Source organism: Caretta caretta, chromosome 7, assembly GCF_965140235.1.
Source record: "Caretta caretta isolate rCarCar2 chromosome 7, rCarCar1.hap1, whole genome shotgun sequence".
NCBI lineage: Eukaryota > Metazoa > Chordata > Testudines > Cheloniidae > Caretta > Caretta caretta.
In genome coordinates, this window is record NC_134212.1 from 92,833,269 (window position 1) to 92,977,447 (window position 144,179).

General features: G+C 40.9%; 1 protein-coding gene and 1 long non-coding RNA gene across 3 annotated transcripts; one reads left to right on the forward strand and one right to left on the reverse strand.

Moving 5' to 3' along the window:
- Positions 1 to 17,596: 17,596 nt before the first annotated feature.
- PCGF5 (polycomb group ring finger 5) lies at positions 17,597 to 83,371 on the forward strand. Of its 2 annotated transcripts, XM_048856604.2 has the most exons (10): positions 17,598 to 17,745; positions 18,326 to 18,626; positions 24,280 to 24,376; positions 44,629 to 44,684; positions 44,798 to 44,857; positions 58,123 to 58,271; positions 64,299 to 64,397; positions 65,908 to 65,997; positions 68,117 to 68,176; positions 70,621 to 83,371. In XM_048856604.2, the coding sequence occupies exons 2-10, from the start codon at positions 18,515 to 18,517 to the stop codon at positions 70,666 to 70,668; spliced, it is 771 nt and encodes a 256-aa protein (XP_048712561.1). In that variant the 5' UTR covers positions 17,598 to 17,745; positions 18,326 to 18,514; the 3' UTR covers positions 70,669 to 83,371. The 2 variants fall into 2 exon arrangements, with proteins under 2 accessions (XP_048712565.1, XP_048712561.1); XM_048856608.2 differs by lacking the exon at positions 68,117 to 68,176 and having other exon boundaries at positions 17,597 to 17,745.
- Positions 45,877 to 90,205, reverse strand: LOC142072812 (uncharacterized). The gene is made up of 3 exons (XR_012669391.1): positions 89,887 to 90,205; positions 52,924 to 53,049; positions 45,877 to 48,928 (listed from the first exon to the last, which is right to left on the reverse strand). It is a non-coding gene; the product is annotated as an uncharacterized LOC142072812 (long non-coding RNA).
- Between the last annotated feature and the right edge of the window lie 53,974 nt (positions 90,206 to 144,179).

The window sequence follows — 144,179 nt, forward strand, 5'->3', positions numbered from 1 at the left end:
TAAGCTCATGCTTATGTGTCTTGCCGGATCAAGGTCATAATGAGAGGGACTAAGAGATACAGTGGGATAGTACAATTACCTTTCACTCTAACAGTCAAGTTCACATCCTGACTCTGATCAGTGCTGCTTTAAACTGGTTTGTGTGGAAGGTCAGTCGAGCAAAGCATGGAGTTCCATTGTCTGTGCTACCTAAATGACAGTGTCCATTTTCAGCTGTTTAAGGTTTGTTATTCACAGGACACAGTCAATCCCATTTAAGGTTTGCTCCTGTTCCCAATAGTATGGTCATTGATTTCAAGAGAAGTAATATCAGGCTCCTAATAAGGATGTCAGCTCTGAAACTGGAAAATACAATCTCTACATAATAAAAGTATCTGTTTATTAAAGAGGTGTGTACAGAGCTTTCTTGACTACAGATGAAATTTGAAATTACCTGTTTTACTTTATGTACAATAACTTATTTCAGTAATTTGTCTCAATGAAATATGTTGTCCAGTTCTTCTATTTATAATGAACTCTATGTTGAGCAGTTTCAACAGCATCACATTCGTTGTACTATATAGTCTTCAGAAAGTTTGACGCATTTTCTCTGCCAGTGCTAGAACTGAGCAGTTCATCATCCCTTTTGTGCAGCAAACACAACAATTTTAAAGGTCACTAGCAAGTTGAAATCCACTTATGTATTTAAAGAAATGTTTAAAGTAATTTCAGGTACTATCCCTGACCCTGAGTCTCCTTGCCCATTTCTGTCCTTTCGCAATTATGTTAGCCTATTTAAAAATGTTTTTCTCTTCCTTTTTACAATGCGGAAGATCCACAGAAACAACAGGGAGAGCTCACAACAGTAGGCAAAATAAATTTCAGACAAAGGTGTAAGTTGGCAGACTGTCTTTAGGTATTTAACTTTTTTTAGTTGTTTTACTAATAATGGCTTCTCTCATTATCCACATGAATCCTCAGAGGGCAATTAACCCAAACAGGCAACTTTCAGTTTGTGGTTGGTGAAGGCATGCTATGGCACTGGCATTTCTGAAGAGTTATAAGACACACGGAGATGATAAAACATCTGACAGCTGTCTAGTTTTCTCAGCAGCAGAGGTAAATCTCCTTAATTTATGTTAGTTTTCACAGCTAAGCAAAAATAAAATTAAGAGTTTATATTTAGGTGTAAATGAACAAGTAGACAGAATTAAGATAATATGAACAGGCTACATCTTAAGATGTGTGTCAACAAGTGCTCATAAGCTGAATTCCTTGTCAAAAAACTAATCAAGTCTCCATGCATTTGTTATGAAGGCCAATGGTTTAATAATAATTGTTTTCTATTCTTAAAATCCTAATGAGGAAGAATAATAGACTGGGGAAAGCCAAGGAGGTTTGCTATGCAAATTGATAATTGAAGCATACTTACTTTAGGCCTATAGAATATTAGCCCATGATAGAACTGAAGAAAACAGTCGTGTCTGTTGTTCCAAGCTAAAAATCATTGTGGTTTTGGTGTGAGCATAGTATAAAGATGACCTAGGAATGTTGAAAGGTCATGGTATTGTACATTAATCACTACTGAAAGCAGACTTTGTCATCTGCTTTAGATGACAGGTTTGTTGGAAGATGTTTAACTGGAGCTCAAGTAATTCATTAATTTGTGTTCATTAATTGAGTAAGAAAAAATTAGGGTGAGAAGCTTCCATGTGAGGTAAATCATCTCACATTTTGGATTCCAGAAACAGTGAGGATGACCTTAAAGGCGAGGGATTAATACAATATGGAGCAGAAACAGCAGTAAGGCATAAAATAGTATTAATACTGTATTAAACTGCCATGCATAAAAAACAACTTATCTGTTTTTGTACCCCAGTTGTGGAATGTAGATGAATTACAATAATTCAAATATATTGTACTTTCCAAAGTACTTTATAGACTATGATCCCAATTTGCAAGGACACACATGCTTAGCTTTACACATGTGAGCAATCCACTGAATTTAATGGGAGTATTCACATGCATCATAAGTATGTGTATATGTTTTCGCAGAATCAGGGCTTATGTATTGTAGGTATATGTGACAGTTCTTGGGGTACCTAGGAATGTGAGCTATCTAGGTAATCCCCTGCCTCCAGCGTGAGGGAGACTTGCTTGTGCTAAGCTGGGTTTCAGCTGCCTAACACTACCAGGCAATGCTAGCCCTTACTTTGCTTTATAGGTTAACAATAAGTACACTCCAGTCGGTGAGCCCTTCTAAAGCAGACCCCTATAGTGTCCAGCCCATTCTCTGCAGAACACTCACAGAAATACTGAGTTGGCTATCCTCAAGGGAACTGTGTATTCAGAAGTTTGTATGATTCAGCTCAGGATCAGCACCTAGCTTAGTATCACAGCACTTAGATATATTTATAGTGAGAACAAGGATATGTTTATTACCAGAGAGTCAAAAGATAATGAGTAAGAATAATGGAAAGAAAGAGTTATATAGAAAACAAAATCATAACATGCTTTCTAGAGACTAAACCTACCGGACTAGTCTCCTGTCTAAAGAAGTCTTCTCACCCAACGTCTTCTGCAGCATTTCCAACCGAGGCCTGTTGTGATCCCATTTTCATGAATGTAAACACACTGCCTGTTTAGTTCCTAGGTGCAGGATAAAGGATTGTCTGATTTGCCTTCTGTTTATATCCCCAAAGTTCATTGTCTGTACTCAGGGGCAGTATAATCCTTCATCACTTGGTTTTTCTGTGTGTTTTTACCTGTTGACTTCACATCTTTCTTGACTTTGTATGTAAATGGCTATCCATTGTGTTATCTTACAATGCTTAATTTACATCTCAGCAGGGAGACGGGTGAATAAATATTTCTTATCTGACAGAAAACCTTGATACAGACTTTAAAAATGTATTTTCCGTATATATACATATTCATAACTCCTTACCTAATCTCTGTACATACATTTCACAATGAAATTAATGACCGGTGTGCCCCAGCCTTCATTTAAGACCCCACATGACATTCTTCGTTGATACCAGAATCAGGAAATTCCTGTATCCCACTTGCCAGGAGTTCCTATATCAGAGTATATAAGCATCACTTACATGCCACTGAAATACATGAATCTCTTCAGTAGACCATGGCAGCTTTTCTGCACTCACAATGCTAAACAACAGTTTTAGCAAGGGAAATGAGGATTCTTTTTTTCAAATAAAATACAGGAAATTGAGGCAGTAGAATGTAATTACTAGAGCTGTCGATTAATAGCAGTTAACTCATGCAATAACTAAAAAATTAATCGTGATTAAAAAAATTATTTGTGATTAATCGCCGTTTTAATCACATTGTTAAACAATAGAATACCAATTGAAATTTATTAAATATGTTGGATGTTTTTGTACATTTTCAAATATACTGATTTCAATTACAACACAAAATACAAAGTGTACACTGCTCATTCTATATTATTTTTGATTACAAATGTTTGCACTATAAAAATGACAAACAAAAGAAATAGTATTTTTCAATTCACCTTATACAAGTACTGTAGTGCAATCTCTTTATCGTGAAAGTGCAACTTACAAATATTGATTTTTTTTTGTTACATAACTGCACTCAAAAACAAAACAATGCAAAACTTTAGTGCCTACAAGTCCACTTAGTCCTACTTCTCATTCAGCCAATCACTAAAACAAACAAGTTTGTTTACATGGACAGGAGATAATATTGCCCACTTCTTATTTACAGTGTTACCAGAAAGTGAGAACTTGCATTAAAAAAATAATGCTTTTATTAAATTTGTGATTGAACTCCTTTGGGGAGAACTGTATGTCTCCAGCTCTATTTTGCCTGCATTCTGCCATATATTTCATATTATAGTAGTCTCAGATGATGACTCAGCACATGTTATTCGTTTTAAGAACACTGTCACTGCAGATTTGATAAAATGCAAAGAAGATACCAATGTGAGATTTCTAAAAATAGTTACAGCACATGACCCAAGGTTTAAGAATCTGAAGTGCCTTCCAAAATCTGAGAGGGACGAGGTGTGGAGCATGCTTTCAGAATTTTTAAAAGAGCAACACTCCGTTGTGGAAACTACAGAACCTGAACCACCAAAAAAGAAAATCAACCTTCTGCTGGTGGCATCTGACTCAGATGATGAAAATGAACATGCGTCGGTTCACACTGCTTTGTACTATTATCAAGCAGAACCTGTCATCAGCATGGACACACGTCCTCTGGAATGGTGGTTGAAGCATGAAAGGACATATGAATCTTTAGCGCATCTGACATGTAAATATCTTGCAACGCCGGCTACAACAGTGCAATGAGAACACCTGTTCTCACTTTCAGGTGACATTGTGAACAAGAAGCGGGCAGCTTTATCTCCTGAAAATGTAAACAAACTTGTTTGTCTGAGCAATTGACTGAACAAGAAATAGGACTGAGTGAACTGTTTTATTTTTGAATGCGGTTTTTTTTTTTTACATAATTCTACATTTTGTAAGTTCAACTTTCATAATAAAGAGATTGCACTACAGTGCTTGTATTCAGTGAATTGAAAAATACTATTTTTTTACAGTGCAAATATTTGTAATAAAAAATAAATATAAAGTTAGCACTGTACACTTTTTCTGTTATAATTGAAATCAATATATTTTAAAATGTAGAAATAAATGATATTCTATTATTAACAATGTGATTAATCACAATTAATTTTTAATTGCATGATTAATCATGGTTAATTTTTTTAATCGCTTGACAGCCCTAGTAATTACTCAACTTGAGCTATAATCAGGACTTGAGTTAGAAAAGTGTCATCAGATCTTTAATGACTACAACAAGCAGGAGTCTCCGTTTTACATCTTATCCAAAAGATGGAACCTCTAGCAATACTGTGCCCTGTAGCACTATAATGAGGCATTGGTTCAGTACAGATGCAGAAGGAAGAGTACCATCTTTTGAAGTATTACCACCATTTCACGTAGCAGCTGGGTTTTCCTTAACGAAAATAGTAACCTACATTGCTTAGTTTATCGGAGTGGACAAATTTGCAACCTGAGGAGATATGCCTGGAAAAATTAGTTATTTGCTACTCTAAGGACAAGTCTACAGTACAGTGCTACATCAACACACCTGCACCGATGCAGCTGCTCTAGAACATCTGTTGAAGACGCGCTATGCCGAGGGGAGAGCACTCTTCCGTTGGCATAACTACTCCACCTTGGCAAGAAGCGTGAGCTATGTTGGAGGGAGAGCGTCTCCCACCAATATAGCACCAGCGTGGACAGTGTGAAATTTGTATCGCTTGGGGAGGAGGGAGCTTTTTCACACCCCTGAGTGACATAACTTAGATTGACTAAACTGATAGTGTAGACCTGCTCTAAGAGTTTGTTTCTTAGTTCTGTGGCCATAAAATTAAAAACACTAGTAGTTATACTTGAGAATCTGTTTTTCTAAATCCAATTCTTGGAAAAGTCACACAGATAATAAAGTTGATAGTGTGAAATCTTTAGATGGAATTTTATGATCCTATTACAAATACAGGGTTAAAGCCAAGAAACCAGGCCTGTCAGTTTTTAGGCCAAAGTGACTTCCCTACTGGCATACGGCGCCAAGTTATGGGCGGTGAGTGATTGCTCACTTGAGAATAGTTTTCTGGCTAGAATCCTGAGCCTGCCTCCTCCTCTAACTGTATTATTCAGATAGGAAATCAATTAAAAACATCAATTTTGCTTAGTTTTATTCCATTGTAATATTGAATAAAATCATTAATATGTTTCAAGGTATGCTTCCAGTAAAATGTTGTTTGGAATAACTCACATTTGTTGTTAATAACTGTTATAAGAGTCCAAAGCATTTACAGACCTTCACATTTCAGCCAAGAGTCTTAGACCAATATGGAGAGAATGTTTTTTCTAACTCTCAATGGGCCAAGTTTTGCTCTGACTTTTATTCCATGTGATCCTATGGATTTCAGTGGGCTCACACAAAGTATATGTTTGTACAGAATTTTACTCAATATCTCTGCCAAATTGTTAATCAAAGGGTGACACAGGAACATCAAACTAGGGTCAGAGTATCTTGATCTTCCCCTTATTTTCTCCCTGTTCAACCAGGGAATACATTATCTATTTTAGTAAGTTCAGAAATTCAGAAATATCTATATTAGACTTAAAAAGAAAAGGAGTACTTGTGGCACCTTAGAGACTAACCAATTTATTTGAGCATGAGCTTTCGTGAGCTACAGCTCACTTCATCCTCCCACAACATACCTTTCAAGATCCATGGGCCTATCACAACATGTGGTGTACCTTATTCAGTGCATCAAATACCCCAACAACAACCATGTATGTGAAACCCACTTTGAAATAAACTCTCAGAAAAACGATAAAAGACAAAATCACCCTATCACCCACAGGCGAACACTTTTCACAGTATGATCACTCATTATCTGACCTATTAGTAATTGTTCTCAAAGGAAACCTGCACATCATCTTCAGAAGACAAGCATGGGAACAGGTTTGCTAGACATGCGTGGTTTCAACAGAGATACTGGTTTTATGGCTCATTACAACAATTTGTGACCTACTAACCCTCCTTTAAAAAAAGAGTACTTATGGCATCTTAGAGACTAACAAATTTATCTGAGCATAAGCTTTCGTGAGCTACAGCTCACTTCATCAGATGCATTCAGTGGAAAATACAGTGGGGAGATTCTATGTACACAGAGAATGTGAAACCCATACACACTGTAATGAGAGTGATCAGGTAGGGTGAGCTATTACCAGCAGGAGTGCGGGGGAGAAAAACCTTTTGTAATGATAATCAAGGTGGGCCATTTCCAGCGGTTGACAAGAACGTCTGAGGAACAGTAGGGGGCGGGAGGGAAGGAATAGTTTTACTTTGTGTAATGACCCATCCACTCGTCTCTATTCAAGCCTAAGTCAATTGTATCCAGTTTGCAAATTAATTCCAATTCAGCAATCTCTCGTTGGAGTCTGTTTTTGAAGCTTTTTGTTGAAGAATTGCCACTTTTAGGTCTGTAATCGAGTGACCAAAGAGATTGAAGTGTTCTCCAAGTGGTTTTTGAATGTTATAATTCTTGACGTCTGATTGGTGTCCATTTATTCTTTTATGGAGAGACTGTCCAGTTTGGCCAATGTGCATGGCAGAGGGGCATTGCTGGCACATGATGGCACATATCACATTGGTAGATGTGCAGGTGAACGAGCCTCGGATAGTGTGGCTGATGTGATTAGGCCCTATGATGGTGTCCCCTGCATAGATATGTGGACAGAGTTGGCAACGGGCTTTGTTGCAAGGATAGGTTCCTGGGTTAGTGGTTCTGTTGTGTGGTGTGTGGTTCCTGGTGAGTATTTGCTTCAGGTTGGGGGGCTGTCTGTAAGTGAGGACTGGCCTGTCTCTCAAGATCTGTGAGAGTGATGGGTCTTCCTTCAGGATAGGTTATAGATTCCTTATGATGCATTGGAGAGGTTTTAGTTGGGGGCTGAAAGTGAAGGCTAGTTACGTTCTGTTATTTTCTTTGTTGGGCCTGTCCTGTAGTAGGTGACTTCTGGGTACTCTTCTGACTCTGTCAATCTGTTTCTTCACTTCAGCAGGTGGGTATTGTAGTTGTAAGAACGCTTGATAGAGATCTTGTAGGTGTTTGTCTCTGTCTGAGGGGTTGGAGCAAATGCGGTTGTATCGTAGAGCTTGGCTGTAGACAATGGATCGTGTGGTGTGGTCTGGATGAAAGCTGGAGGCATGTAGGTAGGCATAGCGGTCAGTAACTCTGACATCATAATCAAAAAGGCTGACAAAGGAGGTGCTGTCGTCATCATAAATAGGTCGGAATATGAACAAGAGGCTGAGAGGCAGCTCTCCAACACCACTTTCTACAAGCCATTATCTTCTGATCCCACTGAGGGTTACTAAAAGAAACTACACCATTTGCTCAAGAAACTCCTTGGAAAAAGCACAAGAACAAATCCGCACAGACACACCCCTGGAACCCCGACCAGAGGTATTCTATTTGCTACCCAAGATCCATAAACCTGGAAATCCTGGACGCCCCATTATCTCAGGCATTGGCACCCTGACAGCAGGATTGTCTGGCTGTGTAGACTTCCTCCTCAGGCCCTTATGCTACCAGCACTCCCAGCTATCTTCGAGACACCACTGACTTCCTGAGGAAACTACAATCCATCGTTGATCTTCCTGAAAACACCATCCTAGCCACTATGGATGTAGAAACCCTCTACACCAACATTCCACAAAAAGATGGACTACAGTGGGGGCCAAGGGTGCTAAAATACAAGTGTGACGGGTTCAGTCACAGAGACCCCCTTGGGGCTGCCACCTGATGTGCTGAGACTACCTCTGAGCCCGTTTTCCCTGCCAGCTTGGGACTTCAGTACCCTGTCTTGTTGAGCCAGACACGCTAGCCTGCTGCAAACACAGACCCAGGTCTGAACCATGTCCTCCAAAAGCTGCAGACTTAACTGAAAACAGCTTAAGAAGTGCTCCTGTCTCTAGCATCCAGACACCCAGCTCCCAATGGGATCCAAACTTCAAATAAATACATTTTACTCTGTAAGCTTATACAGGGTAAACTCAAATTGTCCACCCTCTATAACACTGATCGAGAGAGATGCACAGCTATTTGCTCCCCCAGAAATGAATTACTTTGGGTTAATTTATAAGCAAAAGTGATTTTATTAAATATAAAAAGTGGTTCCAAGTAATAACAGAGAAAACAAAGTAAGTTACCAAGCAAAATGAAACAAAACATGCCAGTCCAAGCCTACTACATTAAGAAACTGATTACAGATAAAATCTCACCCTCAGAGACGTTCGAATAAGCTTGTTTCACAGACTGGACTCCTTCCTAGTCTGGGTCCAATCCTTTCCCCTGGTACAGTCCTTGTTCCAGCTTAGGTGGTAGCTAGGGGATTTTTCATGACTGCAGCTCCTTTGTTCTGTTCCCCCCACCATATAACTTTGGCACAAGGTGGAGATCATTTGTCTCTCTCTCTCTCTGGGTCCCCACTCCCCCTTCTAAATGGAAAAGCACCAGGTTTAAGATGGATTCCAATACCAGGTGACATGGTCACATGTCCTGGGAGACCCCAAGCCTTCATTCTTCCTTGCCTGACTCACAGGAAGGCTTGCAAGTAAATAGAGCCATTTACAATTGTCCTAGTTCATGGGAACCATCACGATTCCAATGGCCCACACTTTGTATAATTACAGTAGGATCTCAGAGTTATATTTCATATTTCTAGTTTCAGATACAAGAACGATACATTTATACAAATTAGATGACCACACTCAGTAGATTATAAGCTTTGTAATGATATCTTACAAGAGGCCTTTTGGATGAAGCATATTCCAGTTACATTATATTCACACTCATTAGCATATTTTCATAAAATCATATGGAGTGCAGCGTCACAACAAGTTCTACCAGCGTGCCATTTTCCACAAGGCTGGCCCTGTGTTAACCTCTTATGCTTAACAATCTGTTCCACCTTGTACTTAGCTAAGGCACTCTGCTTATCTTTTCGAGACCTGAAGAAGAGCTCTGGGTAGCTCAAAAGCTTGTCTCTTCCACCAACCAAAGTTGATCTAATAAAAGAAATTACCTCGCCCTCCCTGTCTCAATCACATTAAGGTTTTCTACTTGACATTTACTTTGTGTGAGCGACACCTACTCTTTGCATTGCTGGAGTCCTGTGGTACACCAGTCCTCTCTAAATGTCTGATATGTGCTCTGATTATCAAAAGCTTCGAACCAGTGCTGCAGGCATTCTAAGCACTAGGTACTATGCCCTAGATCAGGGGTGGGCAAACTTGCAGATTTGGCCTGCAAGCCATTTCATCCAGCCCTCGAGCTCCCGCTGGGAAGCGGAGTCTGGGGCTTGCCCCGCTCTGGCACTCCAGCCAGGGAGAAGGGTCGGGGGCCACTCCACACAGCTCCCAGAAGCAGTGGCATGGTCCCGCTCCAGCCAGGGAGCAGGGTTGGGGGCTGCTCCACGTGGTTCCCAGAAGCAGCAGCATGTAGGGGCATCCAGGGGGCTCTGCTCTGCACACTGCCCCCGCCCCAAGCACCGCCCCCGCAGGTCCCATTGGGCAGGAACTGCGGCCAATGCGAGCTGTGGGAGCAGTGTCTGTGGACAGGGCAGCGTGTAGTCCGCCTGGCTGTGCCTCCGCATAGGAGCTGGAGAAGGGCATGCCGCTGCTTCTGGGAGCCACTTGAGGTAAGCATCTCCCCGAGCCTGTATCCCTGAGCCTCCCCCCGCGCCTCAACCCCCTGTCCCAGCCCTGATCCTCCTCCCACCCTCCAAACTCCTTGATCCCAGCCCAGAGCACCTTCCTGCACCCCAAACCTCTCATCCCCAGCCCCACCCCACAGCCCGCACCCCCAGCTGGAGCCTGCACCACATCTCGCACCCAAACCCCAATTTTGTGAGCATTCATGGCCCGCCATACAATTTCTATTCCCAGATGTGGCCCTCAGGCCAAAAAGTTTGCCCACCCCTGCCCTAGATTTTTAAGTATCTAGGCATCGCTGTGGTCAGCGTTGCAATGCCAAACTGATATAGGAGCCTACATCTCAGTTTCAAAAGGACTTCTAAGTAGCTAAATTCCCTGTGAAATTGAGCACAGCAACACTACATACCTTGAAAAAGCTGAGCCTAGGGCTCTAACACCTGGTATCTCCCAATGTACACTCCACTACTTGCCTCCCACACCACTGTCCTCAGGGCCCCCAGACATCCTACCTCTGTGACCCACTCCTCACCAGCTGCCGTTCCAGTCATCCTGGAACAACTTCTGAGTAAGAGGAAAAAGAACAGAAGCAAATTCACCCTTAAGGGATTCACCACACTGCCCTCTGCTGACATAACCCTGTTCAGCTGGCTCATCTTATTTCCTCTTTGCAGAGGATGGTATACGTCCTGCTATTGCTTCAAGATAACACTTACATAGAATGTAGAAACAATCCTACTTTGGGAGGGGATGGGTTAATGATCTGATAGTATTTTCCATTTCTGATCTGAATGTTTCAGACAAGTCTCATAGTACAGTTATTTTATTTGGATCCATATGTACACATTAATATCCATGGTTCAAGGCCTGTATATTGCCCTCCTTTGACTGCAAATAATTCAGGTATTTGTATCCTATAATTCAAATAGGATAACTGTCAGAATGCCATATAAAGGTATAAAGAGTATGTTTTTGACCAATGAAAATGAATAGGAGTCCTTTTTATGATAAAACCTCACCCTCCTCTCGAAAACATGTGTCAGCACATTTATTTGCTAAAGGTATCACCATATTCAGGCTCGCACCTTAGATTTCACTGTGCATTCATAGCATACAAAATAAGAGTGAGCATGTGAGAGAAATGCCACCCTCTGGCAAAATGAGTTAAGTAACTGCTAGTACTTGCCAACAGATAGGCACCTTGTGTAGAGCTCAAAGGTGATGGGAAAGGATTCCCATTCCAGAGCCCTTCTGGTGACCCTTTCTCAGGAGTATGAGGGAGAAGGAAATATTCCCACACTTTTCCACCAAATCAGAGATAGAAAAGCCCCAAGTGAAAGATAAAGTCTTTGATAGTATAAATTTAAATAAAATAAAATGATTTTTTACATAGTAGTTTCCATTCCCTTGGAAAGTAAAGAAAATGACAATGTATGATCCCAAGATAATGACAACAAAAGCTGTTAGTTTACTTATATTTAGGGAAAAAATATTTTAACCATAATTCAGGAACATAGCATCAGAAACAAAAATAAAGTAAGTGCTAGAAGAGGTTATAATTAGCATATTTTAATTTTCATCTGTGAAAAGATGCAGTAATTTTAAATCGTGAGTATTTGTTTTAAAGTTAGTACTGTCACCACAGAGCAATGATTATTTCCTAATTATGACTTCCTGTCCAGTGGTTCTATTTTTGATGGAAGTAAGTACAGTAACTCTTCTTAAACAGGATTCTGACTGCTCAGACAAAACACAGTTTTCCAAACATAGTTGTTTAGATGGGAAACAATTTTTCCAAACCAGATGTGGCCCAGGATCTTTTCTGCCTACCCAATAAATCCAAATGTCTCTTGAGATAACTGGGTGCTTGATTACAATGAATATTATGTACGGGGGAAATAGAACACATCAGCTTTTGACCAATTAATGTTTAAACTGTATCTCAAAGTGATAATCAGAAAAACTGGGGCTTCAATCCTGCACCTGGAGCTACATGGATAGATGCGTATGCTTTTACTGAACCAGTAGGTCTCCATAGGTGTCTCAGGGCCTAGCTACATGGTGGAGGAGCAGGGTCTTAGTTTGATTGTAAAATGCTAGTGTCATCTTGACTATTGATCCAACGCTTATTTTCTGTTTCCTGACATAACAGCAGAAAACTTAAATGTTGTCAATATTTGATGTCAGTTCTTGAAAGTGTTACAGCTTCATTAACGAGCAATATTAATGGAGCAGTTGCAGTTCACAGGTTGCATTATTCACTCCTCTGTTATTTATGACCTGGCCACTCCATTAAAAAGATATTTATTTTCTATAGAATGCAAGGAATTACTGTACATCATGTATGTCAGAGTACTGCAACAGTTTAATAGGGAATGCAACAAATTACCCCTCAACTTTAAAACTTTTTAGGATACAGTCTATATTTTCCACACAGTAGACTGCTTTCCACAGTAGTAATGGCGGTATCTAGCTAAAACCATAGTACGTTATAGGACACACTTTTGTTTCTACCATCTATGGAAAAAAGAGCAAGACAATCAGAAGCAAAATCAGGTGTTTAAAGAATATGAAAAAGTTTGGCAGCTTTAGTTTCCTCATTAGCATTCAAGGGATGTAGTTATCTCCTCTGTACTTGATGCCCTGTATATATGTAATATATTTAAAAGCACTAATGTAATTTATTATTCTTGATTATGCTATTTTTCTTACAATGCAAAAATAATCACTTATTTGACACCAAAATATTAAATCCTGATCGATATTCCTTATAAAAGGTTTTAAAAGACTTGGCTTATGAATCATAGAGTCATAGACGTGTAGGACTGGAAGGGATCTTGAGAGGTCTTCTAGTCTAGTTCCCTGCAGTCAAGGCAGGACTAAGTATTATAGACCATCCCTGACAGGTGTTTGTCTAACCTGCTCTTAAAAACCTCCAATGATGGAGATTCCACAACTTCTATAGGCAGTTTATTCCAGCATTTAACTTCCCTGACAGTTAGGAAGTTTTTCCTAATGTCCAACCTAAACCTCCTCTGCAGCAATTTAAGCCCACTGCTTCTCATCCTGTCCTCAGATTAACAAGAACAATTTTTCTCTCTCCTCCTTGTTAACAACCTTTTATGTACTTGAAAACTGGTATCATGTCCCGCCTTAGTCTTTTCTTCTCCAGACTAAACAAACCCCATTTTTTTCAATCTTTCTTCATAGGCCATGTTTTCTAGACCTTTAACCATTTTTTGTTGTTCTCCTCTGGACTTTCTCCAATTTATCCACATCTTTCCTAAAATGTGGTGCCCAGAACTGGACACAATATTTCAGTTGATGCCTTATCAACACAGGATAGAGCAGAAGAATTACTTCTTGTGTCTTGCTTGTGACACTCCTGCTAATATATGCCAGAATGCTGTTTGCTTTTATTACAACAGTAATACACTACATATTTAGCTTGTGATCCACTATGATCCCCAGCTCCCTTTCTGCAGTACTCCTTCCTAGGCAGTAATTTTTCATTTTGTATGTGTGCAATTGATCCTTCCTAAGTGGAGTACTTTGCATTTGTCCTTATTGAATTTCATGAGTGTCTAAACCAGTCACTTCTGTATGGGTAGTTAGCAGAACTGCAGTTTGGCTCTAAAATATGGTATGAGCTAGACATCATTACAACAACATCATTCCACCTTTGTAGCTATGCTTTAATGGGATGTTGTGCATCAATTACTATTTGAAACTGAGTCTGGTGGAAGAACAAATATACTTAGAAATGTCCTTTTAACAAGCAATACTCCTGGGGGAATTCTGCACCACTGCACAATGCAGAATTTTGCAGAAATTAATGTTGTGTAGGCAGAATTTCCTTTCCCCCACAGAAACTGGCTGCAGTGCTGCTGGCCACCACTAGGGGCCACTGGACGCAGCAGAGCCCAGTTCGCACATAGAAGACACTGCCAAAGGAAGGGAGCTAGAGGGTTCCCAGCAGCTGCAGTTCCCAGCACGCCTTGAGGGAAGGAGACAGCCTGCAGGAAACTCCATGCAAGTCTCCATCAGGCTCTTTCTCCTTCTGGATCCCTGGGCTCTGAGGGGTAGGGGGCAAGTGTCTGGGCATGGCTGGGCTTTGGTGGGTAGAGGGTGTGAGTATCTGGGCAAGGAGGGGCATGGTTGGGCTCGGGGGGGCCTGCAGCTTGGCTGTGGGGGGAAGGGAGTGTGGGTGTCTGGGCTACGGGGGGGTCCTGTGACTGGGCTCTGGGGGGAGGGAGGGGTTGTGGGTGTCTGGCTCCCTGCTGGGCTCGGGGGGGGGGGCAAAGGGGGTAGAGAAACAGGAACTGGGTTGTCATAGGGCTTTCTTTAACTCTCTACTCCTGGGGGAATTTTTGTGTGTATGTATTGTTACAGAGATACTTGCTGATTTTGAAATAAATTACCAAATTAATTGAAACGGGCGTGATTATGCAATGTTATTTTGACAAAATTTGCAGAATTTTAAAATATTGTGTGCAGAATTTTTAATTCTTGGCGCAGAATTCCCACAGGAGTAAAGCAAGAGATTTTATAAACCGAGTAAGTTTTGAAGTCCACAAAATTAGGATCCAGACAGAATTTCTTTTAAAGCAACCCTCCCAGCCTCAACCATTTTGAAACGGCCAAGAGAATGTCAGCAGCTTATTTTACACCCAAAGGGGTTTCATATTGTACTCTGATGCTTATAGACTTTATTTCATGTTCAGTAGGGCCACCCAACTGATGATACTGAAAAAAAAATCAACTTCTGACAGTTGATAAAACTTAATCACAAATGGAAATATTCAATTTGCCAAATCAAAGATTGATTGATATGAAAACAGTATTACAGTTATTCTTCTAGGAATAAATTTGTTAAAGATCATTATGATTTTTAAAAGAGTAACAATTCAATGTTTTTTTTAAATACTCCATTCAGACATCCACACCCTTTCCAGCTTTCAATTTCAAATAGCTGAACTTCCCTGTATCTTAATAATTTTGGTTTTAATTATGTTTCAGAACTGTTACTTGACTTTAATTATATTGTAGTTTGTAAAAATTAATGATTTCCTCTTCCCTCCTCCCCCACATTTCCCTAATCTGAGTCAATGCCTGTCTGCTGTGTGTAAATAAGGAACAGCTTTGGAAAATCGGGTCTTAAAATCCTCCTTTTTATATACCTCATGGTAAAAGTTGTTTAGATTATGGGAAGCAATGTTTTTTCATTAACTTGTAATGTTTTATCAATTGAAACTTTTGAAAGTACTTGGGAATTTATTTCACTGTTTCCTTATACTTCTTTTAAACAATTTTGTCATCTAACAAATATTTGCTTACAATGCATGTTTTCCTTCTTACAAGGTAATGTTTTCTAATCTTAGTAAAACTTGCCAGAGGGTCTAATATGACAAACAGTGGGAACAGTACAAGGCCAAAGCCACCAAAATGTAACTTTTGATAGATGATAGTTTGCCAGAAGCTGGGAATGGGTGACAGGGGATGGATAACTTGATGATTACCAGTTCTGTTCATTCCTTCTGAAACACCTGGCATTGGCCACTGTCAGAAGACAGGATACTGAGCTTGATGGACCTCTGGCCTGACCCAGTATGGCCGTTCTTATGTTCTTAATACATGCTGTTTTTGTTTTTTTACTACTAAGTTAAAATTGATTATAGTTCAGCAAACTTTCATTTATATTGTAGTCTTTTTTTGTTGGAAAAGAACTTTTGGTGAATTAAAAAAAACCTCATACTTAAAAAAAATTCCAATACTTTCATTGTACCATAACTTTAATTATAAGTAAGATTTCTTTTGAACAATACTTGACCTATCCTGCACTCAGACTGAAGTAATGGGACTCCATTTGGGTGTAACGGTTCCACGCATCCAGATTTGACGGCAGGATTGGGCCTTAGGAAAGCCTCCTACTGTTGCAGCATAGCTAAATATGGAAGATGAGACTGAACTGGGCCTACACAAAGCAAATGTTTCACAAGTAAAGTGGAAAGTCACAGGCTACAGGTGGTAGACATGGCACGACACAGTCACAGATTCTACAGCAAAATCACAGCATGGGAAGTACTTTGTTCTGTTTTTATCTTTAGCAAATTCCACCTAATTTGTGTTTTCACCAACCATGCATCAGTTTTGTTTTTTTAAATATACACCAGCAGGTCCATCCCAACAACTTTGATAGCAACCCTGTATTTTAAATCAGGGAGCAAAACAGTAAATATCTGACAATGGGGAATGCTTTCATTCATGCTTAATTTTACATCCATGAGTAGTCCCATTAAAGGTAAGCGTGTATGTAATTATTTTCTGGACCTGAGCCTAATTTATTTCAGTATTTTACTGATAGTAACTGTGTTCTCTCCCTAAATGCCCAGCGCTATATAGAAAGGATAAAAGTTTTGAAAATTCATTTTAAGTTTCAGCTGTCCAAAAGTTTGATATGCCTTATAATAAGAACAAAATTCAATATTTAAAAAAAAAAAAACACCTTGAGAGGTGTGATTCAAGTCCCTTTGGAGATATTTTTATTAAAACCATGACAGAAAGAGAAGTCACTGAGTACAGATCAGTGGGGCCCTGACTATCTTGTTCCAATTACAGCTCTCCTCACCTAATGCCACTCAACACAGGCTGCTCCCAGCTTCAGAGCCATCCAGCCTCTTCGCTACCCCTCCTCTCCCCAGCCATCTGCCCTCTCCAGCCCCACATCTCCCAGCCGCCCCTCTTCTCCATCCACACCCATCTGCCAACCCCACTGCAACTTCCCAGCCATCTGCCCTCTAGCTCCGCTACTGCCCCTCCTCTCCCCAGCCATCTGCCCTCTCCAGCCCCACATCTCCCAGCCGCCCCTCCTCTCCATCCACACCCGTCTGCCAGCCCCATTGCAACTTCCCAGCCATCTGCCCTCTCCAGCTCGGTTACCGCCCCTCCTCTCCCCAGCCATCTGCCCCCTCCATCCCCACCTCTCCCAGCCACCTCTCCTCTCCATCCACACCCATCTGCCAGCCTCATTGCAACTTCCCAGCCATCTGCCCTCTCCAGCTCCGCTACTGCCCCTCCTCTCCCCAGCCATCTGCCCCCTCCATCCCCACCTCTCTCCAGCTGCCCTCTGCCTCACCTCCAAAACTACCCACTCTCCCCAACGGCTCCCCCGAGTCCCCAGCTGCCCGCTCCAGCAGCCGGTGCCTGGGGCTCTTGGGAGCGGCAGCCCCAGGGCCCGCGGGGGGACGCCGCGCCCTGCCCCGAGAGGCCGCCTGGGCTGTGGCGCAGGAGGGCTCGGCGTGGGAGCAGCGCCTGCGCGCCTGTCCCGCCTGCTCTCGCTCTGGCCCAGCGCTGGGACCGGCCGCGGCAGCCCGGCGGGAAGGAGGGCGGGCTTGAAGGGGCGGGAGGCGCACGCTGTTTCCCTTTCTCTTTCGCTGGGCAGCGCGGCTGGGGCTGCTGCCGGCCAGAGGCCGACGGGCGCCGCAGGTACTGCTCGGGGGGGCTGGGGCGGACACGGGGCAGGAGGCGCCGCAGGTGCATGGGGGGAGGGACAGGAGTTTTCCAAGAGGGAGGGAGCGCCACACTACAGCCCTGAGTCTGGGCCGTGGTGTCCCGGCCTGCCCAGCGCTCGGGGAGACTCCCCCCCTTCCCCTCAGGCCGGGGGACGGGACCCGCGCGGGGAGAGCCGCCCTTCGCCGGGACCCACTGTGAGGCCTGTTTACGGGCTGTGCCTCTACGGAAGGAGGAGTTCGCCCTGTGTGTGGTTCAGTGGGACGTTCCCAGGCTCCTCCAGGGCTTACTGAAAATCTCCCAGGGTCCCGGCAGCTTAAGCGCAGCCCCTGCACCTGTCCCCCACCCACCTTCTCCCCCAGCCCTGAGTGTCACCTTGCCCTGGTCACTTTGCTAGCCTCAGGTAAGCTCATGGGGGGCGGAGGCACTGGCTTAATTCTTGTCAGCAAAAAGCACCTAGCACAGAGTCAGTGCTGTGGATTGCCCCATGCGAAGGACTGTGACACTTGTCTGTTGGGACATCATCATTATGCTTCTCCTTTCACATGCCTTGCAGGTATGAAAACGCCTAGTCCAGAAAAGGAGCAGGAGTTATGAATGATGTCCCTGTGAGAGGTCTGGAATGTCCATCAAATGCCTGGAGAGGTGCAGTTGCACAGAGCAGCTCCTGTGAACCACATCACCTCCAGCTGTCAAACTCACGCCTCTGGCCTAAAGCGTTCAGCCAGCATCGCCTGCCCCACGAATGGCTACCCAGAGGAAGCACTTGGTGAAAGATTTCAATCCTCATATCACCTGTTACATCTGTAAAGGATATCTTATCAAGCCAACCACAGTAACTGAATGTCTCCATACCTGTAAGTAGTACTTTGCAAGGTATCCATCCTTCACAAGTAATGTATCCTCCAGATATCACCACTCATTTTTTAAAAATTGTATAGCCTGAAAGATTATAAAGTGTTTCAGGATGTTCAGCTTGGATATATACTGTTATCACTGAAAAATCTCACTGTGGAGTACTTTGGGCCTTAGAGTTAATTGGGGAAGAGAGAAGTCAAATATTTCAGTGGGATTTATTATGGTTCTGGTAGTATACTCTATTTAAAATTACAGTATACTGTATCCAGTGTACATTTCTAGTAACATAAGAACATGAACTATGGGGAGGGAAGGCTCTGAACTAAGCCAAGCTCTGCCAGTTGGTGAGAAATTTTCTGTCTGCACTGAAAATGAATGGCCAAGGCATCTGCACAAGACCCCCCACCTTTGAGTTTCTGCACATGGAACTGACTACAGCTTTACAATGTATAGCCACCAATGTGGGAACCATTCCCTTTGTGGCAAGTTGAGTTGCTACTGGTGACTATCCAAGAACAGAGACTACTTCTCCCTGAGAATTCTTTGGTTTGCAGAAGAGCACTCTGGGAGATATAGCATAGGAGGAATCTGTTGCAGTGAAGCATGTCCTGCTGATCTGTATGCCAAAAATACCTACATTCTAGTGAGGATGGAAGGCTTCCAAAACTTCTGGGGCTGTGGAGTGTTTTCACTTCCCAGTTCTTTAACCCCAATCAGCCGTCAGAGTTCTTCAAGCCTAAATCATACAATTCTAGTAATTTAGGCTTGATGGATCACACAGGGTGCTTCCTGAATAATACATGCTATTTGTGCAGCACAGAAGGGCTACTAATGGTGTTAGTGCTGTGGCTTCTCAGGGACTTGACTTATCATTTAGCTAGTAAAGCCACACCCAGATGATGAAGATGTTGATGAATGGCATCTCCTCAGCCTGGATTCTCTCTTCGTTTCTCTCCCTTTAGACCAGATGTATATTATTAGCTTTTCTTGGTAGAGAAGTTGTAGATGCGGCTGCTCTGCCACTTGTAATATTTAGGTATCTGGACAATGGTCTTAGTGCAGTGTCTGTCATAAGTAACAGCTAGGAATTTTAAACCATCCTGTGCCTTCTGAATGATAGAGACAGGGAGAACTCTCTGGGGTATCTTACACACAGAGTATAGTCCTTGCAGATCAGACTCAAAGAGCAGCATCCTCATCAAGTGAGCGTGTAATGTCTACTCAGTGAAGTTCAGGAAGGAGGGAGTACTAGCTTTACCATGATTTAAGGATGCCATTCTACACAGAAAAATTACCTGGGCCAGAATTTTCATAACTGTTTGTTGTGTATTAAATATTAATAATAATAAATATATATATATCAATCTGAGTGTCTTTGACATAAATTACAAAAACAAATCTCCCTGCTGAAACTACCAGCTCATCCTACAGCATCTCCTAACAGTACTGTACTCACATCAGAAGGCCTACAGAATTTCCCAACCCTCAACAAACAAACCTCAGTCCCTTTGGTGCCCTTCCCTCCTCTGAAGCCTAAGTAATTGTGTATGACTTGCAGTGTCTCCTGAAGGTCAGTAAACTGATCCAGTTTTGGAACAAGGTGAGTCCCTCAAAGAGGATACCCTACCACCAAGACCCCTCCATTTGTAAATAGAGGGAACTCCAATTTGAGTCTCTGCTCCTTGTAATTGTGACAGTAAGGTGGTCTCTTGAGCGTGTACTTAAATAGGCAGATAGGCACTTAATGGAGCGTGTAAGTGGAAGATAAGTGCCTAAGCAATTTTCAGAAGGGTGATAAAGTGCGTGCAAGTCTGCAGTAGATTTGGGGAATAGTTGATCCTTTAATGGAATTCTACATTGTAAGTGAGTGGCTGATTAACGGTCAACTTTATTTGTGCCCTTGAACAAGTGAAGTGTTTTTAAATTATAATTTTAAGCTTGCTAACAAGGACATTGTTCTAAAAATTAGGTTATTTTTAAAGTTACTATATAAAGAGGTAAAAGTTTAGTTTAATAAAGTAGCTGATCTACAGAGAAGCTTTTCTGTGTATCGCCTATCTTGTTACTTAGCTGTGGGTAAGGGAGAGATGAGTCAGAGCTGGAGAACCATATGCTATGCAGATCCTCTGGTCCTTCCATATGCCCCTTCTTGCTCCAAAGGCGTGGAGGCTGGAGTAGCCTCTGAGAACTGACTCCAGTTTGTCTTTGAGTTTTAGGCCTGCACTCCCTTGATTTGGGCTGGATTCTGAGGGAGGTTTTGCCCTATAATGAGCACTTCTATTGAAAATTTCATCTTATATAAATAGAACAGTTATTCAGTGTAAAATGCAAAATATAATGTAAAATATAAGCAAATCTCTTGTTCCAATATGAGACTTCTGCTTAGTTGCAATCAGTGCTTAGATACCTTTGTGATTATCATTGAAAATCTTAGAGAGGCTCTTTCCCTTGAGCTATTTTTGACATAAAGAAACTAGAATGGTATGTAAATACAATTGTTTGCAGTCTTGTTGTAGCTGTGTTGATCCTAGGATATTCGAAACACAAGGGGGTGAGGTAATATCTTTTATTGGACCAATTTCTGTTGTGGAAAGAGAGAAACTTTCAAGCTTACGCAGAGCTGAAGAAGAGCTCTATGTAAGTTCAGAAGCTTGTCGCTTTTTCAAACAGAAGTTGATCCAATAAAAGATATTACCTCACCCACCTTGTCTTTGTAAATAAAGTATCAATCACGTTGTGTTCCTTCAGTGTTAATGTGGGTGCAGCAGCACTGACACGTATACATAACTGTTTGGCTCAGTACCAGGGTTTGAAAGTGGATCATCCGTATTAACAATTACCCTATATAAAGGGAAACTAGCGCACTGTATGGCATGATTTGTATGTTAGTGAATTAAAGGTATGTCACATTGGTGCTTTTAAGCTGTGGTAAGTCACCTAGAGTGAGTCGTGAAACTTGTATAATGGTTTGCCCTAAGTGTCATGGTGCAGCCAAAAATCAAGTATATCTGACGCTTCTCTCGCTTCACTGACATGCATGGCACATATCTCAAAATTCTGAAACCCATCTCACATTTTGTTTATTTTTTTCTCCATTGTATTGGCTGTCGCTTTGTGTTGTACTATAAAACAAGACAGTTAAAATTGTACCATATTTGTGTATCTCATACTGTAAGTGTAAAGGTTTTTAAAAGGTGTTAAATAAATATAGTTGTCACTTAAATTCCTGCTCCGAGATTTTTTCCCCCTACTCTAGAAATTTCAAGTGATAGACCCAGGACAATATGCGGAGTTTTCCATATTAGGAATAATAGAATAAGAACATGCCTGTGACAGATGAAAATATTGGTTGATGGGCCTACTCCTATAGAGGTATCAAAGTCTGTACAAAGTTTTTGAGTGCTAGAATTCGCATTTTGAGTTCTAATTTACTGACAGATATGTAAAAGTCATATATAGCTACTGGTAAACAACTCCCTAATGACAGCACAGTTGTACATAATAAAGAGCACAAGTTATTCAATATTCATTTACAAATCAGTTTTTCCTTTTTCTGATGATGACCAAGTGTTTTGGGCTGGTAACATTCAATTTTGGTCAAACTACTATGCCCTTTTTTTCTTTAACCTGGGGTAATGGAGGGGGAGTTCTTATCTTGACATCTGTCCTTTTTGGAGGATGAGAAGATTTTTGCTTATTCTGAGTTGCATGCAGAGGTAATTATCAGTCACTTTTATAAAACTAAATTACGAAGAGCTTAATTGCAGATCTGTAAGAAGTCATTGCGACTACTTATCTGCTTAAAGTAAAACATGTCTTTAAGTGCTTTGCTGGATCAGGGCCTTAATGTTGTTAGGTAGATTTTATAGCTCTTTTATATTTGAAGTTTAGAGTATTGACAACTTATTGCATACTGTTTTCTAAGGTAATAGTTTGTAAATATATTCATATGACACTAAAAACGATAGTACTGAAGTATTCATGTTTAAGAGGTTTAGGTATAAAAAAAGTTCATATAAGAGCAAACAAGACTAGAATATCAAGTTTGTTCTTCTGTTCTTAAGCCCTTTGAAGAATTTTTGCTCTGTAAGATCGTTTTGTTTTGTGCATGTATTTCATACAAATGAAAATCAAGTTCAGTATTTAGACAGTCAGAAATATTGAAGTATTTTATTGTTGATTGCTGTAATGAGATCTGTGTAGCGAGTCTCTGTGGTTACTGTTTGCTGCTATTCCATATTAATACTTAATACCGTGCAACCCCAGATAATGAAAGTTCATTTATGTCCTGAGGGTTGTACTGTGCCTCCTTGATAGCATCTGCTTTCTCCTCTGCACCCTGTGTGTCACAAGCCTGAAGTGCATCAGGTGTGCCCCTGTTGCTGGACTTGCCAGCAAGAGATCCTCCTCACTTCGTTAGGATGATGGGGGACCTGCAGTGCAGCCTGGCTTCTAGATCCATCCATCCTTGGGAAGCCAGTCATCACTCTTTATAATTAGGAGGGCCAGCCAGTGGGCCTTAAAGTCTGTGCCCCAGACTCAGGGAGACGTGAATGCAGACTTTAGAACTTCTTGTGCTGGCTTTCAAGATTATTAAAATGCTTGTTTTGTGAAGATTTCAGGAGTCCCTCAAAGATCCCTGTATTATTAGGGTTCACTGTTTTTGTTTCAGAAGTGGTTTTAGTTCTTTGGAGAATTGTTGGAAGAAATTACAAAATAGTTTTTCAGTCCATTTATTAAAGTATTTGCAGTTCACCTTTCAATTCAGGTGAAAAATAATAAATAGAAGAGAGTTAATCTGCATCCAGAACATTTAAACAAATTAATAATATCAGACCTATTACTTCTTGCCAAATTATGTTCCATGTTTTGTCTTAATGATGCTAAAATCTGCACTTAGTCATATTTGGAAGCAACCACAGTGCCATACTTTCTGATTAAAAACTATAGTAGTGTTTGGGTTAATATAAATTTGTAGGCTCTTATTTTGATGTTATTTATTCCTAATGCAATATCCATGCTCCTCTAATTATTCTGATTTTAAGATTCAAGTACTGAATGTTCACCAGTACTTCTACCATCACTGTTGTTAAAGGTTATATATCTGGTGAGGAAAATAGCTCATTTCAACCAGCAGAACAATTTTTTATAATTTTCTTTTTACCCTTTTAGAAAATAGTAGATGTCAAGTTTTTCAGTCACCAACATTGCAAGGAATTCTGTATCGTAACTGATTACAAACTTACCTTCATTTCAGATCCTCCAAAGTCATGGCTAGCTCCTGCTCTGCTGAGACTCCCCAGCATGCAGTTTCTCTGAATTGCTGTGCAATGTTGTGAGGAATATAAAACAATAAAAAAAAATTGCATACTTATGAACAATACTCTCATAACCTGTATTCGCTCAATGTTATAATATCTCAGCAGGCCACAGCTAGTCTTAATTTTTGGGAACAAGAAACAGATAAGTTAATGGTGCATTGTAATCACTTGTGTTAAAGAATACCCCTCTTATCCCTGCTACCAGAAGCATTCAGCATTAGTCTGTTTTTTTTAATTGCAAGCCAAATGTGAGCAGTAATATTTTCTTGATCTAAAAGTTGCACTGTAATAATGTATAATTTTATCTAATGCACAATTTTTTCTTTTACAGTTTGTAAGACATGTATTGTTCAGCACTTCGAAGACAGCAATGATTGCCCCAGGTGTGGCAATCAGGTGCATGAGACCAATCCATTAGAAATGTTAAGGTAAGACAACATTAAACAACATTTGATTAAATATAACGGTCTTTTTAATAACTTCATTGTTCTAAGGAAATACCATAATTTTCTTCTTTTTTATTTTTAATTTATTCAAATGCTGCCTCCTATGTGTATGCTCTAGGCACCCTTTATATTACTTGAATATAAAACTAAATGAATACCCAGCATAATCCACCAGCAGCAAACTGGTCAACTAAAAAGTTTCAATTTCCCCTCCTTTAAATTATTCCCGGTCTTCAAATACATAGAAAGAAAGGTGACCGTTGTAGTTTGATTAACCTCCATTTAGAATAAATTCACTTAAAAGGAGAAAGCACTTTAAAAATACCTCTGACATCTACATTAAATATTATACGCTTATTTTGCAACTGGGAAAGGAGCAGTGGCACAAACTCTATATATTCCCTAGAAAGCTCTTCCAAAACTGCCAGTTCCCCTTCTAGGCCTCTTCTTTTAATATGATTTTTTTAAATTTGCTGTTACTATATTTTAGTGGTCTGTCGTTTTGCCCATTGCTCTGTAGCCTAATGTTTATATTTAAATTTACTGTTGTTTCTAGTATGGCCTTTCACTATATTGTTCATTCATAATTCAAACATTCCAGAATGCACTTGTACAGTTGCTGGGTACCATTTCAAACCCGATCTCTAATAAGTCCCTTTTCCAGAATTGCCTCACCAAGAATTGCATACAGTAAGCTTACATATGTAGATGATTGCTTGATCTAGGCCTGTAAATTGATTGGCATTAAAATTTATATACCCGTACGCCCGTCTGGATGCAAGCATCCTTAAAGTCTAGCATTAAATATCCATAATATACTTTGATTTATTCAAGACATTAGGCAGAAGCTAGACAGAAATCCCCTCTTTAGCAGACAAGAGAACAGTAGACATGGTGTTTTCCATCCCTAAAGGAACCCAGTTTGATGCTATATGAAATAGAAACAACAGAATTAGCGAATTACTATGTCAGATTCCCAATGGCATGTTTCTTGATTTCTCTCTGTCATATTTATAAGTTGCCTATCGCCTTGATATCAACATAAGATTTCCTCAGAAGAATTCAAAGTTTCAAGAAAAACAGTTGTTTAACAGAGTTTTGAATTGTCATGATGTGAAAATATATTTCATGCAGTTAAAGGCATAAACCTCCAATACCTAAATTCTCTGTCCTATCTGCCTTGTTGAGCAGCTTTTCCTTGATCCAGTTTAGACTAACAAGGCTACCTCTAGAAAATGTTCACCCTTAAGTACATAACTAATTTCCCACAGTGCAAAGTACTTACTCTAGAGAGAAACAAATGTATATGAAATATGGAATCCCATAGGCTGAAAGGCCAAAACAGTTCACCGCTATAATCCTCATGGAGAGAATGGGATATCTATTACTTTTTTAAAACACATTTTATTTTTGCACCAGCCCTAGCGCTGTCCCCCATTTCCTGCGTCTTTCCTTCCTTTTCTGTCTCTGTTAGTGTCACCAATATACTGGCAACTGCAGAAATTAACAGGAGCTACATACACTCCAGAACAGTTTTTCCAATGTCCCTCTGTGTCAGCCCAGGTACATAATGGAGTATAAGTTCTCCTACCAGCCGATGGAGTTGGAGAAAAGCAAAATTCTGGTGACAACACTCCTGCTATAGAGGGCTCTGGCTGTGTCTGTTTGTCTGCAGCCCATGATGATAGTTCTTTCCTTCTTAGCCTAGCCATCTTTTTCTGTATGTGTATACTTTTCTTTTCTCTCTCTTACCTCTCTGTCAGGATTAATCATAGAATCATAGAATCATAGAATATAAGGGTTGGAAGGGACCCCAGAAGGTCATCTAGTCCAACCCCCTGCTTGAAGCAGGACCAATTCCCAGTTAAATCATCCCAGCCAGGGCTTTGTCAAGCCTGACCTTAAAAACCTCTAAGGAAGGAGATTCTACCACCTCCCTAGGTAACGCATTCCAGTGTTTCACCACCCTCTTAGTGAAAAAGTTTTTCCTAATATCCAATCTAAACCTCCCCCACTGCAGCTTGAGACCATTACTCCTCGTTCTGTCATCTGCTACCATTGAGAACAGTCTAGAGCCATCCTCTTTGGAACCCCCTTTCAGGTAGTTGAAAGCAGCTATCAAATCCCCCCTCATTCTTCTCTTCTGCAGGCTAAACAATCCCAGCTCCCTCAGCCTCTCCTCATAACTCATGTGTTCCAGACCCCTAATCATTTTTGTTGCCCTTCGCTGGACTCTCTCCAATTTATCCACATCCTTCTTGAAGTGTGGGGCCCAAAACTGGACACAGTACTCCAGATGAGGCCTCACTAATGTCGAATAGAGGGGAACGATCACGTCCCTCGATCTGCTCGCTATGCCCCTACTTATACATCCCAAAATGCCATTGGCCTTCTTGGCAACAAGGGCACACTGCTGACTCATATCCAGCTTCTCGTCCACTGTCACCCCTAGGTCCTTTTCCGCAGAACTGCTGCCTAGCCATTCGGTCCCTAGTCTGTAGCTGTGCATTGGGTTCTTCCGTCCTAAGTGCAGGACCCTGCACTTATCCTTATTGAACCTCATCAGATTTCTTTTGGCCCAATCCTCCAATTTGTCTAGGTCCTTCTGTATCCTATCCCTCCCCTCCAGTGTATCTACCACTCCTCCCAGTTTAGTATCAAATTAGATTGTTTAGTGAAGGGCGCTTTGAAATGACACTAGAAGAAATTGTTCCATTCTTCTCAGCACTGATAAGGCCTCAACTGGAGTACTGTGTCCAGTTCAGGGCACCACACTTTGAGAAAGATGTGGACAAATTGGAGAAAGTCTAGAGAAGAGCAACAAAAATGATCAAAAGTCTAGAAACCATGGAAAGATTGAAAACAATGGATTTGTTTCTTCTAGAGAAGAGAAGATTGAGGTGAGGGGGGGTTTCATGGTAACTATGGTCAAGTACATAAAAAGTTGTTGTACAGAGGGTGATATCCTTATCCCGAGGGTTGGACAATAAGAAATGAACTTAAATTGTAACAAGGGAGATTTAGTTTAGACATTAGGAAAAATGTCCTAATGGCAAGGGTAGTTAAGCACTGGAACAAATTGCCTGGAGAGTTTGTGGACTCTCCGTCATTAGAGGTTTTTAAGAACAGATTAGACAAACTCCTGTCAGGGATGGTCTAGATAATACTTAGACCTGTCTCAGTGCAGGGAACTGCGCTTGATGACATATCCAGGTCCAGTCTACGTAATTCTATGAGTTCTGAAGGGAACTTTTAAGGTGAAAATTAGTACCCATTTGCTCAGTCATTAAAATATGTTCATCATGGAAGGAGCCTTGGCCTTGCCAGAAAGGGAGTAAGAACTGCCTACACAATGTTTATTGCCTGGTGGTTCTCCTGAGGATGGCTGTTCCAACACTTTTTGTCCATGTTCCGCAGAGATAGTTAGAGCTCCAGCCTTGGATGACTCTGTAGATTTGGGTGACCAACTCTTCTCCCTGATGATTACTTAGTAGGCCAAATGATAATTGGGAGAAGTGCAGTTTCTCCCATATATTGTCCTTATATGAAATATATCAGCCTTCATGGCCATGGCCTCTGTCCTAGTCTCATGACAGCTCACAGTTTCAGCCTTTGACCCAAAGGAGAAAGAAACCTCAGTTTCAGAGTTTTTCTCAGCAGCGGATTAGCATCCCTTTGTGGATACCATTATTATGGAAAAAGCTATGAAAACTAATAATCCTGAAGGGAAAAAATTCCTATGGGGGTGAGTTGGACATCTTCAATGTCAAAATGTTTTAAAAAGAAAATATATTTATGCCAATTGAACAGGTGAGCTGCATTATTAATCTACAAGAGAACTCCTTGAAGTCGAAGAAGAGAGCTTCAGTTATTGCTAGCCAATGGAATATGTTTATCCACAACATTTTTGACAGAGGATGAACTATAATGGAAAACCCCCCACTATTCCATATGCTCTTAGACAACTTTTAAGTGGCTCCAAGAATGTATCTAATTTCAGTTCTTGTAGCATCTAAAGGTATGTGTACATTGCATCTGCGAGCAAGCCTCTCAGCATGGGTAAATAGACTTAGATTTGCGGGGCTCGAGCTTGCATGCTAACAATAGCATTGTGGACATTGTGGCTCGGGCAGTAGCTTGAAGACCACCCAACCCCTTGGGTCTAAGCTTAGGTGGCTAGCCCAAGTCTCTGCCAGCACTGCAATGTCCACATTGCTATTTTTATTGTGTTAGCTCAAGCCCAGGTAGCACAAGTCTGTCTGCCTGGGCTGGGAAGTTCACTCCCAGCTGCAGTATAGACGCACTCTAAAGTAGAATCCAACATCTAGAAGTGCATAGAAATACCACTTTCCTAGTTGACTGGAAGGGAGGGTCCAAAGGTTTCAGTGGGCTGGAAATCAGAGAGAGAGCACCTGAGAGAGTTCATGATTTTTGCAGTTTCTGTGCAGCTTGTGATCTGTTTGGCCTACAAAATCCTGCCATTAGTAATGTGGTATAGATCTGGTAAAGTGATATAGCAGAAAGAAAACACCAGTACAGTAGAGTCTGCAAGGGTTTTTCCTCCAGGGGTGATAGATATAGATATAAATATATTATAGATATTGACATTAGGGCTGTCAAGTGGTTAATTAATCACGATTAATCACGCTTTTAAACAATAATAGAATACCATTTATTTAAATATTTTTGGATGTTTTTTATACATTTTCAAATATATCTATTTCAGTTACAACACAGAATACAAAGTGAACAGTGCTCACTTTATATTTATTTTTTATTACAAATATTTGCACTGTAAAAAACAAGAGAAACAGTATTTTTCAATTCACCTAATACAAGTACTGTAGTGCAATCTCTTTATTATGAAAGTTGAACTTACAAATGTAGAATTATGTACAAAAAAATAACTGCATTCAAAAATAAAACAATGTAAAACTTTAGAGCCTACAAGTCCACTCGGTCCTACTTCAGCCAATCTCTCAGACAAACAAGTTTGTTTACATTTTCAGGAGATAATGCTGCCAGCTTCTTGTTTACAGTGTCACCTGAAATTGAGAACAGGTGTTCGCATGGCACTGTTGTAACCAGCATCACAAGATATTTACGTGCCAGATGCGCTAAAGATTCATATGTCCCTTTGTGCTTCAACCCCCATTCCAGAGGGCATGCATCCATGTTGATGACGGGTTCTGCTCGATAATGATCCAAAGGAGAGCAGACTGATGCATGTTCATTTTCATCGTCTGAGTCAGATGCCACCAGCAGAAGGATGGATTTTCTTTTTTGGTGGTTCAGGTTCTGTAGTTTCCACAACGGAGTGTTGCTCTTTTAAAACTTCTGAAAGCATGCTCCACACCTCGTCCCTCTCAGATTTTGGAAGGCACTTTGGATTCTTAAACCTTGGGTTGAGTGGTGTAGCTATTTTTTAGAAATCTCACACTGGTACCTTCTTTGCGTTTTGTCAGATCTGCAGTGACAGTGTTTGTAAATCAAACGTGCTGGGTCATCATCCAAGACTGCTATAACATGAAATACATGGCGAATGCAGGTAAAACAGAATGAGAGACATACAGTTCTCTCCCAAGGAGTTCAGTCACAAATTTAATTAACGCATATCACCAGCATGGAAGCATGTTTTCCGGAATGGTGGCTGAAGCATGAAGGGGCATACGAATGCTTAGCGTATCTGGCACACAAATACCTTGCAACAGCTACAAAAGTGCCATGGGAACTCCTGTTCTCACTTTCAGGTGACGTTGTAAATAAGAAGCAGGCAGCAGTATCTTCTGTAAATGTAAACAAACTTGTTTGTCTTAGCGATTCGCTGAACAAGAAGTAGGACTGACTGTACTTGTAGGTTCTAAAGTTTTATATTGTTTTGTTTTTGAGTGCAGTTATGTAACAAAATGAATGTTTGTAAATTACACTTTCACAATAGAGATTGCACTACAGTACTTCCATGAGGTGAATTGAAAAATACTATTTCTTTTGTTTATCATTTTACAGTGCAAATATGTGTAATAAAAGCTATATAAAGTGAGTACTGTACACTTTGTATTTTGTGTTATAATAGAAATCAATATATTTGAAAATGTAGCAACACATCCAAAAATATTTAATAAATTTAAATTGGTATACTATTGTTTAACAGTGCGATTAATCGTGATCAATTTTTTTAATTGCAGTTAATATTTTTGTGTTAATGACGTGAGTTAACTGCATTTAATCAACAGCCCTTCTATATATTCAGAAATTAAATCAATCGAGCCTCTGAAAATTTTTCATCCAAAAATGTTTCGATACAAAATGGCTTTTTGAAGAAAATGGAATTTTTTGTTTCCTTAAAAAGTTACAGTGAAATGAATCAAAGTGAAAATTGTTTTGTTTTGAATCAAAAAAATTTTCAATGTTTCCCCCCCTTTTCCAGTGGGAGAGATGAGGATGGGAACAACAATAATCCCTTTAATAACTGAAACAAAATGATGATTCAAATAAAGACAGTTTTAATTTCACTGAAGCATTTCAGTGAAAATTTTTGAACAAAGTGAAAATATTTTAATTTGGTTGAAAATTCACAGAAAATACTTGTTTTTTTTTTAACTATCCCCCAAAACTGAGTTGACACAGGCAAAAAAAAGTTAACAGATGACAACCTAGAGTTCAACTCAGTTCTTGGGTATGGAGCCCTGTCTTTCCATAGGCATTCTTCCCTCTGTGTCCCTCAAGCAGTTATTTTATGGTTCTTCCCAGAGTACATGTGCCAAGAGGAGGGTGAAGTTGAACTGAGGTTAATCCCTTGTTCACTAAGGACCAGATACTGCCCCAGCAACCTGTCACTGCTGTCTACAATACTGATTTCCAAGGCAGACTGATGAGCACTTTTTCTCCTAGGTAGAGAATTTTGAGATTTTTCTCTGCAATGGCGTAATAACATAAGAACGACTATACTGGATCAGATCAATGGTCCATCTAGCCCAGTATTCTGTCTTCTGACAGTGTCCAATGCCAGGTGCTTCAGAGGGAATGAACAGAACAGGTATTCATCAAGTGATCCACCCCCTGTCACCTATTCACAGCTTCTGGCAAACAGAGGCTAAGGAAATTTCAGAGCATCATTTTGCATCCCTGTCCATCCTGGCTAATAGCCATTGATGGTCCTGTCCTCCATGAATTTATCTAGTTCTTTTTCGAACCCTGTTATAGTCTTGGCCTTCACAACATTTTCTGGCAAAGAGTTCCACATGTTGAATGTGCATTGTGTGAAGAAATACTTCCTTTTGTTCGTTTTAAACCTGCTGCCTATTAATTTCATTGGGTGACCCCTAGTCCTTGTGTTATGAAGAGTAAATAACACTTTCTTATTTACTTTCGCCATACCAGTCATGATTTTATAGATCTCTGTCATATCCCCCCTTAGTCGTCTTTTTTCCAAGCTGAAAAGTCCCAGTCTTATTAATCTCTCATATGGAAGCTGTTCCATAGTCCTAATCATTTTTGTTTCCCTTTTCTGTACCTTTTCCAATTCCAGTATATCTTTTCTGAGATGGGGCAATGAGATCTGCACACAGCATTCAAGATCTGAGCATACCAGGGATTTATATAGAGGCAATATGATATTTTCTGTCTTGTTATCTGTCCCTTTCCTACTGATTCCCAACGTTCTATTAGCTTTTTTAACTGCTGCTGCATACTGTGTGAATGTTTTCAGAGAACTATCCACAATGATACCACTCAAAAAAGAGATACTGAAAACAGTTAATTTAAATCCCATCATTTTATATGTATTGTTGGGATTATGTTTTCCAGTGTGCATTACTGTGCATTTATTAACACTGAAATTTCATCTGTTATAGTATCAGGACTTCATCTTTGTTGTGGATGCCCTAGTTAGACAAGCCTTAAGGCTACAAACTTGATGGGCAAAAATCACTTTGGTAGTTTTGACCTACAAGAGACACTCAAATTTTAAATTGTTTAAGAAGAATCTGAAAGTTGCCTTCCCCCTTGGGTCAGCCCTTTTTACCAAAGGGTTAGCAGATTTGGGGATGCAGTGTCCTGACAGCTTTTCACCTCCTCCAAGGCCTTCAAATGTGCCCAGTTGTGCACACAAGTCTTTTACTTTCTGGGTTTTTTATAGGCACATACTCTGCAGTTTCTTGCTGACTAGAGAAAAGGTGTATTAGGGATAAGTAATTTTGTTGCTCCGTATTCCTCTATACCACACAGTATATAACCCACAATTTTTGTGGTGCTGTTTGAGTTAGGGTTGAGTTTTTCTTTGAATAATTTTGCATGTAGTTCCTTTACATTGGTAGGGTTTGTATTGTTCAGGTAACTTATATCTAAAGTAAATTGGGCAGACAGGCAGACTACTGTATAGAGGGAGTGATATCACAGGAGCTAGTTTGGTGGATTTGGTTTGCTATTTTTTTCTCTCTGCTGAAAAGAGGACATTTAACCATTGTCTGGGCTTTCAGAGGGAACTGAAGAAACCAAATTAACAGATAAGAAATTAACTATTCTCTGAGGTACAGTTTGCATGGTGAAACTGACTATAATTGATCTAATATCACCTGGGAAAAGCTGTAATAGGTATCTGACTCGTGCTTAAAAAGGTAGTTTAATGTTAATGGTAATTTTTGAGGATGCATGATGGACTACCTACCATCTCTTTGTGCCCAGCAACCATCTCTTTCTTTCTGTAAGGGTAAAAAAAATAACCCCCAACCTTTTATACTGGTAATAGTAGTCTGAGTTTTTCCTACTTTGTAACAGATATTCGACCAGGAGAGCTTATGATTAAAAGTGAAGAAAATATCCATATGGGATCAATATAAGAGCAAATATTCAGGTCTTAATTACATCAGAGTTGTTTATTTGTTTATTACCTGGGGGTTTATGGTTAGGTGTTTGTATGTAGAGCAGTCCATGGGAGAAGGACATGTTTAAATTGTATACAAAAAAGACAGGGTGATATTCAGCTGCATCTGACCAGTTTGGTTAATGAGTATCTCATAAAATGTCATTCTGAGCTTTTGGGGAGGTTAGGCATGAAAGGACCTCTCTCTCTTTATATATACTATATATAAATGTTATAGGTATTCATATTGCTTCCCCTCACCATAGTGCCTGAGTGACTCTGGTGCACTGTGTTTGTCCTCTCAGAAGATGGTGTGTAGCACAAACAATGCTACTTATGTGCTGAAAACAAAAATATAGTAGAAATATTTCTATTTTGATGTGAGAATTTCACTTAATCTGAAAAATACATTTCTGAACTATGTAAATAATTTTGTGCTCTAGACAGGAAATATGAACGTGAGAAAAAAACTAAGACCACAAGCTAGAACTGCAGAAACAGCAATATTCTGTGGGAAGTTTCCTTAAACCCAGTTACCCTAAAAGGGGTTTATTTGACAAGAACCTTCATAAAACAAGTAGTTTGCTAGTTACAATTTATAAAAAACAGTTTTAAAGATATGTTAAACTCAAAGTAATCAGAAGAGCAAGTGAGCAGAAATATCAAACTGAGTCTTCTGATGTTGACTATATGGCTTGCTGTATATATTTTACACAATGAGTTTTCAGAGAGCCTATCCTTATCATTGCTTGAGAACAGAATAATATTTTATGTGCAATGGCATTAAACCCTGTATGAAGTTTTAACTAAAACGAATTGCACTGTAGTTTATTATGCTTGAAACTTCTCAGGGATATATGAGTGAACTGTGTTATTACATGTTTGAACCAGTTAGATTTTTGAAATATAGGTACTATATCATTATAAACTAACTTCTGAGTAATTGCCATAAGTGTTAATTTTTTAAAAATATATCTTTCAGTTACTAGTGTTCAGGGCCTGTCTAGACTGCAAAGTTAACTGTGAAATTCTATGTCAATCTTGAAAATGGAGATTCAGTTTCTGAGGGATGTTACATTGTTAAAATCACTTTGGGCCCTGTCCTGCATTCCCTGTCTAACAAAAATTATGTATGCACCAAAAATCATTGGGGGCTTTGGGTGCACCAAGAAGGTAGGATCACACTCTTTTGATATCCTGCTCTAGGGACACCAGTGAACCTGAATGAGTTTTCAGTTTGCCTTGTGATACACAATTAGTAGTGGAGAATTGCTTTGCTCATGTAATTCATCCTGTCTTTTAAAAATAAAAATGTCAGGGTTCAGTCTAAAGCTGGTATTTACATTTGATTGTTTATACTCTTCTGTACCTTTGGGGTTTTTTTGATGCAGGGAAAGGTGGCTATAGTTAATCTCTGAAAATACTTGCTTCAAGTTTTACAGGAACTATTATGTTAAATAACAGAAAGGATTGACTTTGGAATTATCTAACGTAGGTGTTCAGGTTTCATTTTGGAATTGTTTTGGTGTAGAATGAAAGACCTTTCCTTGCAGTTTTGAAAACCTTAGGATGATGGGACTACTCTGAAAGGCACATCTGAAAGTGACAAATACTTTCAATTTTTTTTTTATTCCCTATAGTTTGTAGTCAGAGCCTAACATTACTTTTTCTGCCATTTTTTGATTTATTACTTCAGACATATATTGATTTGTGTAATATTTATGCTTCTTAGAGAGCAAATGTGAAAATGACTCTGGTTTGTTTCCTTATTGAAAGAAAACATTAATTGTAGACCATGAAACCAGTACTCAATGCTATTTTCCATCTTTGGCACCCAAGTTAGAAGACAAAATAAAAGCCAACAGATGGGGAGTTCCACTCTGTAAACAAAAAGGATGGAGGAGGTTTTTTCGGGGTTTGTTTGCCCTTCTGGGGAATTAGGAGCTGTTTTGTTGGGGGGGAGGGCGGTGTTGTAGTAGTAGTAGTAGGAGTCAGATGGAGCTACTTTAGGATATAGAGTTGGTTCTAGGTAGCCTGTGCATATTCCCATTTGTGTAATATGCCCTTACCCCAGCACCACTAAGCTTTGGGAACCTTATACAAAACAGTGCCCCTTAGCTGCACTGAACATTCAGAGCTGAGGCTATAAAAGGGCCTCAGTGCACCTGGGCCAGGCTGGCAGGCTTATTGGGGTAACTATCAGAGCAGGAGTGCTTCAGTGTCCTGGGATTCTTGTTCTCCCTCTAGCTCTATGAATGTTGCTCTCTTAGCTTCCCTGGCCTGTTGGGACAGCCCATTTTAAATGGTAGAGTCTCAATTTAGTTCTGGCATGAAGTTGAGAAATAATTAGTAAGTGATTTGTAAAAGTGCCTAGAATATGAAAAATGCCATAGCAGGGTTTTCTTCACAATGTGACACAATAGGCCAGGACTAAAGTTCAAAAACTAGTATAGGTGTCTCATACCAAAATGCTTTGGTGACTGATCTAATTTGACCTTTTTTTAATTAGACATGCTGTCTGTAAAGAGAGAATCTGGAATTCTCATATACTTACTACAGGAAGATAATTATCTGTAGAAATCACCTTTATCCATTCCCCAACTATAAGATCACCTCTCTCCTCTTCCTTAACTTTTCACCCCTCATAGGAAAAGGTAGTGAACAAGCATGCAGTCTATGGGAGGATTATATTATAAATAATATATTTATAATAAATAAATTTTGACTGAAATTTGGCATGCATGTCTCAGTCAGAGAATAAGGTTGTGTACCTTAGTTTCTTTTTCTGTGAAATTTGAAAAAGGTATTTTATTGTACAGTTGAAGAATGGATAAAACGGAATCTGTTTGAGTCAAAATCATTTTGTGGAAGAAAGGTAACAGAGGCTACGGTGGGATAGTGCTTGGGATATGCTACAGACCCCAAGGATCCGATTTGGATATAGATGGAGACCTCTTTAATATTTTTAATGAAATAAATACTACTGGGAATTGTGTGATTAGGGGAGACTTTAATTTCCCAGATATAGTTTGGAGAATGAGTGCTACTAATAATGGTATTGCTCAGATATTCCTGGATGTGATATCTAATAGATTTCTTCACCAAATAGTCACCGGACCAACAAGAGGTGATGCCACTTTAGATTTAGTATTGGTAGCAAGGACCTCGTAGAAGAACTGATTGTAGAAGACAACCTTGATCGAGTGATTATGATCTAATTTAATTTAAGATAAATTAAAGATAGATAAATGAAAATAGGTCTGTAACTAGGATCTTTGATTTCAAAAGGGCAAACTTTAAAAAATTTAAGGGAAGTAGTTGGGGAAGAGGACTGGACTGAAAACTCAATTATCTGAATGTAGAAGAGGCTTGGAATTACTTTAACTCAAAGTTGCAGGAACTATCTGAAGCCTGTACCCGAAGCAAGGAGAAAAAATTTGTGGGGAAGGGTTGAAGACCAAACTGGATGAACAAGCATCTTAAGCAGGTTATTAAGAGAAAGCAGAAAGCCTACAAGGAATGGAAGATAGGATGGATCTTGGAGGTCAGAAAGTGTAGGGGGAAAGTGAGAACTGCCACAAGCCAAGCAGAGTTGGACCTTGTAAAGGGAATTAAAACCAATAGTAAAAGGTTCTTTAGCCACATAAATTAAAAAAAAAGCAAGGAAAGAAGTGGGCTAAACACTGAAGATGGGGTGCAGATTAATGATAGTCTAGGCATGGCCCAACACCTAAACCAATGCTTTACCTCAGTTTTTAATAAGGGTAATGAGATTAGAGGAAGTGGCAGGGCCTAATGGAAACGAGGATATGGAAGTAGAAATTACCACATCCAAGGTAGAAGTCAAACTCAGACAGCTTAATGGGACCGAATCGAGGAGCCCAGATAATCTCCAGCCAACAATATTAAAGGACCAGACACACAAAATTGCAAACACAGTAACTGGGATTTTTAATGACTATGTAAGTTTGGGGATTGTATCCTATGACTAGAGAATTGTTAATATAGTACCTATTTTTAAGAGAGAGGGAAAAAATGATCTAGGATACTATAAGCCTATTCGTTTGACTTCAATTATATACAAGGACTTGGAACAAATTTTGAAAGAGAAAGTAGTTGAAGGCATAGAGGTAAACGGTAATTAGGATAAAATGCAACATGGTTTACAAAGGTAGATTGTGCCAGACCAACCTGATCTTTTTCTTTGAGAAGATAACTGATTTTTTAGATAAAGGAAATGCAGCAGCTCTAATCTACCTGGATTTCATATAGTTCCACATGGTTAATATGGAGAAGATGGGGCTTACTGCAAGAATTGAAAGGTGGGTAAGGAACTGCGTAAAGGGTAGACTACAATGGGTTATACTGAAAGTTGAACTGTCAGACTGGAGGGAGGTTACTAGTGGGGTTTCTTAGGGATCAGTCTTGGGACCAATATATTTAACATTTTCATTAATGACACAGAATTACTCAATTTGGCACAGAACGTGGGAGTGTGCAAATAAATTTGCAGATGACACAACGTTGAAAACTATCGGCAATACAGAGGAGGACTGGAATATCAGACAAGAAGAAGTGGATGACGTAGTAATAGAAGTGGAGTAATAGAAACTGAATATATTTAATAGTGTAAAGTGAAAAGTCATGCACTTAGGGAATCATTTTTGCTATCAGCTGGGGACATATCATTTCGAAGTGGCAAATGAAGAGAGAGACCTGGGTGTTTTGTTATCACAGGATGACTATGAGCCACCAATGTAATGCGGCCGTGAAAAAGGCTAATGCAATCATAGGATGCCTCAGATGAGGTATTTTCAGTCAAGATAGGGAAGTGTTATTACCATTGTACAAGGCACTAGTGAGACCTGATTTGGAATACTACATGCAGTTCTGGTGTCTCATGTTTACGAAAGATGAATTCAAACTGGAACAGGTTCAGAAAATGGCTACTAGGATGATCAGAGAAATGGAGAACCTTCCTTATGAGAGGAGACTTAAGGAGCTTGGCTTGTTTAACCTAACCAAACGAAGGCTGGGAGGAGATACGATTGCTCTTTATAAATACATCAGAGGGATAAACAGCAGGAAGGGGGAGGAGTTTTTTAAGTTAATGGCCAATGTTGGCACAAGAACAAATGGATATAAACTGGCCATCAACAAGCTTAGGTTCATAATTAGTGAAGGTTTCTAAGCATCAGAGGACTGATCAGGAATAGCCTTCCAATGGGGGGAAGTGGAGGCAAAAAACATAACTGTTTTCAAGACTGAGCTTGATAAGTTTAGTGGGGATGGTATGACATTCCAGGGTGCCATCCAGACCTGTGAGGGCCTTTCTCACCCTTGCCCTGCACCCTAGGATGTCTCACAATGCTTTGCTTCTGTAGCTCCCACCTGGGCTACTCTCAAACAGCCTGCCAGCCACACATCAGTCACATTCTGGTGTCCACTTCCAGATGGCCCCAGCATTCTCACAGTCCTGAATTTCCCCCAAAAACATGTGTTCTGTACTGTCCAGCACTCTTCTGGACCAGATTCTCATGCCAGGATCTACTCCAAAGTCCAAAGGCTGTTCCTTTTGTCGTCTTAGGTGAGAGAGAGAGAGAGAGAGAGAGAGAGATGGATAGGGAGAGATATCTTGGGGTGTTTTTGCCCCTCACTTTATAGTTCAGTCCCTAAAGTTCATTGCTACTGTTGGAGTCTTGTGGTGAAAGAGGTTTCAGGCTATTGTTTGCTAAGATACAGATCTGTTCATACGGTAACTCCTTGCTTAACATTGTAGGTATGTTCTTGAAAAATGCAACTTTACGCAAAACGATGTTTAGCTAATCCAATTTCTCCATAAGAATTAATGTAAATACAGGGGGTTAGGTTCCAGGGAAATTTCTTTCATCAGAGAAAAAACATATATACACACACACAGTATAAGTTTTAAACAAACAATTTAATACTGTACACAGCAATGATGATTGTGAAGCTTAGTTGAGGTGGTGAAGTTAGAGTGTGGAAGAGGGTGGGATATTTCCCAGGGAATGTCTTACTGCTAAATGATGAACTAGCATTCAGATGAGCTCTCAAGGGTTAACACATTGTTATTGTAGCCTCACACTCTACAAGGCAGCACGAATGGAGGGAGAGGAGACATATCCTGTGTGAGAGAGATGCGCATTGCCCCTTTAAGTATGCTGTCACCACTCTAAGTACATTGCCTTTTTAAGTAGATCAGCAAGTTGAGACAGTAGCTGCGACCAGCAAGCTCCCTCCGTCCCGTCCAGAGCCCTGTCGTGTCTCCACCCTGCTCTATATGGAGAAGGGGTAAGTGGGGGACAGGAGCAGGGGGGTGGGGGCCACCCTGAAATTAGTGAAGGTTACTACTGACACACCCACACACACCCCCACACAGCAAGCAGGAGGCTCCCAGGAGCAGCACATGGCAGTGCGGGCAGCTACAGCACAGGGAACTTAGGGGAGTGGGGAGCTGATAGGGGGGCTGCCGGTGCACCTGGGTTCCAAGTCCCTACCAGCTAGCTCCAATAGGCTGCTCTTCCTGCCAGCAGTGGACAATGCAGGTGGCTGCCAAACAACATTATATGGGAGCATTGCAGAACTTTAAACAAGCATGTTCCCTAATTGATCAGCAACATAAGAACGAAACAGCATTAACCGGGACGACTTTAAGTGAGAAGTTGCTGTGCTTGCTCCTCTTCCTTGCCAAAAAATGGCCACTTGATAGATGATTGTCCATCTACTTTTATGATATCTGGTTAGAGGTGTCATCTTGTCCTTTGTCTTTGAGAAACTGGTTTACCCAGACTTGTCTGGTAAACACATTTCAGACCTAATTTAGCTGTTTATAACTTTATATATAAATAATCATGATATTATTGACCAGTGAGTTATTAGTTTTCAAATGATACTTTACAATGCATATTTTGTACAAAGATTATTATAGTAGCATGTGGTATGTGAATACCATTATAGATGGTATGATGAGATTGCCTATACTGGCATATGGTCCATCTGTGACTGCTAGTGGCAAATATCTCCAACTGCTGGACATTGGACACTACATGGGGAGGACTCAGAGTTACTACAGTGAAATTCCTTCCCAGGTGTCTGGCTGGTGGGTCTTGCCATCATGCTTGGGGTCTAACTGATCATCATATTTGGGGGCAGGAAGGAATTTTACCTCCAGGTCAGATTGGCAGATTGCCTTCCTCAGCAGCATGGGGCACGGGTCACTTGCTGGTTTAAACTAGAGTAAATAGTGGATTCTCTGTAACTTGAAGTCTTTACGTCAGTAATACTCAGACCTCCATGCTTCAGGAGTCAAATTAGTGATCAACAATACCCAAAAGAGTCACAGTAGTGTTAATTCATTTTTTAAAAATTTATTTATTTATTTATTTAAATTTATTTTTACACACACACACACACACAGCAAAATGACTGACCAAGTATTATTATTTTATCAACTACAGTTGACTAATAACCTAGTAAAAGCATCCTGATTGGTTAATAATTAAATCACACAGCGTTTTAATATCATCTGCCACAAAGAGCCTCAGGAGACATTCTACAGAACCACTTGCAAGCCTAAGTCTGATTATCACTGCTTTTAAATCATGATTTGAGGACTTCATTAACTCAACCATAAGTTATGGCTCTGTTACAGAAGTAGGTGGATGGGGTTCTGTGGCCTGTAATGTGCAGGAGGTCAGACTAGATGATCACGATGGTCCCTTATGACCTTAAAGTCCATGAGTCTAAATAAACAAACTGCAGTTAGGAGTTTCAGATGATACACACACACAGCTTCAAACAGCTTTGTTTGCTACGTTGTCGTTTTGCAAGTTAATAACATCTAATATGCATGATAAGGGGTCAAGAATGGGAAATTTAAGGGCTTTTTGTTTAGAAAATATTAATAATGGTGTTAGTAAAATGTTAATTACTACTTCAGTATTTTTAACACAGAGATTTACCATAATTTCCAGAAAATAACATGCTCTTTTCATTGAATTTTGATGCTGAAAATTAAAGGAGGTGTGTGTATGAGTGCATTTTCTCTTCTACATTATTAATTATTGTGAGGGCAAGTAGAGTGCGCAACAGACATCTCGCATAATCCAACAGCAAACACTGCATTTGTGATGTGACCTCTGAGTGACTCTAGAATTGTTCTGTTTCCCTAGTATTATTATATTGTACCTTATTTGTTTGCCTTAGAGTCCTGTTTGTTGTCCAGGTTCTGAACAACGTACTTTACTGTTGGTGAGAGGAGATGAAACAGTGAGGAGAGGAAGGAAGAGAAAACAGGAGAGAAGAGGAAACAGAGAGGGAGAGGAGACCAAAAGGAGAGGTGAAGAGGTAGAAAGAAGAGGATAGACTAAGTGGACAGGAGAGTGGGTGAGATTAAGAGAGGTAAAAGAACATTGTTAGCTTTAGCAATAAAAACATAGATGCATGTTATTTTCTGGAAAATATTATATCTGTTCTTGGCAGCTGTATTGAAACAATGGGTCATATTTTAGTGATCAGAAAATTGAGAGAGAATTGATATCAAAACCCTGCATTTTTAAGTCTCTAAACGCCCTTGTACATAGTGTCTAACCATAAATACAGTATGTGGTGGGTTTTTTATGAGATACTGTAGATGAACTAAAGGCTTAAAAACCTATTAGGACAGCTGTCTATTGACCAAATTTAGACCTGGATTAAATGAGTGCAACTCCTGTCAGGTGTAACTGGATCACAAACCAGTGTAAATGAAAAAGTAGCACAGCTAGCATCAATTTGGCACCTGGTAGCCTCAGTTCTCACCTGTGCCAAATTCACGCTCCTTGGGGAAAGTTGGGAGATGGCTCAAAGCCACCTTTTTGCTTCCTTGATCCTGCGCGGCTGATGGCCAAAAGGATTCCCAGCATAATTTAGAGCAGCCTCTAACTTATGCTCGCAGCAACCAATCAGCATCCTGGGGGATCTGGCAGAGCCCTCTGTGCTGAGACCTGCTCCTAGAATGTCCCACTCCATCACTCCCTCTATGTGAAGAAGTGAAACAAGTTGCATTGAGCCAACTACGCTAGCTTTACTTTAGAGACTAACCAATTTATTTGAGCATAAGCTTTCGTGAGCTACAGCTCACTTCATCAGATGCATACTGTGGAAAATACAGAAGACGTTTTTATACACACAAAGCATGAAAAAATGGGTGTTCATCACTACAAAAGGTTTTCTCTCCCCCCATCCCACTCTCCTGCTGGTAATAGCTTATCTAAAGTGATCACTCTCCTTACAATGTGTATGATAATCAAGGTGGGCCATTTCCAGCACAAATCCAGGTCCCGTCCCCCCCCCCCAAACCCACTCTCCTGTTGGCAACAGCTTATGTAAAGTGATCACTCTCCTTACAATGTGTATGATAATCAAGGTGGGCCATTTCCAGCACAAATCCAGCTTTTCTCCCCATACCCCCCCCCCACTCTCCTGTTGGTAATCCTGTTGGTTTGTGGGGGGGAGAAAACCTGGATTTGTGCTGGAAATGGCCAACCTTGATTATCATACACATTGTAAGGAGAGTGATCACTTTAGATAAACTATTACTAGCAGGAGAGTGGGGTGGGGGGAGAGAAAACCTTTTGTAGTGATAAACACCCATTTTTTCATGGTTTGTGTATATAAAAACATCTTCTGTATTTTCCACAGTATGCATCCGATGAAGTGAGCTGTAGCTCACGAAAGCTTATGCTCAAGTAAATTGGTTAATCTCTAAGGTGCCACAAGTACTCCTTTTTGCGAATACAGACTAACACGGCTGTTACTCTGAAAACTACTCTAGCTTTGTGTCACCTGTGGGATTCTCAGCGGGAGGAGTCCAGGGTTGAGTCCCCAGCAAAGCAGCCAGAACAGGGACCAAGGATTTAGCCTAATGAGTGTCAAAATTCAGGATGCAGAAAGTGGGGTGATCAGGAAAAGAAACTTACAGAAGGGTTTAAAAGCAAGCCCACCCCACCACTTTCTTATACCTCTTTGCTAACAGCTTGACAATAGAGTGGAATCATCTTTGCTTTATTTTTTACTTTACTTTTTGTTTTCGATCTTGTCCTTCTGTTCTGTGGTGTGTAAATTACTTTCATTTCCCACACCCAATTAATGCAATATTTGTGTATATGCTATTCTAGCACTTACTCCAATCTGCACCTCCCTTTATATCACCATTGAATTTAGTCCTATGGTTTTACTATTCTATAATATATAGTTATATTTTATATGGAACTGTTAGATTATTTTATCAATAGTCTGAATTGTTGATACCCAAAATACATACATTCTCTTTTAATCTAAAGATTATTTGGATGTCATATTACTATAGAAAACTGTATGTTTTGTTAATATATAAAAAAGCAGTGTCATAGAAACTGAGTTCCTATCCAGGCTGGTAGAAGTGATAGCAGACGCATATTCTGTCTTGTTTCATAAAGTTTAAGAAAACAACTTCAGTACTAGGTAGTTACCCTCGTCTGTTTACACACACCGAGATAAAAATATATTTGCTACCATTATCTGTAAGTAGCCTTCCTTTTGTTAGTTTGTGACACAAAACTATAACCTTATGAAACATAATGTTTTTGTGTGCTAGCACTCTATATTAACCCAGTGGTTATTTTTCTGTATGGCTACCTGTTTTTAATTATTTTTAAGAGATGGTGTGTCGTTGCTTTGTTTGGTGGTACCTTGATACTGTAGTGATGGACATCTTAAAAATGCTTATGAGCATAATAGTTTATAGCAACATTCTTTAGTCCAGAAAAAAAACACAGTCAACCAGAAATTTACCAGAGAAACATTACGGTCAATGAATTTATTATTTAAAGTTGATTACAATGGCCACCATCTTAAAATGGTTGGGGGGGTGGTTACATTTTATCGTTTTTCTAATTGTCCTTTTCAAATATTAAGTGAAACACTTCACAATGATACACAATAATTTGCATGTGATAGAAATTGAAAAATACTATGAATGTTTTATATAGTGAGATTGTTTTTCTCCTCTTTCTTCCCCCCTTCCCTTTTTCTCTGTATTTTTTTAAATACTGACACCTGAAGTTATGCCTGATTCTGTAACAAATCAGTGCAAGGGATGGGTGAGAGGAGATAAGTGTGAATATATTTTTCTCATGTTTTTCTTTTTTTTTCATTTTGAAATCTATTGGGCTGTGAATGATGTATTACTTACCAGGAGCATTGTTATATAATTCCTGAAATGTTTGTTTAGGAGGCTTTTTAAATTTGTTTTTAATTACTTATAAGGGGTGTCTAAAATCCTGCATAGGCATCTTCTTTCTTTGAAAGAAATTTTTTTTTTCTTCCTTGAAAGGTTGGATAACACATTAGAGGAAATTATATTTAAGCTGGTGCCTGGACTTCGAGAACGTAAGTTTGATTAGTTTTGCTTCCTTTTTTGTGTTATTGGAAGCAGCATTTCTAGTGATATTTCTATATTGCTGATCTGAAACATCACTTTGCTTTTGTTTGATGTTAACTAGAGGAACTTCAGCGTGAGATCGAATTTTGGAAGAAAAACAAACCTCAAGAAAATGGACAAGGTGATTTTTTTGTTGCTGTTCTAGCTATAAATTTAATAATGTATCTGTTCAGTAATGTAATGGCTCCTCCATAGGCCGCAGTCCCATGCAAATACTGGTGTTTGTGTATAGGTCCATTGAATTAAGTGGTTGGAACTACACAGGTGCATAAAATTACACTTTTGCATACGTGTTTACAGGATCAGGGCCACGATACCCTGATGTTTGTCTATTTAGCAATTGTAAATTTTAAATCTAACAATTTCATCCTTATTTTTACTTGCATTTCCCAATAATATTCCCATGTTTGAGATTCATACTACTTTCTGCTTTGAATTCTTAATATCTTTTATACTTGATGTTTTCTACTTTGATCCTAGTTATAATCTACCAGGGGTAAAACATAGAACTACGTGAGTCTTTATATACAGTTAATTTCTTTTGTTATCAAATTTGGCCAGCTGTTAAGTGGGAGGTTGTCAAGAATTAGGTTTGACAAGTAACAGAAATATTTTTCCACAAGTGCTAAACAATTGCTTTATATATATTCCAGAATGGATGTCTTTCACTATTTAGTCTTAAAAATCTTTGGGAGTCCTTTATTGAGCTGATAAGTAGTGCAGAAAATCCAGGGGTTTTGTATTCTCTAAACTGGCTTCATGATTTGGATGCCACAGCGTGTTTGACTTTTTGTAAACCATTTAAAGACACACTGTCAATCCAAAGAGAGATTTATTATGCTGTATGAGGATCATCTGTTTCAAAGAGGCATTGTCAAGTACTCTTTTTATAAATTTTTTATATATTTTCTGTTTATAATATCCTCTTTGCAGTTTGAAAAAATAATATTTCCTACCTCACTAGTACTTTGTACATTTACATTTGGCAAACATTACAGGGACAACTTTAATTTTTTCTCTTCCTATTAATACAATTATTTTAATGTTAGCCTATAGTACAATTTAGACAAAACTTTACTAGTCCACTACAAAGTACCAGATATAATTAGAAGTACATATTAAATAAACTTAAGACAAATATATTTATTTATTAATTTTTATTAAAGATAAACGGAACTGTTGATAGTGTTATTTACTCATCATAATGATCCATTAAAAGAAGGGTGTCCTTTACAAGATAAAGGAATATAACAGAGTCAAGGAAATACACTGTAAATTACCAGTTACTGTAAATTTATACAGTTATAAGGATTGTACGATTGATATATTTTTAACCAGTTCGTCCTTCTAGATCTTCCTCAAATAGTTCAGTTGTTAATCTAAGGACTTCTTTGCTTTGTAAATCAAAGTGTAGAATATAAACGGGTTATGTAGGCTGGCTACTTCCATCTCACCACGATGAAGTCTTCTTGGTTGTCATCTAGGCTGAAAGGTTGCTTGCCTTTGCTCCTACTGTGCGGTTGTTGTGACATTTTGGGGATCACCCAGGTGATTCTTTCACCACCTGTGTTGTAATTTTGGGTGCTTTACTGCTATGCTATAAGAGCTCAGAGTTTTGACACCAGTAGCCAGCCTACAAGCATAAAGGTCTCAACCCTGGCTTCCACCTGCCTAGTTACTCGTTGCAGGGCTGATCCCACTAGCCCTTCTAGTCTCGAGTCTCTCCCAAATCTGTCTGCCCAAGTTCTTAACTACCAGACACTTGGACTTTTCTCCTCCGGTTTGTCACCCCTGAAGGAGTGAAACCTGCCCCCAGTCATGAGTTCACTTGGGCACACACACTCCATACAGTTTGCACAACAAACTCTTGCTTGCAGTAAAAATAAACCAAAGTTTTGTTTGATAGAAAAATCATAAATTCAAAGATGGAATAGGGAGGAAAAACAAACACACGTTACACAGAAAATATATATAAAGATGGAGTCTCGGTCTTTACACTTCTATGTTAGTTAAATTCCCTTTTCTCATACAAGTTACCTATTGCCTCTGAACAGTTTCCCAGCATATACCCTCTGATCTACAGGGGATCCCATGTTTCCCAGATAGCACCCAGCTTAGAGGCTGGCCCTCAGTTTTTGGATAGCCTTCACTTCAAACCCTCTTCTCTTTTAACAGGGTGTGCCTTTTTTTTTTTTTTTTTTTCCCTTTCTGTCAGGCTCTGGTAATTCATGGATACACAGAGCAGGGGAAACTCCCTCCTTCCTTAGTTTTCTTTTCAGTTTAAATGTCTTTCCATTAACTTTAATGATCCACCATTGTATCTTCCTGGCTGGACAATGGGTGGGTATTTGAAGTTGGTTTCATGTAAACAACTGACCTGGAAGATGCCCTTCTCTGCCTGATTACTTCACCCTCTGTTCTGAGGTGATGCTGTAGTTGCACCACAGTTATTACGATTTTCTACACACACACACACACACACATTCATAACCATAATCTGTGTACATATCACCTAATGACCATCAAGGTCAGAACATTACAAGCTTTCATAAAAGACCTTACTTGGCATATACTTATACACAATAACACTGTATACAACCAGTTGATTCAGTTGCTTATTCTCTCGGGTTCAGACACACCTGTTCTCCCTGGGGTGTCTGCGCCCTGATTGTCACAGTTGTTACCTTCTTTTTCTTCTCAGGTGTCTGTGGCAGCTTGCTTGTAGAGATCGATAGGATGACTGTAGGAGTGCTTGAGCAGGGTAGCAGAGAGTGTGAGTGAAGGGTGGTCACTTAAGAGTTTTATACTCTTCTTTCTATTTTAATGGAATTATAGGAAAATACACCTCTTTCAGGTCTCTTTAGATTCAAGGTTGGCTGCCGTTATACTTTCATGGGCTCCATGCCTGGTTTTGGTCACACCTTCAGCTCCTGAGCACACAATCTGTTTAATGAATTTGCCGCATACTTCTAATTGCCTTTGTTCTCTTATCCTCAGATAATCTTTTAAAGTTAGTTTTATCTTTTTTTTTTGTTATTAGTATTATTATTATTATTCAGTCCATTTCCTGAGGGCAGATCTACACTTAAAAGGTGGCAACGGCACAGCTGAACTAGAGTAATGTATAAGTGAAGACACACCTATGCCTATGGGAGAGCTCCTCCCGTTGGCGTAGTTACTCCACCTCCACAAGAGGCGCTAGCTGTGTTGACGGGCAAACCTCTCACACTGACATAGCGCTTTCTATACAAGGGGTTTGGTCAGTATAACTACTGGTGTGAACAATCCACACCCCTGAGTGATGTAGTTATACCAAACTAAGTCTGTAGGGTAGACATGGCCTCAGAGATCTCTTCAGTTTCATTAGGGTTCAGCAGGAAATGAAATTCTGTTTGTAAAAACTCCAGACGCTCTTAATATAAACATTTTCAGTTTTACAGTCTTTTTTAAAATTAAATAACTTTTAAAGAGGGTCTCTAGCTTAAATGGTCATTACAGAATTTATTGATTCATCATAATTTTTGGAGAGATGATTCTTCCTGACTTGGGGGAGGGGATTGCTTACATATTAAATAATTAATAAAGCTCCCATCAAGATATATATATTCTATACTTAAAAGGCTTCTTAGATTAGAAATCAGTTTAGCAAGGTTATTAAATTTCAGGTTGGTACATAAAGCATTTTACCATAGCCATGATATTAACAAACCATATTAAATGTTTTTCATTCACTTAGAATACTTGCAGATACGCCATTTCAACATTTAAGAAATAAACAAAAATTTTCTGTAAGGCATTTTTCCTAGCATTTCCAGAATGAAGATTTTAGAGTGATTGTGAAAGAAACCCATTTCAATAAGGATATTTCCAGCATTCTTTTGTTTGGGTTTACTACAGTGTTTTTTTTCTTAGAAAGGGGAGCTTGCAGAGACCCGCTATACTCCTGGGTTTTATGTCTTTGATAAGGATCTTCAGTGTTCCTCTTCGAGTGGTGTCCCTGTGGGTGCTCCATTCTAGGTGTTGGTGCGTCACTGCGCCGGAGATTGGAGATTTCTCACAGCAGTACGCGGTCGGGGGAAGGGCACCCACAGGAGTCGTCTCGTGCAACCGTTAGAACCTCCTGTAGTGCGCACTCCCCCAACCGTCCTCGGCTGCAGACAGATTTCCGCGGCAGTGCTCTCTTTGATACTTTCTATTAAAAAAAAAAAAGTTGCAAGTTACATAGGAACTTCTTTTTAGTCTATACTTAGTTACACTGTTTAGTTGGTCTTAGTCTATACATAATTACATAGTTTCATTAATTTCTCTTAGATGTTTTTCTTAAAAAAAAAAAAAAAAAAAAGGAAAGGAAAGGAAAAGAGAAGAACGAAAAAGACTTTTTCTCTCCTTAACTCCCCTTTGGGAATAGTTTCTGTTTACCATTGCCTTATCTCTAGAGAGGTGGGAGAGGCTTAACTGCAATCATGCCGGGCTCAACAGGATTTAAAAAGTGTGACTCCTGCCGTGAACTGATGATGGCCACACATCCTGCATTCGCTGTCTGGGAGAAACTCATATCTCCCAGAAATGCATACATTGCACCAACTTAACAACAAGGGCAAGACGTGACAGGGATCTCCGCTTGAAAGTGCTTGTCCTGGAGAAATCCCCCCAACCTCCGCGAGAGACATCCTCCGGGGAGTCTCATAAATCGAGATCCCTAAGCTCTGATAAGGCTCTGACTTCCAAACTGTAAGGAAGCGAGCCTTGACCTCTCCAGCAAGGGTCTCTCAGAAAAAGAGAGCTTCCCCAGCGAGGTCTTTACCCTCAGTGCTCCACTCATCCAGAGTTAGCACTTACGAGGCACTGGGCTCCTCCAGCACCATCCCTCAGTGGAGCCCTGCCCAACCTCAACGCACGGCACAGGAGTTGAGACGTCAAGTCTCCTCCACAGCACACCCCGGTGCAGAGCACGGCACAGGCAGCGGCACCGCGGTCAATGCTGCCACCACCGGCACTGACCCAAGACTTGCTGCCGCCTAACAAGCCGAACCCAGTACGTGTTGGTGCTCCAACGGTCGACCACAACCCCAAGGCAGGACCAGCACAACTCCTGCATCCTGCTGACATAGCAGTTTCTTCAGCACCACAGTCACCGCTGCTCGGCACTGAACACTCCCCGAGCTACATAGCGCGGTACCATCCTTCATCTCCTGCACCACTCTCCATGCATAGTGGCAAGGAAGGAGATGTGCAGGACAATGGCGTCTCCTCTCAACGTTCATCCCCATCACAAATGAGACCTACGTGGAATGCTAAGCCTCATCCCTCCAAGCATTTACAGCCCTGGTATGCACAGCACTGGCCTTACCCATTACCACCTTAGCCCATGCAGTGGCCACAATGGGGTCCTTGGCCCACATACCAGAGCCCCTATTCTGGTCCCCCTTCCCCAGCAACAAGAGGTTCCAGGGTACACCCATCATTACCACACAGAGAAACCTCTGACCCCCCTGAGACAGAGATAGAAGAGGAAGAGATACTATCTCAGGCAGACCTGGATGATTCACCACGTGCCCCACACTCATCTTCTGCACCAGATGAAGCAGTGACGCCGTCTACCCCTACGACACCAGATGACCTGAAACGGTTCCAAGAACTCTTCAAAAGAGTAGCAGACAGCCAAGAAATTGCCTTGCATGAGGTGCAGGAGAAACAACAGAAGTTGTTAAAAATCTTACAACCAGCATCATCGACCAGGATTGCCCTCCCCATGGATGAGGCTATAATGGAGCCTGCAGAGGTAATATGGCAAACAGCAGCATCGGCACCACCCACCAACAAAAGGGCTGACAGAAAATACTTCGTTCCAGCCAAAGGCATGGAATTTTTGTTTTCACACCCTCAAGCCTGTTCTCTGGTAGTAGAGGCTGCTAATCAGCGCAGTAAACAGCCTCATTTCTGCTCCTCACTGCAAGATAAAGAACACAAGAGACTGGACCTCTTTGGGTGAAAAGTTTACTTGTCAGCCACCCTTCTGCGTAGAGTTGCCAACTATTCTGCTCTACTAGCAAATTACAACTACTCTAACTACAGTAAAATACAAGAGCTTGTGGAGGATAAAGCATAAACATAGCATAAACGTCCTCAACTCATTTATCGATGAGGGTCAGTTAATAGCCCGCACAGTGCTGCAAGCCTCAATGGATGTAGCGGACACAGCTGCCCGAACAACCGCAACAGCTGTCGTAATGAGAAGAACATCATGGTTGCAGGCTTTGGGAATTCCAAAAGAACTACAAATAAAAGTGGAGGACCTCCTCTTCGATAGGGATAAACTATTCTTGTCTCAAACAGACAACATCCTCCATACCATGAAGGTCTCCCGAGCAATGCTGCATACACTAGACATACACCCACCGCCAGACAAACGCCCTCACTTTACACCATACTAGAGGTCACGAGACGCCTTGTTTAACCGTCAACAAGCAAGATACTTCACTCAGAACAGACCCAAACAACGGGCCCAGAGACGACGAGCTCCACAGAACCAGGCCTCGTCCACCTGTCCATTTACATCTAAGCCACAATTTTGAAGTCATGGTCAAGAGTATGCACGACCTCCCCACACCTCTAGCGCCAATAGATACCCCATCCCACAATTTTGATCACCGTCTATGCCCAGCTTACCATGCCTGGGCTGTGATAACGACAGATCAATGGGTTTTGGAGATCATGCAGTCTGGCTACACCATTCCTTTCACAGCTATCCCCCCCCCCACAGTCCCCCCTTCCCCGTCCCTCTTCAGGGACCCCTGTCACGAGCACCTTCTGCAGCAGGAGGTAGAGCACCTCCTACTGCTGGGTGCTGTAAAACCAGTACCACATCAATACCGAGGGAGGGGGTTTTTATTCCAAATATTTCCTGACAGAGAAGAAAGGAGGGGGATGGAGACCAATCTTAGATCTCCGAAAACTCAACAGGTTCGTATGCAACCGCAGGTTCAAAATGGTCACTGTGGCCCCAATAATCCCAGCGCTAGATGGGGGGACTGGTTTGCAGCCCTTGACCTCCAAGATGCATACTTCTATATTACAATACATCCTGCCCACAGACGGTTCCTGAGGTTCACAGTAGGACCCATCACTACCAATACAGGGTCCTTCCCTTCGGACTGTCCCCTGCTCCCCGCATGTTCTCAAAAACGCTCACGGTAGTAGCAGCACATTTACAATGCAAAGGAGTCATCATCACCCCCTATTTGGACGATTGTCTTCTCAAGGGTACCAACCGACAAAAAACAGCAGGCATGCTGAAGACCACAATAGACCTGTTTCACCACCTAGGTCTACAGATAAATGAAAAGAAATCCACCCTGGAACCAACCGAGCAATTGGAGTTTATTGGAGCCGACGTAGACTCCATACAAGCCAAGGCAATATTGCCAAACCACAGATTCACTACATTGACCAATCTTATTTCCATGGTGACCGTCAGCCCACAAACTTCAGTGAGGACATGCCTCCAGATTCTGGGATGTATGGCAGCTACGACTTTCGTAGTAAAGTATGCCAGACTCCATATGCGCTCTCTGCAGCACTGGTTGAGCATGATCTATGCACCCAGCAAACACTCAACAGACGTGTGACACTACCACCCAGGGTTATCCTCTCCCTACAATGGTGGACAAAGCCAGGGAATGTATGCTCTGGGATTCCCTTTCAACAAGACTACCCATCAGTGACTATTACAACAGATTCCTCCCTGATAGGTTGGGGCGCTCACTTGGGTCACCACAATGTACAAGGCAAGTGGTCTGCAACAGAAACCCGACTACATATCAATCTCCTGGAACTCCGTGCAGTACACAATGCATGCTGACGCTTCCTCCCTCTCATACGAGAAACCTCAATCTCTATTCTCACCGACAATGTAGCATGCGTGTTTTACATCAATCACTAAGGAGGAGCCAGGTCTCACTCGCTGTGCATAGAAGCCATGAATTTATGGAACTTCTGCATCCGCAACAATATAAACATCACAACATCATACCTACCAGGGTGCCAAAACATTACAGCCGACAACCTCAGCAGGCACTTCTCACAGGAACACGAGTGATCCCATGGGTCATCCAGAAGATATGACTCGATAAAGCATACATCATTCTCATTGTCCCCACACAGCCCAGACAGACTTGGTTTGCGTACCTCTCACGTCTAGCAGTCTATGCCCCACAACCACTGCCTTTCCGGATGGATCTCCTTCCTGTCCCAGAACAAGAGCCTGACGCTCCATCCAGACCCAGCGAAACTTCATCTCAAAGCATGGCTCCTCTGTTCGGAGAAAGTAAAACAGGTATTACTAAATAGCTGTCCCCTCACCACTAGAAATACTTACCGCCATAAGTGGAAAGATTCTCCCTTTGGTGTCAGCAAAAACAGCTGAATGTGGCCAAGGCGCCTCTCTCTATGATTCTAGACTGCCTACTAGAACTTAAGGAAACAGGGTTAGCCATAAGCTCTATTAAAGTACACCTCGCTGCCGTTATGGCCCTCCACGAACAGATAGAAGGGGCTCCAATATTCGCTCACCCGATTAAATGGCGCTTTCTAGCAGGTATACAGAACATGTACCCAGAGGCATGCCAACCTGCACCACCATGGGATCTCAGTCTTTTGTGTTCAAATGTCTCACAAGACCACCCTTCAAACCTCTAGCAACCTGCTAACTCCTTCATATGTCAATGAAGGCTGCATTCCTAGTGGCAATCATGTCTGCCAGATGTGTCAGTGAAATAGGAGCATTTATGGCTGAACCACCGTACACTGTATTTACCAAAGACAAAATTGTTATGTCCTCACCCAAAATTCTTGCCCAAAGTGGCTACAAATTTTCATATTAACCAAACCATAACTTTACCTGCCTTCTATCCCAAGCCACATAACAACTCTCGAGAAGCAACATTGCACATGCTAGATGTCAGACGGGCTGTAGCCTTCTACTTGGACAGAACTAAACCTTTCCGCAAGTCACCAAGACTATTCGTCTCTATAGCAGAGCGCTCTAAGGGCTCTACAGTATTCACTCTGAGACTTTCCAAATGGGTCTCTACCTGTATTCAAACTTGCTACCACCTGCATCACACCCGTGCCCACATACCCATGGGCATCAGTTCCCACTCAACGCAAGCCATGGTGACATCGATTGCATTCTTGAACAATGTCCCCTTAATAGATATTTGTAGAGCTGCAACCTGGATATCGGAGCACATTTTTGCAAAGCATTACGCTATCACCTAAGGCCTTGTCTCAGACTCTATCGTTGGCCTTATAGTGCTCTCATCAACGGAGGGACTGTCGGGAGAGCGTGTGCTACAGGATGTGCCAACGGCTGCACGAGACGACTCCTGTGCGTGCCCTTCCCCCGACCAAGTACTGCTGCGAGAAATCTCCGGCACAGGGACACACCGATACCTAGAGTGGAGCACCCACAGGAACACACATCTCGAAGAACCATCGTTACTGTACAAGGTGAGTAACTTCTTCTTTCTTCTTTTTGAAGTCCTTTTGACCAAATTGTGTTTAACAGTTGCAATTTTTACAGTTAAAACTCCAGTTAAATATTCTATACAAAGTATGAATCACAACAACCAAGTTTGCATCCATTTTCCAAAACATAGCATAAAAGGAATTGGCATAGAAGGTTAAAGCAAGATAAAGTTAAAAATGCAGCATTTCCAAGTTTTTGTAAACACTCTTAGGCTTCCTAAGTATCTCCCTTGATACTTGGGGACTTGTCCCTGAGGTGACAGGAAGCAGAAGCCTCCTGGAATTCCTTTGATTAGCTAGAAAACCTCCTAACATAAATAACTAAAAACATGTTTGTCATACTCACCAAGCACCCTGGCTATAATCTGCTTGTAACTATATGTTACTATTCAGTAAAGGTACAAGCAAGTTTGTTATGACCTAATGTTTTAAGAATAAGTTATAATAATTTTATTAATATCAGTAGTGAGGTCTGTTCACCGCAAGTCTCAAACTACCAAAATATGCTGCCACAGATATAGGGTCTTTCTGTTAGAGCAAAGGTGACCTTGGGCTGAGGGGTTCTGGATCTGCAAAACACTTCTAAGTCCAGATTACAGGTTGGATAGATATGTTTACATAACAGAAGCATTTGGAATAAGTTAGACTCCCAGAAAGTGCTTAGAAATCTGCTCTGAAAAGAAATTAAGTATATGGATTTCTTACTGAATAATTTCACTAGTGTTTCCTTGTGGTACCGGCAGCAGCTTAATACTGTAATGTGTGAAGGACTTTTCTGCCATGTGTGGTTTGGTTCTTTTGACTTGAAGAAATTTCTTGGATACTGATTCAGTATTATAAGTCTAAAAAAGATTTTTTTTTTCAATCGCATCAAGTCATGCTTTAATAGGTTGCTTGTACCAGATGCCTGGACAGTTGCCTAGACAAGATCATAGTTGAAATAGCTGCAAGGACTTTTCTGGGAAATAGCATAGAGCTCTTAAGGCCTGGGAGGGGAGTTTGAATTCCTGTCCGGGCGTCCTGAAAGATATTTCTCTTGCACATGTTCCTGGATTGTTTATCTAATTGAAAGTTAGCTAATTCCCTAGTGTCTGGTATTGGAAAAGCCTTAACAGGAAACCCAGATCCTTAATTGAAGCTTCCTCTATTATTCAACATTAGTAACTACTGAAAATTAAAGTTATGCAAGGTTTTGTATTTGCTGCAGAAGCCGTGAAGCACAGATAATTCTCCACAGACAAATGCTTGTCATATGTACTTTGCCTGTTCGAGGGAAGGGGTTTAATTCCTGGAATTTCACAGAACTTTCCTTGGTAGTTTGATACAGTATATCCTGTTTATAGATGGTAAAAAGCAGCTGCAGGGACAAATAAAAATGTGGTTTGTTCAACTAGAAAACGTGCCAGTGATTAGTGATGTCTTGTTTCTGGCTTGTCTAAGATATTTTTCTTTCCAAAAATTTGGAGTAACAAAAGTGGACAAGGTGAATAAGGTACTATGTCTGAAAATGTGTGCATTTATTCATTAATTACTTTAGGCATGAGAGATTGTTTTCCATACAGTTTTGATTCTGGTTTCACATTTTAACTGTTTTTATTCATGTATGAGTAGTTTGAGGTGGAAATAAAAAAACATAATAGAACCTGATTTAACAGAGTATCAGAATCGGCAAAAAGTAATCCATTCAAGTCACTTGTTTATCTCATAAACCAGTTTTTGCATGCATGTGAATTGGAGCTGATAGATCAGAATGTTTAAACTGTTCTTTTGTCCTAGTTTCATTCTTATTTCTCAATTTTTATCAGCTACTCATTTTTCTGTAACTCATGTCAGCACTTTATTAGTCTTGATATGTTGAATTAGTGTTTTGTACCTGCAGTGAACAGCATTTATTTAGTAACCCCCTAAATAAAATAGAAAGACTCTGAGATTGCCACTATTACAGAGGTGGGCAAACTACGGCCCACGGGCCACATCCGGCCCGCAGGACCCTCCTGCCCGGCCCCTGAGCTCCTGGCCCAGGAGGCTAGCCCCCGGCCCCTCCCCTCCTGTTCCCCCTCCCCCGCAGCCTCAGCACACTGTGCCACGTTCTGGGCAGCTGGGCAGCGCAGGTGCAGAGCTGCGGCCCGACCTGGTGCTCTGGGCGGCGCGGCTGTAGCACTGCCAGCCACCGGTGCTCCAGGCAGCGCGGTTAGGGGGCAGAGGGGAGGTTGGATAGAGGGCAGGGGAGTTCGGGGGTGTGAATAGGGGTTGGGGGGGTCAGAGGGCAGGGAACGGGGGGGTTGGATGGGGCAGGGTCCCGGGGGGCAGTCAGGAATGAGGAGGGGGTTGGATGGGGCAGCAGGGGGCAGTCAGGGGTGGCGGTCCGGGGGTGGTCAGGAGACAGGGAGCAGGGGTTAGTGGATGGGGCAGGAGTCCTGGGGGAGCCGTCAGGGGTAAGAATCAGGGGGGTCGGATAGGAGGCAGGGGCCGGAGCACACCTGGCTGTTTGGGGAGACACAGCCTCCCCTAACCGGCCCTCCATACCATTTTGGAAACCAAGTGTGGCCCTCAGGCCAAAAAGTTTGCCCACCCCTGTACTATTAGGTGTATATAATAGGTGTGTTGTATGTTGTCTTCCAAACTTGTTAAAAGCTAAGCCAGTTAGAAACACACCATTTTAATTTGCTGTATGATTAGTATTATTTGTATTACAAAAACACCCAGAGGTGCCTGTTAGGATTGGGACTCTGTCAGGGGCACCAGAATGGGGGGGTCAGGGGGCCACGGCCCCCGCACTTTTAAAAGTGGGAGGGCTATGCACTTTTTACCAGCCATGAGGGCGAGTGAGGGGTGAGGCAGGGGCGGAGAAGAGTGAGCGGGGACGGGGCCTTGGGGGTGAGGGGCAGCATGAGGGCAGGGGCTTGAGGAGAAGGAGCAGTGCAGAGGTGGGGCCTAGGGGCTGTCACCAGTGGGGCTCCCCCCACTTCCCCCCACTTTTAGGAAGCTTCCGCTGATACTGGGCTCTATTGTGCTGGGCACTGTAACATACATGGTAGGAGACACTCCATGGCCTGAAAAGTTTACAGTGTAAATTAAGATGCAACAAGTGGGTGTAACAAATAAATGGAGGGAATGGGTGAAGGAGGATAAAAGGTAACTGATAAGAACACATAGTTACAGAGGCTATGTCTTCACTGCAAAAAAAAAAAAAAAGGAGGGGGCGTTTACAGCAGTATATTTAACATATTAGCTGTAAAATCTTAGTGGAGACATGGCACCTGTAGATATTACTGCAAAGTCAATACTGTACCTCCACCTGTGGCTGATCTTGCCTAGTATACTTCATGGTAAAAATACAGTGCTTTGTCGCCTCTATCCTTTACTGCAGGATAGCTAATGCATGTTAGTTATCCCACAGCTAATGCATGTTAGTTTTGCATAGTTAAATGAGGTTGACTTATTCTGAGATGTGAGCTTTATTAATTACAGGAAGTAAACACACAAAAATAGACTACCATAATCACTATTCACCACCTGCCTAACCACTATCTGTAAATTGGCAATCCTTTATGTGCATGTAAAATTGAAATTTCAGTAGTAAACTGCAATTTTCAAGGCTTGTAAATTGAGCTGTTTTTAAAGAATGCACTGAATGAAATTCAGTCCAATAGCATATTTTTAAAGAACATGCCAGATTTAAAATAATTGAACCAAAGCATTTTAATGCATTTGGGAGAATTTAGCTTTAAATATATCTTTGATTTCATATCTATATCTCTGTGTGTATGCATGAGTGTACTAATTCATTCCCAGACATTGCAAACCATTCCTTTTAATTGTATGGTACCTGAATAATCTGATCTTTATATTTTACAGATGAAAGTTCAAAAGCTGACAAGCCCAAAGTAGATGAAGAGGGTGATGAAAATCAAGATGATAAAGATTATCATCGGAGTGACCCACAGATTGCTATTTGCCTTGATTGTTTACGGAACAATGGGCAGTCAGGGGATAACATAGTAAAAGTGAGTTGTTGGAAAGAATCTGTGCTGCTTATTATTTCCTGACAATTTAAGATAAACTTCTGTGGGAGAGAGTTTTGCAGTGTTCATGACCTATAACCATCTCCATTGTCGCCATAACAAAATCCTCTCTTGGTTGGAGCATTATAAAGAATCTTGCAATTTTCACAATTCGCTGCCTATAAAATTACTCATTTGTGATTAACCTTTTCAATAATCTATAGGATTAGCACATGTTGTGGTAAAACAGGATGAGAACTGGAATACCAAATAGAAATGTACACCGTGGTATTACAATATTTTAGATCTTCTTCTGTTGTGGTTTGTCCACTTAACATGAACAGGCTCAAATATCTTCCCATCACTTTCACAAAAAAAGTATTTAGTATTTTTAACCCAAGGATTGCTCGAGTACTGAGGAACTGAGAGCCAAATCTTCTGAGCTATAAACCTGGTGTTGACACTAACTTGTTCTGTGACCTTGGGCAAGTCACTTTCCCTATTTGAAAAATGGAGATGATGAGGCTTGCTTACCAGTCTTCCAGCACTTAGGGGTATTTTCTTTCTCTCATGTCTGAACTCTTTCTAGGGGGAGTAAGCTATGTAGGAATCCTTGCCGATTTTACTGTCAAATTGTCAAACTGCTGCAGAGAGAAAATCATAAAATGGTAGATACAAAGTACTCACCTAGTCAAATACTACAAGATGTTTTACTGTGTAGGTGTGTATTTTAAACAATCATGCTCAATATTTGAAACTCTTACTCAGTAGAAAAGTCTTTGTTCTGACCTAGGATCATCAGAACTGTGTGTGTGTCCATGTCCCTCCCTCAGCTTGATAACTCACATGTTGCAAGAAATGTCTCTTTCTCCCAAGATAGGTCTCTGTGTTTTGCAGGTTGGATGAAAAGCGTTAACCACATAAGCGCTAGGGTCTGCAATAACAGATCACATCTCAACATTGGGGCCTTAGAGAGTTTTCACTGGATTACTTGAAAAAGGTTTTAGTCTTTTACTCTTATAAGCCAAAGAGGTTTCAAGAAGTGTTCCATCTGTTCAGCTATCATGTGACTGTGTCCCTTTCCTGTTAGCCTATGTCCCTTTTATATTTTCCTCATTTCTGTATTTTTTTAAAAACTGTACAAAATACTGATACATTGGAAGAACTTGCTTCGTCAATGTTGTTGATTCCCTTAAAAGAAAGTTAAAAGCAATGCAATAGAGGACCAGCAGGCGGCTGGACAAAAATGTCTTCCTGAAGCCTGAGATGTAAGGGGTTAGCAAAGTAAACTGCCTCCATCAACTTTCTGAACCTACTAATTCCTCCTGTAAAGCAGAGCACAGGGTTTCAGAAGATGGAGTCTCCAAGGGAAAAAAAAAATCAGAACACCTACTCCAGAGGTAGAAATCAAGGAGAAAATGCTGGAAAAATCCTGGCAGATGGTGAAACCCAAGAAAAGGAGACTAGGAAAAGAAAAGACAAATCCTCTTGATAACGTAATGTCAGTGGCAGAAGTGAACCTGAACAGGAGTACTCAGATATCTGAGGAATCAGCTAAAGATTATACAGAAGGGACTTCCTGAAGTCATCAAGAATGAACAATTGTGAAATAACTGTATTAATGTTAGAAGGGAAATAGTATTGTGTTTGCTTTAAGTGAGATGAGCATAATATTGTGATAGCTGCATTTTAGAAAATAAAGGTTCAATAGGGAATGGGTAGGGGTATCCTAGGAATGGAGGAGATTGACAATAGAGAGGTAATGGGGAGGAGCCCTTAGGATCAAATGTAATTCAAGTTAGCAGGTGATAATCAATCCCTGAGGGTGAGGGTCAAGGTCCCATAGGTGGAGAATGTACCATCTTTGAATTACAAGAGAAGCAGTCCAAGTATTCATGGGGAGAGTACAGAGGTTTAGGGTTCAGCAAAACACTTGTTTGGGGAGTGATTTATATGCTGTGGTGGTATTTTGGTTTTGGATTGAAACTATGGGAAAGGCAGGAGTGGGGAGGCAGAGGGGAAGTGTTATAGGAAATAGCTAGGGAAGTTTAGAAATAGAAATCAAGCCATATTCAGGCAAACTATCACGAATGCAACACAATTAGAAACCAGAGACATCGGACACACAAGGATTCATGCCATCAAACAGCTAAAAAAATCACAATAATTTCAAGTTTTTCAGTAAGCTTAAATAGTTATTCTCAATGGCTCTTCCTTTTAAATAACATCTTTGAATGTCAAAGGGCTAAATAATTGCATTAAAAGGGAAAAAGTTCTGGCCAAATTTAAAAAACATGCTCTTAGATTATTGTACTTCAAGAAACTCATTCTCAGGAGGGGCATCTTTATGGGCATGAAAGGTAATTGGTTTAGGCAGATCTTTACTTTGGCTGAAGCAAAAAATAGATGTGCATGTATTTGCTGAACATGTATGTTTTAACATTAAAGACCAGTTTAGCTTGTTGAAGGGCACCATGGCTGGGTTATTAATAAGAGTTGGCTCAGTGCCTCCCAGTGAAAAGCAAATCTTTTTTTTAAGATTTTTAAAATTCTGAAGGACTTTAGGATGGAGAAATTATACCTGGAGGAGACTTCTGTTTCACACTGATTCTTTAGGGGGACAGATCTGACAAAAAAGTCAAGAGGGGTGGGAAAACAGGTGTAGCATTGATTTCTCTGTGCTAATAACGCAATCTCAGATTGTAGGAGAGAACTGCACCCGTGGGAAAGAGACTATACATTTTATTCACACCCATACTAGGCTAGATGTATTGTTTCTGTCTAAATCCTTAATGACGCAGACAGGACCTGAACAAATTGGCACCATTGCAGGTTCAGATCATGCATCGCTGAAAGTAGTATTTGATAGGTGGGATAGGTCCTAAAGATGACTTTTTTGGGGAAAATGAACTGCTTGCTTCTCCAAGACAAAGATCGGGTTTCAGCAGTTAAAGAGGATATTGTTAAATACTTTCAGATTAATGATATACAATGATCTGATATTTATATTATACAATATAAAAAGAGGTCTTATCTGGGAGATAGGTAAAACTGTATTTAGGGGCCATTTGAATAAGCAGAACTCTCAATTGAAGAAAGAAAGAGCTCAAGAAAAAAACAGAACTAGAATGGGAGATTAAAAGATTACAAGAAAGTCATACAAATAGGTTCAAAAGAAGAACATCAACGATTAACTAATATAAGGGGAAACTGAATATGTTGATGACAGATGCCACTGAAAAATCCTGTAGGTATCCAAAGCAGATGTCTTATGGAAAAGGAAATAAAAATGATAATCTTTTGACTCAAAAGTTTAAAGGGATTCAACAGCAACGTGTTATTCCAGTAAGTAAAAACAATCAGCAAAAGATAATTACACACCCTAATGAAATATGTGCTATTTTTGCTGCTTATTATAAAAACCTCAGTATGTCAGATTATCCAAGCTCTGAAGCTATTCAGAAATATCTGTAAATAGCAGGCTTGCCAAAGATAAAATTGATTAAGCAACTTAAGTTAAAGAAATAACAGAAGAAGAAATGTTAGAGGCAATAGCAAGCATCAACAGCGATAAAACTCCAGGACCTGATGGTGTTCCAACTGAATTTTACAAGATATTTAAGGAGGTATTTGTGGGTCCCTTAAGAGGTACCTTTTGCCCTTTTCTGTTAAAGGAAGAACTTCCACAACCTATGAAAGAAGCTACTGTTATTCTCCCTAAAGTAGGAAAAGATCTTACTTTATGCACTGTTGAATCATAACATAAATATTTTAGCAAAAATACTAGCTAGCCAATTGCAAAACTCCATGCTCTCAGCTTATATAAATCCAGATCAAACTTGATTAATTAGAGACAAATGTCAGACAATATTCAGAAAGTACTTGGAATCATCCAAAATGCTGAATCGAGTAAAGATTTATTTCTTTTGTTATTGGTTCTTGTAGAGAAACCCTTTGGTAAAATAGAGTGGAACTTTCTATTTCAAGTCCTGCCCCTTATGGATGCTGACCCCCAGTTCCTTAAATAGATAATTGCTTTTTACACCGGTCCAAAAGCAGCTGTGCAAGTTACTGGGGTTAAATCAACACTGTTTGAATTACACAGAGGGACTAGGCAAGGATGTCCATTGTCCATTACTTTTTCACTGGCATGGAGCCTTTTGCACAAAGAACAATGAATCTATCACAGGGTAAAACTTGCAGGAACTTCATAGAATATCAGGGTTGGAAGGGAAGTCAGGAGGTCATCTAGTCCAACCCCCTGCTCAAAGCAGGACCTAATCCCCAACTAAATCATCCCAGCCAGGGCTTTGTCGAGCCTGACCTTAAAAACCTCTAAGGAAGGAGATTCCACCACCTCCCTAGGTAACCCATTCCAGTGCTTCACCACCCTCCTAGTGAAAAAGTTTTTCTAATATCCAACCTAAACCTCCCCCCACTGCAACTTGAGACCATTACTCCTTGTTCTATCATCTGGTACCACTGAGAACAGTCTAGATCCATCCTCTTTGGAACCCCCTTTCAGGTAGTTGAAAGCAGCTATCATATCCCCCCTCATTCTTCTCTTCTGCAGACTAAATAATCCCAGTTCCCTCAGCCTATCCTCATAAGTAATGTGCTCCAGCCCCCTAATAATTTTTGTTGCCCTCCGCTGGACTCTTTCAAATTTTTTCACATCCTTCTTTTAGAGTGGGGCCCAAAACTGGACACAGTACTCCAGATGAGGCCTCACCAATCCCGAATAGAGGGGAATGATCACAGTCTTCGATCTGCTGGCAGTGCTCCTACTTACACAGCCCAAAATGCCATTAGCCTTCTTGGTAACAAGGGCACACTGTTAACTCATATCCAGCTTCTCATCCACCGTAACCCCTAGGTCCTTTTCCGCAGAACTGCTGCCTAGCCACTCAGTCCCTAGTCTGTAGCAGTGCATGGGATTCTTCCTTCCTAGGTTCAGGACTCTGCACTTGTCCTTGTTGAACCTCATCAGATTTCTTTTGGCCCAATCCTCTAATTTGTCTAGGTCCCTCTGTATCCTATCCCTAACCTCCAGTGTATCTACCACTCTTCCCAGTTTAGTGTCATCTGCAAACTTGCTGAGGGTGCAATCCACGCCATCCTCCAGATCATTAATGAAAATATTGAACAAAAAAATTATCAGAACGTATCTTTAAATACAAGTACTGTCATATTATTTTTAACTAAGCCAAATATTTCCCTAAAATAAATTTCTAAAGAAATCCATGACTTTGGGAAAGTGACATAATTTACTTTAAATCCAATCTGAAATGCTAGCTATAAATTTGCCAGATTCTGAAAAGTCTGCTCCAGAAAATTTGAAGGTACAAATGGGCAACAAATTCTACAAGATACCTGGGAATTTAAATCTCAGACAACCTAGAAGAGCTCTATGATTTAAATGTCAAACAACTATTTCAGCAAATGAAAAAAGATGCAGAGGACTGGAGCGAGTATGCAATTTGGTTAGGAAGAAGAGTCCATTCAAAATAAACGTTTTGCCAAGAATATCTATCTTGTTTCAAAATCTTTCTGTGATTATCTCAGATAAAATCCTTGCAGGAATACAAAGGTTGTTGTTAGAATTTATATGGAACAAGAAAAGACCTAAAGTGAGTGTAGATACTTTATACAGACCCATTGAATAGGATGGGCTAGCTGTTCCAAATATCTATGGTATTTTCAAACTAGCCAGTGCAAAGCAGTAGCAGATTGGGGGTGCTCTAACTCAGCCAAACACCGGGTCTTTACTGCCCAAGAAAATTGTGGCAGTGTAAATGTCACCAGCCTACCTTGGATTAATAAAAAAATCAAGCCTTCCAGAAAGTTATACACATCCTTCATGAATTAATAATAAAACTAAATAAATATAGGCACTACAGTAAAATTAGTTAACAGTAAACATGCCCACTCTAATAAATATTCTTGTAGCAAAAGTTGCATACATGCTATTTAAGTGAGGGTGCTGTGTTTCAAAATATCTAACACCCCGACTCTGATATGTTCCTTTAGGGTTTAATGAAGAAATTCATCCGCTGTTCTACACGAGTGACTGTGGGAACCATCAAAAAGTTTCTCAGTTTAAAATTAAAGCTTCCGAGTTCTTATGAGGTAAGTTCCCCTGCCCCAAACTGCAAAATATAAATTTAAGCTTCAGCTAAACAAAGGCTTTTTAAAATAACTCAATCAGTGGGTACAAGGCAGTATTCAGTCTCTGGTACAAGGTTTTCTAAACCTGGAAATGAGCCATGCCCACTAAAGGGCACTTAAAAAATGGAGCACCCAACTGCACTTGCTACCCAGGCACCTTCATATAAATACTGCTTGTTGCTCAGCTTTGGAGTGACCATCATTTTGTTTTATCAGTAAGGTTAAGATTCTGTCACAGGTATTTTTAGTAAAAGTCAGGGCTTCTGTGAACTTTTGTTTGTTGCCTGCGACCTGTCCCTGACTTTTACTAAAAATACTCTGGGGAGGGAGGGACAGCTGCTCCAGCCCTTCCACAGCTCTTGTGGCAGGGACTGACCCAACCCCAGCCAGCTTCTTCGGTGGCCCCGGGGCTAGCCGCTAGTCAGCTGTTCCGGGGGGTCACTGCTCCAGCCCCCATGCTGCTCCTGCAACAGGGGCTGACCCAACCCCGGCCAGCTGCTTTGGCAGCCCAGGGCTGACAGCAGCTCCAGCCCTGCCCCAGAAGAAGTCGTAGAGGTCCTGGAAAGTCACAGTATCCATAACAGAATCTGTGTAATACTTACGTATTAGTTATCTTTTCAGTTTTTTGATATACAGGTCTGTTTTCTCTTCTTGCCTCCTTTTATATAGTTAATAACAAAAGTGAGCCCTATAGCTATAACTGCTGAGAAAGGAGGAGTGGTAACTAGACACCACCTAACCAAAACATTCTGCAGTTTCATTAGTGATTCTTCATTTTTACTGTGTAATGTGAAAAGCAGCCCAGTTCTGATAGACTAGCCTATGTCTAAGAACTTATATGGCCTCCATTACCATAGTATCTGAACACCTCATGATCTTTAATATATTTGCCCTCACCATACCTGTGTGAGGTGGAGAAGTAATATTCAACTAGTCAGTGGAGCAGCTCCTCTGCTAAGCAGCAATAGGAAAATTTCTAAAAAGTCTCAGTGGAGATAAGACCTGAGTGACGATAAACAGGGGACCCCACAATGCCATTTTTGTAGAAATGCTTCTCACAGACTTATCTCACTTCATCACATTGCTTCCTTCTCCTGCCCTAAGTCCTCAATTAATGAAGAATGGTATTTGCATTTTTGGGTTATTCTTATGTTTTTTAATAAGCAGGAAAGTGTGATAGTCATGTGTGTATCCTTAGGACTGAAAGAGTATTGCAATGTTCAGAGCATCTTCCAAGGCACACTGTAAAGCTTTTCTCTTTACTCAGATAACTGTATAGGATTAATAAAATCAATATTTTAGGGGGAATTCATCTGCATTGACATTTCTCAACATGTTATTTAAGTCAATGTATGGTTCATGCACTAAGAGTCTCTGGTGGGATTATTAAATACCTAAGAGATTCACTTATGATTTCATTTAAAGTAACAATTTTATATCTGTTGGACTATGTCATCATTTTTTTTTAAAGCTGGATGTACTATGCAATGGTGAAATTATGGGGAAGGATCATACTATGGAATTCATCTATATGACAAGATGGAGACTAAGAGGCGAAAATGTGAGTACTTTTATGATTTTTACATGTATTTGTGTGTGCCTGTGTAGAGAAAGATTTCTTTATAGAGTTTGTATGGCTTCATGGCTTGGTCCAAAAGGTGTTCTGTGATCTTTACAAAATTTGTATTTAAAAATTAATCTCACATACTCTTCAGATTATTTATATTAAAAAATTCTAAGATTAGTTATTGAAACACTACAACAGGCATACTATATAGAGTTTGACATTCAGAATTAGCAGGAATACAAAGTTTGAATATACGTTCTAATTTTGAATTCTTAGGTGAAATATCTGAAACCACAAACACTTAGTCATCCTAGGAATTTCAGCTGAAATAGTATGATCCCTTAACTTGCAAAAGTCTAAGAGTTTGTGTCCAATCATTCTGTATTCAGAATGCTCTATTTATAATACGATGGGACATTGAGAAATCATTCGAGCCATCTAATTATTTTGACATTGCTTAATTCTGTATTCATGTCATGTACACTAAACATATAATAATGTCCACAACAGATAGGACAGCTAATTTTTTACCCCCACATATATAGTTTAGAAAAGCAATAGCTATCTTGCTGAAGGACATTTCTTAGGGATCAATAATCAAATTAAGTTAGTAACCCTTAGGTTTGTTTTGGACCATTAACTACTCCCATTTGATCACTAATTGTCAGAAATCATCTCATTGTCTGTTGTATTTATTTTATCTTTCTTTTATATATTCATTCATGTTATATGTGGTTATATATTTTGCTATTACCTTGCAAGGCTTTGGATTGTGTGCAAAGTGGTTGCATTTCAGTGCAAGGGGAAGCTGCACATGGGTTCAATTAAGTTAAGTACTGGTGTAGTTTTACATACTGAGCTGTAGTAAATTCCAGAGCACCCCCATCACTCTGTTTTTCTGATTTACGAGTACTCACTGTGGCATGGGCAGAGGAGATGGGATTAAGCACAATGATGATCAAACAACTTGCAAACTTCTTTAACAGTTTTACCTTTAAACCTAGAAAGACCTTTAAAAAAATTAATTTCTGCATAGCAAATATTGACTGGGTTTGAGGACAGAATATTGCACAGAGATTAAAATAGCTATCAAGAATGCAATATTGCGCCATCAAAGAGTGTTTTAATCTAAGAGTAGTATTGCCCTTGAATCCAGTTGATATTTGTTTTACTAACCTTCTGAATTTTGGTAACATTGCTTTGTGCTCTAAGGAAATATTGAGGAGAAATGAGGCAATAACAATAATAGAATGCATTCAAGATGGCTGAACTACTGCCTCCTGTCAACACATGGATCCTTGACAGTTGTATTGGTTTGGAGGCAATATTTGGACAAATGCTCATATTTGCATCAGCTTAAATTTTTCAAAAAAATTAAAAGAAAAACTTTTTCTTGGATATATATGATGTAACTGAAAACTCAGTGAAATTTTATGGATCATTTATAGTCCCACAGAATCTCCAGGTGATGCATTCACCTTTTCCATTGGAGAATTATAAATTATTCTTAATAGCCAATGATTGCAAACCAAAACCAACAGAAAAAAATATAAAATGTATAATACTATCATCTTTGAAGTAGCTCAAGTCTCTTCAGGGTGCTATTCCTGCCTGGGTGAAATATTTCAGAAATTATGTTGGTAACAAACTCTCCAGTTATTAATCTATTTGGAAACTTTTTTTTTTGGGGGGAGGGGGGGGAGGTGGGGGAATTATCAAGAAGGTTATAGTAAGGCAGCTCCAATGATGTATGCTCTTCTGTGGTTGTCTAGCCCCTGGTCAAGTTGGTTTTAGGCCAAAGTGTGGTACAGAAGCTATACTGGTTCTTAGCTGATAATCTTTCTTTGATGGATGAAGCTCAGTTAAATCCATTATCTGTGTCTATGACACTGTTCACTGTGACCTTTTGTTGACACACCTCTGGACACCAGGAGAGCTAGATATAGTCTAAGAAACAATGATAATATATTCCTTGGAAAATGCTTTTCTATTTTAAAAATAATTAATTTTAATTCTCTAATTTGAAACAAAAAAAAATTAAACGATTGATGATAAATGTATGTGTCCAGTTGTGGATGCCTCTTATCTGATCAGAAAATCATCTCCTCCGCAGTTTCGGTGTCAGAACTGCTCATCTTCGCAAGTCTGCTCACAGGATGGCACTTTTTATCAGGTAAGAGGCACTCACGACTGTACATATTACAGATCCTGTCAACATTTTAATTGTAACTCGTCATTGTGGAGGTTTTATAACTCTATGTTCCTCTGAGCTAAAACTTGACATATAAGGTCTAAGTCGTCTATTTATTCATTCCATAAAGCTTGTATTGAATTAATGAAGTACACTCAGGAGTTTTAAGGCTTACGATTTTTTAAATAAAGGCTTTTTATCTTCATGCTTCAGTGCATACAATGATCGCCAGCAGGGTGCTAAAAGACGGCTCCACTCTTCCCTTTCTCCCCTTGTCCTCCCTTATGATAATACTGCATGGTTAGGGACTGCATGGTACTGCATGGTTAGGGACATAATGGAAGTTTATACCTCTCTAAAGTATCCAAAATTGGCGAGTAAAGAAATGTTAGATTTTTCTAATGTTGTGTTCCTTTTTACTGCTTTAAAATTTGGAAATGGGCTGACATCCCAGCTTCATATCCCTCTAATGGAGCAAACCAAAACTCTAGATCTAAACACTCCAAAACATTGGAATCAAAATCTGATCAAAACTTTCTCAAATTTTCATATTGTTCACAATGGGTGTTCTAATTTAGCCTATTTTAAAGAAGATTTCAAGCTGCAAATTTGGATCTGAACCTGGTTTCAGTGTTTGATTTGAGCCCATCTCTATTAAAAATGGCTGTTTTTTAAAAATGACCCCAAGTAATATTTTTCTTACATGGAAAACCAAAATTAATGATCAAGGGTCAAATTCTGATACAAATGACACTTTGCAATTGTGTTGACTTCAGTTGAGTGACTTGGGTGTAACTGAGGACAGAATTCAGTCCAAATAAAAGGGTGTTCTAGAAAAACATTGTTGTTCACGCATCACAATTTGTATTTGTTCAGTTAGCTCAACATTTCTAGTGGTATGCAGACTTTGTCCACAGCAGTTTTGAGTATAGTATCGTCTCATACTAAATTTTAGGGGTGTAATTGTCCTCAGTGCTTGTGTGTAATTCCCATTAGTGTTAACAGAAGTTAGGTGCTTGTGTTCAGAAGCAAATACATAGTCTGCAAGACCAAGCATTAGTTTGAGGTGTGAAAGATTCTTAAATGTTAAATGGGATGGTTTCCTATTTCTCATGTAGTAATCATATACTGGACTAAATAATCTGAGATTGAGTTTATTTGAGCATATGGTTATTACTTATAACAAGAACTCACTTAAGGTGTTTTCTGTCTTCTCACCCAGATGCCCTAGCTACTGTAAATACCTTTGCTCTAATTGTCTGATTTTTCAGATTTCCACACCTAAAAGCCCACAACAATTGTGATCACTCCAATTTCTGACTCTTTTTCTACCATAGTGAGAAAAATTCATTAATTTCTTGCATAAGTCTTGAATGCAATGGTTATTCTTTTTTTCGGTCTCTGAGATTCATCTGTTGTATTTGAAGAATGAAAAAAGAATGCAATATTTTTGTTGCTAATGATAATTTTGTTAAACCTCAGTAATTCCACCCACACAATTAAAGAAGTCTGCACCTCAACTGTTGTCCCTTCTGCTAGTGAAGTCAGAGGCTATTTGAACCCCATGCTACTGCTGACATAATAGACCATTCCTGATTTTGTGTTAGAGAAGCTTCAACACTGAAGTAAAGTTATGTGGAGAAAACATCAGACTTCGACTGAAAAAATATACATTATATAAATGGAACTTTCAGGAGCAAGTGACCACAAGAGCCACCTTCCTTCCCTAATCACAGTGCTCCTCAATTTATGTATCCAAATGGATGTGTTGCATTTTTGTGAATGCACGATTGAGAGCTATTGAAAATGCAGCCCTGAATGAATATGAAAATAAGGGAAATATTTTCAGGAGATTTCAGTCCTCCTTTCTCATGAAAGCAAGTGACTGGTTGACTTGATTTTCAAAAGAGTTGAGTAACTGCAGCTTACATTGGTTGGTACTGGTTATAATGGGAGCTGTTGGCTCTCTGTACCTCTGAAATATCAGGCCAAGTATGTCATCTTAGAATTGATTTGATCAATATGGGATAAAAACATCTTGTGAACGTTTTTGTCAAATCTAACAGCACAGGAATACCTGAATTATTTCTAGGATCACACAAGTGTGGTTCCAGTATGTCATACATACAATTTAAGTTATGTAGCATGTGTATTGTGTATGTGATATAATTATAATCTGCCTTGTGAACTCACCGTGAAAAAGAAACTTTTCATTTTATTTTTGAAATCTGGTTGTGGATGTAAATTTTATTGAAATGTATAAAACCACATTAATCTAATGATCACCCTAGAGGTAAGTTTTTAACTTTCCTTACGGTACGGTTTAATTATATCTTGTTTGTATTTCGTATAAACCATGCCTTCATGTTATCCTTGTTTGTCTTTTTTTGTTTGTTGTTGTGTTCTTCTTTTGTTTTTGTTTCTAGTCTTACCCTATGGTACTGCAGTATCGACCCAGAATTGACTTTGGTTAGACCAAAGGGCTGGATCCCACTGAGATGAATCCTGCACTATTTGTTTACCCATCGACAGATTGCACAATGAATGGATGTGCCTGGATTAAGGGGACACAACCAGACTTTCAGCATGCAAATAAGGACATTGTCTTTCTTAAAATTGTCAATTGCATCTTTGTTGTTTCTATTAGAGCAAGCCAAGTGCCATTCTGTTACTGAAATGTGCATAAGATATTTGTAGTATCTTAAAAGTGTGCTGCAAGTCATAGCCAAAATCATGACGTGTATAGTCAAGATTCAAAAACTACAGAACATTTTGCCTGCCTGTTAGAAGAGTTTTCTGGTCCTAATGTTGATTACACTAGCAAAATGGCAGAATGCTCATTCCATGTGGTGTTGCAATTGTCACATATTTACTATTTTACTGATTATTGTTGTATAAATGATAGCGAACTGTACAAAAAGTTATGGATTATACCTTGAAAATATTTTGTATAGAAAATATATTTAGAACAGTGGTGATTGTGCCACTACATTTTTCTTGTTAAGTTTCTCGTGCGTCCAGGTATAGCTCGCTCATGAGTGTGCAGCAGTCCTTTTTCAGTGAATGAAGATTATCCTTACAACAATATTAGAACATAGTAATTCAACTAAGCCATTTTAAATTGTCTAAATAGATTCTGCCAGTGTCACCTAATAGCACAATAGCCCTTGTGAGTGCAAAATTGTATGATTGGCCTAGAGATTGGAAAATGATATACAACTATTTAGGATAATGGCAGCTGGTCAAATTAAATTTCTTTTAATAAAGTCAGTGTAAAAGTGAGGTTAAAATCATTTAAATATCCAATAAAAAAGCAGAAATTCCTGTCTGAAATTACACCATATGACAAACATTTATATATCTTTTGTCACTCTGTTGCCATTCACATTAAGGATTTCTTTTTAAGATTGGGTTTAGATGTGTCCAAGTGTGGCATATAATAGAGTAAAATAATACAAACTAACATATTTCAAAATACACAGCTTTAATGGCATTAAATTTCTGTTATGTTTATCTGGAGTTCAGAAGCTATTGCAGATTAATTTAATTAGTTATTGTCGCATCTTAAAGCTAGTTCCATAAAACTAGAGGTAATGCAATGTAGTAGATAAGCAGTCTGATGAAAATAGGCTGTTCAAGGCATTTTTTTTTTCTCAGACCTGGTGGTGGTGGGGAAAAATGTGATTTTTGCCTTAGGTATCACAAATATAATGGTTCTAGTGAAGAAAATTGTATTAAGGTTTCTAGTAACATTGCAGGGAGCATTATATTTCATATATTTTCTGTAGTCTTCCATTGTCTTTGCTCAGTTTACAAGTCAGAGTGGGTTTTTTATTTCAAACTCTGCAGAGATACTTACAGTTCAATACTTGGTATAATTTCTACTTAATGCACAGCTACCAGCATTCCTACTAACTTTTATATGACTTTATGTATACAAAAAAAGGAAACAAATTGACTTTCAGAAGCTACTATAGAATGAATTACTCATGCTTTGAAAATCAAACAAAAAACCGAAATAAAAAACCACAGGGTCAAAGCATAAAAGCTAGATGATGGGAAATAGCTCCTATAGAAGTTTGGTGTCAGTACAATTTATATGTGTTGGGCATGCAAACAAACATGCATTACGGGTGAAATGGTGGCCCCTGAAGTCAATGGGAGTTTTGCCATTGACTTTAGTGACAACAGGATCACATCCTGTTTGTATGCACTGAGTCAAATCCTACCTTTGTGTTCCAAAAGCCACATAACAAGGGGGAGTAGAGACATTGTCCATAGCATTCTGTTAAGGAATCCTGCCATTGCAGATGAAGATTGCATATAATGTGCTGACACAGGGTGCCATGGGAAACACTCTGATACTCCCTTCTGCAGGCACAGTGTTCTGACTGGTTTTGGGGTTAGTTGGGTCATACAGTTGATAGCAACAGATGCACTTGCTGGTTGCAAAGGCTAGTCACCTCTTGCCCTCCCAGTCCATGGCATGCTTGTTCCCAGTCCATGGCATGCTCGTTGGCAGATTTGACAAGCTGCTCCATGGTGGTAAACCCCCAGCTCCTACACAGAGCCTTAACAAATGCAGTGGTACTCTTGACAGACACAGAGGTCTGCCCACATGGATCAGCTTGCAGGAGGGGGATCCAAATTTCTATTGCATATCAATGTTATGTGCATCATACTAAATTCCTTTATAAAGTAGCAACAGGATGTTATTTCTAAATATTTACATGTATGTACAAATGACACCTTTCAATTTTTATGCCCTTCACATCATAGAAGTATTGTTTTTATGCCAGGAGTATTTTCAAGGTGGCTTCACGTTCAAATGAAAGGTTTGTTTCAAAGCTTTTGGTTTCAGTTTGTCATAAAATTAATAGCAATATTCCAAGCTTAATTTTTAGTTGATTTGGGGGAGACAATGTATTTCTTCAGTTGTATATTTGCTGGTTTGGTACATTTGGACTGGGTGTTTTAAACAAACAGAAGGACAGCACAGAATTTGTCTGCAGTGTTGTTGTAGCCATGTAGTCTCAAGATAGTCGAGAGACAAGTTAGGTGAGGTAATATTTATTGGACCAACTTCTGCTGGTGAAAGACAAGCTTTCAAGCTCACGGAGCTCTTCTTCAGGTCTGAGAAAAGTACACAGTGTGTCACAGCTAAATACAAGACGGAATAAATTGCTAAACGTAAGGAGTTAACACGTTGCAAGAGACCATTCAGGTCATTAAGTGAGCAGTTAACACCTCTGCAGTCATGGGACAAAGGAGGACTAGTGGAGCACAGATGGTTATAATGAGCCATAAATCCAGTGTCTTTATTGAGTCCATGGTTTTTAATGTCTAGCAGAGTTGTGAATTTTTTCCAGCTTTTGAAGGTGTTATGCGGACTTCCTTTGAGGATGAGGATAGGTCAGATATGGAGTGATGGCTTTTTGAAAGGTGTTTGGTCACGGGTGATAGGGTGATTTTTGTCTTTTATCATTTTTCTCTGTGAGTTCATTTGAGAGTATAGTGATTGTCTGGTTTCACCCACAGTTGTTAATGGGGCATTTAGTGCATTGGATGAGGTACACCACATATTGTGTTAGGCATGTGTAGGACCCATGGGTCTTGAATGGTGTATTGTGGAAGATATTGATCATTATAAAAGTGGAGATATGTCATCCGGGTTTTGCATCTGTTGTTCTGGCAGGGTCTAGTGCCACTTTGAGTTGGTGTATTCTGATCTGTGGGGAGCTTGCTTCTGATGATGACCTTGGTAAGGTTGGAAGGTTGTTTGAAGGCCAGAAGAGGGGGTTTGGGAAAGATTTATTTCAGGATGTGGTCCCATCGAGTATGGGTTATAATTATTTAATGATTCCCTATATGGGTTCCAATGTGGAAACACCATATTACCTGTGGGTAAACATTTTTCTCAAATATTTTTCCCACTTTATCTTGAATGATCTCTTGAAACGTGTTAACTTTTTATTTTTAACCGTCTGTTCCATCTTCTATTTAACCGTTGACAATCTGAGTATCTTTCCCAGACCCAAAGAAAAGCTCTGTGAGCTTGAAAGCTTGTCTTTCATCAACAGAAGTTGGTCCAATATAAGATTTTCCCTCACCTACCTTGTCTAACACAAAATTTATCACTTTGAGTCCATTCTTAAGGCCATGCCATAGACAGAATTTTGCACCCAACCAACAAATTCATATTGGATTTAGCATGGCCACTGAAAATTCTTTTTACTCTATTATGAGGGCCCATGAGTGACAATGAATAGAGATTTGAATGTTTCATAAGATTTTCTGCATTCTAAGTTCAGGAAGCCAAAAATTTGTCTTGCTCAGAATTGACAACTGTGTTATTTCATGGTTTTTGTTTTTTAAATCCAGCTCAGAACTGGATTAGGGAAGTCAAATCTTCTTCACTGTAAGTTCAAAAACTAAGGACAGATACATTTTCAATGTACTTAGTTGAGTATCCTGTCTTTCAGTGCTTTTATAAACATACGATCTAGCTACCTACAAGTATGAATTTCAGATATGACAGCATAGTGCCTGCTTGTGGTTTGGTTGAATGCTTGTCCTAGGGGTTAGATGCCAGCCAAATTGATATCTATATGGGCAGTTTGCATAACACAAGTGCTGTCTCTCCTGCAGTAAATTCCTCTTTTCTTATACTGCATAGTGTGACATGTCTACAGATATGTACGTGTGATTATCCCTGTTGATACATTGTGCCAATTAAAAAATAAGACAAATGTAAGAATAGTCAAGTGCATGTACAGACACTTTTGAGTGCCAAAGTCAGATTATAATGCAGTGGGAACATGGGTATTCAATGAAAATCACACAGCATCTCCAAATAAAACAGGACACTACTACGTACAGGCGTGCTTGATGTGGACATTTAAATAGCAGACAGTGTCTCACCGCTGCATAAAGTCAATCAGGAAGGAAGAAAATAGCTGAGCCCACAATAGTTATTCTGCAATTATCCATATTGTTGGTTCCCACCTGCAATGGGGGGTGGTCAGACCTAAAATGAGACACTTTCCCTAATTGTACAACCTTTAACTCTATCTCACAAGTTTAGGTTTTTTTCTAAAATGAGAGCCCAGAAGTTATATCCTCCTCCTTCTCCCAGATAGCCCATTAATAGAAGTCAAATGTAATGCCTTTTGTTAGACTAGAAATCTGTATGCAGTGTATGTCCCCTAACATACTGTAAATTAAGAGTTTACAGAATAGGATCTTGTAAGATCTCAAAAGCATATATAATACAAATCTATTAGATTAGCATGAAATGTGCATTACATTGTGTACTATTAAACTACCTTGACTAAGGGCCCAATCCTGCAAACACATGAATAATTCTTATTTGTCTGAATAGCCCCCACTGTAGTCAGTGGAACTTATCACTACAGTAAGGATTATTCAAATAAATGTTTTCAGAATCAGACCCTAACGTATGGGGTGCTCAGATAGGAAACAATGTGCAACAAAAATGTAACTATATTCTTCTCTTTAATGACATTTTATAATGTAAATTATTTTGACTCTTCTGGTTTTACTGAAAATGTTATTTAAAGGAAAATGGTGGATTACTAATATAGAATATCTTTTAGACCCACTTCATACATTTTAAATAAGAATATTTTTCTGTGTATTATAAATGGTCTCAATATTTTCAGTAATAGTATTTCTTAATAGAACTCTACATAGAAGAATCTTCCTTCAAGTGAAACAAGCCGACATCAAAGAAATATTTTCTGTTAATTAGGCAGTTTAAATATGGGCAAATACAGTATCTCACATACTAGAAACTATTTAAAAAGGATGAGTCTTATGTTGAGTCAATTTTATTTTCCCCTAATCTTGAATTCTGGATCCTTATCTTTTTCCTTAGTCTGAGATATTTTGGCTGTATTTCTCTTGCAAATTCCAGGAGCAACTCAGATTTGTCCATTGTGGTTTAGGACTTAAATTTACTTTCTGCAGCAGAGTGGTAGACAGGGCTCCCATGTTATCCATTTCAATCCTAGCTTTTTAAAGCTGATTTTGTGACAGCAGCAACCAAAATCTTTTGCTCTCTACTCTCCCATAGTGAACCAAAATTTGTAGGGCTTTTCTCCCTAAATGGGACCACCCACTGAGCTCTTTTGCTCTATATGTTTTCCATTTCCATATCACCACAGAGGTCAAGAGGCAATCTATTTGCCATAAGGTCTGAGAAGCTACAGAAGGGTATTCCATGGAGTTGCAGCAAAACCACAAAAGCCAACTCAGCCAGACACTAAGGGCTTGTGTACACAAACATTTAATTTCCCACAAACTGCAGTGTGAATATACCCTACACTAGCCTGCTCTCGATCCTGCTGACAAGTATTAACAGTTCATTAATACAGTCTCATTTAGTTAATAAAAGAACTGTTAATGCACGTCAGTTAGTCCATGGCAAAATAAGGCAGGGTAGAGTCACATCCCAGTTTGCCACAAACTAGAGAAGCCCTAACTGATTGAAGTTCTTGACAGCATAGTTATTCAGTGCCAATTCTCTGAGTTTCAAAACACACCAGCGGAATCCTACGTGGAGAAAAGCTTGATACAGTTCTAGCCAATTACATGGACTAGCCAAAGTGTTTGCTCCCATTCCAGTCAAGTTGAAGGATGTAAAGGTCCTTTTATTCCTATCCACAAGAGGGTAAGAACATAAGAAGAAAGCCCAAACCAAGAAATGAGTCCAACTCCTCTTTCCAGCTCATTCAGTTTGAGCAGTCAAGTAGGCCTACAACAGTTTTCAGTCAAGTAGGCCTACAAAGCAGGGTATTCCCTTTTCCAGATACCTCATTCTAATTTCAGGTTTCAGAGTAACAGCCGTGTTAGTCTGTATTCGCAAAAAGAAAAGGAGTACTTGTGGCACCTTACAGACTAACCAATTTATTTGAGCATAAGCTTTCGTGAGCTACAGCTCACTTCATCGGATGCATACTTGCATAATGACTAACAGGTAAGTTCAGAACCGAGTGAAGCAGAGATGCACCCTGGAGTTCCAGACTCCTCCACATCTCTTTTTCATCCCTCTTCAACCTCGCAAGACAACTAAAAACATCAAATAATCCTGAAGGAGATCTCACACCTGAAGGAGAGTGTCCTAGTTCAGTCAGACAGTCACCTGGAGTAAGAAGCAATAGAACTTGTCCCTCAAAGGTTCGGGACTCTGCTTCATATTCTTCAGAGTAAGAAAAAGATGAGGAGAGTCCAAGCGGTCTTAGACAAGGAAAATGAACAGGTTGACAAAATAGAAAATATTCAGATAGAAGAATTTTCTGAAGCCCTCTCAAAGTATCATTCACCTAGGAGTTGAATGCAGCCTTACCAACACAGGAAAGATTAAACATGGCCCACGCACTGATCTTTAAGTTGTGCGTACTTGCACCCCCTTGGTCTTCTGGCCTTGTACATAGAAATTACACCCTAGACAAGAGTGCATATGGTATTACGTCAAGGATTTCTCTTATGAGCCTGGAACTGTCACAACAAGAGAAGTGTAGGAAAGCAGATACTATCCAGAGTGTTTCAGTGATTCATTTGGTGGTGATGGGAAGCCCATATGATTGTAGCAACTTCCTTTCTGCAGTCCAGATACCAAAATCCAGACCTCTGGTATCAACCTTTCAGGATGGGGAACACACCTGGAGCACCACAATAAACAAAGTTAAAAAAGCTCCAGGCTCCAGATTTGGGAGCCTTCAGGCTGGCTCTTTGAGACTTCAGCTCTTGCCTTAGGGAAGGAGCATATTCTAGTTCAGTCATGACCATGGCATATATAAATTGACATGAGGACATGAGAATTTCAAGTCTAAATGCCAAAGTAATGCAGATTCCCTCCTGAGAATAAACTCATCTATTTTCCAATAAAGCAAGCCACATAGGAGCTGTCCACAATGCTACAAGCTTTCGCAATCCAGACCTTTGAATCAATGATACATAATTCCCTGTATTTCCTTATAGTAAAGTTATGCGTCATGTCAACCAGAAGAGTTTCAGAAAACATTGCTTTTAGAAGACAAAGCTTTACTATATCTTCCAGGAGGACAAGATAAAGCTCTTTCTACTCTAGAGGCATTCATAAACAAGGTTAACCCATCAGTACTTCATGGGAGATTATTCATTCATTTTGTCCAATACCTCACATTTGGAGAGGATAAAAGCATGGCATATCCTACATGTGAGAAGAACAGTGAAATATACCTTAGTAGAACCAATCAATTCAGAAAAATATTGATTGTTTTGTTTTTGCCCATAATGCCTGGGCTAAGCCAGCTAAATCCTCCATAGTCAGGTGGATCTAGTCCTGCTTCACCAAAGCATAGTCAGCTGTAGACAGACTGATTCTAGAAGGGATCAGAGCCTACTTAACACTTTCCAAGATGGCTTTCAGGGCAGAAAAAGCTTGAGCCACCACAGAAGAAATCTGAAAAACTTCCACCTGGTCATCTATCAACATTTTAGTAAAACACTATTGGCTTGATCTTCCCTTCTCAACTGAAGCATCCCTCTGTGGGAATGTGCTCCAAACAGTGATCCCAGAATAGATTAATGCTACTAATTTTAGAGAAGGGGAATATTTTCCTTGTCTTACTCATCTTTACTTCCCAGCTAATTTTTTTCCTTACTACTCACTACGTCCCAAATGTCTCAGATGGATGGGAGGGAGAGGTCAGGATCTTTCAGATGGGATTTCTAAGTAGGGTTTCCTTTGACACAAGACATTCTGCTGGTGTTTTTACAATGGTCACTTCTGAATCCTGTCATTACCATTAAGAAGTTTGTTTCCTTTACTGATAAGCAATTTAATGTTTCTATACAGCTCTGGAAGCACTTCAAGAGTAGTGGTAGGGGTGTGGAAAAGCCTGTAGACCTGAGCTGCCTCTTGTATTTGTAGAAAGAGAGGTGCAACTCTAATGTTTCAAACTGCAGGAGAGGCCAGTCCCATAAGATAAAGATTCCATGATTATATTAACGAACCAAAGAGAGGCATTAGATTGAATTTGCATATTGCTATGATATATGTACTTTTTCTTACAGTAAACTTTATATATATATAAATATATATATATAAATTTTTTCTAGCAGATATTTTTAAAGGGGGCTTAATACGTGACATATAAAAGGATGGATGGGATGAAAATAAATTGTTATTTTTTTCCCTTAAGGTGATGAGCAGCAGGCAGGGTTTGGATTAAGAGAGAATGGTGTAGTATATAAAATTCTTACAAGGGTAAAACATTTTTGTGCTGCTGGCTATAGTCTAAGTTTTCTATTGCAAACAAAGGTGAAGCAAAGATGTTTACTGTCAAAGTGAGAAGCATTTATTCTGTGGTGATATTCTGGTCCCATAACTGTGTTTTGTATTCTATCAGGTGATTAGCAATGTAGATGTTGCCGTTGTGTCTGAGGGATTTTGGTGCAGTATAATCAGTTGCTCACTGTACCTTTTTACTGGAAAACTGAATTCTGATTGACTTAAATTACTCCGTGCATCTGCCTATCATACATTTAATTTATTCATAAAGTTTTTTTTAAAGACTATATTTTTATGACTTATTTGCTTGCCTAATAGTTTAAGGGACGTTTTAATACCAAAGGTCAGCCATCCAGAAACTGACTTGGAATAAAGCATTGTCATTTTCCGTTGAGGAGTGCAGTGGACATCTAGTTAGTCAAGTGTAATGCATCTGGTATCAAACAAACGTATGTTACTGGTGGTAGCTGTTTATTGCCAAACTAGAGTTTGGCATACCTGTCAATTTTTGAATAACAGATAAATTATTGGAAATTAGCATAAGGATTGAATTTACCAGTCATGGGTAGAAAGAATGGTCCCTTTTAGGTCATGGGTAATGTCTGTTAACAAAAAGAAGCATAAAGGCTTGCATTACTGATATCTGTGCTATACCTGGCCTGTGAACTAATAAAATACTTCCGTGTACTGTCAATCTCATAAACCTTCTGAAGCACAAAATATTCACAAAGATACTTTTGGGTTTTCTAGCTGTAGCTTAGTGAATTTTTGGAGGGTAAAAAGGACAGACTTGGAGGATCATGCAAAGATGTTAAAGTACATTTTACAGATTTTATAGCTATTTTTTTAGCAAATGGCATTGCTTTCAGTAACATCAGACTATTGATTAGTAAAAATATCAAGGTTATTTTGTGTGTGGTGCAGTAAAAATAAAAAATTAGATAAATCTTTTGCATTTCTTTTCCAGGATAGTCCTGAACTACATTGGAAAAAACAGAACAATTATTTAAAGAGATTTTAAAATCTGTCACTTAAAAAATTGCAGTAGCTCTTATTTCTTTTCTATTTTTTCAGGAGTAGAAACTTCCTGGAATAAACATTAAGCAATGGATAATTTTGTAAATATTTTCCCAAATGCAAACTCAAAAATATTTTGCATTTTAAAAAAATCAATGCAAAGCCTGATCTATTAGACGTTCCAGGCTACCGAATAGTCTGTATAGAGTACTCTAAATGGCATTTTTTTGGATGGGGGCCTAAGTGTCCTTATATAAGCTGTGATCCAAGTAAAGATAAGAAAGGAGCTTGTGGTGGGCAGTAATTCTTCCTTGCATCTGGTCAGTGGCTATCCGTTTTTAATACAACAGCCCTCACAATACTTAGAGATCATAGGACGTATTGTAATGTTATGTTGCTAATTTTCTTTTAAAATATAAAATATTTTAAGCTTTTTGTCAAAAGTGATAACACCTTATTACAAATGAACCTTTTTGTGGTTGTAAAATTTAGCTTATAAATCATTCAAATTGAAGTGAAAAAAAAATACCAGGTCATTGTTAATGACTTAGTCTATCCTACTACTAAGAATATATGTATTTTTATAAAGGAAAAGCACTTGTAGATATTTAATCAGTCCAATATCTATGTTTATGTTTTGAAAAAACAAAAAGCTGCTTAGAGAATCACTTAAATATTTTTATTTTTGTGCTCAAATGCATTCTCAGTTGATTTATGGAATGTTTATTCTGTATAAAGCTGTATAGTTGTTACAGCTGGGCTAAATGCATTTTATACCTGGACTTAGCCAAGTCTATCTGACCATGCTACAAAAAATGTCTACATTATCAATAATTTGATTGCATAACATATAATGACGGTGCTGTTTTTTCATTTTTGACATTAGTTTCTTCCTACCTTATAACATTCCTACTTTATTGTATTTGTTGTGATACAGCAAATTTCATTGTGAGGGTCACATTCCAATGGATGTTTTAAGGTATACAATATTTACATAGTCCATTTACAGTTTATGCAATCCATAAAATTATCTAAAGTTACAACAGATTTGCTAGACATCAGTATTTAATAGCAAATTTCCCCACTGAATGAAAATGACATACCAGATATGTGAAGCAAATAGTATTTTCCTAGTGCCGTGGGACATATCTGATACTCGATATTTTTGAATTTTAGGAAACTGCTGCTGGAACATATGCATGTTACAACTGCACCTTTTGAGTTACTAGTACATAGTAATTTGTACCAACCGTACTTTTAAACTACTTTTTTGAAAACACAAAAAAACACATGATATGACATTAGGACTTAATCTCATGGAACCATGGACACTGACATGGTGAAATTGCAATGATGGCTGAAATGCCATTCTTAACCCATTTTTTGTGCCAGCTTGTACTGTAGTATATCTAACATCTAAAGGAACCCAGCAACACACACACACCATTCCAAATGAATTCTACCAGATCACTGTTAAAGACAGATGGTCAGACTCTGATCTCAGTTCCACACATGTAAACCCACAGTCTTCACACAATGGGACTCTGCATGGGTCTTCACTAACAGGTCCTCAGGCTGGGTCAGAGCTCTAGATTTGACTTTAATGGTGTTTCTTTGCTTTTACATTCATGTAACTTAGACTTGAATATGGCCAAGAGTTCCCACCTTCACTCTGAATTTCCTTACATTTGTGGCATCTGTCATATCTCTAACATTAGTCATGCTTAATGTATTGTGTTAGTTTTCCATAAGTTTGTAAAGTTTAGTAACTATAAGCCCAGAAGTCCACAGTAAATTACAATATTACAATCCTAAATGTGTGTAAATATTTACATAATTAAATAGTGAGAGGATTTTATTCAATAGACTGCAAATACTTGGTAAAACCATTACCATATTAATACACTTACGCTTTTCTTAAGTTCCTAAAGTAGTCAGTATTTCTTAAACATCTTACAATTTGAATATTTTACACTTTTTAAATTTCTTGTTAAATAGCTACTAATAGTATGTCCATATTAAATCAATGGGGGCTCAACATCTCAGGGTCAACAAAGTAGTATTTTAGAATCTCAAACCACTTTGAGTTATAAATGTAATATATATGTAAAATATATATTGCAGCCCTATATATTTTTTTAAATAACCAATTGAGTATTTTTGTTAGTGTATAAAACAAGTACTGTCGTTTCCCCCCCGCTCTGCCAAAGGTCACTCTGGAATATTCTTTTCAGCTGAGTTATAACTCTTTTAAAAAATAGAGGGTTGTCCTGAAAAAGGATGATAAACCCATAACTACATTAGAACAAGTGAACACTTCTATAATTAAGTACTGAGTTGGTACTAGCCTTCATTTGGCAAAATCAGGTCTGTGTTGTATTTTGATGCAGAGAAAATTGAGTTTGTTTGGAGTTATACCTACATTTGTAAAGAGGGTAAATTTTAGTACAATAACTCATGCAAACTCTGTAAATGGACATTTTAAGAAATATATTTGATATGTAACAGTTTCTTATTGTGATTGTATGTATGCTTCAGTACCAGTGATGTTAAATTGAGTGTTTCATGTAATTGTCAAGAATATCCACGGCACCTTCATTTACTGCTATAGTAAGTTACAATTGTGTAAGGTCCATATGCTGCAAGATGCCTCTGGCCCAGTTGAATTAATCCTATGAAAAATCTAGATGAGCAAGAAGTATAACTAATCTGCTTACTAGCACTGAATTGCTCCTTTCTGAAAGCAATAAATATATTCATGTTGTAACATCTGTTGTGCAGCCTACAAATACAAATTGTTTTGTTGCATTTTGTTTTCTATATAATTTATTTTGTGCAATAAAAAGTTTCTCTGGTTTCTCTGACTTTTCTCTAGATTGTAAAAATATTTGAATTCACATTTCCTAATTTCAAATCTAATCATGCAGGCTTTATAGACCAATTAAACGGCAGGTGCCTTGCTTCAAGGAGTCTCTTTTTGCAATACTTGATTTAACGCTCAATCCTATATGATGCTTAGTGCCTCCTATAGGCATGGTGTGTCCTGGTCATTGATGGCACTCAGCTAACCACAGGGTTGGGCTTTAAATTAAATACAACACAAGAGTTGACCTAAACAAGGGGAGAAGAGATAGGACATGACAGTGTTTGAGCAATAAAAAATCAGGACTTTTAGTAATCAATTAATGTAATATTAAAATGTCTGAAGAGTGTCCAGAAGTGAAAACTTCATTCAGAATGTAATTTTATAAAAACCTACTTTTAAAGTTATGAAATACCAGTGCTCAAAACCAATTGGAAATGGAACGCTATATATTTTTGCTAGATCAGCATGCACTTGTTTTATGTGGAAGATTGTTGAGTGTTGACTTAGAGTTACTACCAGCAACCACTTAAATGTATAAGTATTCTACTGTATGTTAAACTTCCTCTAGATGAGTGTTTCTCAACCTTTTTGATACCAGGGACTGACTTGCTGCCTTCCTAACTGTATCAGGGAGATCTCAGGGACCGGTTGTTGAGAAACACTGCTCTAGATGACATCATATGTACGGCCCTTGAAGTTTTTAAAAAGCTGTATGGAATTTCAAGCATTACACTGCTTTCTCTCCTACAGTAGAAGACAGGATGTGCAGTAACCATTAGAGCATAATTTCACCAATTATTTGCAGTATAAAGAAAAAATTCTTATGTCAGATCCACACATCCTGATCTCAGAAAAGTGGCAAATAGGGCCTGAGGATTGAAACAGTAGCTCCAGATCATGTTTCAGATGGTAGAGTTCCAAACCAGATGTCATCAACACACCTTCTTCTCACTTAATTTCTGTTAGAAATTTGCGTAAAAGGTTAATCTCAGGAGTGCCAGCTATTCTACCTTTTAGGTGAAATAAGTCCCACTCTTCCACCTTATTTGATGTGAGATTGGTAGGAACATTTCAATCAATGTGTTTTGTATGTATAAATCTAATGTTAACATTTCTGAACTAAAGAACCTAATGCTGATTTCTGGACACTCCTTAGAAGTTCTAGGTTCCATAATTACCATAAATAATCATGTGCTATGCACAGCCCTGCCCCTGTGTGTTTTGTGCTGTGGAAGAAGAAACTATCTACAGCAGGGGTTCTCAACCTTTTTCTTTCTGAGGCCCCACAATATGCTATAAAAATTCCATGGCCCACCTGTGCCACAACTGTTTTTCTGCATATAAAAGGGCTGGCATTAGGGAGTAGCAAGCAGGGAAAGTCCCCAGGGCCCCATGCCACAGGGGCCCCCACAAAGCTAAGTTGTTCAGGCTTTGGCTTCAGCCCCAGGTGGCAAGACTCAGGGCCCTGGTCTTCAGCCCCATGCGGTTGGGCTTTGGCTTTCTGTCCTGGGTCCCAGTGAGTCTGTCAGCCCTGCTTCATAGACCCCATGAAACCTACTTGCAGCCCCCCAGAGGGCCCCAGACCCCCGGTTGAGAACTGCTGATCTACAGTACTTTATTTTTCTTAGACCAACATTCTGAAATCTCCAAATCAAAAGACCCATAACTCTGAATAAAGTTCAAAATGCATATGAGATACTGTTTATTTAGATAATTTTAATGTGTTCCTATCTGAGCCTCTTGGTGTAAGTCCAAATAAGTGAAAATTACATAGAAGTTCACATGTACCTTAGGAATAGGGCTTGGCTCTAATGATTTTTCGTTAACGTCCAAATCAGTAAGATTGATTTGATTGATGAGTCTTTCTATTTTGCTTTTATACTTTATTGTGATACAGCCATGAGATGTAATGGTAAAACATTTGGGATGGAAATTTCAAAGGCGCTCAGTGTAGGCCTAATATTGCTCCTATTTAAGTCATTGGGAGCTTTACCATTAACTTTAATAGAAACAGAAATAGGCTAATAAATACTGAATGGTTTTGGAATACCCATCCTTAAAATACAGTTATCTTAAGTGTATTTTTCAAATCAGAGTATATAGTGTGGGCGTGTGTTTTACCATACAATTCAGTATTTTACGGTCACTTATAACTTCCAAAGCAATCCTTTAAAATGTAACAATACGATTGTAGCTTTTTCATCATGATATTTAATTTCCCTTTTACATTCTTTCCTTTTGATTTTGTTACAGCGTCTGCTTGAGTTAACCTGATATCAGTATTGTTCCTTGTGATTGGGTGTATATTTTCTAATTTCTGTTTGTTAGGAATTTCAAGAAACTAAAAAAAAAAACATTAAAAATAAATATATACATACATAAAAATTATAATCCAGCAAGTACACCACAGGAGAGACCCCTTCAGGAAGATGAGAAATCACCTTATTTACTCCTGGGGGAATTCTGCACCTAAGCCCTGTGCTGAGCCTCATCCCCCTTGTCATAAATATAAAGGGAAGGGTAAACCCCTTTAAAATCCCTCCTGGCCAAAGGAAAACTCCTCTCACCTGTAAAGGGTTAAGAAGCTAAAGGTAACTTCACTGGCACCTGACCAAAATGACCAATGAGGAGACAAGATACTTTCAAAAGCTGGGAGGAGGGAGAGAAACAAAGGGTCTCTGTCTGTCTTTATGCTGCTTTTGTCGGGGATAGATCAGGAATGGAGTCTTAAAACTTTTAGTAAGTAATCTAGCTAGGTATGTGTTAGATTATGATTTCTTTAAATGGCTGAGAAAAGAATTGTGCTGAATAGAATAACTATTTCTGTCTGTGTATCTTTTTTTGTAACTTAAGGTTTTGCCTAGAGGGATTCTCTATGTTTTGAATCTAATTACCCTGTAAGGTATCTACCATCCTAATTTTACAGAGGGGATTTCTTTACTTCTATTTACTCCTATTTCTATTAAAAGTCTTCTTGTAAGAAAACTGAATGCTTTATCATTGTTCTCAGATCCAAGGGTTTGAGTCTATGGTCACCTATGCAACTTGGTGAGGCTTTTTATCCAACATTTCCCAGGAAAGGGGGGGTGCAAGTGTTGGGAGGATTGTTCATTGTTCTTAAGATCCAAGGGTCTGGGTCTATAGTCACCTAGGCAAATTGGTGAGGCTTTTTACCAAACCTTGTCCAGGAAGTGGGGTACAAGGTTTTGGGAAGTATTTTGGGGGGAAAGACGTTTCCAAACAGCTCTTCCCCAGTAACCAGTAATTGTTTGGTGGTGGTAGCGGCCAATCCAAGGACAAAGGGTGGAATATTTTGTACCTTGGGGAAGTTTTTGACCTAAGCTGGTAAAGATAAGCTTAGGAGGTTTTCATGCAGGTCCCCACATCTGTACCCTAGCGTTCAGAGTGGGGAAGGAATCTTGACACCCCTGATCCCCCCTGAATCTCCCACCCCAACCCCAAGCCTCACTCCCTGCATCAGGAGCCCCCCACACCTGGACCCCAACCCCACCCCACCAAGCCTTACTTCCTCAGGACCCAGACCCCCCCGCTGAGCCCTAACCATCTTTACCTGGACTTGCCTGCGGAGTCCCATTCCCCCTGCACCCAGAACCCCCCAATGAGCCCCTGTGCATCCAAATCCCCCCTGCACCCTGACCCTCCATTGAGCTGCCTGCACCCAGATTGCCCCACACAGAACCCTGGTACTCTTGAGGGAATTCTGCATCAAAAATTCTATGCCAAATAATTAAAAATTTTAAAATTCTACCAAGTTCTGCATATCTCATTTGTCAAAATAACACTAGCACAATAACAATATAATCACACCATTTTTAAGTATTTTGTAATTCGTTTCACAATACTTGTCAGCAAATGGTGTGATTATATTGTTATTTTAACAAAATATGCAGAATTTTAAAATATTGTGTGCAGAATTTTTAATTTTTTGGTGCTTCCCTCAGGAGTACTTATGTTCTGAGTCATCTCAGACACAAAAGGGGGAAGCCACTCATGAGGAACTCTGTCTATCCCTGTTATGGTCAAAATCATGTCAATATTACCTCATGGTCAGTGATCTCAAAGGCTGTTCATAAATCTAAAGAAATAGGTAGGGATACTTGGTCTTCATCCTTGCCAGAAGATGATCATCAAACAACAAGATACGTACAATTTCCAAGCTCATAATTTGTTCAGGGTATCCAGGAAATCTGAAGACTTCAGATTTTACAGAATTGCGTCACCACACACTTCTCAATATTCATTAAAGAGGAATATTAGAGAAAGGTCAATAGTTGATGAGATTCTCAGCATTGCGAGGATTTTAGTAAGAGCCTAGCAAATCCCCTTTCTAGCACTAATCCATCTGAAGGGAGGCATTGGAGGATTTTTCCAATAATGGACTCTCTGCCTCCCTACTGGACTTCACAAGCCAACAAAAACGTGTGTCCACCGCTCATAGCCCAGAACTCTTCAAACACTTCCAGAAACTTTGTAATTGACGCTGACTGAAACTAAATCAAAGACACTATATTTGCATCCTGTCCCACTCCTCTCCAGCTATGGTTCTGCCATCCAAATTGGAGTGATTTTATGTAGGTAATAATCCCACAATGAGAAGTGCTCCATTCTGTAAACTAATGGAGATGGTCTGGATTCACCAGGCCCTGTAGCACCTGGAACAGTTCTTTCCCACTTTCTCTGTCACAAGCAATCTGCATATCTTGGTGCCAATGGTGTGCGTCATGATACAGAGGATACAGGACTTGGCTGTAGTGAACAAAAGGGATATTTTATTTAGAATGCTGTAATGTAGCCTACATTGCATGGTGCCACCACACATGGTATAAGCACTGGTCTACATTAATCAATCCTACAATGGATTGTTGACTGTAATACAGTGAGTATGAAGAGAGCCTTTCAGACCATTTGGCATCAGCTTGTGAAATTTCTTGTAGACTGTTGGAAGCAATTTGCATCTGCTTATCTAAACTGGATCCATACCCTCACCGAATGTGCTGTATTTCTCATCCAATTTAGTACAATGCAGCTATCTATTTCAGGCATTTTTAAAGCACTCATAGTATCTAAGCATATAACACAGGGCCAGATTGCACCACCTTTACTCATGCTGAGTAGCACTTGACTCCACAAGTAGCTCATTACTTTCTTAAAATGAATCATGTATTGTCTCTCTTAAAATGGACCATTAGCTCTGCTGCTTGAAAATATTCCCTTCCTGGGAGTTCTTCCTGGGTAATAAAGCAAATTTTAACAAATCAGTATCATGAGCCAGCAACGTGTGGGAGCTACACCTAATTAGTTGAGTCCCCTTTAATACATTTTCTAGAGGTGCTCAGATACTATGGGTGCAAAATAAGAACCTCGACACCAGCAGAAACAGCTGGCTCCAGGTCAGGCTGTTGCATTTTGTTTGGTATATCAACTGGATGAGCAAGGGATTAAAATATCTTTTAATATGTAGTCATGCAAAATCATATCATGTTGAGAAAGATGTAGGCAAGGAAAAGAAAAGGGAAGGAAGGAAATGGATTCACATGGAATTCTGACACTACAATAGATGTTTATGACTGTTAATGAATACACCAGCACTACTAAAAAATCTTAGAAGCCACTTAAGAAGGTGGGGTGGAAGAATGGGAGATGCATGCATTTTGCCTTTTTTAAATGTTAAGTTTCTCAAAGATCAGTGAATGAAAATCATAAATCTGAGAGATGTATGAATCTTGCAAATAGTTCCATTAAGCACAGCATTTTTCTTTTGAAAATGGATTTCGTATTCTTTGGGGTTAACCTGCATATCTATACATGTACACACGGTGGTTACATTTGAGCTTGGGAAAATGATAGACCTTCAGATATAAATAGTTCGGAAAAGAGGGAGAGAATGTTTTGAGCATAAGAATATTTCTCTTCCTCTGTTAATTTAATGGGATAGATGCCAATGCTTTTATGAATTATGAATGCAGCAGACGTTTTTCCAAATGAAGTTGTTGGAACTCTGCCCTTGGAGTGAGGCACTCACGTTACAGACTGGCAGCAGATTTCTGTTTCTTTAATGAAAACTGGATTATTAAATCTCTTTTCCTTTGAAGGAAAAATGTTATACAAGAAATTGCTATAAGCCATAGTGCAGTTGCATATCATATTCTCCTGTAGAGTGTTATAAGAAAAAATGTCATGGTACAAAAATTCAAAGCATAATTCTACCATCAGGGAGATTTATATGCAGAACTCCTGATGTTCTTTGGATTGTTGTATGATAATAAAGCTGCAAAACATTTACCAGATTCTTCCCAAATTTCTAGTTCATACATTTTATTTGCAGCTCTGGCTGCAAAAGTGACTTGCAGATTCCCACTTCAGTTACACATGGTCAGGATTTGCTCAGGAGCTAGCCATGGAGCTGCTGCTAACCCTGTGCATTGTTTCTCCTATTAAAGTACCTCTTTTTGACTGCCCAAACAAAAGACTCCCTTCCAGTAGTTTAATTACCTGAAATTATGGTGGAGGTGCTGGCTGCTGCTCCATAATTAAGCTTGAATTGAATTTTGTACTTAAAGCAGGATTCAACCACTTTATTGCGTATGAAGAATACTCATCATTCCCCTAACTTGAAGGTGCATTATGTAAAGCATAGTTATGTTCTGGGTCCATAAGTTATATCAAAAAGCAGCTCCTGAAATGTGGGCAAGTGGGCCAGCCGCCTCAGCCTGGCTGTAAGGATATTGAGTCACTGGCACCAGGAACGGAAGGGATCTTGTCCAATAGGAAGCGTTAAATTAACCGAGATGAAAATCACGTTTCCTGCCGTTTGGAATAAAACCGGCCCTTACAGGAGCGTGGGGCTTCAGTGTGCGTAACAGACCCAACGCCTTGCCCTTGGGCGTAGGAAGCAAACCATAGCTCCGTTGCCCTCCCAGTCTCAGCGTCCACCCAGGTGCATTCACGTCCGTTCTGCCCCCACTGCTGCCTGCCTTGGGGGTGGGGCTTCAGCGGCAGGCGGGCTCGGCGCTGCAGAAGGCGGCTACCCGCGGCGTGGGTTAGACGCTGCTGGCGGAGACCCGCCTGCACCGACCCAGCTTCCCCAGCCAGCCCCCGGGCCCAGCCCGGCTGCCGCTTCCACGTCTCCGGGCTCTGGAGCACTGAGCTCACCCGGAAAGGTGCGAGGGGGGGCCGGCTGGGGGGGGGGGGGTGCAGGTGTGGGGGCTAAGGCGTGGACGCTTCTGCTCTGTCCGGGGAAGGAGCCTGCTGCCCCTAGCTTGAAGGGGATCAGCGCCCCGCAGCCCTGGTGGCTGCATGCAGGGAGTCCTCGCTGCCCATTAACTGGGGCCCCGCGGGGGGCGAGCTGCTCTCTCAGCCCGTCCCTATCCCGCGGGGTCTGTCACCGACACCCAACGGCCTCTGCAAGCCCAGGCCGGGGTCTGCTCAGTCGGTCCGCCTCCGACCCGGCTGCATGAGGCTCGGGGGGCTGCCGCGGACTCCGGGGGGAGGGCTTCTGTCCGGAGCGGCCTCCGCATTGCAGGTATGTGAGCGTGTTCAAAAAGCTACTTTTGCAGCCTACTTCCGACAGATTCATTCTCCCTCAGAGCAGAGCGCGCCCCTGCGTAGCACCTGTAAAGAGGGAGTTAGCCGGCTCCTCCCCACCTCAGAACCAGGCTCCGTTCTTCGCTGGGGTAGCAGTTTTACAGCCCATGTGTACGGTTCCCCTCTGCCGGCCAGGGTCCGGTTATCATTCCTGGCGGTGAACATCCATGGACCAAGAGAAGGGGAAAGCCGCCTCCCTCCCAGGAGCTAGAGTTGTCTGAGTGTAACTTGAGCCAATCCACTCTTGCCCTCTCTTCTGGACGCTTCCAGTTGTCAGAACCTTTCTTTTGTCGTTATGTGGTACTTGACAAATGGAGGCATGGCACTGCTAACTCTGTGAGGAAACAGAGTAGCAGCGTGTTAGTCTGTATCCGCAAAAAGAACAGGAGTACTTGTGGCATCTTAGAGACTAACATATTTATTTGAGCATAAGCTTTCGTGAGCTACAGCTCACTTCATCGGATGTTGTAGCTCACAAAAGCTTATGCTCAAATAAATTTGTTAGTCTCTAAGGTGCCACAAGTTCTCCTGTTCTTTCTGTGATGAAAGGAACTGAAAACATGCTGTTTATCCTGATTTAATGGCTTCTGTTTTGAACAGCCCCATGGTTAATATTCCAAGACAGCAGATGTTGTGATGGCATGTTTAGAGAAATTATTAATAAATGAACTAGCATTCTGTATCTAACTCAGTAAAACTTGTGTTCCTTCATATATAGACATAATGTAAATACCACTTGGTTGTGTTGATATAGTTTGAAATGTATTACAAAAATAAAGAAACTGACTAGTGCTCTAGCCTATTTAAGAAGCAAGTTATGCCATGAAGGAGAACAAGTTCATCTATTCTTATTTCAGTTTTCAGAGAAGGCGACTGACTCTCTCAAGAATATATTTAAAATGTCAAGTTTTTCCTCAATCTACAGATTAGAAATCCACTCTGGAAGACATTAAAAACACACAAAGTGATGGGTTCCTTTAGAGAGTACCCCAGTACTGTAGTTAATGTGTGATGTGATTTGTCCTGTAGGCCCTTCCCCCAAAAGCTTAACTTTCATTCTGTATTTGCACAACATTTACCACAATAGGGTCCTGATCAGTGACCCTAAGTGCTATTGAAATATAAATCAATAATCATATTATAATCCACCCATAAAAAGGTGGTCATGTTTACTGTTCAAGAGTAACTTTAATATCATTTTATGCATCCTACATTACAAAAACCTTGAAACCGACAAATGATTACAATTTAATATCCTTTTCCTTCACCAAAACCATAAGAAATAAATAGAAGGAAACAATTTTTATATTGCACTATTCTAGCAGTGTGAAATGGAAGTCATGATCCTACAACCAGGCATGTGTGTAAATTAGAAGTTCCCGTGAATAAAGTTATACATGTGTAAGTATTTGCAGGATCGAAGCCTTAGTACTGAAGTAACAGTATCTTGGAAACTTGGAAAACACAAATGTCCATGATGTTAATGAGCTGTGTGTGTTTTACAGAATGCATTTATGCAAGAAAACATATCAGCTAGAAAATAAATAAATTTTAATCTCAAAGAAATCCAAAGTTTTATAAATTTTACACATACACACTACCCTAGTTGCTACATTGCTGAATTGCAGCCATTGGTAGAAGTAGAAAGAACATGGTAGTTTATGACAGAAAAAGTATACTGAACCCAACTGCAACCTCAAGGGAAATTTTTTAAGGTAGTTATTGTGACGTTCCCCTCGGGTGTTATCTGGACTGGTGATCTGCTAGGTCAGTCCAATCCTTGATAATGGGAGCCAGACTTACCCTGCTTTGCTGTGAGAACCCCCACTCCTGGGTGGTTCACTCACAGCCTCTAGCATATAAACTGCTCCCTGGATTGTGCAACCGAATGACACTAGCCAATATCTCCGGTCCCAGACGCAACCCTAGGAACCTCCATCTTGCAGTGTCCAGTTATGCCTGCTGGACACTGCAAGCTTATATGAGTTTGTCAATTTAACAAAGAAATTTATATGTACCAGGCCTTTTATCCCAAGTGGAGCATCTGACACACTTCAAACCAAACACACTGCTTCAGGTTGAATAAACAAACAGATTTATTAACTATAAAGATAGATTTTAAGTGATTATAAGTCAAAGCATAACAAGTCAGATTTAGTCAAATGAAATAAAAGCAAAACGCATTCTAAGCTGATCTTAACATTTTCAATGCCCTTACAAACTTAGATGCTTCTCAACACAGGCTGGCTGGTTGCTCTTCAGCCAGGCTCTCCCCTTTGATCAGTGCTTCAGTCGCTTGGTGTGGTGATGTCTGTAGATGTAGGTGGAAGAGAGAGGAAAAGCATGGCAAATGTCTCTTCCTTTTATCATGTCCTTTCCTCCCTCTTGGCTTTGCCCTCCTCCCCTTCAGAGTCAGGTGAGCATTACTGAGTCTCTCCAAGCAAGGTGGAGCAATTCCCCTGGTGTGGCCTCATGCAGGTGAGTCATTGCATTGTAGCTCCCTTGGTGGACAATGGTTGTTGATGGGTTGTTCGACACCCTACCTGGGTGTTGGTTACTTTCCTTGCTGTTGCCTCAGGGGAGCTAGTATCTGGCTGATTCCCACAACTTACAGCATGTTTTAGGATATGTCTACACTTACCATTTAAAGCGCAAAAAGTTCCTTTTTTTGCGCTAAAACCACAGGAGCATCTACACTTGTTAATGACCTTTTGTGGTGAAACTCAGAAGTTTCACCGAAAAAGAAAACCACCTTCACGAGAGGTGTACAGCTCTTACCGCTGTTCTTTTCGTGCTGCTGTGAAAGTGAAGACATGTTCCACCAGTGTAAACACCCTTTGGCCTCCGAAGGATATCCCAATGTTCCAAAAGCAACCACTCCGGCCAGCATCTCTGACGCATGGATATCCGCCCCTCCCCCTGTAAGCCCCGGGAAGTTTCCCTTTGTTTGTAAATGTGGCGGGGAAAGCAGCCAGAAAGCAGGAGGTTTTAAAAAAAATGCCACAGAAAAAAACAGGAAGTAATGCGGCTCCTGAGACATGAAGCAGGGCAGCACTGAGCAGGGACCCAGAATGCCTTTGGCTCAGCCCTCTCCCCCTTCCCACAGGATCTATCGAGAGATCTTCCCTGTGGGATAGCTGCCCCACAGCGCTGCTCTCATCAGCGATGGAAGTGCTGGTAGTGTAAACGCTTTCTGATGCCTGAGGAATTGAGTGAGTACACAAACCAGCGCTTTACTTTTACTGGTTCCCTATCACCCGTGAAACTTAACAGTGCAAAAACTCTGTAAGTGTAGACATACCCTTAGTGACAACCATACTACACAATTCTCATAACTTCATATGCATTAATGATATACACATATGGATAGAGAAATGACTTTCAGCAGATTGTAACCTTTCCCCTGATACCTTACAAGGCAGGCTTTATACATAAGATCATGATTATATGAAAATGAGGAATATGGGGGTTACAGCACGCTCCCCCAAGGTATAGAATGTCACAGCTATAATGTACAATAATCACCCATTATGGAATTTGACAAGATCTAATACCCATATTCTTGAGAAAAGCGCTAATATATCTTTGATAAGGGGTAAAGAGCTCAGATTTTACATGTCCCCCGAAAGACTATTCTTTTTTATTTCTGTTTGTAGCTGCTGGCCAACTCCCATAGAAGCTGTGCAGCAAATTCCATAGCAAACAGATTCTTTGGAGCAAAGAGCCTTTAATTAGAATTTTACTCCATATTTCCTTTCTGTCTGTAAGCCTTAATAGAGTTAGTTGCTAACCTGGTGAAGCTACAGCAATAATCACAGCCCACAAAATTGGAAGAAAAACTATGTTCTTTTGAAGTTCTTCAGACCACTCACCTTAGAAAAGGTCATTTACGTGGTGGCAGTGACTACAGTACCCTTTTGGGGCCTATGTACTTAGTTTATCTTTTCTTCAGTCAATGAAGGAGACCAGCTAAAACAAAACCTTGAACCCAGGGAGAAATTAAATGTCCAATATGCCTAGTTCCACTCATCTCCCATATAATTAGCATTTAGCACCCAGTATCAATCTTAGTACAGTGCTAGATGAAAGTGAGGGCAGCTTTTTACATGGGAATCAATTGTGAAAGGTTTAAGAACATGTGAGTCAGTACCTCATGGCAGGAGGGAGGCGAGGGGAGCTAGAAACTCCAGTTTTAGAGATGCTCCTGAAGCAAAACCCTAGTTCTGAACACCCCAGAACTTCAAGGAGGTTCAGCTACGGATCTGAACTTTATGGCTTGTCCCTATCTCTTATAACAGGATGTTTGGACCTTTCCCAGGTTAACCCTCTGCCCTGCAACAAGGACCAGAGTTTCCTGCAGTGAGTGCAGGGTAGTAGGGCTGGACTGGATATGAGGAATTAATTAGTTTCCACATCTTTGTTATAAAAGAGATGTACTGTGAGGTGGTGGGGCTGACGCTGGCGGTCAGGATCTCTGAAAAGCACTAGTCCTGAGTGGGGAACTAGAAGACAGATATTTTATTCTTCTTTGAAATTTGGTTGTATTGAACCACACTTAAATACTTTTCTTTGGACTTGTCTGAAGTGAATTGTCTTTTACCTCTATTTTGAATTTTGTCAGAGAGAAGTCCTATTGTTGTGTTTGTCCTTTGTGGGGGTGGCATTTTCTTAACAATAAAGCACATCTCAAAGATGTTTCAGCTACAAACAGATGTGTACAAAAAATGTTCCTGTTCCACCAGCCAGTTGCTTCCTTACAAAGGTTCAGATCTGATACCTAACCGCCCCTCCCTCCACACACCTGGGCTTTGGGGAAGTTTGGCCTGGGATATGAACTGTTCAGCACAGACACAGCTCTAATTAGTTCTAGTTCACTGACCTGCTGGGTGACCTCAGGCATGTCATTTCACCTGTCTGTGCCACTGTTTCCTCTCTCACTCTTTACCTGTATAGTCTGTTTAGACTGTGTGCTCTTTGGTTGAAGGATTGTCTCTTACTACGTGTTTGTACAATGCCTAACACAATGGGGCTCTGAACCAGGTTGAGGCTTCTAGGTGCTACTGTAATACAACTAATTAATAATAATGAGCACAAGGGTATGAAGGACTGCACTGAGGGGCAAAGGTTACCTGGGCCAAGGCAACTGTTCCTGTATAACTACATGTACCAATTCTATCTCAAACCACATGTGCAACATTTCCACTAACGAGCGATGAATGAACATTTGTCTGTTTCTTCATCTAGTTCTGGTGCTTTGAGAAGACAGGGTGTTACAGCAGTTAAGACAATTATGCAATAAAAAACAGTCACAGTTGCCTGGTATGAAGGTAGGCCGAGTTATGATCCCTCTCCTATTATAACTTCCCATCCTTCACCATAAAATAAAATTCAGAAAGTGGCCTTTACTGAACTCTCCCAATGACAGAGGCAATTAAGGTAGGAATGCAAAACAGATTTAAGGCTTCTTTCTGAAAATAGCTACTGAGAGCCAAAGGCTTGATTCACAAGGGGGTCATTGAGTGTTGCAGCACCTAACTTTTCGAGTATGTCTACACTGGCAGAGTTACAGCACCAGCAGATACAGCGCCGCTCAGAGAGCTCTGAAGGGCAACCACTGTTGTGTGTTCACACTGTCAGCTGCCTGCAAGTGTCGGCTGCAAGTGTTCACACTTGCGACACTTGAAGCAGTATTCAGAGTGGTGCACTCTGGGCAGCTATCCTACAGAGTATCTCTTCCTCTTCTGCCGCTAAGAGTTGTGGGGGTCGTGGGGCATCATGGGTCCTGTCCCAATGCCCCATGATGCATTGCTTCACATCCTAGCAATTCCTGTGCTTCCATCTGCATTTGGCGCCATCTTTCAACAGCTTGTGTACTGTGCACTCTGCCTCTTCAGGCTGCAGGAATGGATCCTGAACCGCTGACCAGTGTGCTGCTCACTCTAACACATCACAAGTGTCAGTGGAGTTATTCCTTAAACTACAAAGGCAAAAGGAGTGCGACAATGATCTTGCCACACGTAATAGCTATGACACAAGATTGCTTGTGGCATTCACGGAGGTGCTGACCACAATTGAACGCTGCTCTTGGGCTCGGGAAACAAGCACTGAGTGGTGGGATTACATCGTCATGTAGGTCTGGGATGACAAGCAGTGGCTGCAGAACTTTCAGATGAGGAAAGCCATATCCATGGGACTGTGCGATGAGCTTGCCCAAGCCCTGCGATGCAAGGACATGAGAATGAGAGCTGCCTTGCCGCTGGAGAATCATGTGGCGACTACACAGTGGAAGCTGGCTACTCGAGACTGCTACTGATCAGTTGCTAACCAGTTCAGAGTGGGAAAGTAGACTGTTGGACTCATGTTGACTGAAGTGTGTAGGAGCATTAATTGCATCCTGCTCCAGAAGACCCTGACTGTGGGCAACGTGCGTGAGATTTTGGATGGCTTTGCACAAATGGGCTTCCCTAACTGCAGAGGGGCGATAGATGGCACACATATTCCAATTCTGGCACCAGACCACCTAGCCACCAAGTACATTAATCGGAAGGGGTATTTCTCTATGGTTCTCCAAGCGCTTGTGGATCACCGTGGGCGTTTCACAGACATTAATGTAGGCTGCTCCGGAAAGGTGCATGACACATGCATCTTTTGGAACACGGCCTGTTCAGGAAGCTGCAAGCAGGGACTTTCTTGCCGGACCAGAAGATCACTATAGGAGAAGTCGAAATGCCCATTGTGATCCTGGGAGACCCTGCCTACCCCTTAATGCCGTGGCTTATGAAGCCATACACGGGGCACCTTGACAGCAGCAAGGAGAGTTTCAACAACAGGCTAAGCAAGTGCAGAATGACTGTTGAGTGTGCTTTTGGCCGTTTAAAGGCCCACTGGCACTGCCTATATGGGAAACTGGACCTGGCTGATGACAATATTCCTATGCTTATAGCTGCATGCTGTACGCTTCATAATATTTGTGAAGGGAAGGGTGAAAGCTTCACTCAGGGCTGGGCCACTGAGGCTCAGCGCCCGGAGGCTGAATTTGAACAGCCATAGACCATGGCTATTAGACCATGGGGTGCAGCACGGGGCCAGGGTCAGGGGTCTCTTGAGGCAGCAATTTGAAGCTGAAAGCCACTAATATTTGTTGCTATGCTTGGGAGTGCAGTGCTTGTAAAGCTAGGAGGTGATTTGGATTGGTGCAGACGATGTACTATAAAGCTTTAAGATAATTGTTGCTTTGCAGGGCTCTGTTAGCTTTCAATTAATAGGATAAAGATTGCTTTCAAACCAACACAATTCTTTTATTAAAAAACAACAACCGGAGGAGAGAGACAAACAAAAAAAACATATCAGCACTGACGAGGATGGGGGAAGGGAAGGTCCCAGGAGGAGGTGGGGTCCTGGGACAGTTAAGCATTTGTGTATGTCCAGGGATCACATCCAACCTTCTTCTTTGGAATACAGTGCAGCGGGTACTGTAGTTCAGAAGGGCTAACCTGAAGAGGAATGGGTGTTGAGCACAGTGGGTACTGGGAGTCCGCAGGGCTGGACTGTGACGGGGCAGGAGTGGAATGCCATGGGTACAGACTGGAGCCAGGAGGTGGATAAGAGTGTGTTGACGGTGTCTGGGGGGGTGCATGGGAAAGAGTTTTGCGACGGTGGCTGCAGGGAAGGGTGAGCGTGAGGCTACTTGGTTTGCAGTGCTAGTATCGCCTGGAGCGTGTCCGCTTGGAGCTTCATAACGTTTAAAAGCCGCTCTGTGGCTTCATTCTGGCGTGCCACATTCTCCTCTCTGTCCCTCTTCTCGCTGTCTCGCCACTCCTTCAATTCCTGTTTGTCGGCCGCAGAGTGCATCATAACCTCATACAGAAAGTCCTCAGTTCTTTGTTGCCACTTTCTAATTCTGTGCAGCCGTTCAGCTGGTGATAACAAAGAGGGAGGCTGGGCTCCCAAGGTCATCTCTGTGAAGTTTAAATACGACATTTTACAGAAGCAGTATTGTTTGCAACACAGACAACACTGATTCAGTGCTTTAAAACACAGGCAGTACTCACACACCGGTCACTAACTGGCTGGCCCCAGGCAAGCACACATGAGCCACAAGACCCCCAAAATGGTGAGTAGCTGCGGGGGCAGGGGAAATCAGTGTTCCCAAACCCTACTGTACACTGGGCACGTGGCTCTTGGGGAGAGCCAACACTGTGGGGGGTGAGGCTGATAACCATTCCTGTCCCCACATGGACACCTGGAAAGATGAGCTGAGACCACTGCACACATCACTGAGCAAACAGGAAGGGGACTTTCAAAATTCCAATGGAATTTACAGGGTGGGGATGACAGTTGGTCACCTGAGGGCAGGGCAGTAGAGTTCAAACTGATGACCAGAGAGGCAAGAACAGGCATTGTGGGACACCTCCCAGAGGCGAATTGCAGCGCTGTAATCGAACAGGGTATCTACACTGGCACCGTGGCGCTGTACCCCCAGCGCAGAAAGCTGTACGTCTCTCGGGGTGGTTTTTTTACAGTGCTGAAACTGCACGGTTTCTGCGCATTACGTGGCTTGTCAGTGTGTACACCTCAGGAGTTACACCGCAGAAAGCTGCTTTACTGCGCACAAGCTTGCCAGTGCCCTGCCACTCAGTGGAATTCACAACCCTGAGTTAGTTGTCAGTCTCCCTATGCATTCAATGCATAGGGAAAACTAGGTGGCTAAGAATGGGATCCACAGAAGCCAGCATGCTGACTGGGAAGCCACCTCAGTTAGTTATTAGTAAGGCTACGTTTTAGTCATGGGTATTTTTAATAAAAGTCATGGACAGATCACAGGCCATAAACAAAAATTCATGGGCCCATGGCCAGTCCATAACTTTTACTAAAAATACCTGCCCTGACTAAAACTTGGGTGGGGGGCTGTGGCCTGGGACCCCTGCTGGTGCTGAGGAGGTGTGGGGGTTGGTGGGGCTGGCAGGGGCTTCCTATCCAGCTCCGCATCCCTGCAGCTTCTAGGGTGGGAGGCAGGGGCCAGGGCATAGGCACTGTTGCTCCCGTCACCAGTGCCAGCTGCCACAGCTCCCATTGACCAGGAACTGCAGCCAATGGGAGCTGCGGGGGCGGGGCCTGCAGGCACAGGCAGCGCACAGCACAGAGACCCCCCCCCGCCCCTCCACCACCTAGGAGCTGCAGAGGGGCCATGCCAGTGGGAGCCAGGGAGCCCCCAGCCCCAAGGTAAGCACCTCCCTACACTCTCCAACCCTCTGCCCCTAGCCCTGAGCCCCCTCCCACACACCCAAACTGCTGCTGCTGGCCTCTAGCCCCTGAGCCAGCACCAGCCACTGCAGACATCACGGAATCCGTGACAGACTTGCAGCCTTAGTTATTAGGAAGTTGGACACCTAACTCTGGGCTAGAGGAAGGCACCTAGCTCTGGTCAGGATTCTCAGTCATGAACCCTCCTGGAGCTAGGTGCCTAAGCTCGGTCATTCCTTTCTCATGAAAAATGGGGTGGGGGTTCCCTTTATACCCAATAGCCCACTGGTTAAAGCACTCAGCTGACAGAGGAGATCCAGATTCTAATTTCCACTCTGCCTGATTGGGAAGAGGGACTTGAACCCAGTTTTCCCTCTTCCCAGATGAGAGTCCTGAGCACTGGGGTGGTGCTTGCTGAATCTCTCCTGTTGAAACTTCCATTTTGTATGAAATATTTAAGTAGTTACTGGACCAGAGAAAGTGAGAATTACACTATAGCCCAGTGGCAAGAGCACTATCGTGGGAGGGAGGAGACTTGGGTTACAGTCCCTGCTCTAGTGACTAGTCAAGTAGTTCATACAAAGTGGAATTGCTTCAATAGGAGAGAGTGCCACCCCAGAATACCCAATAGCCCAGGGGTTTGGGCACTTACATGGAAGGGGAAGACCAGGGTTAATGTCCCTGCTCCAAATCAGGCAGAATGGGTATTTGAGCCTGAGTCTCCTAGCTATGTGCCCTAACCACTAGGCTATTGAAGATAAAGGGAGCATCTCTTCCTCCCCAGCTGTCTTTTGTGCAGGTTAGATGTGCTCAGAAGTTGGCTGCTGGGTTGGGCCCTACAGCTGAGATAGGCATGGGACTGGCTAGTTTGTGAATCCTGCTGGGTGTTAGCTAGGTCTGAGGTAGGGTTCGAAACAGCTAATGGGGTCAGGACTTAGGGAGCTGTGCCACAAGCAGAAATTTAAGTGCCTAAGGAACTTTAGAAGTGGCAGCGTAGTTGCCTATTGGGTTAGGCAGCTTTTGAGTGGTGATTTTGTGGCACCTAAAGGGTGGCCTTAGGCAGCTAAAGAGGCAGTTAGACTCCCTTGTGAATCTAGCCCCAATTACTCTATGTGAGATGAAGGAAAATTACATTGTCAGAGACACCTAGTGGGGAGGAATGAGGCTATGTATTATGCAATGTGGAGTCAAGAAAGAGCACACTGTTTTTACATAGAATGCAACCGCCTGCCACAGCTCTGGAGTGAACAGTACAATTAAACTACGGATAGGCAAGACATTTCAAACCAGAGTCAAAACAAACCTCAGATCTTGCTTTACCGTTTGTTGTTTCAAATGTTTATAGCTTTAATTCACTTCTCTAGCTAACTGGTACTGTCTGGTTTTGGACTAGAAGGAAATGGCACGGGAGAGATTATTATCATGACAGTGCCAACTTGACCAAAAGCAGGAAGTGAAATGAAGACAGCATGAGAACCTCTTCTTGCATTATTTCCTGCATCAATGGCAGCCTACAATCTATGCAGCAGCACAGGGACTAGTATTTCCAAAGGCTTTGCACTATATAACTTTCCAGCCAAAGCATTATTCTTCATTTGCAGTCCTGTCTAAGGCCTGTCTATACTGAAAAAATGCTTCCTGTTATAAAAGGTTCTAACACAAGGTTAAATACTATGTATCCTTTACTGTCAACAAGGACAGTAATGTTTAAAAATATGTTAACCTCGACCAGCTAACACATTTTTAACACAATGCATGTCTCCAGTACGAATGAGCCCTAATTCAAGTATCAACCCACCACAGCAATGACTGAATACAGTAAACACCAACCCCCTCTCACTGTTGGAAGTTAGTTCTTCAGCTGCTGGTTTCCCTGTCCATGTAAGGGGATTTCTAGAGGACACAGAACTGCATGAATTTGGAAAGCAATGGAAGGTGCATCAGGGCCTTGGTATGAGGGCATAGTCAGGAGAAAGGGCCAAAGAGTTGGTCTGAGCATGCAGAATCTTGGACACTTTGTTAGAGGTGGTGATGGAATTAGAAGGGGCTACACAGCTACTTAGCATAATCCCTGGTTTTATTTAATTTCTTGTTGTCAATCATTTTAGGAAGTGCAGGCAGTGGGGAGGAAGTGCCTGACTGCAGACAGTAACACGATGCAGCTACAGCAGCAGGACTGTTTTTCTTCTGAAAGACAGCCAGGTAGCCTCGGAAGAATTCATCAGGAGAAGAAACTTTGTATGAGAAAAAAGAAAGGTGCCTCAGGTAATGTGGTGAGGAATGTCATAGACATGGCTATAACTAAAATACCTGTGTGAGTGAGTGGACACTAGGCAATGCTCCTTACCACTAAGAAGTTGCTAAAGAGAAAAAATGTCATTTAGCATGAGCAGCAACTTGTGGTCTATAGTCTACAGCTAAGAGAATGTGCCCCCAAATTACCCCCATACAAAGTATCTGTATCCTTTTAGGGTACAGATCAGAGGTTGCTCTTTCACATTTTAGTTCAGGTTCCATTGTACGTGTTTGTAATGGGGAAATACCACAGGTACAATTGCCACAAATACAAACAGACCACAAAAATGCCAGTACATTTTTAACTAAGGAGCTAAACTTTGGGGGCTTAACTGAACGTCCAGCTTTTGTATGCATCACTGATCATTAGAATTAAAAAAAATGATGTGGGTGGGGTGGTTACTGTGAGGGGTGCATTAAGGATGCCATAGCTATGGAGAGAAAGTACATTTCTACCTGACTAACAAGTTCTGGAAGTTTTGGATGTAGGAAGTCAGTGCCCTGCCGCTTATGTGTAGCCCCAAGAAAATGCCAACTATGGGTCAAATTCTGTCCTCATTTACACCCAAAACAAATCCACTGAGGTCAGTGAGATTGCACAGGACATAAATCACAGCAGGATATGACTCTATAGATATATAACCTGAATCTGACTTCACCCCAACATAAATCTAGAGTAGCTTCACTTAGGACAATGGAGTGACACACATGTAAGTGAGATTAGAATCAGGCTTCTAGTCCCTCTTATATATATCATATAATATATCATATATTATTAAATGTTATCATATATGATTACCAGAGCTGGGCAAAGAAAAGATTTTTTTGTTTTCTGACCATTCTAAAAAATACATTGAAAAAAAATGATGGTCAGGCCAAATCAAAGCAAAAATCTCAAAAATATTTCAGCAAATCAAAAAGTCAGGGAGAAAAAATAATTATAGGTCAAACAAAATGTTTTATTTTGATTTTGAACATTTTTGAACATTTTTGAAAATTAAATGAAATTTCCAGACAAAAAAGTTTCTTTAGTATTTCAAACTGAAATGTTTATTTCAAAAATCTCAGAACAAAATGTTTCAATTTTGAGAGGGGGGTAGAGAAGAGGGGAAGGTTTCAACCAATACAATTCAGTGAAATCAACACAAATTCATGAAATGTTTCAGTATCACTGAATCTACATTTTTTTCTGTAAAAGGTTTTGGACAAAATTTTTTACCCAGCTCTCATTACATCCAAAGTAGGCAGCACATATAAAAAGAGTGTACATTTGCAGGCATTTCTAACTTGATTGATGTAACATGCACTGCTCACTACAGGGTACACTACTCAAAATGAGGCTTTGAATGACTCCTCTGTATATTGATTGATCCATATGTCTTACACTATAAATCAGTGTTAAGTTTACCTAAAAATAAGCTGAAATGATAAGACTGTGGTATTTCCTCAGGCTTTTCTGAGGAACAAACTTTCTTTCCCCTTTGGAAGTGGCATCTCTTTTATAAAGTGGAATGTAAGCGACACAAAGGGTATGTCCACATTGGAATTAGACACCCGCAGCTGGCCTATGCCAGCTGACACGGGCTAAGGGGCTGTTTAATTGCGGTGTAGATTTTTGGGCTTTGGCTATAGCCCGAGCACTGGTCTTAGAGCTCAGGCTCCAGCCTGAGTCCAAACATCTATACCACAATTAAAGAGCCCCTTCGCCCGAGTCAACTGGCACAAGCCAGCCATGGGTTTTTAATTGCAGTGTAGACATACCCAAAAAAGCAGTTTCCTTTGATCTTTGTGCCAAAGTCAGAGGAGGTGTATTTTACACATTTTGGTCACACAAATGAAATCATTCTTGTGTCTGAATTTGGCTCATTAGGAAAATGACATTATAGTAAAATGTTTATGGCAATAAAAAAATAAAAATGAATGTTTTAGAACTGAATTGTGACTGACTGTTTTTAAAAAGAAAAGAAATAGATTATTCATTCTCCAGTCATGCCATTATGGACAGCAAAACAAGGATACCTCATTAATTCCAACTTTAACTGTGGGTTGACAGTTGGTGAGAGGCATTTGCATCAGAGTGGGTTTCCTGTTTTAGAGTGAGTGTATTTGAACATCTGCTTGGGTGGGTGGCTGCTTTAGGGAGTGAAAATGAACTTTATTAATTAATTGAGCATTTGCCTTTATAGAGCATCTGAAGGGGTGGATTCCATTTCCTGCTCAAAATACTGTCGGTTAAATTGAGTGCATTTGGAGCATGATTCAGTGGGAAACTGGAAAACAAAACTGGAAAACAAACAAAAAACAAATTCTTTACCTCAAACAGGGAAAGAATGCTGTTGCTCCAAAAAAGCATGGGAAAAGTTGCATTGGGATATCTGGTATTTCAGAGTAGCATTATCAGAAGATACTTGCTAGCTTTCATAGTGATGGGCACCACAGAAATATTTAAAATGAATATAAATTCTGCTTTTAGAATGGAATGGCTCATATGGAACTTGAGGCATCTATCTAACCACCACATATGTAAACACACTTCCTTCAGAAGAGAGGGCATAAAAGGCTAGATACAATGATTCTTACTTAGGAGAACGTGATGGTATGTTTAAAACACAGACAGTGAAGGACAGCAAAAAAAAAGCTGGATTTCCATTTTATGAACTTGTGTGTAAATCCACATCAGAATATTACAAAACACTGGCATGGGAAAGCCTAGGGCTGAAGGAAAGCTGTGTCATATTTTGGTCCCTTTCCTTATGTGGACAGGTGAGTAAGAATCATAGAATTATAGAATATCAGGGTTGGTAGGGACCTCAGGAGGTCATCTAGTCCAACCCCCTGCTCAAAGCAGGACCCATCCCCAATTAAATCATCCCAGCCAAGGCTTTGTCAAGCCTGACCTTAAAAACTTCTAAGGAAGGAGATTCCACCACCTCCCTAGGCAACGCATTCCAGTGTTTCACCACCCTCCTAGTGAAAAAGTTTTTCCTAATATCCAACCTAAACCTCCCCCACTGCAACTTGAGACCATTACTCCTTGTCCTGTCCTCTTCCACCACTGAGAATAGTCTAGAACCATCCTCTCTGGAACTACCTCTCAGGTAGTTGAAAGCAGCTATCAAATCCCCCCTCATTCTTCTCTTCTGCAGACTAAACAATCCCAGTTCCCTCAGCCTCTCCTCATAACTCATGTGTTCCAGACCCCTAATCATTTTTGTTGCCCTTTGCTGGACTCTCTCCAATTTATCCATATCCTTCTTGTAGTGTGGGGCCCAAAACTGGACACAGTACTCCAGATGAGGCCTCACCAATGTCGAATAGAGGGGGACGATCACGTCCCTCGATCTGCTCGCTATGCCCCTACTTATACATCCCAAAATGCCATTGGCCTTCTTGGCAACAAGGGCACACTGCTGACTCATATCCAGCTTCTCGTCCGCTGTCACCCCTAAGTCCTTTTCCGAGGTGTAAGAGGGAGGTGTATGAAGAAAAGTGAGGTGTGGAGTTTACTGCTTGCTTTTAAAATTCATACATTAGTTTATGGACCCTAACTCTGGAACAGAACAATTCTGTGTCAATGCAACAGGGGCCCTTCCCCCACTGAATCAAATCGAAACAATTTAGGACCAGACAGTGCTTTTTAGGTCCAAGCTTGGGCAAGTGACACTATGGAGCCACGCTCCCCATGTGGAAACACTAGGCGGCATTGTGCTTCACGATTCCCCATCATGCAGGGCTCATGAGGTTTAAATAGTAAATGCTTGTGAAGTACTCTGAGGTCCTCAGATGAAATGCAAAGTATATATAAATGCAAAGTATTATTCCTCTTTTTATTTTTAAACAGAAACCCTAGTTGTTGTGCTTCCAAGCAGCATTTCTGAATATGTTGAGTATTTTTTTCTCTCTGACTTATTTAGCATTTGTTAGCTTATTCTAGCTTCTGCAAAAAGATATAAAAGGCAAACAAAGCCATCTCTGCATTGCTGATGCCATGAAGAATAATTTAACAGCACCAGAGAATGCATTTCTACCCAGCACGTTGGTAGCCATCACTCATCTTATTCTCTTGCCAGCTGGATGGTTACCACTTTGTCTTAAGCTACACTCCTCTCTGTGCCATTGTGAAAGGGTACAGTGGGTAGTTAAGATTCAGGATCCAGAATGTCACAGACCTTTTACATCACTGGCATATTATGGCCTGATAGTAGCATCTCATTGTCTCACCACTCTCATCAGAAAAGCATGCGTTGTGTAAATGCCAGCTAAAAACTCTGGCACCTTTCATGCACTGAGCAGTGTTTCCTATCCTTTTTTAAAAAGATCTGTTATGTTTATAAAATGTTATTGACATATAATATTTCAAGGATACTATTTGTTCATTTCTAAAGACTGTCATTTTAATATTATCTTTAATTGGTTTCTCTGCATTTTTGTAATAAAGTTAAAGATGTACCAATAAATGGGGGACTGAAAGGTTTGCAAACTTAGAAAAAACAGACATTTTCCATTATTTTTCAGATCAACAAAACATAGTTGAACATACAGTGTTTTTATTCATTAGTGAATTGTCAAATAGACCCCCACAAAAAAAAATTTTATGTGAAGCTTTCTGCTCTTTAGATGAAACATGTGTCCTGGTCAGATAGGGGTGTTTACCCCACTTTCCAGATGAAATACCATTTGGATTATTACATTCTGTCTATCTAAAGTTTTCCCTGTCTCTTTAATTGGCTATGTTCTAATTGGATATGTTGCCTTGTGAGTCTGGGTAAGAGGAGCATGCTGTGAAGATAATTCTGCCCCTCCTGCCAAACTAGGGATCAGGATACCAAAGAAGCTCCTGTAAAGGGGTGTCTATGAAGTCTAATGAGCAGGCTGCAGAATCTGGTCTGCCACCCTGTTAATCATCTGTCCCAGCCAGTTCCATGGATTTCAGCTCCCTGCTGCTTGTAAAATTGGAGAGGATTGTGGAGTGTTAACAGTTTACACAAAATATATATCTGCTGCTATCAAATGTATTAAAATGCTCTGGGTAGAATAAATGTTCAGAGACTCCAGAAATCTTGCACTAGCATTACAACCTGTGTATCACCTTTAAATATACTCTGTCTGCTCCAGTTACCAACTAGAACTTGCTTTTCAGGAGTTAGGGAAGAGGTGATGGTATTCTGCTTAAGGAATCATTCTCAGCTATTCCTTTGATCTCTCTCTCCTGGCACTGCACTATGTCATTATATTTGGTTTAGAGGCACTAGGGCAAATTCTGGTCTGTGACACCAGTATAAAACTGGACTAACTCCATTTAGTGGAGTTACTCCAGATTTACATTGGTGTGAATGAAAACAGAATTAGGCCTCCTGAGCAGGCCAAAATCATGTTTGAGATAGAATAAAACCCCAAACATTTTAAAAAATAGGTTTTTCTGTGTCTTTGCCCTTCTACACGAACTAGATTTTGTTTGCTAACATGGTTGGAAAAGTAGTGTGGGCGGAGATGGGGCATGAGAGAGATGGGAGGAGGTCTCCTTCAAAAAGTTCCTACAAGCTATCAGTTCTGATGACAGTCGAGGGTAAAAAATTCTAAAAAAATGGTGTTTCAGAATTGTAGTGAATACTACAGTGTTTTTGCTGGCTGTGTTCTTCACTTTGGTAGTAGAGAGAGAGTAGAAGGCAGAAAGCTTTCGGCAGTGGTTTTATTGAATAACGTACCAAACAGACATACCTGATGGTTGGATTACTTTAGGCACATGCCTCCTATATCTGTTCGACAAACACTTTTAGATGTATACATACAGTCAAATAGTACAGTGTGATGCCCAGAGATACCATGGTCCACAAGTGGAAGAATATTAGTGGTAAACTTTTATTACTACAAATGAAGAGGCACTTGCCTACTTAAATTTTAAAAATATGAAAGGTGGGAATAGCTAGTTGAGTTGTGATATATCACATGAGCTGCATACCTGTGTTGAACATCATGACCTAAAAGACCTAGTTTGCTCATCTTTAGACTTAACCAGGATGTCTTCTATACTCTAGTACAAAAGTACTATACTGGTACTGTCTAGACAGGCATGCAGAGATATGGATTCATTTCACTTCCGTTCCACTCTGAGGCCAAAGACTTGCTGCTTTACCACAAAGTGCAAAAGAGCGTTTTTAAATTAAATTATTTTTGTTAATAGAACTGGAGTACATCTCTGTTCATGTAGACACATTCTATGTAGCCATCAACAGTTCCACGAAGTTGCTCTCCTAGTATATTAGGTATTTCTATGTGCATAGATACTAGGAACTTAACAATTACCTAGTACACTGGAACCAAATTTAAATAATTGTAGTAATAATAATAAGAATTATTCCTATCTTAAAAGTAGATTAGAAACAATTGCCATACCATTAGTTCCTATGTCATATATTCATAGCTTCTCTGAGGTATAGAGATAACTCTAGAGTTCAGTGACACTACTGGGAGTGAGCTTACTTAATGTATTTCTTATTATCGGGGTTCTCTTTAAACAGTGGTGAGAGATCTCTACGTTACAGGTTTGAATTCAATGGGAATTGTAGATGTCTACTCTAAACTAATCTTGATGGATCCTTGAAATAGCAAAATAAGAGAACGTAATCTAATTACTCTGTTTAATCAACTGCAGTGTTTATGTGACTGTCACTCTGAAATATGAAATACTGAATTTTTTATTGGGTGCCAAACAGAGAAATAGGGTTGTGATTCTTCGCACACTGTGCTTTATAACTGCAGTACAATGGTACCTATTTTGAATATTTTTTTAAAAAAAACCTTAGTCTAAATTAATTGAAATGTGGTAGGACATAACAGATTTGATGTTTACAGTGAGTTGTCTTTTGGTAAATTTCATATTTTCCCACAGAATTGAGCAAAATTAAAGAAAAATGTATACTTGCAAATTAAACCAAGTGGCATAGCCTACAATACTCTGTTACATCATCACTGCTTTTGCTTTTGACTTTCTCCACATAGGACCGCATGGCTTAAAGAACTGGTAATGAGCTACAGACTAGATTGCAACCTCTAGGCCACTTGTATGAATGCCTAGGTTAGTAGAAAATGGACAAAGTCATTACCACCTGACATCTGGTAGGTGGCTTACAAAAAAGAGAAGGAGGGCTCTAGGTGACCTGCCTTAGTTCTATATGTACTCATTATTAAAGGCACTTCTAAAAGCATCCTTCAAACTTCTGCCTTTTGTTGCTGTTTTGTGGGACCAACAGGAATGTCTTTGTATAGGCTGGGACATTGCCTCATGTAGATCCTGCATTTGGCAGTTTGTCCATCAAATTTTCAGCTCTGAATGGGGCAAAGATTTGGGATGAAGGTACGGTTATTCTACTGTGAATATTTTCATTCTGTGTGTGAGGTGCCCCACTGTGGAATTTCCAGTTGTCTAAAAGTGAATTGTGCCCCAAATTTAGGAACTCATAACAATGGACAAACTAACAGCCTATGGAGGGATGGGGGGAGGAATGCAAGCTGGATATAAACACATGGTTTTCTTTTTTTGTTCACAGATCACAGTTTAAGAACCATGTTATTTCTGTGCTATTTGATTAACATTCTTTTGATTGTATTTTGATGCTCTTGAATTCACCTGACAGATCCATATCACATGCTATTTCACCTTCAGGGTAAATTGTTTCCAACTGCTATCTCTCTCTCTCTTGCATATACGTACCTGAAAAATTAAAACTTTTTTAAAAATAGCAAAGCCTTTGTGCTGTTTAATAGAGTTACATGCCCCAAGTCATGTAGGTGGGGTGTAAGCAAAAGCTGATCTCCAACAGTGGCTTTGCAGTACCTGACTACCCAACCACCCCTTAATGAAAACTGTTAAGCAAATGTGAGTACGTTATTGAATGAATTTTGGTGTAAATGGGGAAAAAAGCCCCAAACTGTACTATGTTATGTATTGCTCACAGAAAGGAATGATAAGAAATGCTCACTATGTCCACAAATCAAGACAGACTTTTAAAGGAAGAGTCAACTTTTGCAGTCTGTGCTTAAGCAAAACTCCCATTAATTTGAAATGGATTCCTGCTCCTGTAAGTGTTACAGAATGTGGCAGCAAAAAATAAGAGCCTTTACAAAACTTTGGTAGTTTAGGGGTGATATTCCTCTTTATTTACTACCTTTTTTTCTAAACTATTTTTCTGCCTGAACTGCAAGAGCTCTCCCTCACAACACAGCCCACAGAGCCTACTTTAGAAACAACCCATTAACACTGTCCCTAAGATATTGTATTGACTGTTTTCAACTGCTTATCTTCACGTCGTTGCTGAGATCTGTCTCTCACCTCAAAATGTACTAAAATAGCTGCAGTGACTGTTATAAATAGATCAATAAACAAAGAGCTCTTCTAAAATAAGGTTTCAGAGTAACAGCCGTGTTAGTCTGTATTCGCAAAAAGAAAAGGAGTACTTGTGGCACCTTAGAGACTAACCAATTTATTGAGCTGTAGCTCACAAAAGCTTATGCTCAAATAAATTGGTTAGTCTCTAAGGTGCCACAAGTACTCCTTTTCTTTTTTCTAAAATAAGGGAGCATCATGAATTATTGCAGAGCTCATTTATCTCCTTCCAGCAGCATCAACAGGTAATTCAGCTGCTCCTGTGCTCAGCAGTTGGCAGGAGCACTGCTGTCAGGACTAGAGCTGAGTAGGGATTTTTCAATTCAATGCTTTTTTGTCAAAACCAAAGACTTTTGCTGGAATCTACCAGTTTTGACAAAATTTTCATTAGAAAAGGGTTCTCAGATGCAGGATGAAATTTCTGCTCAAAAAATAGCCCCACGTACTCTGTAATAGCCATAGCCTATTTATTAGCCTGTTCTGAATTGGGTATAGCAGGGACTCGAACCTAGGGCTCCCACATCCGAGAGGAGTCCCATAGTTGCTGGATTATTGGCTATTCTGGGAGGAAGGGCTCTTTTTCCTTTTTCATGAAAATTTCAGAAGGTTTCAGTTTCATATAGATGTGGAACAGGAAAATGTTTGAAATCTTGAAAAGTTTTGCGGGACAGGAAAGTCTTTTGCTGCTCTGCTCTGTACTGGTGCCGCCTGTTCACTTAGTACTTCCAAAGCAGAGGTTTTCAAAATGTGAGGCTCTGAGGAACATTCCAGGGGGCCAGCTCCAGGCGGCGGGGCTTGGGGAGGGAATGCCACCTCCGCTCCCTGGCTCACCTCAGTGGGTCACCCAGCCTGTCTGGGTTGGGGGGAGTGCAATCAAAAATTGTATCTCAAAGGGGTGGGGCTCAGTTCCAAACTTTTTTGGAGCAACCCTCTGAGATGAGTTGGGATAGAGGTGGTGCTCTGTCTCCGAGCCCCGCCATGTGGGGCTGGCCCGAGCTGCCTGGTGTCGCTGCTTGCCCCCCTGAACGTTCCTCTGTGCCCCCTAATGGGGCATGCCCCACAGTTTGGAAACCTCTAGAAGCTGTTGCTAAATAGAAGGCAGAAATCTTGGGGGTGCATTTGACCCTGTGTGCCCCCCACATGTTGCCTCTGGCTAGCTCAGATGGGGGTACGCGGTAGACTACATTATTTGGAAAGGGGTATGCAGCCTAAAAAATTTGTAAACTACTATTCTAAAGAATTCAGCCATGTCATATTATCATTGAAACAGAGGAAACACTTCACAGTTCAAACTAAGACACAGAGTAAATTTATTACCTAGGAAAAAAGACATAAAACACATGCTATTACTTTACATTCCCTGTGGAGCAAATTGATTACTACACAAACATAATGGCTGGTCTTTTTCACTGCTCTTTCACACTCGAGGAATGCAAAAGGGTAAGCCAGGACATTAAGTGGCTTCTCTTGTAACACGAAACTCAGATATAGCATGCATATGAGCAAAGCACTTGCGTATGGCTCATCACAAATAACCCTGCAATGATGATCATACTTCGTTATTGACGGAAAGATGATACGGCTAATCAGTCACACTGAAACAGCTCTCCTAATGGCTTGCATTATTTCATACTTAAGGCATCCAGACTATGTTGCTAGCAAACAGCTCTACCTTATTAGGATGAGACAGAGTTCCTTTCACAGAGACTACATTTTCCTGTGTTGCAGGAGAGACTGATGGATAGTTAGCACACTAAACCAAATCTCACTTTTTTTCTACCAAACTGGTTATACAGTTACAGTATAAACTGTAATCTGCTTCCAGTAAAAGATAGGCTGCCATTTCTTTAGGTATAATTGTTTTCCTTCCATCTCAACTCCTGTTCATTGCCATCTATGGATGAATAGCTACACTGTTGACATTATTTAGGTCTGCTTGAGCCTCTTCTTCCCTAGAGAGAGGTTCCGCTTGAGTCTTTTCTTCACAAACTCTTTATCAGTGGGGTCTTCTCAAGCGACTTCAGTAGTATTGCTATGCTGCTTGGAACAGGCAATCTTGTGACATGATAGATATTCTGTATGCATGAACCTCAACTCTGCAAGTAATCAGGAGTACAGTATTACATGTAGCATATATCAGCGTTTTTTAAAGTTCAGGTCGCGACCCAGTACTGGGTCACTCTGGTCAGCACCGCCAACCAGGACATTAAAAGTCCCATTGGCGGTGCTGCCCAGCTAAGGCAGGCTGGTGCCTTCCTGTTCCAACACCGCACTGCGCCCCAGAAGCGGGCAGCAGCGGGTCCGCCTTCTCGGCAGGGAGTGCCACAGGCTCCATGCGCTGCCCCTGCCTCGAGCACCAGCTCCATACTCCCTGGCGGTGTGGGGGAGCGGTGCCTGTGGGCAAGAGTCGCGTGAAGCCGCTTGTGTGCATCCGCCTAGAAGCCGGCCCTGGTGCTGGCTGCTTCCAGGGTGCAGTGCAGTCTGCAGTCCGGGATGCAGAGACAGGGAAGCCTGTCTCTGCACCCCAGCTGCGCTGCTGACCGGGAGCTGTCGGAGGTAAGTCCGCACCCCGACCCAGTGACTCAATCCCCAGCCCTGAGCCCCCCTAAACCTGGAACCCCTTCCTGTACCCCAAACCCCTCATCCCCAGCCCCACCCCAGAGCCTGTAGCCCACAGAGCCCTGACCCCCTCCTGCACCCCAACCCTCTGCACTAGTCCAGAGCCCCCTCCCACACCCTGAACCCCTAACTCCTGGCCCTACCCCGCAGCCCTCACCCCTGCACCCCAACCCTCTGCCCCAGCCCTGAGCCCCTCCCACACCCCAAACCCCACATCCTGAGCTCTGTTGAGTCAGGACATCAACAATTTTCTTCAACTGGGACCCCAGAAAAAAAGTTCGAAAACCACAGGCCTAGATGTTATTTGCGTATATGGAATGTATTTGCATTTCAGTTTTGATGTTAAGCATATGTCTACTTTTTTTGGCAGCTATGAATCTTGGACTTAAAAAAGCCTTAAATGATACAAATTCCAGGCTCCCAATTTACCAGATCAATCTAAAAAAGGTAATAACACCAAAACAGTTCGCAAAAATGAGTTGTGATCTGCTTGAGAATTGTAGGGTTTTTCCAGCAGATCACAAATCTACTTTTGTTATTACCAGTACCATAGTGGAGGGCTTCCATAAACAGGGCTTCCATATCAGGAGAGAGATCCACATGCACTATGGAAGTTATGTTCTTGGTCTCCAACTACGGATTGTCTAACACGTAGATCAGAAATTTAATGTCAGTAAGACCTAATGGTGGATCTCTTAACTATCTGTGGATCTGTGCAACACGAAAATTCACCCTAGTATTGAAATCAATGGAGTCACACTATGGATTATTTCAGTATAGAGCAAGCTGTTCAGATGATGTTAAATGTCATACTTCTACTGAAATCAGTCGGAGAGACTTCCCAGAGCAGCCAATAGCCCAGTGGTTAGGGCACACAGGGCTTGTCTACATTACCGGCTGGATCGATGGGCAGCAATCGATCCAGCGGGGGTCGATTTATCGCGTCTAGTCTTGACGTGGTAAATCAACCGCTGAGTGCTCTCCCATCGACTCCAGTACTCCACTAGGGCGAGAGGTGCAGGCAGAGTCGACGGAAGAGCGTCAGCCATCGACTTACCGCAGTGAAGACACCATGGTGAGTAGATCTAAGTACATCGACTTCAGCTACATTATTATGTAGCAGAAGTTGCATAACTTAGATTGATCCCCCCAGTGTAGATCAGGTTCAGTATATAAGACACCCCGTTTCAAGTCCCCACTCTGCTTGATTTGGAGTGGGGACTTGAACCTGGGACTCCCATATCCTAGGTGGGTCTCTACTCTGGAGTGTGTTTTACAAAACTTTTTGAAAGGTCTAGTTTTAACCTCCTTTTTTGGGGAGGGGTGCAGGAGACACAGAGGGTGGAATTCTTGTTTTCCAGCCAGCCCTATTTAGAACACAAGTTTGAAGAGTTGTTGACCATGACTTTGTGGTCAACATCAATAGGAACAAGTCATAGAGAGTACAGTGTCAGCTGGACTGAGACCCACTCATTTCCCATAGGCTACCAAACAGCTGTCGAATATCAACTTCCAACTACTTCTGAAATGAGCTAGAATTGAAACAATGCCCTAAATTGCTGATATTTTGCTCTAAAATACAAACAAAATGACAGTGCTGAAAAGATAAGTATCATTAGATAAATTCTTCAGTCATTCTAATCACCATTTCCTATCACCTCAAAAACTAAACATTTCTTAAAATTATAATTGTATTCATTTATTAAAGACAAATAAGTCAGTGATAGAGTAAAGGTGAAATATTTTTGAAGCCCCCCACTGAATACAAAAAAATCTGCAACCTCTTTTGCGGTCACTGTGTGAGTTGCCTCTTTTGCCGCCTCTTGGGATTCATCTTGGTGCTACAGCACTTAGCTTCTTTTCTGAACCCTTTTTGTGGGGACTCATTTGGCAGATTGCCAGAGCAAAAGAATGCCTTCCCAGACTCATAATCATAGGAGATGTTCTGTTGCTATGACCTTTTCACAGTTATTTTTTTATCTATACTTTGTTACTTTACAGCTTTTGTTCTCTTAACTTTTCCCAGGGACATTCCACAGTAGGCTTTCACCAAAGTTAAAGAGAATTTGAAGTTACACCCATAACTTCCTTAAATGGATTCCAAAGAGAATGCATAATCTGTTAATTTTTGGCTCACTCTAACTTACTATATCTTTGTGAGCTTCAATATTTTTTATATTAGCCACCAAACAAATGAGCAGTGTATAAGATCCCTGCATTGCATTTACGATTTAGAACTTTGTTAAGCATGCTCGAAAGCACAAAGTCTGCCAACTGACTGTGATCCCATTTTATATGAAGGATGTGCTTTTATTTAATAACAGGTAAAAGAAAACCTCAAGCAGATAGTTTATGGGATTGTTCTACTAAAGTCTTAAGCCCTGATCCTGCAACATGACCATAAGGATGGACTCCTGCACTCACGGTGAGCCCCCCTGACTTCAATGGGACTCTGAATGGTGCCGGGGGGTTGTGTGGCTCATTCTCTTTGCAGGATTGGAGGCTTCAAGAAGAAAGAGTTGTGTATATCATGACAAATATGGGGAGTAATACAAAGAGTAAAAGAGGGAAAAGGTGATGTTGAATTAAGGCAATATGGAGTTTCACTTGTTTAAAACTTTGCCAACTACCAAATTCTTATTTCTGCACTGTAGTGTTTAGACTAACAGTTCCATCAGTAAAAAAAAAATAAAGGTGTAAATACAGCTATTTGCTTCTACTTCCAGTTAAGTTTGGTACACAAAACAAAGCTTCATACATTGTTACCATGTTGTGTGCAGAAAAGATGAAATATGATTAAAAACAAACTGATGCTTCATACAAACTTTGAATTCCTTTCCATTTAGAGACCTAACCCTTACTTATTTCTTGTATTTTTCTTCCCTCATTTTTTAATTGTTACAGACACTTCCATAAAAACAGGAGTTTTGTTATGAGTTCATCAGTAATAATCCTCTGGATGCTTTCATAAATTTGTAGGGGCAAAACTGGCTTCCATTGTAAAGCCAGTTACAATGAAAAATTGGTTTAGTCTGAAAATGCCAGGGTTCCTATGAAGTTGAAAGAGAATATTTTTTTCAAATTTGAAGAAAACTAATCAAACTATTGCTGGGTTACAAATCATTTACAAAAATTACCCTGATAAGAAAGTTTGCCTCTTGTCTAACAATTGCCTCCCTCTCACTCACAAATGGCCTCTTCATACTTTCTATGTAATTACATTTTCCTTAAACTCATGCACCACTTTGTCTGAAGAAAGTAGTTTGTAAGTAAACAAAATCTTCTTTTTTTTTTTTTTTTTTTGCTGTGGATAGTGTTAGGTCCACTTCTGCTCCCATTGATTTTAATAAGTTGTGGGCTTGATTCTAATCCCATTAGTACCTATGAGAATTTTTTGCCCTTGATTTCAGTGGGAAGCAGAGTTGGGCATGATACGCGTGCGTGTGTGTATGACTATATTGCAGTTTAGAGAGAACAGAAACGCGTTATTCTATTAGACAGCTAACAGAGTTCTCCCTTTAGTTTGAGGCCTGTACTTCTGGCGCTAAAGGGCCAGTGTTCCAGTCTTGGCTCTGCAGAGGTGTAATTTATTATGGGGCTCAATCATTTTGATATATTTATTTTACACTTTCTACCAACCTTGGGAGTAAAGGCAGGCTGAATTGCGCACAGTGGTAAACACATGACTGGCTTAATTAGAACTTATATAGAACTCTCGCACCTTGCCAGATATGCTTGAATGAGCCAAGCATCTTAGCTACCTTTATCATCTTGGATAGTACTACTCATTCTTTCAATTTAATAATCAGGTGATCTCTCCATCCCACATACCTAATTTAATAATTAGGTGATCTGTCCATCCTACTTATTTAATATTTTAAATAAATTGTGTCTTCATTTACCATCACACCATTAAAAAAAGCCTGTGAAATTCTCAAATACACGAACAAAGAAAAACAACAACAACCCTGCCCTGTATAAGGTGGCTAAATAGTATGAATGTCATTTCAGCATTTATAAAACTCAAGCACGTAAAAGCATTTTAATGAATTGTTAAGGACACCATGAATTCTACATAGGGTGACCAGACAGCAAGTGTGAAAAATCGGGACGGGGGTGGAGGGTAATAGGAGCCTATATAAGAAAAAGACCCAAAAATCGGGACTGTCCCTATAAAGTCGGGACATCTGGTCACCCTAATTCTATGCTGCCCATGGGACAAGTAACATTGTTTTATCATGTGGGTAATGTAACATTTATTATCTTAACTATTCCATTCTGTGCTTGAATCTAGGTTTTGTAAATGATGTTGTAGGTTACTGAATTGTCACTTAGCAACTTCAACAGTTTTTTCTAAACAAAGTTTTTTGGGCTTGTAATCACTTCCAGAATAGCCAGTTTGGATGAAACAGAACATTTGGATGAAATTCTTCCCTATGTAACTCTTACAAAGTCAGACAGGGGTTTGACTTTATGACTTAATAAATGTTCTGTGAGCAGAAGCCAAAGATATATTAATATTTATTTTCTAGAGTTAAAGAAAGCTAGATAATCTACGTCTTAAAAGTGAATGTTTATAAAGGTAGTGTCGGAATGAATAGTCTTATCCTTGAAGGGGGTTGTTTAGTTTGGAACTTGCTGTGACTGATAGAAGCCCTCTGTCCCCAAGGGAGCTTTCAAATATTGCACCACTATTTGTCTTAGTATCTCCTGTTATAACCCAGTCCAGTCCCACGCTTTGAATGGACACCAGTCCCTTAATGATTGGATCCGGATCTTTTGGCAGGTTTAGAACCAAGAGCTGTTGAGGCTCAGGGTCTCCAAAACTCCCTCATTGTTACCAAGAGAGACAGATGAAGAGGCACCTCACCAGTCTGGGGTTCTGAGGTCCCACAGGAAGTCCTATCAGAATACCCAAGACCTAGGAGCACGTGATTGGCTCCCACTGCTACTTAAGCCAGGAAGTGACCCAGATGGTCTGTCTGCGTAACTGCACAGACTCTCTGTTGCTGCTGCATTGGACTTTGCTCTTTGCCTGTCCCTCATGATCTACAGTCAACTTTTGCTCCCATTTCCTGCCTTGCTCCTGCTCTGTGCTTGATCGTTGCCTTATGTTTGGTTCCTACTCCTACACGTCAGTCCTGACCATCAGCTATCAATCCCAGCTCCGACCCCGGCTCTCGGCTTTGAGCATTCGGCCTCTGACCCTTGACTCCAATTCCTGGCTCTGACTCTGCTTGACTCTTGGCTTTGGCATCCAGTTTCTGACCCTCTATTCCATTTCCTGACTCCTGCTTCAACTGCTAGGCCAGACTCCTGCTCTGACTGCTAGATCAGACTGCCTATGTCTTGATTCCTAACAGGATCCAGCTACTGAATCCCATGTGCTTCTAAGTCCCCTGAATCTGGATAGTGACTGATCAGTGCTCCTAGCTCTGGGTCTCTCAAGTTCACTCCTAAGTGCAGAGCCAGTGTCTGACAGCCTTCTTGGGAAGTGGGACCCTACATTCCAGACACCTAGACCCTAGAACCAGTGGCACATCCCTCCCAAGCCCCCAAGTTACTTAGGCACACTCTGCCCTGTTCCCCCCCGCCATGACCAAATCCATTTGGCAGTGGGACCTCTGGTTTTCTAGTTGCACTCTTCGGGGACAACATGGCATAAAGCAAGGAAACATGGGCCTTTCAAAGGAATTTCTTATCCACAAACACTTTACTCTTAAAAAGCACAGAGAGTTAAAGATCTATGGAAAGCAACAAACTCTTGAATGCAATCCCCCTCAGTGTCATTATAAGCAGTGCGAATCCTCAGGTTTGGTTATCTACCTTATGGGAAGCCAATTCCCTCCTACTTCCACTCTCTCTAGCTGGGCCTTCTCTTTCTGGCATTGAAGTGGTTTCCTTGGCTTAGACAGCATTTCCCTTTTAAAAAACAGCCTCTGACCCTTTTCTGTGCTGGAACTTTGCTAGGGAACTTCCAGGCTCCAAACTCCACTTAGGCTTCTTGGTAGATGACCAGTATAGACAATTACATTTTTGGTGACAATAGATGCCTGTGTTTAATTGGAAAAGCAGTAGTAGAAAACTTAGATGGGTACATACTGAATAAATACATTTGGCCAATAGATGAAATCGGGTGTTGTACTTGAGACTGGAGTGGGACACTTAAGAAAGCATGTCCCCCTCTTCCCACAAAAAAACATCCATGAGCCAGCCATGTAGCCCTATCACAGTTCATCCAATGAGGCAGACAAGAGAATATCTGAAAACACATTTGTAACTGGAGCTAACCAAGTATACACAACTACAAAGCTGTGTGTGGTTGACAGAGATTGCAGTGAAGATGCAGACCAGTAAATACGCTAAATACATTCAATATATAAGAAAAAGGTGGTTCCATATAACAGGGAGAAAGTGGCTAAAATTCATCAGAAAAACTCTTCACAATGAACAATTCAACTAGCTTTACTGGCTAAGATAGTTCTAATTAGATTGGGCCTTCTTTAAGGGCCTGATCCAATTCCCATTGCTTCCAAAGGGTGTTGAATTTGGTCCTAAGTAATAGCCCTGAAAATCCAATATTGTCTCATTTCCATGTGCCCTAGCTTTTAGATAGGGTCCTATACCATATCCCTTACTCACTAATCCTCATGTGCATGGAATTACAATGAAATCAATTAATGAGACCAAAAGTTTCAGGAGAGGCTTTTGTAATTTTAAAACAACAATAGTTTGCAATATTATCTAAACTTTTACTCCACACATAGCTTCATAAAAAACTTTTGTTTTAATACAGGTCCTGGACAGAAAACAATTTTACTTTAACATACTTCATTATAATGCAAACAATATAGAATATGTAGTCTAAAATAGCAGATAACACTGAGCAATCATCATTTAAGTTTTATGAAACAGCATTGAAACTAAATGTAAAGAGCAAAATGCAGCATTTAAAATACAGTGTTCAGTTGTATGGTTCATAGTGTCACAAGGTACAGTGTCTCTGCTGCCTTTACCAGCTACTTTCCAATTTTTATGAGCTGAACATTTCACATCTCATTGAGATGAAATTAGATATGCAAAGTGTCAACACCAAGGCAAATGACTTCATTATCATTTTTTAAAATAACAGAAAGGGGTTTTAAAATGTCTTAAATATTTAACATTAGAAAGTAATTACCAGATTTGTACACTAGGATTCAATAAACACATTCAATAAACACATTTTCAAAATAGTTGACAAACATTTATTCAATGTTTATAACCAATCCATTTCTGAGGCCAGTAATCAGTATAAATTAATTATATCCATTTTATAGATGGGAAAAATGAGGCAGAGAGATTAAGTGACTGTGACACAAGATCAGAAAAGCAATTAAAGTAGGAGTCAGGATTACAATTTTTGTGCTCTAAGTCTCCCAGTTGAGAGCTTAACTCATTAGAGCACACTTCTTTTTATGAAATTGTTTTATGGATTAATCTTGTAAAGGGCTGAGCCCCTTTATATGTCAACTCGCGAGTCAAATAAATAGGGAGCTTGTGTACTAATAAAAGTTGCTGTGCATAGTTTCAATTATACATAAGCAGTAATTACTCTCCTTGACATTTAAAAAAAATCAATGTTTTTAAATACAACCTGTTGAAGTGAATGCTAAGGGTAATGCATACTTTAGTATGAAAATCAGTTGCAGGGTAAATCATTCAATACACAAAAAGAGAAACCCTTTGTGACAAGATCTCTGATACCATTGTAGTAGTAGACCTGTTGGGCAAATTTTAAATCTTTACTGTTGGTTTTTAGTGCATGCTTTTGTGCAATGCCTGAACCAAGTGACATTGCTCTAGCCTGCTCCCCTTGTCTATTATAGTCCTTAGCAGAATTCAGTCTTGGCCTCTCATGCAATGAAAAAAGGAAATACTTAAAACAGTCTATTTTTATGTCACCATGGTGGATCTGCTGTCCAAGTTTCAGCATGCTATCATTCCTGTTGCTCGGGCTCATGGGACTCTCTCCTAGTATATGTCCACCACATGAAGACTCAGATAATAGTGCTAGTGTTGGCTGCCAACCTGAGAAATGGACTGAACCAAGTACCTACTCACCTTTCCTTCCCACCATTAAGGGAGCTGGGTTGTGGAGGGAAACATTTGCAACACAATAACTTTTAATTACAATCAGTGACCGCAAAGTTCCTTCTACATCTCCAAAGTCAAAAAGCAAGCTGATTCACTCTTTCCTTATAACAAACTTAGTCTTAATGGTTCATTTGGCTCTGTAGAGTGAAAAAAAATATATAAGAAGCAAGTTATAAAGATTTATATGCAATCTGTTGCTTATCCAAGCTAACAGCTGGTGTAACAAGCTTTAGCATTTTCAGATGCAACAATACAAGTTTTCCCTTAATTTGCTGCAGACAGCAAACATCTCTGGCTTGCAGAGTGAAACAGTGTAGAGTGAGATGAAAAACACTCCGAACCTCTCTAGTCTCTGCTTTATTATTCCTTGCTTTTCAATTGCTTTTGTGACAACTGCCAATTTAGTGTTATCTGCTAATTTAATTAATAAAATATTTACTCCATTTGTCGTCATTAATGGAACTGTTGAGTAAGATCCACACCCAATGGGATAACACCCTTCCTCCTCCCCTCAGTTCAGGTGACTTCCAATTTGTTAAGGTCCTTCAGAGCACATTCCCATCCAATGCAATTTGAACAGATTTTTCAAATAGGATTGAAGGCTGCTCCGCTGATCTGACGCCACCAGGCAATCCCCCATATACCAGAGGTATTTCTTGGGGCTGGTGAAGCTTGTACTGTGACCTCTGTATGGCTGCAGAGACAGTTTATGGGAGCCATAGCAGAGGCCAGAATCAGGTTCATTTGACTTTAAACTTGAGAATTTACTTTGGAACATTTCTAACTCATTTATATCTGAGCCTTCAGTATCTGAGTCAGTGTAACAATGAGGCGTCTCTGTTCTTGTTATTTGTATCTCTGATGGATAGTTATTTAATTGTTTTCCCGGACCACACAACAGGGTAGTAGTTTCAGTAGAGGTGTATAGCTCTTCGCCTTAAGCAGTGGCAGTGTGTTAAAGTTATCCAGTGTTGGAACTTGCCTGCCTGATTGGTTGTGTAAGGTTCTTGATTCACTGAAGTTTGTAAAACACTTTGAAATCCTTTGAGTGGCTGTAGACACACCTGTTGTTATTATATTTCAAATGGTGGAACTGTAATAAGATTGTAAGTCTTGGTTTGTTTTAGTGTCACACGAGAGACTCGGTAATCTTCCTGCTGCATTTTGTGCTTGGAGAATTTATTTTTAAAGAGTTTTCACGTTGGTCCTGCCCATAGGCAATGTTCTGCAGTGCTGGGTGGGAGAAGCACATTCAGTTGCCAGGGCCATTCTCCTCTTCGTCAAGATAGTGGTGCTTTGTGCTTTGAGTCCTCTGAGAGGTGAAAATGTCTTGTATTCCTCAGCTCTGATTTCTCTGTACAGTTAAGTAGCAGCATTAATGGGCTCCAAAGGGAATCTCATCCTTTTTGCAGGATCATGGCCATGACAAGCAATCTGAAAGATCATTGTAGCCTCAACATGGGGCCTTGAGAGAGCGATCAAATGAATATTACAAAAACCTTGCAAATAATATCAAGACAGCTGGTTAATATCAGCTGAACATAATTATAGTAAACACAACTTTAAATCACAACTGTTGTGAAAAATAAGTAAAGTAAATTGTGACAGAATTATTTAGTTAAAGGTATATTTACTGGATTCTCACTAACATTCTAAGATTGTCTTCAGCCTTGTACATTTGGTATTCCTTTGGGTACCTACAAGTGGTAGCTGCTGTTACAAAACTAGATCCAACTCTCATCTAAAAGCTAGCTTGTGCACAAACTGTCCAGCTTCCTCTGTTTATTGAGTGATGGGCCAGGAGATTCCAGATTTTCTTCAGAAATGTGGAATGCTGAAAAAGTATCTATTGTACATCAAAGTCGACAGTTCCTCCTTGTCTGAGCACTATATGCCTCTTATGCTGCTGAGTATGGAAGGAAAGATGGTCTTTCCTATGGCTATGAAATGGGAAGGGCTCAACTTTCAAATTCAGACTCTAAGGTTAGGTATCAAACCCCACTTTTGGGGTATGAATCAGCACTTACTAAAACAGGAATTTACATGTATCAGGGTCAGGGGACAAGATGTAAAATAACATTGGGAAGATCAGCATTCTGTTGCATCAGAAGTCATGCAGGATTTGCTATGGAGAGGGTATGAAGTTGTGGAGAATGGCTATTACCCATGGCCCACCACTTCCTACACATGAAGCTCATACCATGTGTAGCACCTGTGCAGACAATTCTGTTGAACCGGGGAAGTGGGTGGGCATGGATCTTTTCTCTCTGTCTTTCATCACCTTCACCACAAGAGATGAATGAGAATACACCTCTTTAATTTTAGAAAAGGAAATGTTTTTTCTCCTTTATAACTCAAAATGAAAAGTGTAAAGTACTCATTATCTCCATAAGCCTTAGGACCTAAGGTCATGGTTAGAGCTGGTTGGGTATTTTCCACCAAAATGATTTTTGAAAATGTAGCTTCCACAAAATCAAAATTTTGTGTTCAGGACCCACTTTTTTAAAGTCCCTCCAATTGGATCAGTTTGCATGTTCAGCATGCCCCTCCTGGCCATCCATGTCTCTCTTGCATGGGAGTGTCCATTAAAACCCATCAAAGTTACATTTCATTAACGTTTCATTAACTTTTACACAAGAGTCTTTGATCAGAAGTCCCATATGGGGGGAAGACCATATGATTATTATTGCCTCATTATGTTCTGGGAGTTTCCTTCCAGTCTTCTGTCTCCAAGGTTATGTTACGTTAAAACCCACCACAATATTCATGGTGATCAGCTTTTGATCTTGTTCCTGTCTATCAGTGCTAGTTCATACCTCCTTCTATCTATCTGGGGTATTTGTATAGCCCCCATTACCACAGAGTTTGAGCCATTCACAATCTTAGAATAAATAAATTGAAGACCCCTATGAGGCAGGGAAGTACTATTACCCCCTCTTTGCAGATGGGAAATTGAGGTACAGAGAGGCCAAGTGACTTTCCCAAGATCACAGAAGAAGTCTGTGGTGAAGCAGAAACTTGAATCCACTCTAGTGCACTAATTACTGGAACCATCCTTTCTCTCTGCATGCATCCGGTTTCTTTCTGGCACCATAACAAATACATGACTGACGGACTCTTAATCCTCTGTCACATGCCTAAATGTGCATTTAGTGGCTGAATTTTAGACTCCTACTTAAAAAAAATCTCAGCTATATAAAATTTCTGCATATAGACTCCAAAAAGATATTTCTCAAGAATGTTGATAAGGGAAAACCAAAAAGACTTAAATTTCAAGGGGAAAGTTATGGACCAAGTTCTTTGCTGGTCTAACTGATTTAATCTCCAACATGCATATATTATTTTCAAGTTGCAATAAGGCTAATTTCAATTAATAAACTGGATCTTGTATTTGTTTACTGTATGTTTTATTAGAGAAGTTCCATTTTAAATAAGTATATTTTATTTATGGGTTTTTTTAAATATTCAGTTGTTGGCGCTGTTGACATAGTCCTATTAAAACTTTCCAATTTTAGTGAAGCAAGAATTTTTTATCTGTGATTCAAAGTTCTTTAAAAAAAAAAAAAACTAAGGGAAATTTATTTCCTAAGCCTTGCTGATGAAAGAATAATGATTCTTTCATTAGATAACACTTTGTAGGCATATTTTGCTGATACTTCATAGCTGGCACATTCTTTGTCCATCCACAGGCTTGGCCATATGCCAGGCTTATGCAAGCATTTGTAACCCATTTAAATCTGCAGTAGGGTGAGTGATATATTCTCATGTATCTCAGAGTGTGAGCTCATATCTTTGGTTCTTGACAGATCTGAAAGCTTCTGACATCTAGCACAATCTTTCTTGGTACATCTTTCAGACACTGCTCACTAGACTGTCGATATCACATCAGTCCCTTTGGAAACTAAGGAAAATTAATGACGTGTTAAAGCCAATGTTACAGAAGGTTAGAATGTGAGTGCATAGGAATTGAAAGATTGGGGGTTGTTGCCAAAATCAACAAAGAACTAAACTGTAACAAACAATTGAATCTGATGTTGCAAAACAAAATGTTCCTTTTTCCAGTTCATTTAAGTTTTATGGTAGGCTTACCCTAAACTATGATTGTATTAATAGAAGGTGATAAATACTAATGGTTTTTTTTGCTAGAAAAGATTTTGCTCTGTGGTTGTGTTTAGATTTTCAAATGAAGGATCATTTTTCTTCGTACTATCTTTATCTCCTTAAGATGTGTCTGTTCAGAGTCTATTTTCCCCTATTTTGCTATCTAAAAACAATATTTAACCTTACAAAAAAAAGTCTTAATTGATTTTTTTCTTCAGCATGATATTGCACTATTGTATATGTAATTTTAAAATTCCTGATGTTCATGTATCATTTCAGCCAGATTGGGATATCCTTATTCAAACTAATATCCTATTACACAAGAAGTCCCATCGAAGTACCCATGAGTACAGGTATCACAGTTTGGCCCTCAATACTTTCCCAAACTAAGTTGAATTGTATTATACAAAATAGAGAAATATGTATTTGTAGTTCAGTAGCACCCACAACATACTAACTACTGTCCACCTACATCTGAAATCAAAATCCCTGCTCTGAAGAGCTCATAATCACTGTACAATTACGCCAACACAACTTTGCTACAAGAGTGATTTCAAAACGCTTTGCAGGCAGATGGAAAACCTTCTGCTTCAGTTACTTCAGCCACAGTTTAATGAGGTATCTTCTTTAAAAAACTTAATCCTAGTCATACCACACATCCAAAAATCCCCATACTTGTTTTGCTGTTTCAGTAGCATTGGCTGACAAACACTGTCGTTGTGGTTGCTAAAAGATACCATAAAAAGGAGGTCAGTTTAAGCACAGCTAATCGCACAATGGTTTATTTTATTTCATCTAGTTTATTATCTGTACAATAAACCAGGATTTGCTGAAAGAATAGTTAAGGAATAGGAATTAGTTTTAGATTTTGAATTTTAACTAATATATAGCAAAAAATTGTCTAAATTTAAAAGTACTGATGGTAAACAGCAAGTACTGTGGTAATAATTCCTTTCTCCTAGAAAAGTGTCACTTCATAAAACATGAGTTGGATTGCTAGCTTCATATGTTTGCTCACTGTAAGTAAAGAAATTCAGTAATTGGGAGACTGGAGGGCTCTGATTTGGTAACAGGATACAAAGACTCTTACTTTGAAGTCACAGGACTGAATTTAACTCAGCCTGTAAGCAGCCATAAGTAGTTACTATGTAATAGCTATTGAGAGATTTATTGAGAGCCAAGGTCAGTTCCTCCTGGACAGGTGTTCACTTCAAAAACAAGAAAAAGTCAAAACTAGCATATTTGCTGGTCAGCCAAGGGCAAAGACTGAACAGTCATAGACTGAACTCCCCAGTCATCCCTAGAAGTGACCCTCCAGCTCTGGGCTGTTGAGAGACACAGTGAGTAGTGTGGAGAGGCTAGTACTGCTGCTGCTTGTACTGTCCATTGTATGTTCTTTGGAAAAACAACAGGATCAAATGATCCACACTACGACCGTTTTGCACCACTCTGGCAGCTCAAAACTGCCTTAAACACAGTTTAAAGCACCTGCCCTGAGGATTCCCCCAGCATGGGGCAATCCTCCAGTGACACAGGGCTACCATGACAGCTCCTAGACGACCCTTTCGGTAGGCCATTCACACCTGCCTTTGTGACTCACTTTCTCAGTCTGAGTCATGCTAGAACCTCAACTAGGCCTTGATATTCAGGCAGAAACAGGGGCAAAGAGGTATTTTTTTTGACTATTTTTTTTACTATTTTGCTATATAAAAACAATATTTAACCTTACAAAAAAAAGTCTTAATTGATTTTTTTCTTCAGCATGATATTGCACTATTGTATATGTAATTTTAAAATTCCTGATGTTCATGTATCATTTCAGCCAGATTGGGTTTTATTGTATCATGTATCATTTCAGCCAGATTTTACTATTTTTTTTCTGTCGCTAGTGAGAAGTGTGCGACCATTCCTTTCAGGTGGAGACCTTGCTACGTATTAGCTTTGCCTTTCTCACTTAGATGTTAGAATACTGTAATGCACTTTATGTGAGGCTATCCCTTAAAGACTGTTTGGCAGCTTAAGTTAGTTGTAGAATGTTTCTGCAGTATTTTATGCATTAGACATATCATTGGTGGTCTATGCTGGCTTCAGATTAGCTTCCGGATAGAGTTTAAGTTGTTCTTGACCTGCCATATAAAGTCCAAAGGTTTGGAGGGAGGGGTTGGCTTTCTTCAGAGGCCATATTTCTCCCCATGCAATGCTGCCACAGGCAGCAGAGGTTTCCAAGCCAAGCAGCGCTGATTTGGAAGAGGAAGCTCGTGGTAGGGGATTTTCCTTAATAAAGTCCTTTGCTCCGGTACTCTTCTCGTCCTTTCTTCTTACTCTAATGAAGTCTGGGCCTGTTGATCTTTAGAGTTTGTAGCAAGGCTTAGCTCTGTTCTTGGGACTTTGTGGAGGAGTATGAGCTGTCCAGATATGCTCTATTTGTTTGGGCAAGTTTTTGTTTTAGCCAAAATTGCATGGGTAGCTTTTTGTACTTCTATTGTGTTGTCTCTTTTAAATATTAAAAAACTGTTTGGATCAGTGCTTTAAAGAATCCTAAATAAATAGTCTTTCCCGGATGTTGGCTTCGTTAGGCACAAAAATTCTGAGCGCTAGCAGTGATCAAGTAGGCGCTCAGTGAAGAAAACATCCAAGCAGTAGTTCTGGTCCCTGCCAAACTTTGAGTTAGCTTTGTGTTAATTATGGAAACACTTAGTTTAGGACAAAGATTCTGTTAAGAAACTAAAAAAGACAAATGAAGCACAATGGGGGCAACTGAGGACCAGGAACTGGGTTTGTTAAGTGGCTGGTACTCTTAGCCTTTCCCTCAAATGTTTTTAACTGAGAGAACCACTAGTCTGCATGAAAAGACTCGCTCAAGATAAAAGTATCAATTTATCCTTATTTCTCTGATGGAAAAATTACCCTTTTACTATTGTTTTGTGTTTGGGTGGTAAAGAAAAAGCCATATACTGTTCTAAGATTTCCTTTCCTACTTGGCTAAGGCTATGGAAAGCAGTACTGCTTAATTAAGTTATTCTTAGATGAAATAGCTCTTTGGTAACTGATTGAAGCTCAAGTATAATTCCCATATCAAAATCTCTGAGTTACATTTATGATTGCTTAACTGCATTCCGTATCAGCACAATCACTAAAAATTCAAGAAATCATGGATTTAAGCTAAAATTTTTATCAACTTTACTCTTTATTTACATGCTTTGCCACCCAAACCTCATAATATTCAAACATTCACAGATTCCTTTTCAACCCCAACATATTATCAACTATAGTGCACAAATACAATTCCTTACTATCCAACTATAGTGCCCAACCTGAAACTTCTGTCTGAGGGCTTGGCTACACTTGCAAGTTACAGCGCAATAAAAGAGCCCCGGGCACACTAGCTCACTACCCGTCCACACTGGCAAGGCACGTAGAGCGCTCTGACTCCGCGGCTACAGTGCTGCTGGTACTCCACTTCGCCTAGTGGAATAACGTTTGCTGTGCCCTTGCTGGAGTGCCGCGGCACCAGTGTAGACGCTCTGGTCCTATAGTGCGCTCTGATTGGCCTCCAGAAGTGTCCCACAATGCCTGTTCTAGCCACTCTGGTCATCACTTTGAACTCTACTGCCCTGCTCTCAGGTGACCAACCGTCAGACCTGCCCTTTAAATTCTCTGGGAATTTTGAAAATCCCCTTCCTGTTTGCTCAGCCACGCATGGAGTGCGAATCTCTCCCGGTGACCATGCCTCCATGCGCCAGGCGATCCCGAGTATGGAGCAGTGGTGAGGTGCTGGACCTCATCACTGTTTGTGGGGAGGAAGCTGTCCAGTCCCAGCTGCGCTCCAGCCGTAGGAATTATGATACCTTCGGGCAGATATCAAGGGACATGATGGAAAGGGGCCATGACCGGGACACACTGCAGTGCAGGATTAAATTGAAGGAGCTGCGGAATACCTATTGCAAAGCCCGCAAGGCAAACAGCTGCTCCGATGCTGCCCCTGCGACCTGCCGTTTCTACAAAGAGCTGGACGCGATACTTGGGGCCAACCCCACCTCCACTCTGAGTATCACCATGGACACTTCAGAGCCCAGTTCAACAAGGTGGGAGGAGGAGGAGCAAAGTGGGAGCGAGGGTGCTGAGGCAGAGGAAGACACCCCGGAATCCCTAAATACATGCAGCCAGGAGCTGTTCTCGAGCCAGAAGAAAGGTAGCCAGTCACAGCGGCTGGTGTTTGGGGAAGGGCAAACACCAGAGGAGGTTCCCAGTAAGCGGCTTTTATTTTGGGAAGGAAGTTATTCGGTGTGGGCTCTTGGGGTGAGGAGGGTTAGGGCTGCATGCATGCCCAGATGCGGAAGAGGGCATTGATGTGCTCTCTCACATCGTGGTAATCAGCCTCAGTGATCTCTTCAAAGGTCTCATCCAGAACTTGGGCAATGCACTTGCAAAGGTTTCTCAGGAGAGCCCCTGTGTTCCTTGTCCCAGTAAGGCTAACTTGTCCGTGCCACTGTGCCGTGAGGGGTGGGGGGGCCCTTGCTGCACACAGGCAAGCTGCATATGGGCCAGGGCAGAATCCGCCTTAGAAGACCCTCCCTTGCTTCCCAGGTCACCCTCAGCAGCGAGATATCTTTCAGGACGAATTCCTGTGGAAAATGTGGGGACAGTGTTCAGTATAGGGGCTCCCTGCTGCTGTTGGCTCTCCCCAAAGCACAGAAACCCAGAGAACAGTACAGCCGTGAAACAATCGGTCACACTTGACCCTGTGATTACTCACCATTTTGGGGCTCCTGTGGGTTATGCGCACTTGCATTGGGACGGGCAAATTATGCTATTGTGTAGACTGTTCTTGCCCTTAGGTATGGGGGAATCATTGCCCTGTCTGGTGTGAACAATGCTGCCTCTGTTAAGTGTTGTATTTTGCCTTTACAGGTGCAACCTTGAGATCTCAGCCATCTGTGTTATCACCGGCCAAAAGACTCCAAAGAATCAGAAAGAGGCCACGTAGAAGCAAGGAAGACATGTTGAATGAAGTAATGCAGCATTCAAGTAATGAAAATCGAAAAGTGCAGGAGTGGCGGGACAGTGAAAGGAGGATCTGCCAGCAGAATGAGGAGCGCCGGCACAAAAGCGCGGTGCTCCGGCAGCAAAGCACGGTTCGGCTGATAAGCATAATGGAGCGCCAAGCGGACTCAATCCAGGCGCTTGTAGCCATGCAGGGGGAACACTACCGTGCCTGACCCCCCTGCAGCCCTTGTCCCAAAACTCTTTCCCTTGTGCCCCCATGTCACCTCCAACTCACTTTCCCCAACATCCAGGTTCTTATCGCCACCAGTTGCCTCTAACACCTGTAGCTTCACCACCCAGCCCTGAAAACTATGACCCTTACCCACTGCAATCAACCTCCATCGCCATGCAGTATAGCCATCCTGAAGTGCAGCACTCATTGCACAGCACTCCAGACAGGAAGGCTGAGTATGATAACAGGACATATGCAAATCTGTGATTATACCATTCCCCCCCGCCCTGCCCTTTCTGTTTCCCAAGCAGTTGTGTTTCTTTTCAATAAATGAATTTTCTTTTCAATAAATGGATTTTTTGGCTTTGAAAACATTCTTTATTATTGCTTAAAGTAAAAGATACCTTAGCCCAGGAAAGAAACAGGCACTGCAAGTCAGCGTAGCAAACACAGATTCCTACTAACATTGGAACCACTGCACTTCACTCCCGTGCAGGGCATCAGACATTACTGGTGGCTTTCAGCCTCAAATTGCTCCCTCAAGGCATCCCTAATCCTTGCAGCCCCACGCTGGGCCCCTCTAATAGCCCTACACTCTGGCTGTTCAAATTCAGCCTCCAGGTGTTGAACCTCCGAGTTCAATGCCTGAGTGAATAGTTCACTCTTCCCTTCACAAATGTTATGGAGGGTACAGCACGCGGATATAACTGCAGGGATGCTGTCATTGGCCAGGTCCAGCTTCCCATACGGAGAGTACCAGAGGCCCTTTACATGGCCAAAAGCACACTCCACAGTCATTCTGCACTGGCTCAGCCTGTTGTTGAACCGCTTTTTGCTGCTATCAAGGCTCCCTGCATAGGGTTTCATGAGCCAAGGCATTAAAGCGTAAGCGGAATCTCCAAGGATCTCAATAGGCATTTCGACTTCCCCTATGGTGATCTTCTGGTCTGGGAAAGAAGTCCCGGCTTGCAGCTTCCTGAACAGGCCAGTGTTCCGAAAGATGCGTGCGTCATGCACCTTTCCAGGCCAGCCCATTGTTATCCACAAGCACCTGGAGAACCATAGAGAAATACTCCTTCCGATTAACATACTCGGAGGCTAGGTGGGCTGGTGCCAGAATTGGAATATGTGTGCCATCTATTGCCCCTCTGCAGTTAGGGAAACCCATTTGTGCAAAGCCATTCACAATGTCATGCACGTTACCTGGAGTCACGGTTCTTCTGAGCAGGATGCAATTAATGGCCCTGCAAACTTGCATCAACACGATTCCAACGGTCAACTTCCCCACTCCAAACTGGTTAGCGACTGATCGGTAGCTGTCTGGAGTTGCCAGCTTCCAGATTGCAATAGCCACCCGCTTCTCTACCTGTCAGGGCAGCTCTCAATCTCATGTCCTTGCACCGCAGGGTGTGGGCGAGCTCCTCACACAGTCTCATGAAAGTGGCTTTTCTCATCTGAAAGTTCTGCAGCCACTGCTCGTCATCCCAGACTTGCATGATGATGTGATCCCACCACTCGGTGCTTGTTTCCCGAGCCCAAAAGCGGCGTTCCACAGTGGTGAGCATGTCCGTGCATGCCACAAGCAAACTCGTGTCATATGCGTTACTTGAATCGATGTCGTCGGAGCCCTCACTGTCACTTTGGATCATAAGGAATAACTTGACTGCCAAATGTGACGTGCTGGCGAGACTCGTCAGCATACTCCTCAGCAGTTCAGTCTCCATTCCCGCAGACCGAAAGGGAAGACAGAACGTGCAGTACAAAAAACGTTGCAAGATGGCTCCAAATGTGGATGGAAGCACAGGGATCACTGGGATGCGAACTGATGCATCACGGGGCATTGGGACAGGAGCCAGAATGCCCCGCAACCCCTGCCCCTTTCCCACAAGCCACAGCGCCAGAATGGGAAGAGGGGCTCTGTGGGATAGCTGCCCATAATGCACTGCTCCCAATGCCGCTGCAAGTGCTGCAAATGTGGCCATGCCAGTGCTCTTGTTCCTGTCAGTGTGGACAAACTTCAGCGCTTTCCCTACTGCGCTCTCCAAAGGCGGGTTTCACTCAAAGTGCTCTACATCTGCAAGTGTAGCCATGCCCTTAGCTAGTGTAAGGCTTGTCTACACTTGAAAGTTAATTTGAATTAGGGTAGGGTGTGAATTTAAAGCTCAATGGCTATTCCTGATTAACTCCATTTGTGGACACACTTTTATTCTGGCACCTTAGAGACTAACCAATTTATTTGAGCATGAGCTTTCGTGAGCTACAGCTCACTTCATCAGATGCATACCGTGGAAACTGCAGCAGACTTTATATATACACAGAGAATATGAAACAATACCTCCTCCCACTGTGGGGTGGGAGGAGGTATTGTTTCATATTCTCTGTGTATATATAAAGTCTGCTGCAGTTTCCACGGTATGCATCTGATGAAGTGAGCTGTAGCTCACGAAAGCTCATGCTCAAATAAATTGGTTAGTCTCTAAGGTGCCACAAGTACTCCTTTTCTTTTTGCGAATACAGACTAACACGGCTGTTACTCTGAAACTTTTATTCTGGAATAAGAATGCCTTGTTCCTGTTTAGCTTAATCCACTTTCAAATTATAGCTATTCTGGAATTATTCTGTGTGTAGACAAGCCATAAAATAAACTACTTACAGATGTATGTGTAGTGGTAAAGTCTTTAGTGTGCTACTTGTACATGAAAAAGTATGAGGTAGGATTTGAGACATTGTATTGGAGTGGATGTGAATGATTATCCAGCGATTTCCTAACCGGGAATGAGATAATTGCAGTTTCAGCTATTTCACTGTAAATTATGTTTTTTGTGTTGGAATTTCTCAGGTTTTTAATAAGTCTGTACCTGTCAGTGTGAATAAGTATCTTCAGTGATATCATTGCGATATATATTGTTTTCCAGTAACTTCTCTCAAAGTCCTGATATCCCCCATGTCCTCTGCACAACCCTTGTTCCCACTCTGCCCCTCCCACACACAGCTGTCCTGCTTCCCTATGTCTCCTTGCAAAGCCTCATTTACCTATCAAGCCTTTCCCATTTTACCCTATATTAATCCTCTCCTCCCTTTCATCTCAGGAAGCACTGTTTTCCCCCCTCCTTCTGCACAGATCTGCTTCAGTCTCTGTCTCTCTCTTTCTCTCTCTCACACTCACTCACCAATTCCATTCCAATGTTAAATGCTGATCTACATTGATATCTGTCAATTTATAAGTGGAATGAGATAGGAGACAGGAAGGGCATGGGGAACGTGGGGCTGTGAGTACAGGAGCATGGGGGCAATATCTAGAGAGGTCAGAGCGCCTTGTGGGGAGACCTAGGTGAGCTCTTACGAATCTCCTTTGGTTCCTCGAAATGGAGCCTTCTATGGTGGTGAACTGTAGATAGTATATCCGAGATGAGCTCCACTCTGATGAACCACTGGAGAAAAGGCTACATTGTCAGAGCTGAGCTGCTAGGTCTGCTTCTTCCCTTCTGAAGTTTTGGGAAGCGGGGAGAGGGTGGAGGAGAAGTGCTGGGTTGTGCAACCTATGTTCGGGGAGTGGAGGGAACAGGGATTCTGAGAAGGTTGGGGAGGAGCCCAGTTTTTAATTTATGTATCAATGTCTCCGTGCATATGGATGGGATTTCTCACTGAGTTATTGGCCTAACCATAATCCTAACTGTTGGGGAGCCCTTGTTGTGCTGAAACCTTGGCACATTACAGCATTTGATACCTAAGCAGTATCTCATTGGGAGCCATGTACTGGGAAAGGAGAGAGCTTTGACTTTGTACTGCATGCCTTTTCAAGTTGCTCAAATGATATCTGCATTTGTGTAAGTGGTGTGATTCTCTGGAAGACATCATTTTTCTGACCATAATATGGGCTCATTATATTGTAAAATGTGTACAAGTGAGTTGTTTTTCATGGGGTGGGTGCAAAGGAAGTAAGGCTCTGGTGAGACCAGTATATTTTAAAAGTTTCTATATTTTCCTCCAAACCTATTCATGTGTAGGCAGACCTTGCTTGGGCAAGAAAGGGATATACAGTATTTCAAATGGACCAGAAGTTCTGAGCATTGCTCCATTTGTGCACATTGCTGTTGGCAGTTTCCTGTGCAGAAATCCAAGATGGCGTTGGCTTGTGCAGCTAGAAAGGAGAGATTCAAGTTTGGTGGATATCTGGTCTTATTTTCTTTCTTCTAATGAGGCTAACTCTAGCAAGTTTTAGGATGACTGTTGTTCAAGACAAACTGTGTAACTCCTCTTTTGGAGACTCTTTAAAAATTGGATACGGAACTAGAGCTGCATGAATAATTGATATTTTAAGTTTGATAAAATGGGGCTGGGATGTGTGGAGGGGTTATGTTGAGGCAGTTGTGTCCGACCTATAGATTATATATTTAATATTTAGTGTAGAGAAAAATGAATATCCCATAGCCCAGTGCACTCACCTGGGAGATTAGAGGCCCAAGTTCAAATCAGGCAGAGGGGGAATTGAACCCTGGGCTCCTACATCCCTGGTCAGTTGGCTAACCATTGGGCTAAACGTTATCAGAGGTTGTGGCTGCTGTCTCCTCCTTCTCCCATTTTGTGAATCTAGCCTGAAGCTTTTTTTGGCCAAAACTATTTGATGAACTTGTGTCAAATTTGTGAACAGTTTTGGATAGACTGAAACTCAATTTTTTGACAAATAAACTATTGGCCTAAAAAATGTGCCCAGCTATGTGTGGCACCATAGTGGGAAATACCTGAATCAAGAAGTTTTAACTCATAGGATGCTCATCTTATAATGTTAATGCAAACTTTCCAGAAAAGTGACAGGTTATGCCCACGATACAAGCTATGAGATGTAATTTGCGCTGAAGGGGTATAAGTCTAATGCACATAGCTCTGTGATATACCCTGAAATATTATTTTTTAGAGAGAGAAGGTGGATGAGGTAATATCTTTCTTTGGACCAACTTCTGCTGGTGAGAAAGACAAGCTTCTCCTGACCTGAGGAAGAGCTCTGCATAAGCTTGAACGCTTGTCTGACCAGCAGAAGTTGGTCCAATAAAAGATATTACCACACCCACCTTGTCTCTGTAATATCCTGACACTTACATGAATACAAAACTGGATACATACTATTTTTTAGTAAGTCAATTGAATTAGAAGTGCAGTGGAAGGGGAAAATTTTCAAGATTTTTCACTGAGACTATGTGCTAGTGAGATGGGAATAACCACTGTTTTTTATTTTTTATCTTAAAACCCAAAATGGTGCCAACTATTTATATTAATGACCTCTTTGCTACTTCTCTCATGCATTCATATGATACTGACCTGAACTGTGAAAGAAATGTTTGAAATGTATACCTAAGTTCCTACTTCTGTTCCAGCAATTTGTACTATAGGATACAAAGTAATATGAACCAGTAAAAGGGGCCCAAGGTGTCAGTTAACACTGTCCTGGAAGGTTTATTACCTTCCCCAAAGACCAGAAATTCTTCTTGGTTGACTGATGTTATTGTGGTGAGATCTCAATTTGAAAACCCACATACTGTGGAAATTCTTGAAAACTTTCCCTTTGTACGGCTGTGTAGTAACAGTCTGTCAACCAGTGTCATCCACAGGACTGCTGCAGTAGCAGAAAGATTTTGAACACTATTTCAGGAACAGGAAACATTTTTTCATTTCTAGCAAGTTTCATCACTTTAACTTAAAAAAGCTAAAAGATACTGTAGTTCCAAATGAGAGGACATGAATTACCGTGCTTCCTTAAAAACAAAAATAAGATTAAGTATTATACAGTATGGCCTTACTTCGTATCACTTACCCTAGTCCTGTCTCATTTCTAAGCTACCTTTCACCAGGAACCCTATTGTGCCATCAGTTTTAGGCTGGATCACTTGTACACCTAGTTATGGCACAGTCCTACAGTTCTCACTCATATAAGTAAAAAGAACGAGGAGTACTTGTGGCGCCTTAGAGACTAACAAATTTATTTGAGCATAAGCTTTCATAGGCTAAAACCCACTTTGGATACATGCAGTAGAAAATACAGTAGGAAGATAGATAGATATATATATCCACACACAGAGAACATGAAAAAATGGATGTTGTCATACACACTATAACAAGAGTGATCAATTAAGGTGAGCTATTATCAGCAGGAGAAAAAAACCTTTTGTAGTGATAATCAGGATGGCCCATTTCCAACAGTGACAAGAAGGTGAGAGTAACAGTAGGGGGGGAAATAAGCATGGGGAAATAGTTTTACTTTGTGTAATGACCCATCCACTCCCAGTCTTTATTCAAGCCTAATTTAATTGTGTCCAGTTTGCAAATTAATTCTAATTTAGCTGTCTCTCGTTGGAGTCTGTTTTTGAAGTTTTTTTGTTGAAGTATTGCCACTTTTAGGTCTGTAATCAAGGGACCAGGGAGATTGAAGTGTTCTCTGACTGGTTCTTGAATGTTCTAATTCTTGACATCTGATTTGTGTCCATTTATTCTTTTACATAGAGACTGTCCGGTTTGGCCAATGTACGTGGCAGTGGGGCATTGTTGACACGTGATGGCATATATCACATTGGTAGATGTGCAGGTGAAGGAGCCCCTGATAGTGTGGCTGACGTGATTAGGTCCTATGATGATGTCCCCTGAATAGATATGTGGACAGAGTTGGCAATGGGCTTTGTTGCAAGGATAGGTTCCTGGGGCAGTGTTTTTGTTGTGTGGTTGTGGTTGCTGGTGAGTATTTGCTTCAGGTTGCAGGGCTGTCTGTAAGCAAGGATTGGCCTGTCTCCCAAGATCTGTGAGAGTCAGGGATCGTCCTTCAGGATAGGTTGTAGATCCTTGATGATGTGCTGGAGAGGTTTTAGTTGGGGGCTGAAGGTGACAGCTAGTGGCTTTCTGTTACTTTCTTTGTTGAGCCTGTCTTGTAGTACAGTGGTCTCCAAAGTTGGGTGCATGCACCCCAGAGGGTGCGCAAGACGATCAATTGGGGGGTGCGGCAGGAGGAGTGCAGCTGGAACAAAAGGGCAGAGTGGCAGGAGGACCACTGCTGGAGGGGGGAAAAAAGGGGGGGGCCCTGAGTCCTCCGGCCCATGAAGGAGCAGGGGCAGCCACGCAGCCAGCAGCCGGAAAGAAGCGGCACTTTCCCCTTCAAAGCCGGCCGGAGAGAAGCGGTGCTTTGAAGGGGAAAGCGCCGCTTCTCTCCGGCTGCTGGCTGCGTGGCTGCCCCTGCTACTCCTGAGTCCTCCGGCCCATGCTCAGAGAGCCGCATTCCGAAAGGGGCTTTAGAGCTGCAGGCCAGGGCCCCGGGGCCCCCTTAGGTCAGGGCCTTGAAGCTCCTAAAGCCCCTGTGTTCCGGCTGGCCCGCCTGCTGTGTGTGTGGCGGGGGGGCAGCTCCCAGAATTGCGGCTCCCAAAATCATGGCCATGGGGATGGTGCTGCGCTGCGCAGAGCCACCTGAACACCCCCTGCACCAAACAGGAGCTTCCCCAAGTAAGTGCTCTGCACCTCCTGCCTGCCCCAGCCCTGAGCACCTTCCCACACCCTAACTCCCTCCCAGACCCCACTCCCCACCCTGAGTGCCCGCTGAATCACAAAGTGTTAAACCAAGATTTTCAAAAATAATAAAGCATATTCAATCACATTGCTCTCACTAAAAATATTATTAATAATAATTGTACAAAAAGGTTTTTTGTACCATCAATAAATAAAATAAAATATTTTTTTTAAAAATATTGTTTATTTAATCTTTATCTCATCATTTTTTAATTTCTATTTTTGTGTATGTTTTATTATTTACATAATATATAAGTACAGCAGTACATGTATATAATTTATACATAAATAAATATACATATATTGGGGGTGCATACTCAAAAATTGTTTATTGATAGGGGTGCGTGATCAAAAACGTTTGGAGACCACTGCTGTAGTAGGTGACTTCTGGGTACTCTTCTCGCTCTGTCAATCTGTTTCTTCACTTCAGCCAGGTGGGTATTGTAGTTGTAAGAATGCTTGATAGAGATCTTGTAGGTGTTTGTCTCTGTCTGAAGGGTTGGAGCAAATGTGGTTGTATCTTAGAGCTTAGCTGTAGACAATGGATCGTGTGGTGTGGTTTGGATGAAAGCTGGAGGCATGTAGGTAAGTGTAGCGGTCAGCAGGTTTCCGGTATAGGGTGGTGGTTATGTGACTATCACTTATTTGTACTGTAGTGTCCAGGAAGTGGATCTTTTGTGTGGACTGGTCCAGGCTGAGGTTGATGGTGGGATGGAAATTGTTGAAATCATGGTGGAATTCCTCAAGGGCTTCTTTTCCATGGGTCCAGATGATGAAGATGTCATCAATGTAGCGCAAGTAGAGTAGCGGTGTTAGGGGACGAGAGCTGAGGAAGCATTGTTCTAAGTGAGCCATAAAAATGTTGGCATAGTATGGGGCCATGGGGGTACCCATAGCAGTGCTGCTGACTTGAAGGTATTACATGTAATAGTTTAGATAGTTTAGTGTCCTTTTTCCTTTGTAGAGAAGCAAAGTGTGTGTTGTAAATTGCTTGTCTAGTTTTTGTAAAGTTCAGCCAGGAGGAAGTTTGTGTGGAAGGTTAGTTTTTTTATGAGAGTATCCAGCTTTGAGAGCTCATTCTTAATCTTTCCCTGTTTGCTGTAGCATAGGATGTTGATCAAGTGGTTCCGCAGTTTCTTTGAGAGTGTGTGGTATGTAGATTGTAGTGGATTTTTTACCTTCAGTCCTTTTGGTATGATGTATATCTGTTTGCACTGGAAAGGAAGATGATGTCTGTCTGTATCTGTATGAGTCTCTTCCTGAAGTTCATGGATTTCCACTTAATACGGCTAAATGCAGTGCCTTGCATGGTGACAGGTTTCAGAGTGGTAGCATTGGCCAAACCGGACAGTCTCTACGTAAAAAAATAAATGGACACAAATCAGACGTCAAGAATTAGAACATTCAAAAACCAGTCAGAGAACACTTCAATCTCCCTGGTCCCTTGATTACAGACCTAAAGGTGGCAATACTTCAACAAAAAAACTTCAAAAACAGACTCCAACGAGAGACAGCTCAATTGGAATTAATTTGCAAACTGGATTCCATTAAATTAGGCTTGAATAAAGACTGGGAGTGGATGGGTCATTATACAAAGTAAAACTATTTCCCCATGCTTATTTCCCCGCCCTCCTACTGTAACTCTCACCTTCTTGTCAACTGTTGGAAATGGGCCATCCTGATTATCACTACAAAAGGTTTTTTTCTTCTGCTGATAATAGCTCACCTTAAGTGATCACTCTTGTTATAGTGTGTATGGCAACACCCATTTTTTCATGTTCTCTGTATGTGTGTACATATATATCTTCCTACTGTATTTTCTACTGCATTCATCTGATGAGGTGGGTTTTAGCCCACGAAAGCTTATGCTCAAATAAATTTGTTAGTCTCTAAGGTGCCACAAGTACTCCTCGTTCTTTTTGCTGGTACAGACTAACACAGCTACCACTCTGAAACCTGTCATCATATAAGTAAGTGACTTCAGTGGGACTACTGACATGAGTCAGGAATCAGACTTACCATGTGAGAAGATGTTATAATGCCCTTAATTTATAACAGTTATAAAGGGTAATACCCTGTCTGCCCACAAGACTGGAGCAGGGTAGCACAAGAAGGAAGGAATGGACACTGCAGACACCTGTGGCATGAGAAAGCAGATACCTGCAAGCACAGAGATCTCGTGCCCTTGCCCTCTGTTGTAAGTTGTATAGAAGTCTCTCATTTACCATTAATAATATTTATTAATTTTATCGGGTGTCAAGCTGTCTGGAGTGGCTCACCACTATGAGTGACAACCTCAGGGCAGACTGCTAAGAAGAGGAGCACAAACCCCAAATTGGTTGTGTGTTCTATACTTAGTTTTTACCAACCGAGTATCAAGTGTGAACTAGTCAAGCACTATGACAGCCTTACCTTGGCGTTACAGACAGTCCCCTTGGGTACCCCAATCTATCCTGCCACTCAGGTAAGCATGTCTTTGTAAGAGATGGTCCCTTACACCAAAAATAACAACATTCAGGTTACTCCCAGTCCCAAAGGACCAGTCATTTACCTGTGGTCAATTGTACCTCAGCAGGGCTTGTATACACTACAAAATTGTCCACTTTATCTAATTCTACCTTTACCCTCCGAATTAATTAAATCAATTGTGCATGGCCACACCATGCTCATTGTCTCAATGGAGTGCGTCCTCAGCAGTGCCTGCCTCAATGCACAAAGCAGTGCATCATGGGTAGCTATCCCAAAGTGCAATTTGCCGCACTGTGTTTTGGGAAGTTTGTGCAATATCTCATGGGACCAAAACATTGTCACAGGGGAGAATGGGAACATTGTGTCGGCATGATGCACTGTGCTCAATGGCAAACAACCCAGTGGTTTTCGCACCTTAAAACTGCCACAGATACACCATAACCCCAGAAGTATGGAGCCTGTTCAGTTGTGCACTCTTGCTGTGAGCATCTCAAACACCTCGCACCTTCTCCTGCAGTATTTCCAGAGCCAAAGTAGGGTCTGCCGCACGGAACATAACGATATCCTGCAAGCAGCCCTGCTGCAAGCCACTGAAAAAAACAATTAACAGTTGCTGCTGGCAGTCACAGAGCAGCTGCACTCTGTTGAGTGATGTTTCTGGTCCCATGAAGCAAGCACTGACTGGTGGGACCGCATTGTTTTGAAGGTATGGAATGACAAGCAGTGGCTGCAGAACTTTTGAATGAGGAAGGCCACCTTCCATGAACTTTGTTCAGAGCTTTCCCCTGCCCTTCAGTTCAGCAACACAAAAATGAGAGGTGCTCTGACAGCGGAGAAGCAAGTGGCAATCACTATTTGTAAGCTTGCAACTCCAGACAGTTACCGGTCAGTGGGGAATCAATTTGCAGTAGGTAAATCAACCACGGAAACTGCTGTGCTCCAAGTGTGCAGCGCCATTAATTGACTTATGCTATGAAGGGTATTGAGTCTGGGAAATGTGCAGGACATAATAGATGGTTTTGCCACAATGGGGTTTCCTAATTGCAGTGGGGCGATAGACGGCATGCATATCTCCATCTTGGCACCAGACCACCTTGCCAAAGAGTACATAAACCGAAAGTGATACTTTTCAATGGTGTTGCAAGTGCTGGTGGATCACAGGTGGCATTTCACCAACATCAATGTAGGATGGTCGGGAAAGGTTCATGAAGCACACATCTTTAGGAACTCAGGTCTGTTCAAAAAGCTGCAATCCAGGACTTTCTTTCCAGACCACAAAATGAACACTGAGGACGTTGAGATGCCTATAGTTATCCCTGGGGACCCAGCCTACGCCTTACTCCCGTAGCTCATGAAGCCATACACCGGCCGTTTGGACAGCAGTAAGGAGCGTTTCAACAATAGGCTCAGCAAGTGCAGAATGGTGGTTGAATGTGCCTTTGGTTGTTTGAAAGGGTGCTGGAGAAGTTTACTAACAAGGTTGACCTTAGTGAAAAGAACATCCCCATGGTTATAGCTGCCTGCTCTGTGCTACATAATATCTGTGAAAAAAAAGGGGGAAAATTTTCTGCAGGTGTGGGCAGTTGAGACAGATCGCATGGCAGCCTTTTTTGAGCAGCCAGACACAGGGCAATAAGAAGAGCACAGCAAGGGGTGCTGCGTATCCTCGAGGCTTTAAAAAGCTGTAATGAGTCACAAGTAAAAAGCAATAATGAGTCACAGTAATGTGAGTTGCTTCTCTGCATTGTGCTTTCCCAAACCTTCACCTGTCTTGTACCACTGTCCCTGTAAAGCCAACTCCCCACGCAAGCCCACTGCTTCTACTCAATAAAGAACATTTATTTCTCGAATCCATTTACTTTATTTAACAAACATAAAGTAAGAAGGAGAACAGAAAAAAAGGTAACTTTGGGGAAAAGGGGTTGTAAAGTTGGAACAGGAGAAACATTTTCAGCTGTGTAACATAACACCGCATTCCAGACCATCAACAGTCTGTGAATGGGAGCTTTCTGTTCCTTGTACCTTCCCCCTGAGATAAGTGAAAGGGATAATGGACTTTTCGCCCACGCCTCATGGAATGGTTGGGGGAGGGTGATTCTGCACCAGGCGATGCTGGCTGGCTGGCTGTCCATCAGAGTTTGCAGAGGGACTCTACCTTCATGCTTCTGTTCCTGCAGTTCAACCAGATGCCTCAACGTGTCTACTTGGTCCCTCATAACCCGAAGCATCTCATCCTGTGCTGCATGCTCTCGCTCATTGGAAGCTTTCTTGCTCTCCATGTCCATGTCTAACTTCTCGGTTAGTGAAATCCTCCACGCTCACAGCGCTGTGTCAGTTGTCCCGGAGGCATTCGTTATCTTGGTGAGCATGTCCTCCTCCATTCTCTTTCTCCTCCTTCTAATCAGCAAAAGTCTGATTTCAGGTGTTGATGACACACCAAAGGACACATTTCCAGCTGACAGTCATGGGAAAAAATAAAGGAGCCATTGTACATGAATAAAATCTTTCCATAGCAAGACCATTTTCAATAAAAAAACCACCCTTTTTTGCTGCATTGACTGTTCGCCTCCCATGCCTTCTGGTATGCTTGGCGAAGTTCTTTCATTTTCACACGGCACTGCTGTGTGTCCCTCGTGTAGCCCTTCTCCCCCATTCCATGAGCGATCTTTGCATAAATGTCAGTGTTTCTTCTGCTGGATCGGAGCTCTGCCTGCACAGACTCTTCTCCCCACACAGCGATGAGATTCACCACTTCGTGTGCAGACCAGGCTGGAGTGTGTTTGAGGCGTGTAGTCTCCATGGTCAAGCTGGCATGCTCCCAATGCTGATCAAACAGGAAATGGGAAATCAAAAATTCCTGGGGCTTTAACCAGGGAGGGGCTGTTTCCTGTGTACCTGGCTGCTATGCAGCAGAGTTGAGAATGAGCTCCAGAGTGGTCACAGATGATCATTGTGGGACACCACCTAGAGGCCAGTTAAGTCGAATTACACAACACTGTGTCTGCACTATCTTGCATGAAAATCGAATTAAGCGTTATGCCTCTTGCAGGGGTAGATTACAGAAGTCAACATTAGAGGCAATTTATGTCAGCGTAAAGGACCCGATAGTGTAGATACATACATTAACAGGTTGACTTAAGGCGGCTTCCTTCAACCTAACTTTTTAGTGTAGACCAGGCCTCAAATCTTACACCA

Bases quoted from the DNA above. Each gene is read 5' to 3' on its own strand.
- PCGF5 (XM_048856604.2), top strand. From the start codon at position 18,515: ATGGCTACCCAGAGGAAGCACTTGGTGAAAGATTTCAATCCTCATATC. The intron at 18,627-24,279 runs GTAAGTAGTACT...TTTCTTTTACAG, and splicing joins AACTGAATGTCTCCATACCT to TTTGTAAGACATGTATTGTT. The intron at 68,177-70,620 runs GTAAGAGGCACT...TTTTGTTTCTAG, and splicing joins AGGATGGCACTTTTTATCAG to TCTTACCCTATGGTACTGCA.